This window comes from Epinephelus moara, chromosome 16 (assembly GCF_006386435.1).
Source record: "Epinephelus moara isolate mb chromosome 16, YSFRI_EMoa_1.0, whole genome shotgun sequence".
In the NCBI taxonomy this organism is placed as follows: Eukaryota; Metazoa; Chordata; class Actinopteri; order Perciformes; family Serranidae; genus Epinephelus; species Epinephelus moara.
This window is the reverse complement of record NC_065521.1, coordinates 18,635,103-18,779,281: the sequence shown is the minus strand read 5'-3', so window position 1 is coordinate 18,779,281 and position 144,179 is coordinate 18,635,103. Positions and strand designations below refer to the sequence as shown.

The window sequence follows — 144,179 nt, the reverse complement described above, 5'->3', positions numbered from 1 at the left end:
AAGAAAGATGAGAATGTTTTCAGAGATAGCAGCTATCATCCATCTGTCTGTCTGCCTCAACACACCCCTTCCTTCCTGACTCTAAAGAGACACTGAGGGAAATCAAAACACAATTAATACACAGAAAATAAGCTTTTCAACACTCCTGCTCTCTTTTCGTGGAAACTATTGTTTGGTTTTCTGAGAAGATCCATTAAAACGTTCAGCAAAATGGAGCCTGTATGCAAATATTTCTTTGGAACAGCAGATTCAGAGGTTCAGCTTCCATCCAAGAGAACATTAGAAGTTTACAGAGTGATTTATAATGCTTCACTCAATACGGCTGCATGGAAATAAACACTTCACATCAAATATCCTGAAGTTTTTCTGCTGGTTTGAGGCAAAACCATTTTCTTAATGAGGAAATTATGCTGTAAATAGCACCGGAATTTCATTTCACGCATTAATGATACGGTATAAGAGGCATTTTTTTTGGGAGTTGTGTTTTCTGATGTTATTGTGTTCCTGTTTGTCCCAGCTCTGCTCATGGAGGCATATATTTTTTTAAATTGCACGCTGGCAGATGTTTCAATTAAAATTCAATTAGCAGTCACTTAACTATCTCCTCTGGGGCAAACTGGTGTCAAAACAAAACTGTGTTTCAAAGAGGTTTTTGGTTTATGCAGTATCATGAAACAGAACTAGATAATTATAGGGCCTATTGATATTTCTATAACAATACTGTATCAAAAGACAAAGTGAAACAATGTGACGATGTGTCAGGGGTTGCTTGTAGTGGTTAAAGGATAATTTCAAACCAAAATCAAAAACTATCCTCTTACCTGTAGGACTATTTATCAATCTACATTGCTTTGGTGTGAGTTGCCGAGTTCAAGATATCGGCCATAGAGATGTATGCCCTCTCTTGAATATAATGAAACTAGATGGAGCTCAGCTTGTGGTGCTCAAACCACCAAAGAATTGCATTTGAAAACTCAGCAGCAATGTGTCTTTCCAGAAATCATGACCTGGTTACTCAAAATAATCCACAGACCTGTGTTGTTGTGAGCAGTTTCATGTAGGAACTACTTTCTTTCCACAGAACTACACCCACCAACTGTATCACTGCACAGAAGGAAGTGTGCATCTACTCATGGACAAGCGGATGTAAACAATAATGGCATCTTCCTCAGCTGAGCTGTAGCATTAGCTAGCTCAGTGGTGCTAGGCAAGCTAGCAGTAGATGAAAGCTGCACTCTGCACAGTGATACGGTTAGCAGGTGTAGTCTGGTAAAGATAATAGATTAGATAGATTGCCATCTAATTTCATATATTTAGGAGAAGGCAGACATCTCTATGGCCGAAATCCCCAACTCAGCAACTCACATCAAAACAGTCTAGACTGACTAGATATAGAATAGGACTACAGGTAAGAGGAAAAATATGTATTTCTGATTTTGGCATGAACTATCCCTGTAACCTACAGCGAAACAGCGTCAGAATCTGCAGTTTCCGTCAGCTTAACAGGGCTCTATAGTTTCAGCTCATTGTTTGGCTGTTCAGCCCACATATTTACTGCTTTGGTTCACTGTTACTGCTGTCATGACGTTGTTTTCAGCCACAGCAGGTAGCTTTTTTTGTTAAAAGGCTCTAAAACCCTACAACTTGCTCAACACCAAACAATGGACAGACACAGTTAGCGAGTTAGTTGGTAGAGACCAAAAACAGAGCTAAAAGAGAGTTAACATGGGGTTTACATTCATCAGGTGGACTAAAACTAGACTCTAAATGAGTAAATAAGCAACTGTCGCTTACACGTTTACCAAATCAACTTAAAAGTTGATGACATGTCAACTTTGTGTTCACAACTTGCTCTTCAAAAAAATCTGTTTTTGCAGGTTTACCATGACATCATATTTTGAATGTTATATATTGTGCCCATTGCAGGTTATTCAATATCAGATATGGTTACATGTCTACTTGTGTTATTTATGTTTTCATCCTGGAATTTTAGTTGATGGAGTAATTCCATAAGGATTGTAATTATGATCATGATTACTAAACAGGTAACATATAACTTGCATGTTATAGCACTGGGAAACAAATAAAGAACAAATAAATAATGAATACAACAAAGTAAGAAATTAAGTTAATGACATTTAAAAGTTATATGCATTACAATACTATAGGCCCGTGCATTATAAAGGTAAGTAAAGAGTCCAATAGTGTGTGTGTGTGTGTGTGTGTGTGTGTGTGTGTGTGTGTGTGTGTGTGTGCGTGTGTTTGACTGAGGTAGAATTGTGACTGTGTATGTCGTATTTAGTGTTAGTATTTACTGCCTTCTTTGTGCTACTAGCTTTTTAATATTGCCAATATGCAAATGTTTGATATATAATACTGGAAATTAAAATTTCAATTAATCACAACTGAGGCTTGTTGGACACTTAGGCCTGTCTACCTGTCCTTCAAGGCAACTCAACTGTCTCATTACACACAATGCAATTAGCAGCTTGTCAAACAAAGCTAAAGCTACCGCCAAAACTGACTGTTCAAAATATTGTTCTTTTAACAAAACTGACCCATTATGTAAAAGCTAACAGGATAATCTCTTCTTAAGTTCACCTATTAAATCCATTTCAGTCGGCGCAGAGAGATGATGACAGAGAAAAGGAAAGTTATGATGATATCATGTAAGGAATCTTCTTTTAAAAACTTCATGTTCACTCGTAAATACAGACCTTTTGGTAATTAATGCACTGCCTGTGAGACAAGGTTTTTTAAGGTTGTACTTCTTCTATCAACGCATATTAAGCAGCGGAGCAGCACTGAAACGCTGCAGTGTTCTCTCTCTAAGCAGCAGCAGTGCTGAGAAGCCTGTGAGAGCTTCAATCAGCGGCAGACAATTAGCCCAAATGTATTCAGCGACAGAGAAAAAGGGAATGGAGTGAAACAGGGAGAAAGTGAGCGAGAGTGTGAGGCGGGTAAAAGAGTGGAATAAGAGTAGCTGTTCATCAGGCTTCATTAGCAAAATCGCACTGATTTCACTCGCTGTTCCTTCCCTCCTTTTAGAAAAGCCATCGCCTCGGGGCTGAGACTTCCTCTGCACTTGCTGGCTCAGAACAAGTGTGTGTATACATGTATGTGTGTGTGTGCTTTGGTGAGCGTCTGTGTGAATGAGTGGCTTTGTATGGGCACAATGTTCAGTAACACACATGCCGAGGGGCAGCAGGGGATTAATGGGGCTAATCTGGGTTCATTGTAAAGACGACTGTACAGTGAACAACACGCTGCACACTCCACTGAAAACCACAGTTGTAATGTGACATTTTTAATTTGCTGTCTTTCTTTTCCCAAGATGCTCTCCATCCATCAATCTTTAAATACCTCTTTGGGCTGCTTAGTAATCCTTTTTTTCCTGTCTCACTTTTTCCTCAGTTTTCACTTCCTATTTGTCGCCTGAGTTGTCAAAAAGATACAATTTTAAAAATCAAATTAAGGCAATACGTCTGGTGACAGCTAACAGTGGGAGATGTAAGGTCTGATTTTTTTTTTTTTGGAAGGATTTAATTACCCAGAATCTTAACAGATGTCTGCATTCATTCAGATCCAGGCATCTGCAGACAAGTGACAATACTCAGGCATCATCAGTATGTTGGCTCAGCCGTGCAGAGAATAGCTCACTATTTCCACTTTGCTAAAAGTGGTCTGGCAAAGCTCAAGAGGCATTTGCTTGGCACAAGTGTTACTTCAATAGGCTGTGACATTCTGGCATTGTACTACTTTACTTAGACATCAACCTGAACTCTTTCTTCCCCTGGGTGGACAAATGCACCACACACTCTGGGCTCTCATAAGTCTTTGCTACAGAAAAGACCAATGGCAGCCAACAGGGCAGCATAAATTAGTTTCTGGAAACATTCTAGGCTAAAAATAGGCCGTACTGTTTCAGAATTATGCTTTATTTTGTATATTGGACACCTACAGCACTTTAAATCAATTCTCAGGCAAATTACCTGCAGCATTCAACTGACTATGAGCAGGTTTCAGTGATTTAGGAGTCATCTGACTGCCGTTAAATCGAAGTTCAAGATGTCCTCATACTTAAACAACAGAATACCTTTGACTCCCACAACAACATATTTGACCGTTGGAGAGTACCAGCGACAGGTGCATGCACTCACGGTCGCAGTTTTTGCTACCTTAACAAAACTAAGTGGTTAGGTTTACAAAGAAAATCATAGTTTGGGTTACAATCAGTAACTTTTAACTTTTGGTTTCATACAGGACACAAACACTGGTGAACTGGGTGAAAGTCCTGTTTGTTTGACCAATATGTTTACTCTAAGTTCTTCCTTACATGGACTGTGTTGCTCTTTATGCTACGTCACCTGACTTGCTCTTTTGCTCTCGCCATAATTACTACAGCTACTGGAGGTCTCTGCATATATGGAATATGGGTCGTACTAAGCTTGCAAAGATGACCTATATGGTCGTTTTTTTAGCTACTAAGCTAGGACTGACATTCCTGTTATTATTAGGAGTTTCTCCTAACTCGGCCAGTTAGGAGAAACTTTAAGACTCACGATGTTTCGTGAATAAGGCCCCTGGTATCATAAGGCTAATGCTAACTTTCATTCGAAGGCAGAGTAGCATTGACCAATCACGATGAAGTGGGGGCAGGACTTACCAAGGAAACTCCGCCCTCCTCAAATATTGACGTTTGGTCATGGACTTGTCACGTCCAAATATGACATGAAAGGTACCCTGGGCGCATTGGTTGTTGACGTTCTGGGAGGTAATAAACGCATTATGTCAGTACAACACCGCAAATTTAAGTTTTATTTTCCTCAAACAACTACAGCATGGGTTTAGGAAAAAAGACCAGGTTTGGCTTTAGAATCTTAAGGGACGCGAACGCCTGAAAGTCGGTGTTTGTGTTTCTTCGGAGTGAGACCGGGTTGTGTTTTTCCATGGGCCTACACAGAAGTTAGCGTCGCCCTGGTTACCTCACCAAAAAGCCTATGTGATTTTTCCATTGGATTTTGGATTACTGCAGAAAATAAGCTCTGTGGCACACAAACGTCCATTATACTTACACGTTTTGTTCAGCAAGAAAATCCTCACAAATGAACACCACTTTATGATTTTTGAAGCCTAAATGAATTCAGCAGATGTAAAAAGCTAATGTTAGGCTATAAACAAACTACACTACAGTCACATTAATTAACATCCCTGCCACAACAAGGCTGTAAGGCTGTTTTCGGCATTTACATTAAGCCACTTGTTCGCTACTAGCTTTTCAAAGACACATAAAAGCTTCAAAATTCATGAGTGGGGTATTTACTGTCATATTTTATGTCGTGGAACAAAGCATGAAAGTCTGTTAAGCTTGTGTTAACCACAGACATTATTTCAGGTATCTAACCAAAAACCTGACTTCGAGACTAGGGAACCAGGGGTGCTATCAGGTTTTAGGACTCATTCCTTTATCTGACGCACTTTAATCTTCCAGTAACAAGAAAAGAAACTTTTAATTATTCTTTGTCATTATCTCTGTTCTCCCTCTCTGTGTCTTTCTCTCTCATGTCTCATGGGAACCGGAGACCCACTTGTCTCCCACACCAGTTTCAGTTGCTGGAACAACATGGCTTATAACCAGCCTTATTAAAACACTCGGAGAGAGTGAGAGAGAGTTTAGTCCTCCCCCTGGCTCTACTCAGAGCTACTCCAAACAACCACAGGCCCAAAACAAAGCCAAGACCCTAATCCCCTTAATGCAATGCTGACTGGCTGCTCCGAGATTATTTAGGAACTCGCAAACCTTCCAACTGTGCTCAAATGCCACATTCTGCACCTTCGACTGTAAATTTTACACAAAAAAGCAAAAATCTTAGGCATTTTAGGCATGCGGCTGATGCTCACAGAGGCTCACACTTACAAGGAGGAAAGACTTTTCCATTATTTTCCACAACATAATTAATGTATTTCAAATATGTGAACATGTTGTTCCTACATGGTTTGTTAATTTATTTTCTGCACAAAGAAACTGTTTGTTTTACAACAGTTCACTGCTGAGAAATCATAACCAGCATCCAGAGCAATAACGAGTAAAGCTGTGACATTCATTCTGCTGCAAGGGGACACACTCCCATAATTAATCACCAGAATAACATAGAGAACCAGCAGTGAGGAGTTTAACTTAACAGAAAAACAGTATGGAAGCTAAATAGTGGGAAAATATGCCTGACAACATTTGAGCCCCCTAGCTGTATTCTATTGGGAAACCTTGGGCTCTGACTTTCATGTGGATGCCACCTGACACGCTCCTAAACACCAGTGGAGACCATGCACCCCGCCTCATGGCAACAGAACTCCTCAGTAGCATTGGCCCCCCAGCAGGACAATGCGCCACTCCCCGCCACAAAAACTGCTCAGGAATGACCTTAGGAACATGACAAAGAGCTCAAGGCGTCAACCTGTTCTCCATATTCCCTGGATCCCGATCTGATCAAACATCTATGGGACGTACTGTTACCCCACCTCACAACCCACAGGACTCAAAAGAGCTCATGGTAACACCCTGATACCAGGCACCAAAGGACACCCTCAAGAGGTCCTGTGTCCATGCCTTGACAGGTCAGAGCCATTTCTGGTGCAAGGAGGACCCACCGTGGATCGGGGGTACCTTAAGGACCCAAGGTTTCCCATCAGAATATTGCACTGTAACAAGATGATCAATGTTATCCACTTCACCCACCAGTAGTTTTAATGTTTTGGCTGATCGGTGTATGTCTACGTATAGCGATACAAGACTAGATACCGTCTTAAATTTTGGGTAGTTTCGTAAGTGTTGTCATTTCCTGGTTTTAAAGGCTGCATTACAGTAAGGTGATGTAATTTTCTGAACTTATCAGACCGTTCTAGCTGCTCTACTGTTTGCCTTTCCCACTCAGTCATTAAACCCACATTACTGATGATTACTTACCAAAAATATCCTTGTGCAAATATTTGTGAAAGCACAAATAGTCTTTCATTTACTTGGTAACATGGAGCACTGACGCAAGGGACTAGAATGAGGACGGAAAAAGTCTCTGCATTATAGAGACACTATGATAATTGTACATTTTAGTGCAAATATTCTCCATTTCACTTACATTTTTTTTTGCTGAAAAAAAAAATGAAACCTTTCAGTTCTGGTGGCACCTCTGACAGAGCTACAGTGCCTCTGCAAGTAAATCCAGCAATCTACTTCATAAAATGTGCAAGCAGAATGACAGGCCTGTTTCACTAGACATTTTGACATGTGACAGCAGAAAAAGCACAGGTGTAAATAATAAAATGAATGAAGGCTGAATTCAATTAGATGCGTCAGTTTTAGGGACCTGGTACTGCGCATGGTGGCTCATTGTCACACTGTCATGACTGACTGGGACACTTCAATAGAATGGAGCCAACATTTTCTACCATGACTAGACAAAACATCTGCTGTAAAAAAGGCTTATACCACCCTGACTCTCCTGTTTTGTTGCACCTGACTGGGCAGAACCAGGTTTAATCAGGCAGAAGAACTTAAAAGACATGTTTGACACTAAAAAATGTTGATTGTGACATATCACTGGGGCAACAGCTCAACACCATGTGAATGTGTTTATTTAGCTTTTGCTGGTTTGCTCTTAAATAAACATACTGTGGTGTTAAATTAACGCTGAAGGTTTTGGCGTCTTTGTGTCCCGACTGGACAAGAGCCAGAGGACGAGACGGAATGACCGAACACTGGCATGTTAATACGATTAATAGACTTAGACTGCTCAGAACTTCATGGTGTGTGTGTCCCTTCACTCTAATCTTGTGTGTGTGTCACAGTGCGAGTGTGGGAAAAATAACCACAAATTGCTGAGCTTTCTTTGAAGAGCTGCCCAAAGGAAGTGATGTACAGCGTGTGTGTGACCACATCAGTGCTGTAGACTCAGTGAACGTACAGTTATAGGGGTGTGTATAGAAATATAGAGGCAAAGATTAAAGGAAAAGAGAGAAAACGAGAGGATCAAAGACAGTACGAGGAGATGTATGTGAGACGGAGAGGAAACAGGTCATCAGCAGCTTTTGAAAAGCCAAACTTAGAAACCTTCTAAGACTATAAAACTAAAATAAAGAAACCGCGTGACCAGCTTGCCAAATTATAAACTGAATCCCAGGTGAAGCGCAGTGACTGTAATTGAGACGAATTATATTAAATTATAGGCCAGATCACACCATATTTATATTTAAAATAGGAACATTTTAGAAACAGACCACAGTGGTTCACCAAGGAGCCCTGCGAGCAGTAGTTACACTGTAACAGTATTCTACTCAATTCAATTCATTTTTAATACTGTAGTGTTTAATACACCTTCAAGCGTTGTAAGAACCGGTGGTTTCCCAGGTGACAGTGACATTTGATGCACTTGGAGCAAAAGCAAAATGGACATGACAGAAGAACAATGTGACAGGTGGAAAATGAGATGGAGTCTGAGAGAGGGATGAAGTGTGACAGAAAAGTGTGTGTGTGTGTGTGTGTGTGTGTGTGTGTGTGCGCGCCTAAGAAAAAACACAACAGTGAGAGAGACGGAGGAAATTACCGTGTGATGGAGAGAAACTGAGGCAGACAAACAGCAGGCAGCCACAGAAGGAAGGTTTACATCAGTGATATGAAAAGGTAAACCAAAGAGACGTATGATATTGAAAATGTTCCGCTGCATAGCCAAAGACATCAGACTCATTTCATCAGCTCAACTTTTCTTTTTTCTATTCGGAGTACAGTCTATTTTCAGCAATCATTACAAGCAATCATCTGCTTGTTGTGGAAGGTTATCAGGAAACTTAATGTCAGAGTAAGAGCATGCGCAAAGTCAGACTTGATAGCTCCTCCATAGGTTTAAAATGCTACCCTACTGCAAAGACACAAGAGGAGTCCTGTTTTACTTCAGTTTACACGTCATCACAAGCACACTGCACACTGTCTTCTGTGGATAGACAAATTACACCCAAACTATCTGCGTGCAGAGATAGAAAAAGAATTATACTTTAAACTAGAATTACCACCCCGGAATGTATGCCTCCATGCACCTGTCAAGTTTCTCTTACAGTTTACATCCGTGTTGGTGAAAACATGGATGCCTCATACACATCTTGCCCCCGGCAGCACAAAAGAGCTTTACAATCCCCACAATTTCAAGTTTAGTACTATTAATTCAGTATCTGACCAAATGTCTCCTCTTCTGTTCCTGAGATATGACACTGAGTAATGGCTAGAGAAGTGTTTTTGCAGAACATTATGATGTAACAGTGAAGTTGACCTTTGAGCTTTTGGATTTAAAATGCCATCACTTCATCATTACATCTTATTAGACATTTGTGTAAGGTGATCTTTGTGAGGTCACAGTGACATTGACCTTTGACTTTCAACCACCGAATTCAAATCAGTTTATTATTTAGTCCGAGGGAACGTTTGTGTCAAATTAGAAGAAATTTCCTGAGGTGTTCTGGAGATATCGTGTTCATGAGAATGAGAGGAATGCAAGGTCACATTGACTTTGACCTTTGACCACCAAAATGTAATCAGTTCATCGTTGAGTCCAAGTAAATGTTTCGGCAAAATTTGAAGTAATTCCCTCCAGGTGTTCAAGAGATGGCCCGTTTACTTGAATGAGACGGATGCAAGGTCACAGTGATCCTTACCTTTGACCACCAAAATCTAATAAGAACTTTGTTGAGTCGAAGTGGACGTTTGTGTCAGCTTTGAAGAAAATCCCTCAAGGCGTTCTTGAGCATTCATGAGAATGGGATGGATGGATGGATGGATGGATGGATGGATGGATGGACGGACAACCCGAAAATATAATGTCTCCAGCTACAGCTATCGCCAGTACGGCCATAAACATGTTCTTTTTTGTTTGTGTGTTTTTTTCCCTGAACAGACTTGTACGGAAGCCTTAAGAGGCAAGTGAGAAAAAAAATTCTGGTGATCCATTGGCTAAGTCTGATCTAAACTGTCTTCTCTGGTGTGTTTATGACTTAAGAACAGGTGGGAACTTTACTCAGTTACTTTATTTCCACTTTTTATGCAAAAGCAGGTAAGAAAAAAGTTTTGGCAGGTGATTTTTCTTTTTTTTTAGGGGGTTACTAGGAGTGCACGTCAGCCTCCTGTGGCCAAAATGAGAATTACAACAACAAAGACAACAATTCACCAGGCAAAACATTTTTCCACCTGTTTCACAAATGAAAAGAAAAAAAAAGAAAAGAAAAAAAAGGAAAGATTGTCCTTGCAAAATATTTGTTTCACGTGTTCGTAAGTCACAAACACAGGAGAGAAAACAATCCACATCAGACTTGGAAATTGCATCACCAGATTTTTTTTCTTTCACCTTTCAGGATTTCTGTCGCCTTGTCTTATAAATTCACATATTTATTATGCACCAACACAGCCCGCATAACAAAAAACTATCTCTGATGCAATTTTTCACTTCTTATTACTGCAGGAATCCTCCATCTGCACATTTTTTTCTTTGCAGCTTTGCGTAACCCGTTCGCTCTCTTCTTATGGAATTGCATTATTCTTTGATGTGTCATATCACTACTTGCCGTTGCAACATTCCACTTTCCCCATAATCAAACTGCATTTCATACATACCATTTAAAACATCAGTATAGCAGCAGAAACCAATCTAATTTGTAGAGATCATAACAATTATGTAGAATTCTTTGAAAATTAGCTGCACTCCCATTTACACAAACTATGTCTCAGCTTATGTTAATGTTAAGGTTGTTGCTTGTGATGTTACTGACTGAGTAATTCCTGTTACTGTCCCAATGAAATCATTAAGTCACTGTGAAAATGATCAACAGTGAAAAGAAAACTTGAAATTGACTTCTCCTCTGTTTCCTTTTCAAATTAATTTGCAGTACATGATCACAGCTGGCACTTGGTATCACCAACTCAGTGAATTTTATGGGAGTACTAGTGCCCCTAATATTTTATACGCTGTGTTACTCAGCCAAAATTTGCCCCCAAGCACAAACATGAAGGAAACCATTATAGGGCTTTTATCTTTGTAAAGTATCCTCCACTGACAAGCGTAACAGTAGCAGCGAGCAGCAGGGAAATGAAATGTTCTGACACCACAAACGCAGACAGGGAAGGAAACTCATCCAGACACCATCAGCAAAAACTCTGATAACAGCGTGACCTATTTACACAAACTATGTGTGTGTTTGTGTTTATGAGTCAGTTGTACACAAAGTTTGTTTGTTGTTTGTTATGTGAAGATGCAGGTGTGCAGTGGGTGTAAGGCTGGTATGGTGGTCTCCACTTTGGTTCGAAGCCCCTGTTGGACATCTGTTGTGTGATCTGTCAAACATTGTGGATGCCCCTCCCCTCCACCTTTCACCTACTTCCTCATTCTAGTGAAAGGGCTTTTCAGGGGCTCATGACCTTTGACCCCATCTTATTCTAATCCCAATGAGAAACATCTCAAGTAAGGATTTGCATATTTGGAGGTTTTATTGCTTTATCTTTCAAAATGTTCAATTGTCTCGTTGTCATGTAATTCATACAGCTGACTTAGAACATCTAAAAACATGAGAGAAGCTGTATAACATAAAGTTGAACTGTCAATGAAAATAATCAGCTGATACCCAAAAAAAACCCAAAAAAAACCCCACACCCGAAAAAGTCAAATTTCCTCCAAATAATTTCCCAATTTAAGTAGCAATCTCAACAAAACAACTTTAGACAAGTGGTGAAAGGACAAAATGTTAACAACAGCAAAAATCAATATCAGGAAGGTTATGCTGATGTGTTATACACTCAATGTATGTCAGTAGTTTAAGCTAAGTTCACATACTGTCTGTTGTTGATGTCATTACTGTCCTTGAAATACATTTACAACCTTTCACAACCAGTTGATATTCATCCTGAAAACATTATTTGGGAGTGCTACCATAGAACAGAACATTTGATGTGTATTTTTGATCCATCACCTGCATTCACCTGCTAGTATGTTTTCTCATTCAACCATCTACGAGCTACTGTATCTGTAATATGTTGGTCCACCAGTAACAGAGTCATTGATTCCCGAAATAATCAGACAGTTTTACCATTAAACCACAAAGATGTGTCCTGAAACAAAGCAGGATGACTGGCCGATGGTCAGATTTCTGTTAAAATCCTTAACGTAACAACAAGCTCCTATTGTAATCTGTCCACAACTAAAGTCACCAGACCTTTCCAAGGTGTCTCCACTACCCTGCACACGTTGCATGGGGTTTTCCAATCCACTTAGTGTGACATTTAATATCAAACAGTCTGCTTCATTTACGCTTTTTTGCTTAAACAAACACCCCGTGTGATACAGGTAAACTGCTGCGTCAGTTGGTTGAGTCAATAAATGTAGGCCTGGTGTTCCCAAACTGCCGCCTATCACCATAGTAACAGCACAACATCACAACTGTAATGGTGTTGCACCATATGGATTTTTTTCATTTCATTTCCTGCTTCTCGTGGCTGATACTGACACAATAACCAATAAGTTCACATTTCTGTTTTGTAAAAAGAAGTGTATAACCGGTAGTTCATGTACACCTGAGGGTATGAAAGGCTGATTTAATATTAATATAGCTGACGTAACCAGATCAAACTGACATCACTGTTGCTAACATGACAAAAACAAAGAACAGTTCTGACTCTTCCATACCTGCCAACATTAGGCTGTGAAAAAGAAGGAGATTTCCTGGGGTACTGACAGATGACCTCCCCTTAACGCCTGCCTCCATATAACTCTACTCTATGAATATAATGAATTCAAGGATGTAAAAGTAAAATGACTTTTAATTGGTCTTAAATTATATCTAATGGTAAAATAAAATTAAAAAACATACAAATAAATGAAAAAAGTGTGTAAAAAGTTTAAACTTAAGTAAAAATTAGGCTATAGTGTTTCCCCTTTGCTACTGGGTGTAGGCTACATGTGCAGTAGCCTACACAGAGTAACAGCCGACTCATATGAACGGGTCCAAGGCAGGTTAAATGCGCATCTGCAGGTCTGCCTTACATCTCCTGTAGGACATGTCTGTATCGTCACACATCCAGCACCATCCCACAATAGACTAGCCTACAACTACCAAGTAGAGTAGCGATGTGCTATAGATTCACCTCACACAAACAAGCGTCTCTGTCTTACAAACACATGCAGCGAGAGGGAGAGAGATTGTCAGTGTCAGAGCAGAAGGGTTCATTACAGTTGAGAGAATATCCTTTTGATCATCTACAAGTAACGTCACAACACAAGGGTTTACAGGTATGAGGAGACAGGTGTTGTATTTTCATAGCCACTATTTCCTCATGCTTGAAAACCACACCCTGTACAAATGCTCATCCATTTCTTTGTGTGTCCTTAAACCCAGTCAAACGTGTACTGAACTGTAAATAATTTGTGGATCTAAGTAAGCCATTCACACAAGGTGCAACAAAGGTATTTTTTTGAAAGTGGATCCCCCAAAAAGCTGATTAACCATTCACTATAGTGAAGAATAGACAGGATCTCTGACCACAGTAAATGTGCTGTTTGATTTAATAACAAAATGTGTTGACTTCATTTGGGTGGCTGGTCAGAGCAGAAGGCTCCAGACTGGGATGCCAGTTAACGATACAAATTAAGGGCTAACTGTAGCATCACACGGCTAGTGTTATCTAACGCTTATGAATGGGTTCAACAAGCCGTTTTGGTCTGAGATTGTTGGAACCATTTAAAGGCTCGGTGTTGGATGTGAGCTCTGGGGATGGTACTTTAGCGCTGCGTCTACCCCGTTTAATGGCAGCAAGACATTTGCCGATCTTGGAGGAGGAGTCAGACTCTTTGTTGTGTGAAAGACATCCACACCGGCAATGACATACCTGGCTCTCTACTCAGCTTGCTGCGCTTGTTATTCGTCTTCTACCCTGTGTTTATTGGAGGCTCACCAACATTAAAGGTGTTACCTATTGTGTCCAGGTGTGCAGATGCTGCCCTTGTTAAGTCAGTGAAAGCAGTCTGGCTCCATATTATCGTTGCTATTTATCGCCTTTAATTTCATTATCAGAATAATACAGAATAATAAAATCACCCGATATATACCCGATGGTCCAGCATCTCAGCTGTAAGGATGTGTTGCATACTTTGTCTTATGTGATAGGAAACTGAGACTCTGAGTTTTCGACAAACAAGCAATGCAAAGACGTCACTTTGGACTTTAGGAAATTGTTACTTTTTGCTTTTGTCAGAAACAACTGATTAGAAGCAAAAATAATCATCTGACAAATTGATGAAAACACAAATAACTGATTTGTTTTTGAGTCCTCACAGACCAGATGACTACATTATCACACTTTACCACAATCATGCATAAATTCAATTCAGAGTCATGCCTCACTATAAAGAGACTTTGAGTCTTTTGGCTGCTGTTTGAATAAAGTGTCAGACGGCAAAGCTCTTTTCGGGAGATTCCTTTGATCGTCGAAGCTTATCACTGCACCAGCTGCTACTGTGGCTGATATCAAACTATTCTTATCACAAACATGTGAAAGATAAATGCTCTTGCTGTTTTCAGAAATAATCTATAAACCTAAAATCTATCCAGCCTTCCATAAAGTGCAGCATGTTGAGATGTAGCTATGATGAAACTTGTATTTCCTAAGCATCCACGGTGTAAGCTAAGGACGTCTAATCTCCCATTCATGCCAGTGGCTATATAACCACTTATTAACTTAAATACGTATAAATGCTCTAGGCTTCTGGCTGAGCTGCATCTACAGAGATTTCATGAATTCGGTTCTGACACGCTGTGTCACGTTGTGTTAAATTACTAATCTGACTGCTGCAGCGAGTGGGTTGCTGTGAGTCTGGAGGCTGCATCCATCCAGACCACAGAGAGCTCCTTCACTGTGAAGCATCAGAGTGCAGGGGCAGCTCGTGTTAAAACAGGAGGTGTGCATCAGAGTATTTCTTTCATGGTTAAGTGTAGGCTGCACGACAGACAACAGGCTGGAGTGTTTTGTGACACTTGCTCAGCAGTTTTACTCTGACTATGACATCCTGTGCGTAACTGTGATTTTGCATTAAGAGATTTAGGTGGCAGCGTGTTCGGGAGATGCCGACGATTATGTTCAGATAAACACAGACAACAGCATATTAAGACCAGTAAATCAGTTCGTGGGTGTACTGAGGGTGGGCTACTTAATGGCTTCTGTTTTGTCAGCTTGTAAAATGTGCAGTCAAACTACCACACACAGCTTTTAGGAGCTGCTTGCTCAGCTAAAATAATTTAATTAGCCTGGGCTTCAGCACAGAATTAAAGTGTCCTGTGAAAGTCTAAAGACAGCTGCCAGAGCTTTTTCCCACTGGTATGGATACACTTATTGTGGAACTGCAGAATGCTCATTCTTTGTGGTGGCAAAATCGTCAATACACACAAATCATAGACAAAATATCTGCTCTTATTACAGGTATACAAATCACCACACACAACCTTTCACGGAGTCTTACATGTCTCTTTGTACCATGACTGCATGCATTTTTAGCATGGTCACTGGCTGGCCTCCAGTGAGAAAGCTCTTATATAAGCCACCCAAAGCCTCGGCTCTAAAACTGCTACAACACACAGGGCTCTGCAGCTATTTTAAGCCTGCAGTGATTCTGATTTTGACTTCCAAAAAGAAATGATGTGCAGGAGGAAAAATAAAGCTGTTATGGTGAGCCAATCAAATTTGTTATTTGGCTTATTGGTGCTTTTGGCAGGAATCGTTTTCAGAGTTGGTTATTCATGTCCAAGCCTATCTGTTGACGAGCTTGAGTAGGTAGAACACTTCTGTTCCTGTGGAAGTGTGGGCATGGCTCTGGGAAAGGGCTTCTGTGTGACCACAGTGAGGCCTCAGTCCACAGAGGCATTGTGGGCAACGATAAGGTCAAATGTTTTTCCCACTGCCTGAGCAGAATCGTGCACATTTACATTTTAACAAGAGCTTCCAGAGTGCATCAGGCAACAATCCAACCACAAATACGTCATCCAAAGGATTAATACTCACATACACAGATATCTGCACACAGGTATACAAGCGGTCACATATACAAATACAGAATAAATCATAGATGGCTTCACGATAAACACACATGTGAATTCTAAACTATGAGCCGCATTTTATGGACCAGTGAAGCAGAAGAGGCACAGACACAGTGTCAGTTAATGAGTCACTGCTCTACTAACATGTGCGAGCCTCGTGTGTGTGTGTGTGTGTGTGCGTGTGTGTGTGCGTGTGTGTGTCTGTGTCAAAGAGAGACAGAAAGAGAGATCAGTAATGTCTTGACTCCAGATGTTTTGTGGGCCTTTCTGTCAACTCAATTTCCTCCTGTGCTCTCACACTGCATGCAAATTTGCGGTTTGTAACCGAGCTGAAGTGTGACATCTGTGTCCTGTTTCATGCACCGCTGCGGCCGAGAGTGCACAGTAAGGGGGCCTCCTAGAGCAGACTATATATCACTACTGTGTGTTTTCTTAAACTGGACCCATTAATCATCTAGCTGCATTGTTTGAAGTCTTCTCGACGAAAACACAACATTGCCATTTGCACTCTTTCACACACCAGAATGCCCGATGAGTCAGGATCTCAGACCTTTTGCGGATGATGTCATCAGGGCTGAGAGAATATCATTCGTATCATCTACAAGTAACGTCACAACACAAGGGTTTGCAGGTATGAGGAGACAGGTGTTGTATTTTTATAGCCAGCATTTCATCATACTTGAAAACCACACTCTGTACAAACGCTCATCCATTTGTTTGTGTGTCCTTAAACGCAGTCACACGTGTACTGAACCGTCAATAATTTGTGAATCTAAGTAAGCCATCCACACATACTGCAACAAAGTTATTTCTTTTAACTGAACCCCCCAAAAAGCTGTTTAATTATTCACTATAGTGAAGAATCGACATGCTCTCCAACCACAGTACATGTGCTGTTTGATTTATTAACAAAAATGTGTTGACTTCATTTGGGTGGCTGAACTAGTAACCGTTGCTAAGTCTCTTTTTTTTAAACGGGGTCACGACCCAGTGTGAGTCACTGGTGCATCTGGTAGTCGCCTCCATGAGGAGATTAACATAATTATAATGTTTTTAACGAGCTTGGGCCAGAATGAGACCAAACAGATACACTACAGAGTGATTTGATTTGACTCGATTTTAAGATAAGATAAGATAAGATATTATAAATTTAATATTGGTTGGACCAGGACTTAAATATGACTTACCATGAAGGTATGAGGAGGGACATGGGCCAATTTTCTACATTTGCATTTATTACTGTTGAGTTACTGAGTTACAGCTCAACAAAGGAGGCGACTTATCAGCCAGTGCTACTCCTTGCAATGTTCAAGATAATGGTTATTGTCATGTGTAAAAAATTACAATGAACTGCTTGTGCTCAGTAACACTCTCTGCCTACACAAAGGGCACACATCCCCTGACAAGATTTAAAAAAATAAACATTACCCAGAGTATACGGACAATCGACAAGTAACAATGTGCAGTGTGGATGTGTCAACTGCTCAGAAACCTAACTGCCTGAGGAAACAAGTGCTGTGTGACTTGATGCTCCAGTAACGTTTTTTTAATGGGTGGAGTGAGAACAGAGCATGAGCAGGATGGCAGGTGTCCTAAATGGTGTTTTAGGCTTTCCTCTTGCAATCACAGGTGTATATGTCACGAAGTTATGGTAGTCCTGTGCTAATATATTTTCCTGATGTCATTACAGTCTTCTGCAAGTGTCTGCAGTCCTGAGCAGCCAAACCACACAGTATTGCAGCCCGTTATGTAACCCATATGAGGATGAAAATAACAAGTAAATGTTTGAAACAATGCACTGTGTGGTGATGATTTTACTGTGGCAGTTTATGGAAGATGGGGAGTGCTGATTGGAGAGCTGTGTGACACACATCTGCACTAACCAGGCAGGGTTACAGATTATAACCTTCTACATAACTGTGCACTTTTATCACAGCTGGGTCCTGGACTTCACACACACACACACACACACACACACACACACACACACACACACACTAGATTAACATGCAGGACCTCATTAGAAAGTTGAAGTCCTCATGTGACTCCAGGACTGAGAGCAGCCATGTGAATACAATTACTTTTACTTTAAACAGCACTTCAAATGAAAACAACTCTTGTGGTATACACTCCACCACTCACACAGACACACACACACACACAGCCTACTTCTCATACAGAGGGACCAAACAGTACAACAAATACACTCTTTCCGCTCATTTCCCCGCTCCGCTCCTCACTGACCTTGGCGGACCGGCGGGCTCCCAGTAGCGGCAGAACAGGTGCAGTCCGTCAGCGTTGACGATGTGCTGCAGGTCGCTGTAGGGGACTCCCTGCGGGCTCCGCTGCGGAGAAGCTCCCGGCTCGGGCATGGAGAGGTCTGCAAGAGACACACGGACAAACCATAACACATCGCTGCCGTAGAGGTAGCTGAAGCCGGCGACGAGGAGGCAAGTAGCGGCGGTCAGTGCGTTCATTGTTGGAGCCTGGGCTTTATTTATTTTTAGCGCGTGCTTCAGGCACGCAGCGGAGATGACACGGTTTGTTGGTCAGGCTATGCCGGATGTAATCCTGAGCTGCACACACACATAACACACACACACTAACACACACACACATATCACACACACACTAACACACACACTAACACACACACACAGTGAGGCGATGTTGTCAGAGCGTCCGCAACGACAGGCGTTACGTCACAAGACCATATGCTGTGCTTTGCACAAGGTCTCCCAACCTCTCTTATTTAACTGTCATTACCATGATGATAATAGTGACACCTATTAGTGCATTGTTGCCAAATGTTGTATGCCATGAGGTTTCTAATAAGAAAAGAACAATGCTTTGCACCTCACTATACTTCAACATAATATGATAGGCTACTACAACTGCATAACGGACTGTGAAAAACAAATCATAAAAACTAAATAGAATAGAATGACCAATGATAAGATGATTTTCAACAATTCAATAAATACTATATGGAAACAATAAAAGGGATTCTAAAAAAAAACCTACTAAGGGACTGTTCTTTACTTATAAGGGGGGAGGGGTGGTGCAAAAAAGGTGGGGGCATGTCACTTAAGTTTTTAAGCACTACGGAGGGACTTTTGTTTTTTTACTGTTAAATGGTTGTATTTTGCATTTATTGTACTGCAGATTTTGCCATCAAGTAGTCTCGCTCACCAGACCTTTCTCAAGAAAAGAAAGGTCTGGCTGGGCCGACTCTCACTTTGAGATTGGAGAAAAAAAACGCCCCGGCTGCTTGTATTTCTTTCAACCAATCACAGTCGTTCTGGGCGGTGCCACAGCAACGGTGCGCTTGCAAAAATATTGCCGGGGGGAAACAGGTTTTGGTGTAACACGCCCACAAAAATATCGCCTACAGGACGCGAACCATGGCAGAAAAATGGCTACATCCCCGCAAGATCAAACACCGCAAAAGTTAGTAAAGGACATGTTGAAAACTGCAACCAGAGGTGGTAGGGCGGGACTTCAGCAGGTGGCTCATTCCGCCCAATGAGAGGCTGATCTATGCAGCGAACTTCCACCCACTCAGACTAGCCATCAAGGCATTCATTTATTCATTTTCCATAATCATTTATCCTGTTGGGGATCGCGGCAGGGCTGGAGCCTATTCCAGCTGTTACTGTGCAAGAGGCGGGGTACACTTTGGACAGGTAACCAGTCTATCACAGGGCTGACACATAGAGACAGACAACCATTCACGCCTATAGCCAATTTAGAGTCACCAATTAACCTAGCTTGCATGTCTTTGGATTGTGGGAGGAGGCCGGAGTACCCGGAGAAAACCCATGCTGACATGAGGCGACAATGCTAACCATTGCATCACCATGCCGACTCCTTCAAGGCTTGCTTTCTTTAAACATTACACCAAATTGATACCATTTATCATAGCCAGAAACTGTAAAAACAGAAATGTTCGTTGTAGTTATCATTGAAATTATTGTTATCGTTACCATTTTCAAATTTGTAACGATCCTTGGACACATCATGGCTACAAAGGCATCCGTCAGAAAAAAAAACTAGCTAAATCTGCGCTTAAAAAAGTGACCATCCATCCATTCATCCATTTTCAACCACTTATCCAAAGCAGGGGCAGCAGGCTGAGCAAAACACCCCAGACATCCCTCTCCCCAGCAATGCTTTCCAGCTCCTCCTGGGGGACCCCAAGGCATCCCCAGGCCAGACGAGATATATAATCCCTCCAGTGTGTTCTGGCTCTGCCCTGGGGCCTCCTACCAGTTGGACGTGCCCGGAAGACCTCCAACTGGAGGCGCCCAGGAGGCATCCTAGTCAGATGCTTGAACCACCTCAACTGACCCCTTTCAACACAAGGGAGCAGCAGCTCTACTGCGAGCTCCCTCCGGATGTCTGAGCTCCTATCTCTAAGGCTGAGACCAGCCATCCTCCTGAGGAAACTAATTTCGTTCGCTTGTATCCACGACCTCATTCTTTTGGTCTTTTCCCAAAGCTCATGACCATAGGTGAGGGTTGGGACGTAGAAGGACCAGTAAATCAAATACTTTGTCTTCCGACTCAACTCTACCTTCACCACAAAGGTCCGGCACAGCACCTGCAACACTGCAGACGCCATGCCGAACCATTGATCCATCTCTCGCTCCATTCTACCCTCACTCATGAACAAGACCCATTAAGATAGTGACATTTCATAAATATCATGGCCAAAATTAAACTGTTTGCACAAACTAACCAGCATGCGCGACAAGAGTGGAAAAACCAAGGCTTTTTTCAACTTCAGGATTTTGTCTTCAACTTTTAACATTCAAACATCGAAGGGTACATTTTAAAAATCTAATTACTAGCTAATTTATGGTGGAGGGAGGGTCATGCATTTTCCGTTAGTCATGGGAGGCTCAAGGTAAAATATCTGTTGCCTCGGGAGGATAAAAAAAAAAAAAGATGAAGTCACATCCCAGCCAGTCCCCCTCCTCTGACAAGTAAAGAACAGTCCCTAAGAGAGGAGGATGTCATTTGAATGTTTGAATGTGTGTTATTTGTTTCATTTTCACGAGCTCTTTCTGTTTCAGTGTTTTTTAAAATATCATTTTTCCCACACATGCAAGCTGATCTACTATAGTAGGCTACTCTATCAATTAATTGGATGTGTAGCCTAAACAAAATTATTCCTCTGCCTCTGCCAGACATGGTAAAGCTGCACACATAATTAATCTTGATGCCCTCCCCTTCCCTCTCTCCTCTCCCCTCTCTGGCACTGCACATGAGGTTTCCCTGCCTGGCATCAGGTCCTGCTGGATACACAGTATAGCTGCATCATGTTAATGGCATGTGCAGCATTACAATGAGGAGAACAGTGTGTGTGTGTGTGTGTGTGTGTGTGTGTGTGTGTGTGTGTGTGTGTGTGTGTGTGTGTGTGCCGCCCGGAGATATAAATAGCCTTGGTGTGAAGCTATTTTCTGAGGTGATCGGGTGTCGTCTTTCAGGTTCAGTCACCTGACAACCTGCCCTTCATAATTGAATAGGTTATAGAAACTGACAATTAGTAAGTAAACCCAGGAGTAAATAAACTATGTGGTCATGCGTCTTGCTTGAAAATGCAAAGAGGCTACACTTTTTTTTTATCCTCAATATCTGACAACATTTCTGTTTTGCAGCCAATTCAGTGCGGGGAAATGTGTCTCATTTCAGCAGCAGGACCATAACAGTGAGAAGTGTGCATGTGGGAATAACCATTATCATTTAACTTATATACATGTGAGTGCATCATAATTGGAAACTGCTCTCATGACGTGTGCGCAAAACCTCCCTTTTGTTTTCATCCCTGCTGCAACCATCCGTTTGCACCTTCATGCACATGGGGAAGACTCCTCATAACTGGACAGCCGTCATGCTTCCAGAAAGCCTTTGCCATGTCAGGTGTCTCTCATAAAGCTGACATTGTAGCCTTGTCAAGAATCCATTAATGTGGTTGGACTGCTGATACTGATCGATGCCAGTGCGCTTGTAGTAGTGGAAGACGCGCTTCAGCATCAATATTATGGTCTGATCTGATATGAAAAAGATGAATGGAGGAAGAGGAGATGCAGCAGCCTGTGTGCGAACAGCCTATCACTGCAAAACTACAAGTTGCAAAGCGAAAGCTAGAAAACAGCCTGATGCTGGAGATGAATCCACTCGAGTCCATAATAAGGTCAAAACTGGTCCCGCGGACGCACCGTTTAAGTCCCTGTGCGTAAAATACAACATGGATATTATAAAGATGGGACCAACCTGTGCAGGAGCGTCTGCTGTGAAGTTTCAGCTTCTCCTCGGACTCTCTAATCTCCCCCTCTGTCTCTTGGCATGTATGTCTCTCTGCCTCTCTCCGATGCTCTGCTCTCGCCACCCGCCAAGAGAAGAATGCAGTCAGCGACGTTTGGGTTGAAACTAAATAAGTATTCACACTCTCTCTCTCTCTCTCTCTCTCTCTCTCTCTCTCTCACACACACACACACACACACACACACACTCTCACACACAGTTTCCCCAGAGGCGGAGATGCAGCTCTCCTCTCGCCCCTTCTGTAAAGCCTCATTTACTGTAAAGAAAGACATTTTGTTGCCTACATAGCAGACCCATTGACATCCATTTATTAATAGGATCTTATCTGAATCTCTCTCCTTATTAACTGTAAAGCTTCCACCTGATGAGAGAACTATTCCTAAATTAAAACTGCCACCTGTATTTATGTTTGATTAAATATAAGGAGGTAAAACTGTTTGGTTTTAAAGCAGCATTCATTGATTTTTTTGGTCACTTGGGGGCAGAGGAACAAGCTGTAAATGCTACACTGACATTATATGACCTTATAAAGTTGATATGGTGAGTGTTTGTGAATTATCTGTACACACAGCAGAGGCAGGGAATAAGACAAATATTGCATGTAACAACCTGTTCTTAGTCCCAACTTGTCAAATACAGATGCTTTGTCATGCCACTTGGTGTCTGACTAATGACTAGTTTCATCACGATATGATATTGTATCACTTCTTTCGATTTTTGCCGATATTACAAAGTCTGTCACGTTACAATTTCGATTCAACATGAGATGATATTATACACCCATTTCACCAAACCGATCTCACTCCTAAGTCTTTCAAATCCGGCAGTTGGGCAGTGACTTGCGGATCAGACACTGACGAAAAAAGCTGTCCTTTAAGGTCAGTATGGCCGGTTATAGTTTAATGGTGCCCAGTGGCGTCAGGGAGAAATGCAGTGGGACAGGAACCAAAATAAGGTGGCGAAAGTCCAAGTGAGGTGGGTGGGATGGGTGGTGGATGGGTTCTATAAACACCCACTTTCACCCAGGTCTCACGTCCAATGGGATTGTAAAGCCAAGCCCTGTTCTTTTTTCCTAAACCTAATCACGTGTGCTAGTTTTTGAAGGAAAAATCATCGATTTGTGGTGTTGTACCAATGTAGTGCATTTATTTTGAAAGAGACAGTGTATAAACTGTAAATTTCCTGTGAAAATGGAAGTCTATTTTGCCAGACCACAGTGCATGTAACAGGCAGAACTTGACACTGCATCCCACGTCAACAACCAACACACCCAGGGTACCTTACACATTGTATGTGGACGTTGAAAGTCCATGACCAAAACGTCAATATGTGACGAGGTCGGAGTGAGAATGTGTTGATTTAACAGTCTGTTACAGAAGAACTTATCGTCCCTTTCTTTTTTTCTTTTGGCCATAAAGGATAAACACACAAATAAAGCTAATTAATTGTGCTCGGTTAAGTGCAGAAACTAGTTTGACTCCACTAACACACATAAAATACCAGTTAGCTTCCTGTCAGAAAACCCTTTCTGGAAGAAATGTTTTCACTTTACATGATCTTTTTCCTAAAACTTGAAGGCAAACTTTTCCCAGCAGCCAAAATACATGGATTAACAACATCATTTAACATAAGTATAAAATTTGGCTCAATAATAACTGAAGGTTCATAGGCAAAACAGCTGTATTTTACTAGTCACACATTATTAGATTAAGCACATTTACACCGCATAAATTAGCCTAGCGGCTAGTGGAGATTTACTCTACTCATAGCTTAACAAGTAACAGGTATTATTTATACTTTTTCTTGCTCAGAACAGAACAGCACGGTTGAATTTCAGCCTGCATGCACGTTCTTTCAGCGTAACATTGTTCATACAGAGCAGCTAATACTGCTGTAGTGAGAAGTTAGCAGAGTGAGATGCCCGGCCAGGCAGATATCGTCGGTTTTTTTATCTCCTAGCGGCATTGCTTACAATTGTCTGTTGATCCCTTTTTTCTCCATAACAGAAAATGTTTCCACTCTGCTGATTTATTCCTGAATAAATAACAATATCCTCATCATCTTTCCCTTTTCCGCTTGGCGTAACCAAAGATGTTGATATGTATCAATGTTTTCACTTTCCATTGACGATGAATCAATATATTTATCCAGATCGATGAATCGTTACACCCCTAATACCAACCCACAAGACACCGGGCTTTGAACTTTGTTTTTTGCGCCCTCTAATCCACTATTTTTAATGTAGATGTGTGGCAGATGTGCCCAAATGGCAGAGCGACACATGTTCCCAAGCGCCTATTTTTTAGGGTACGATAGCTGTGCCCTGAGGTAACTGAGTTCAAGTTTTGGACTGCTGCAGCAGGAATCATGACGGGAATCAATCAGTCACAGCCGACAGATCGGTTTGTACGGCTCAAACAAACACCCAGGACATCGCTGTTCATGTCACGTGAAAAACCAGAAGTCGACATCATTTTAACTCAAATAAGGATCTCTTTCTAAACCTGACCAAGTAGTTCTTGTTACCTAAACCAACATTTCCTGTGAACACGTTAGTTTATTTTGAGAAGACACTGTATGCACATAACGAGACAAATCCAAAACTGACACTAGAGGAGTACCTAAAGCGTCATGGCATGGAGTGCTGGGCCACTGATCTAGCTGCCGTATTTGACGAGTTCGGAGTGAAAACATGTTGGATGCAAACAATGCATGTTTCAATTGAAAGAAATTTACAGAATGCTTTTTAGGTTTTCTTTGGTGGAAGGAATGCTTTCAAGATGTTTGTCAGAGATGAAAGATACACACATTTTGTTTGCGCGACTAACACTGAATGTAAATGTAACTTTTGTTTGCTCACAAGAAAAGTCTACGAGACACTTTTAAGTTAACGTGGCAAACTTGTTAGCAAACATTTGCCTATTTACACATCCAGCAACTACAGACATTAGCATTTAACTTTCTGACCACCAGACAAATGTCAGGCTAATATTTACTCTTGGCTCTGTTTAGCTCTGGTTTATCAGAGTGTCTGTGCTCGTTTACAGCTGTAAATTTCCCCTCGGGGATTAATAAAGTATATAAAAATTAAATGAGGTTGATGTGTGCGGTGAACCAAAACAGTGAAGAAATAAACCCAAAGAATATAAAATGCTCCATAGAGCTACTGAATTGATGAGAATTCTTTGTGGGTTGAGCACTTTGAAATTGCATACAGTGCACAGTTATGATTATAAAAAAATGATGAGTGCAGCTTTAAGTTTAGGGAACGATCTATCCTGGTTTCAGACCTCTGAGCCACCAGTCTTGCTACTCACTAAGGGCAGAATTATGACTCCTCCAAAACAGAAAAGCCGTTATATGTTGATGACAGACTAAATAATAATAATAATAATAATAAAAAGACAACGGAGCAACTAAACAGCAGCTGAAAATCTTGTTTTTGATGTCCTCTAGTGGTTTGATTCCCCACCTTGCTGCAGTGATGTAGAAGCGTACTCCAGCACGTGGTCAGTACACTGTGACATCACTTTTGCATGTAGTTACAGGTGCAATGCTCTTTAAGTTTTTGCCCCGAGGACTTTCAAATCCAGCTTTTACGCATTACTACCTTTCACAGGGCCACAAGCCTTCCTTGACAGGAACACGTAAACATAGATTGTTTAGAGTGTTCAGGCAAACAGCACGCTGTCATTTGTTTGGTCAGTAGAATTTCATTGCTGTTTTTGGACTCTGTGAGTAAATCCATGGAGAAAAAAATCAGTTTTTGTTTAAAGGGGGAAAAAAAAGTATTTCAAATGAGAACCATTACTGGAATTTAAGGTTGTTGGGTTTTTTTCAAATTACGTCTAAATATGATTCAGAGTGTTCCTGTTCCGATAAACAATGACTCATTATACCTGGTTTTAGTTAACAGAGGAACAATGTGGGTGCAAACCTTTGTGGTGGAAACAAATGTCTTCCCACCTCTCTAACTGCTTACAGACATTTTATTTTCTCTAAAATGCAAACAAAAAACAAGCATGACTAACTGAAATGAATCAGAATTATGTTCCCATGTCCATGTGATGTTACGCTGAGGACAAAAGGTCATGAACATAACATGGACTCCATCTGTAAATATGCAGTTACATAAGTGACACAGGATTAAGACAGGTGAATTGTATGCTACAGTACGGGAACATCTGCTGTGGTTATGGGCTTGATTTCCACTGTGGCTGCTACATTCTCTTGTTTGAGCTGCTGTAATGAACATCTGCAACATCTGGGAAAAGAACATGAAAATGTCTCAGAGAACAACCTCCTTTTAAAGTATAAACAAATTCACTGAACACGTCTGCAGATAAACAAAGTGCAGACTGGAGTCTGAGTGTGAATGAAGCAGCTGGTCCCAGTAAGACAGGAAAGGAGAACACCCTGCATCCATTTCTGAGGCATCAGTTTCATCAGTACGACTTTATACGGTAAGTATTTACAGATTTCCTGTTATTGCGTCACTAAAGCAAAAAACTGCTTGTGTTTGGAAAGGAAATGAACGTTTCCATTCAATGAGAAACTTCTGACTAAGTAATATCATATTTATTTTTCACATAAGCACATAAATATTGGCAGATTTTTATAAATAAACCATGCATGCAGGTATTTACTAATCAAAGAAACTCTAATTACTTAATGTTAAAAATCCATATTAATATACTGTAACTGCACATTCTGATTTATTTGCATTGTTTCTATCTTTATATATTGTGTTTGTTACAGTGTGTGTTTCTGCAGGTTTGAGAGTGTGTGACAGACGGGAGTCCCGGATATCCTCATAAAGACGGAGTGTCTGGCACCTCTTCACAACATTCTCCATCGTTCCTCTCAGGACTCACAAATGTGTCGCTATGATCTCCTGTGAAACAGAAGTACAGGAGAGATCAAAACAGAGAAGAGGAGCCAGAGAGAGAAGAACAAAGGTACCAAGTGAGACGGAGGATGGGAGATTTTCAAAATATGTTCCAGATTTTTTTTTTTCTCCTCTCCAGTGGCATGAAAGTCTCAGTCGAGGTTAATGAGGAGGAACACGACTGTATACAAGTTGCCTGAAACTTTTCCTCAGCATGCTGCAATCTCAGAAATAATGGTTCTGAGTCAAACTATTTTGAATCTGATGTCTTCGTTCGGCACCACGGGGATTCTTGCACTCACTGCATTATATTAAATTTTATATATTGTATTTCTGATGCGCCTCTGGGTTGAATGTAAGGCTCTGCTTGCCATCTGATACGCTGAAATGCTTCTGTGAAATTAAGTGGCCCGATGGATTTCCAAAGCGCCCTCTTGCTTCTCTCATGTCAAACCATTTCCATGTGAAATATATTCATACAGTCTATGCTGCATATATGATTGCATATGCATACATGTATTCATTAATTTGCACATGCCTGCATGCATGTTATCGTGTGTTCTTGTTCTCTGCACAGTTCCCTTGACCAACCTCACGCTCCTCTCACAATCCACTTGCTTACATCCTCTGTATTTTTGTATCCCTTTTGTGTGTGTGCCAGTGACTGGATTTGTGTACGTGTGAGCTCTTTCTCGCTCCCATGAAAAGCCCTTGCTCCTGTAAACTGTGTTGCATGGACCACTGCCACGTCTTTGTTCTCTGTTAGATTTCTCCTATGGGAGCAGAAACATAAAGTCACGCACCCAGCTAAATACTAAAACAGAACAGGCAGGAACAAAAGCACGCGCGCTGAACAATATGCAGACATCCATGCAAGCACAGGTGTTTAAATAAGATTAAGATACACACATGCAATGTCCGTGTGTTAAGGAGATTGATGGTGTGTGCTGGGATTAGCAGTATTTCTAATGTTTAGGTATCCGTGTTTAATGGTATATGAAAAAAACATAAGGCATTTGCATCAAAATACATTAAAGTGTTTCTCATTTTGTATTTTACTGTAATGCTGTAAATAACATTTCCACCCAACCCCCAACCATCTCATTGTGTGCAATCAATCTGCAGTCCAGGTCACGCTGTAGACTAAGGATCAATGCACCGGTCCAGAAACAATTCAATCAGTGTCCATTAAGATATTGAGAGCTTAATTCATCTTTATAACACTGCAGGCTGCTGAGAGAACAAAGTCATTTTCCCCGTCTCTTGTCAGTGATAAGGTAGGTTAATTAGAAATGTGATGTTTACTCTTTAATTATTAATTAGATTTTACCAATTCCTCATGTGTACCACAGTCAGACCTCTTCATCTAACAGTGAGGCAGTTCACAGTATAATGCATGTAGACACTGTTGCTACATTCACAGTTTTACATACATTTTCACTGCAGTACTTTGCAGTTAACTTTGGTAACATTTACATCTCAGTTCTCTGCATTCTGTATAGAGTCAGGGGGCGGGGTGTTTTATCAGGCAGCCAAGATTCAGAATGTAAAACTCTTTTGTTGCAGAGGAAATATTATGTAATTGAGGCCTGGCTGAATCATTAGTACAATGAACACCTCTGCTCGGAAAAAGAAACAGAGTAAAACTGACTACATAAATACTTAATGCTGCTCTGATGAGTATTTGTATATTAACAATAGGTCAAATGACAATGTGTAATGTGAGAGGGGTCGCTCATATTGACAAACCCACCAAGAATGAATACCTGACTTCAGTTCCCCTCAGCTCTATGATGTTTTAAAGCAGTGGTTCCCAACTGGTGTAGCCACGGGGTCCAGATGTTTCCTTAGTCATTAGTTCAAGGTCCACACAGTTTAATATATTCAGTGTCATACTTGTGTTTGGCCATGTCATTGAGCCAGTTTGTTATTGCTGTCAAGTAGCTGTCTGTTATTTTGCGTTCACATCGGGCGCAAATTAAAGTGAATAACATGTAAAGTCATTGTATAGTGGCAAAGACGCGATTAGATGCAAGTAAAGTTCACAATTTCGTGTAATACACTTGTTCACTTGTTAAAAACATCTGAACTTCAGCAACCAATCGTGCTGCACTAGCCAATCAGCATTGAGATCCTCTGACGATGTATGGTGCTGAGGACGTAATGACGGAAGTTCATTCATCGATTCAGCGATTTCACGTATGTATGATGTGAGTTATTCGCTAGTATGAAGCAAGTCAACACAAAATATTTTAGTGTTCAAACTCACCAAGTAAGGTGACATGAAAATTCTCATCACGTTTGATGTGAACACATTAGCTACTCAATCTACAGCAGGAAATGACACTTCAAAATAAAACCTCTGCGTTAGAAATTCACTGGATTTCAAAATAGAGGTTGTTTTTTTACAATCTTGACACTTTCATAAGTCACTTGAAGCCCATTCAGAATGGACCCTAATCTACTACGTCTTTACCATCCTCCTGGAATAGATGACATAACGATGGGGTTTAATCATAAAGACTCTTTACATTTCTCATACTTACGTACACATGTAAATCAATATTCTTTTCTCTCAGAACACGTCTCTCCTGATTCAACTGTTTACCAACATGTTCACTATATCACCTTTAGAAGATGATATAAGATGATGATGTTGTGTGTCCATCTTGTTGCTCTGCCCCCAAAGATCCTAAGAACTAAATTAATTTCAAGGAGCATCACAGTAAGAAACACCAAATTACTGATACTGACTTTAGTTGTTCTTTTATCTCAGACATGTTAGGATGTTACATACCTTGACACGTTTCGGCGGAAACATCCGCCTTCCTCAGAAGTGTCACTTGGTGGTGGTTGTGACGCATCTTTATCAGCTGATCTGTCAATCAGCCGATATTAGGGAGGCCACCTGCTGTCCATCTGCTGCCTCTCCAGGATGCAGCTCCAGGTGTGGGAGAGCATGTATGCCCCCTCGTCCCTGTTCATCGTCCCTGGGTCCCGCTTTCTCATTTCAACAGCCAGTTTTTGACAGGACGGTCACGCCTCCCTAATACCAGCTGATTGACAAATCAGCTGATAAAGACGCGTCACAACCACCACCAAGTGACACTTTTGAGGAAGGTGGAAGTTTCCGCCGAAACATGTCAAGGTATGTAACATCCTAACATGTCTGAGATAAAAGAACAACTAAAGTCATTATCAGAAACTAAAGACATAATGAACACCACTGAACCAAATTACTGAACTCAAAATTCTGTAGCCATTCATGGTGAGTTAGAGGTCGCCTTTAAACAACTCAAGAATAACGAAGAGATTCTAATATGTGTATGCTTCTAGACAACACGTTCTCCATGATGCTCATGGGTAGCCTTGTATTTAGTGCATGACAAACTCAGAATTAATTTATAGTAATGGCTGTAACCCATCAGCATATTTTTTAAATGACCTCCTCCTTAGACTAGTACATCAAGTAGTGTTGACGTCACTCAAAGTGAGCTTGAAACTTGTCTTTGCACACTTCAGTTCTCTATTCTGTGATGTATGACGATGTGTCTGTCTGAGTGCATGTGTGCGTGCTCACAAAGTACCTCACCTTTTCTTTGCTGTGTGTTCTGGCAGACTGACAGTGCAACACGGCGTCATGGACAGTGGAGAAGAGACAGGACTTTGTCACTTTGTCATTAAAAAAACCTCCAGTCTGCAGGTTGTCCACAACACCAGCTGGAAAGAGGGAGAGACAGAGAGGCAGTAATGAACCACAGGCAGAGTCATGTATAAAAAGTTTTGGGAAGACAGAAAGAGACAGTGAGTATGTCTATGAGATGAGAAAAGAGGGAAACAGAGAGAAATCGAGGAGGATAAAGTAAAATGTTTGGAGTAGGAGACATAAATAATAGACAGAGAAAGAGCTGTGAGTGGGAGGGGTAGTCCTTGCGTTAATTGAACCTCGTTAGAATTCCTGGCGAAACAAGCATTCTTCGCAGTCCCTTTGCGAGCTCAAACACCCGCAATAAACCATTTTTTCTCATTACAGGCTATCAACTCAGTGCAGGCCAATTAGAGCTGCTGATCCTCTGAAATAAATTGGACGGCTCCTAACATTGCGGTCTGTAAGATCTTTTTCCCACATTTTTTTCCCATCCAGCAAGTCAGACCTACATTTGTGGGCTAAAAATAAACACAGAGAGTAGATGTTTTATTACAGTAAAAACACGACCGTCCCCAACAGATTTCAGTATTTTTTCTTCCTTTCCCGAGGACTCATTAGAATTCTTCTCATGACCCACTGTCACAGATCATACCAGACTTGGCAAACTTGGAACAGTGTTTGCTGGCCATTGACTGAACTACTTCCATCACAGAGACGTTACAATAACAGTGGCAAACAGCTAAGATAACATCTGGTGTTGTTGAATGGATTTAAATTGTGTTTGGCAAAGCAGGTCAGGAACGTTAATGTAAAAATAAATCCTTATGTGGGACATAAAAACTCCAGTGGGATTTTGTGTTTTTTTCTGAGGAACTGCCGAGGGATCTCTAACATCTACAACAGAATATCCAGCATTATTTTATAACAGAAAGGAAAATGGAGTTGTAAGAGAATCAGCAGGGAGGTTCAGGGAATACATTTTTTTTGTAACACTGATACATACAGAAAGCAGATCTGCAGTGATTTGAACAGCTGTAAACAGGAGTAGAGATTTTTTAACTTTTATGATTAATTTTATATATAGAAAAAGTCAATTCTGCAAAAATCCTTACAGTTGTGTTCTGTTTCATTGTTTTATAGTGATGTAGAGGGACTTACTTTGGCAGCCAGCGAGAACCACATCTATACCAATTTCCCCGTAGTCTCTCTGGATCTGAAACAGACACAAAGCACAGAGCAAAGGTCAGCCTGGGGATCATTTCATTATTCTGACAATTCACTTTAAAGTAATTTAATGTCTGAGGAGCTAAATGATAAGGAAGGGGAGGGATGAATGGAGGAAAGTCCTAGTTGAAGAGACACTTTTGTAGCAAAGATAAGAAGATCAGAATTAGTAATCTCATGTTTGCCTTATTCTCCTAGGGCCAGTTCATAATATTTCTTTGTGAGAAATTTTGCCTCCAACCTAGTGAGGTAACCAGCTCCTTTCACGTGCAGTGTAAAATCAGATCATGGTTGCTCACAAAATTATGGAAAAGGGTCAATTATTGCCTGTTGTCTTTTGCAAAATGACAGTAGTTTGTTTTGCTGCCCCCAGATCTATGACACCTGTAGTATTAATCCACATCTATTACCATCAGTAACTATAGGTTTTGCCAAATCAGCCAGGACTGAAATCTTCGAGACTGCCACTTAAAAATATCAGGAATATAGAAATTCTTTATAGCGATCTTTTAATTTTGTCAAAATAATAGATTCACACATGAAGATCTGTTGAACAGTTCACTAATATAATGTATATACAAATACACACATACAACAAGTTGAATTCTTAATATGTATGAGTATCTCCCTCTCTCTCTTTGTATGTGTGTGTGTGTGCATGTGTTAATGTAATAGCCACATTCATACACTGCGTAGCGCCTTGACCCCCACAGTATCCAGGAAGTTGACAGGGCTGAGGTCGAGGACGATGGCTCTGGGGAGTGAGGGGTCGGGCTCAGCATCCATCTCAATGATGGCAATGTTCTTCTGCTCGTCCCCCTCTGGCTCCCCCTCCTGTACAGGAGGAGACATGATACAGTGTAAAGGGACTCATGAGAATAATAAAGTAAAATGTTGTGCTTTAGATTACTCGCCATGAAAGGTGATTGCATAACGAGGAATGAATGTCAACATTTAGGGTCAGGGATTTTTGAATAATGCTTATTTTTCTGTTTAACACACAAAAAATTATTTGTATGAGAAGGCAGTTGAACTTGGAATATGTCGGGAATTCAGTAGATGTTTGGATAAGACACAGAAAAGGGGGGAAAAAGTTATCATTTACAGTAAATATCATGTCTCTAGTCATCCTCACCATGTGCACTGCGTTCTTCTTGGCAGCTTTCTTGGCATTTTTCTTCTCGAGTCTTTGTCTTTTGGCCTCTAGTTTTTTCTTTGCTGCCAGGATCTTGGTAATGTCAATGCCAGACTAAAAGAAACAGCAGAAGACAATCACACATGGTAATAGTTAAGTTCACATCCATTTTCTACAGCCAGTCAGAAGCTTGATTCCTCCTGAGGTATTTGATATGATTGCAATGCACCACTGTTTTACTTTTTAAAATTTGTCCAAAGTTCTTTTTATCTTAAGAAAAAGAAAAAAAAACACTATTAACTTAAAATTGTACCAATGCCTTTTAACACCTGCACTCAATTCAGCTAGAATTATGGGATATCCTGTATGTACTTAGCAACAAACCATATTGGAGCTCTTTAAAACCAAATATGTGAACTATAGATCCTTATCCTATTGTGGGTATTGTTCAACCAACTTTCTGGTTATGTTGATATAAAATTACTTTGATTGTTTTTTAAGTTGAATTAAGTCATATACGAGAAGACTGTCTGTTGTATTTACTTTCCACATTTATATAAGTTAATAAGCATCATTTATTCTGAACATATTCTCAAAAAGAAACTTATTTTGGAGAAGATTTCCTGCAAGAGGAAAACATATAAGATGTTATTATGCTATTAATAATACCAGGACATTAAGTTCATTACCAGTCACAGAAACACAATTTATATCTCAGCCAGTTCAGCCAAACCAAGCTAATTAATTCCTCAGAACAAAACAAACATAAACCAGCAGAGCAGGTCTTACTTGTGCATTCAACGGTATGAAACACAAACACAGGGCACCGCTGAAAAACCATTTACAGTAAAGTCCTGCTTCCTGTTTCATTTTGGCAGCGACTGTCAATGTTTCAGATCCTACGTCCTGTCAAGTTTCCTTCCTTTGTGATTACCTGCCCCACCCTAATGTGTTTCACCTGTATCTCAGTGTCTTAGAGTTTTGAAGTCCTTGTCTTCCCCTCCTTTGTTGAAGGATCATCAAGTGACAGTTCCAGCATTTTCTTAGCGCTTCTTAATGAGTTTTTGACTGTTTTTGCCTTTTGACCACTCCATTTGCCTGTCAATTTGATACTTTTACCTGTGTTACTAATCACCCGTCTACCAACCTTAGCCTGGTTAAAGACACTGAACTTTTATCTGAATCTATAAGTCTGCCTTCTCAAGATTGTGCTTGACAAAGAATTGTAATTACAACACCAGATAGACTTTAAATGATATATATTATATTTAGATTATAACTATCTGATGTAACTTCAATTAGATCTGTCTTACTACCACAGCTAAAGTCATATTAAGTGTAGATACAATTTTGAATACATTTTTGCAAGTAGGGGTTGGGATTTTGTCACCCATCACTTAAATAAAAACACTTCAGAAAGAGATCTTTTGGTATGAACTGGAAGAATGAGTATAGCAATCAAAACCTGTTTCCTGTTGCACCTGCACATGTGGGCGGGGCACCTGACTATTGTACTATTGTACTACACTTGAAAAATGATGAACCTATCCTTTATGACAACTGAAAACCTGTTTTCAGATTGGGATGGGCAAATACGAAAGGCATCAGTCAGCCAATATTCGCAGCTTCCATATGCTGGCAGACATGCAGCTTAAATAAACTAGTCTTCACATGAAGTAGTTTTCATACCATGTATGTAGAAAACATCCTTTGCAATGAGTATTGTCTGCAGAGCAAATAGGAAATGGAAATGACAAGAAAAACTGTCACGGTCATCAGTCATCAACAGCGGATAGGATTTTTATTCCATGAATCAAATGTCTGTCTGGCAATTACAAAGTGGATCAGAATTCGATTACAGTCAATCAAGCCTTGCTGCTCTTCCAAAACAAAACTGATAGCACTTAGCATCTCAAAAAAGACATTTATGGGACATTTTAACTCATCGAGACAATGTTACACTGGAAAAATAAATCATGCAAAAACAATCTATGATCTACATCTGAAAACTTTCCTTGCCGCATGACATCACTGGTTCATGCAATTACAGCATTAGTATCCTCTTACACAAAGTACAACCCATCAGCTTAGCCGCTGACAGTGAGTACTAGCAGTAAGTGATCCCAAATTTCTCCAGCACCTTTAGTCTGCACATCACAGTGACTGGTGGAGTAGAAACACTTGTCAAGATCAAAAATGACCAGAATTCCTCTGGTGGTGATTTCTCACCTCGTAAACAAACGTGCAGCCTCTGCGAGTCCAGAGGAGCTCCATGAAAGCTTATTTGTGCATCAAAGATTTGAAAGAAAAGAGCAGCCCTGTGGCTTTGACATGCTGACATTTTAATGAATGAGATGTTCCATTATCTCCCTCCCTTATTCAGTCTCTGCATTTCACCCTCCTTCCATCTTTTGTCATCTTTTTTCTACCTTCCTTCAATCTGTCTTCCCATTTGCCCCAAAGAGACGTGACAGAAGAGGAGGAAGAGGAGGAGGAAGACAGAGGGGAGGAGGGGAGTATTTAAACAAAAGTTTAATGGAAGAAAAGAGAGAAGAAAATGGTGGGATAACATTTTGAACAATGTCTGTCACAGTCGTGATGAATGAATTGGTGAAATGTTGGGTCGGTTATTAGTGTGTCAGAAATAATGTTTGTAAGAGAGGAGTTAATTGCACGGAAATTGTGACAAGACGGATTGTTGCTAGAATGGTTTCTTTCTGTGCGTGTGTGTGTAGCTGTTGAGTGTATGTTCATATAAATCTGGGCTTACGTGTCCATCATGGTGTGCTTGTATGTCTGATACTGTTTTTTAGTGGGCGTCCACATTTAATATGTGAATACATATTAATATTTCTGTGTTTGTTTGTGTTCTGGTGCCTGCAATGCCTTGTGAGGACACATTTTATTTTTAGAGCTTCAGCAGAAGGAAATTTGTCAGTCCTTACTTCTTTAAAGAGCTGTTTGAGCTGTTCCCGGTTTTAGGATATGAAAACGTTTAAGGTTAAGTAGGTGTGTGTATGTGTCCTCACCTTCTCTCCAAGGGCTTCTTGGTACATCTCAGCATTGGCGAAGTAGAGGGTGGCAGAGGAACGGAAGATCAAAATCCCTGGCACTTGCTTCACCTGAAATCAATCAATCAGTTTATCAGTCAAACAGGTGTTGTGCTAAATGTTAACATCAGCATGCTAACATTCAGTTAGCAGCAGGAAGGTTAATGTGTTAGCATGCTCACATAAGCACTTAACTCAAAGTACAGCTGATATTAATGGTAAAGTCTTGCAGGTAGTTGGTTACAAACCAACAAGTTTTGACCTGATGATGGCGCTATATGGAAAGAAGGGGATCGCCAAAGTCTTTACAGTTCATCCTGAGTTGACCATGAATGTGTGTTCCAAATTTTATGGCAAACCATCCGGTAGTTGTTGAGACATTTCACATAAAACCACACGTCAACCTCAGGGTGGTGCATCATTTAGGGACCACCGACATCTGACCAAAGTGTTGACATAATCTAGTAGTCTAGTAGATGTTGAGATACTTTCGTCAGGGGACCATCAAAGTAAGGAGGCTTCATCCTCTGGGTAACTAAAATTCATGGCAACCTTTTTAATAGATGTCAACAGACCATCGCTGCCATTAGTAGAGCCACATGACTTTAGGTTTAAAACTAGCACCATAAATTTAACTGTGCATCTGACTCAATATATAAATATCCTGTCGACAGTTTTTTTCCCTGACTGGCTTTAAAAAACAAGTACTTTAGCTTTCACACATTGTCCTGGGTACACTGACTGTTAAATGCTGCTTGGTACAAACAAGACGTTACATAAGATTCACAGGGGCTACATCTATATTGTGTTTAATTGCAGACCAGTGTGAAATGAATTCTCTCTGATGTCCTGTCTTATTAATAGTTCAGGGATGTATTGTGTTCATTAGTTCCTCATATAAAAGCAGTAATGTATCCCAGGTTTTCCTGTCTCTGACTAGGTGTGATACTCAAAATACAGAAAATACTGATTTCTGCCTTCAAAGATAAATATTGGTAGTAACACATTTGGCAGGTAGCACTTACTGCCAAATTCTGCTTTTCTATTTGGAAACTGACATAAAAGACACACCTCTTTATCTGACTCTTGGCTATAATGTCAGGGACAAAAGAAACTAATGGTCAGGTGTGCTTTATAGACTGCTCACTCTCAAAAACCCTACTGCATTTGTCATAAAAATCTGCTCTGATTATTCCATTCATCTCTGGCCTCTCTTATGCCTGCTTTCATATTATTTAAATGTAATGTGCCATACCTGATTGTAGTCCTCCAGAGGCCTGTAAATATCAGTATCTGGGACCTGTCCTAATATGGAGTATTTAGGTCTGGAATACACACAAAACAAACAAGTGTAAAAACAATTTGTAGTACTTTGTGCCTAAGTATGGTCTGCAAGAGAAGGACTGAATGAACTGTTTGGTGGAGTGACTGATAGCTTAATGTTCAACTTGACACACTCTCTCACTGAACATGTGTATGTTTATTAGTGTATAATTGTGGGGGTGTGTGTCAGTGTATTCCTACAGCTGTGTCCTGAAGATGACAGTGAGCATGGAGAAACCGATGGCAGCGGCTAGTCCCAGGTCAGGGTTGAATAGCACGGTGAAGATGAAGGTGGCCACCCAGACCACCTGGAGATAGACAGAGAATGAGAGTGAGGATAAGTAACAACTGGTGGGAAAACAAAACAAGTCTAACAACCCATGCATGTAGCATTTATTACATGTGAGAAGCAAAAGTGTTATACATATTAAACAAAATAAAACTTTGCTGTTAATGCTTATTAGTAGTGAAGGAAAAGGTGATGTTTGACTTCTGTGGCACCACAGCAAAGGCCATATTGTTACCTAAATCCTAAATGCTGCCCTATCAGCTTAGACAACTTTACAAAGGTGTATTTCATCAGCTGTATGGATTTATGTTGCAGTAACACTGTGTCAGCAGAGTGGGAAAAATGGGAAAACCTCTCGCTTTTACAAGTTTGGAGTATTCACACATTAATCCCTTGGATTTTAAGATGTATAGCCATGTTGCTAGCTTTGTTGTCACACTAGCCTAAATTTTCTATTTTGTTACATATTTCTAACAATTTGTTAACAACTGAAACCTGACAATTTATTTACTTTTGATTTTATCTTAACTGTATCTACCAGTAGTAACTGCTTTGCACCCATCCCGCCACTGGTTTGGACACTTCTGTGGTTTCCTTTCAAGATATATCAAAGTAAATTTATAAATTTACAATATCTTCAGCATCACTCCACTGAGTGCTGAGGTGACTGCTTTTATGTGAAAAATGGCATGCTACCATGCTAATATGTACTACACATTCAGCATGTAAACATTAGCATGTTAACATGGCAATAGAAAGCTGACTTAGCATGCTCATTTTTGCAAGTCTGAGTGAAACATTATCATGACGTCAAAATACAGGGAAAGCTGATAGTATTTTGGTCATTTTGATTTATCATGCTCATATATTCATTTACCCCGTCCCGTTTGGGCCCCCTTAAGTGGGAATGTTACCTGTGTTGAGAAGTTTCCAGTCATAAAGTCAAATTTTCAGTTAGGGAAAATTTAACCAGCAACTGTAGTATAGTGTGTTGCCACGCCACGCACACTATGCAAACATGTTAAGCATGCAAAGTTGAGCTTGTTAGCACTTTCCACGCATACAGTTAGCACAGAGTTAGCATGTTATCATGTTAACTGTATCCTAATAACAGAATGTAACAGGCTTGTGCAAAACTGTGCTAATGATCTATCATGCTAAGATTAGTGAGTTAGAATGCTACAGAACGGGGCGCCCACTGGCTCACCTGGTGGAGTGGGTACCCCATATACGAAGGCTATGTCAGCCACGGGTTCAATTCCAACCCACAGCCCTTTGCTGCACATCATCCCCACTCTCTTTTCCTTTCACTCTTAAGCTTTCCTATCCAATAAAAAGAAAATGCCAAAAAAATCATCTTTTAAACTAAAATAATGACAGAGAATCTTAGCAATAACAATAGAATATGAGAATAGGTGAGGCTGACAGGAATTATTGTTGATAAATGATCATTTGTTTTCGGGGTTTTCCTGAAGAAAGTTTATCTGAACTAACAATGTCATAAATAGTTTGTGAGGCACTAGAACTGAGAAAATAATGTTTACTCCAACAAAAAAATAAAATATGCACACCATACGCAGTACATCCTGTTACCAACATATTAATGATGATATATCTTCCCAAAACATTAACCATTTTCTTGTCTACCTTTTTGCACACTCACCATGTCTACTCTGTTGCTCCTCCACAGTGCAGGGATGTCCATGAATTGCTTCATCATGCCATGGAGGTTGACAAAAATGATGGCGGCCAGCACTGCCTGCAAAGCCAGTCAAATGTCATACAGTTTATATAGTGCACTCCAGTTTCAAGGCCTGAAACAGGAAGGTGAGTTTGTATGTTTGAGATAAATTCCTAATGTGTTTTTTGAAAGTTTTGTGTGCTCTTGTTAATAAGGCTGCTAACAAATGGCAAAGACTAGTAAGACCTGAGTGTCAGCATTTATAGTCATAATCTTCATATCAAAACTCAGCTTCACACAAGCTATCTTTTCAGATGAATGGCTTTAGATATATCAGTGTGATTAATTCATCGCCCCTGATGTTTTAATAATCTGTATAATAAGTAGCCTGTGAATCTCTTGGTGGTCTTATAGCAACACAACCTCAGCTGTTGTTGTCTCTTTGGAGAAGGACGATTTATAATTTTGCAAACACATTCATTCTCAGACTTGGACACACATGTGTATGCTCATGCTTGTGCACAGATGTGAACACACGCAAGCGCCAACACACACAGTACCTTCGGCAATTCTTCAAAGAGAGTTCCAATCCAGAGCGTGATGAAAAGGATAACTACTGCTGAGAGAGCCCCAGCGACCTGCAGCGAGGAGAGAGGGAAGATAGAGGCATGATGAATGGAAATCAGGAGAGAGAGATCAGAGGAAGAGAGTGAGAGAAGAAAAAGAAAGGATGAATGATGTAGTGGTTATTAGAGTGAATTGGTACATGATTATGAGAGGAGTCAAGGCATCATCGGTTAAAGCCTCTCCTCTCCTCTCCACCGTAATGGGCCTTAGCTGATTAATGGTGTTGTCTGACTAAATCGGTTTAGCCTCTCAGCAAATCTGTGTTTGTGTAGGTGGACTTCAACTATGTGAGCAAAAATCAATTCCCTAAGTGTTTTTTAATGATGCCACTTATCAGAGTAACGTTAATTATGACCGCTTTTTTCACTCTGTTTAACCTTTAAGTTAGCTCAGTTTCGTGGCTACGGGCAGAGTGGAGTGTCTGGATGAAAATACTGATCTGAAAAATGACCTCATGAAACATTCTTGTCAAGTTTAAAAAATGCCAGGCATGGAAACCAATAAGCATTCATCTAAGTGTTGTTGAAATGCTTCTCAGCTGTGTGCAATAAACACAGCAGAAGCTTCAAATATCATGTGAACTAAATAAAGAAAACAGTTATCCTAGCTTTTGAAATTTAACTTTATAGTAGTGCATCAGGAGCAGGATGAGTACTAGGTTATGTGCTAATACAGGACTACAGTATGTTGACGACAAGAGCAGCATAACAGATGTGTTAATAATGATTTTGCAAGATGTGTTGATTTTGTTTTTTAGGGAAAGTACTGCCATCCTGTTACAGTGCTACATCTTAAGGTCTAATATGGGCATTCATTGGAATGAAACAGATTTTTTTAGCAAGTGATCCATGTAACATAAACAAGCTCTCTCCCTATAAGATCGTGATATTGAGCCATCGCCCTGCTTAAAGCTGGGGTAGGCAGTTTTATCATATTATTATCATAATGTGCTTCAATTGGACTGAGAGAAAACTAGACTTTGGCACCCTCTCTTGGCTCTGTTTTCAGGCTTTAAAAAAATCTAGACTGTGACGGGAGACTTTGGCCAATCACAGGTGATTTCAAAGAGAGAGGGCGTTTCTGTTGGCTGTTTAAATGCAGATGCACATGCAAGTCTGGTGAAAGGATGAGTCAATGAAATATTCAATGTGGCTAGTCCTGCAGAGACAGTTCCTATTCCAACATTGGCAACAACTGCCTACACTGCAAAGCAACCCCAAAAAAGGATGACAGATTTCTCAAAAATAGAGTCTTAAAGAGTCGAACAACAAACGACATAAAAAAACTTGTCAATATCAATGAAGTGTTTGGAGATAGACAGAAAATGTTGCTACTACTTTAGCCTTCTGCTAACCGCAACCAAAGGCTCATAGCTGTAGGTACATGTTCACATTTATGTAGCCTCAAATCAAAGTGTGTCCTCCTCCCTCCCCGCTGCTACAGACCACCTTGCCAGGAGGAGAGCAGCTCCAGAGACGGACCCCCAGTCAGCAGCTGCAGCAACATGAATACAGCCAGCAGAGACACCAGTTCTGGGGGACTGCACAGCCCCAGCTACCTGCCAGATTAGCTAACAAGTGAGACACAGAGCTGCCGCTGGACACCAGCCTGACATGACACCCAGCGCTGGAGTTTGTGCTGGCTGAACTTGAGCCTCTGCAGCTGCTGACCGAGGGTCCGTCTCCAGAGCTGCTGCCCATTCTCCTCCCAGCAAAGCAATGGGTAGCGAGGTGTAGAAACCATGGGGTGGCTAGCTATCTACTTCTTGTCTCATTTGTTGTCTGATAAACTGAGAGAAAGAACGGGGCAAGGAGGGGCTGAGCAAATGAGCCACGTGCAACTGGACAGTGGTATAAGATTTGAAAAAAAAAAAATCAATGTATGGGTAATCTCTCAAGACAGATTCTGCAATCTACATTGTAGAATCTGTCGGCAGCCCTGTGTGAAAGACGACTAGAGAGGGGGGGAGGGCGCGGCTTTGAGTTTGAACGATGCTGCGCTTTAGCCAATCACAATGGAGGGGGCGCGGCCGAGACGTGCAGGTGTCCCCAGGAAATGCGTACCTACAGAAACAGCAAGCTCCACGTCCATAGCGACCGCTCCAGTAATGCCGTCTTGTCAACGTGAAAAAAATCCACCAGCAGATGTCTGAGTTACAACATGATTGAGCTAACTGGAGTAGTTTCATGTCGTATCCGGCAACGGGAGGCTTTTAACAGATGTTTATAGACTTAACAAACATCAGATTAGTCTACACGGTGATATAGTGACGTGAAAAATGTGATACATCAGATTAGTCTACACGGTGATATAGTGACGTGAAAAATGTGATATACAGCTAAACTCTGCTGGTTTTCTACCCGAAGTATTTGTAAACAACACGGCGATTCCCTGGGGGCACCGCCGGAAGTGAAGGGCGTGAGGCCCCTGCACTTCCGGTTAGTCAAAAACTCCGGGCTGTGCCTCCAGAGGTAAAGGAAGAAAAAAATTTTTTTTTTTTTTTTACTGATGGATTTCCAGATTGATGTATGGGAAACACTGGGTTAAGCATGTGTATATGCTCATGGTCATCTGGTTATACTAAAAGCTCTGTGCAAAGAGAGGTAAGAGTATTCTCACAATGTATTACACAAGGGCAGAATAATGTCCTCTCATACCAACCTGAGTCCTCCCCCCTGTGCTCTCCTGAACCATGGTGCGAGACATGGAGCAGCTGATGGCGAAACACTGGAAAATTCCTCCGATGGAGTTACTCAGACCCAGGGCGATTAGCTCCTAAACAAGGAAAAACACACTACTTACATTCAAGATATCAACCATAAAAAAGCCATACATCCTTGATTCCATCCATCACCTCCTTACCTGGTTGCTGTCCACCTTGTATCCATATTTTAGGGCGAAGATTCGTCCCAGTGAGATGGCGATGCCGTAGCCAACCACAGAGAGAGCAAAGGCATCCCCGATCACCTGACCAAACAGAGAGGCAGTTGGGAGAACAGGCGGCTGGAGGCTGGTGGACACGGACAGAGTAGAATACATCGGCCATTACAAATACTTCACTTTGCTTTGTTTAAAAACATTCCTGTGTGTTGGGTGTGTGTGTTTCTCACCCTGAGGGAATCAGTCCCACCACATCCACCCCATATTTATCCTCCAAGTTAACTTGCCAGGAGACCACTGTAGCAATAACAATCTGGGGAAACAGATAGTAAGAGATGCATTAGTGTGCGCCAGTGTAATAGTGTCTGTGTTTCACTTTATAAGGAACTAAGTGTCCCTAAAGTATATCATACACATTTCTGTATACTCACACCAAGCAGCTCCACAGGTATAGGAACAGGTAGTTTTTTACTCAAGTATGCGTTAAGTTCTTTTGTGAGGATGAGGCCGATTATAGCGACGATGCTGACCACAAGAGTACCAATGTTTGTCTGTGGGATGAGATAGCATATCTCCAACACAGTCTGGAAAGAAAGACATAATATAATTATTCCTTAAATGCTTATATGAGGAGGCATGTAACAAATAAGTAGCAGAAATATACACCAAATACATACAAAGCTCATTTTAGATTCTACCTGTCAGCTCAGCAAATGTTTTATGTTGTGGGAATAAAAGTGTGCGTACAAGATGGATACACATATTATACTTTCCAGCACAAGATGCTTGACTAAGTTTTAGGAATAATAGTTAAAGTTCATGTTCTCTCACTTGCAGAAATCACTCAGATCAAAAAAAATTATTAGTTTGAGCCCTACTCATTAAGAAATATATAAATAAAACATGTAGAAACAAGCATGTGTTGTTGAGTATGTTCTTTCTTACATATATCAATGCGAAGGGTCCACTGTATCTCACAGGGCTGATGCCAAAGGTGTATTTGAGCTGGGACACAATGACGTGGATGGCAGCTCCTGTGGTGTAACCTCGGACCAGCGGCTCAGACAGGTAGGTCACAACAAAACCAAACTTGACTAGGCCAAGCAGAATCTACGTATGCATAACACAGAATGGAAAAACTCATGGAGCTTCACATGAATAAGAACAAACAGGAACATAGTAGTCATGAACTTATCGCTTCAAAAGACGACCAGGAAAGCAATTCATACTTGACGCTCACTCACTCCTGTGCATGAAATTGACATTTATGGAAATACAAACTTGTTTACTCAGACAGGCGAAGGTGATAGCCAGTGTGTAGCATCACAGCTGCACGAGAAGAACTTCTTCCCAAATACAATAGCGATGCAAGCTTTTAGTATTTCTACAGTATTTTATTTTATTCACTGATGTATTCCTTCTCAGCAGCAGGTGCCTCTTGATGGTTTTGACAGCACATCTACCCAAAAAACAGCAAAGCCCAATGGGAAGATTGCTCTCAAGTATGTGACTTCCAGACCAGAGAATCAAGTGACTCCAATTTACCTGAAACAATCCAGACATGAAGGTGACAGCTGCAGCCACTCTGACCCTCTCTGCATCCCGGTTGATGACATCAACTATACTGGAGTTGGTCGCATTGTCCCATATCATAAAGTTGGAGTCTGGGGCTAATCGCTCTATCACCCCTCCTATCATCACACTCATCACCGCATATGTTCCTGAGAAGGGAGACAGAGACATAAAGACATGTTTTGCTGGCCATACAGTACAATAACATAATGGATATTTAGAGAGATGTTTTTCTCGCTGCCACTTTGGTCCTGAAACCCAATTTCTCACCACGACTGACGGGGTCATATGTGAATAGATAATCTTCTGCCAAAGTACAAACATTTCTAACCATTTTGGTTGGTGTACATTTTTGCTTTGTCTGTGCCCTTCTCACTGATTCTGTTGGAAGGTGATGTACTTACACCTACCAAACAGAAATGAGCAATAAGTTAAAAAAAAAAATGAAGTTCCTAAGGGTGATGAGCTGTTTCAAGCAGCGCTGGTTCCAGAAGTAAATGTCCTGTTCATTTTTGCACAGACAATGTTACATGACTCACAGTTGCAGCACTTCTATGACTTAGATCAGCTCTGTGGTATTAATCATCAGTGAAAAAGATTAACAGCTGTGTTAGAAAATATCTGCTTCTTTGGTTTAACAAAATTGCTACAAGCCTGTGTACATTAAACACTTTGGGGAGGAAGTTAATAACCCTAAAAGTGTATTTCAACAAAGAAATATCCAACTAAATTAATATCCAGTGTGCTGTGTTGTTACGACACACAGCTTTAAATCGTGTAATGTGCTTTACTAACAGTGTGTGGAAGTTAAAGATTGCGGTGTTGAGGAAACTGAAGACACATCTGCAACTTAAATGTTTACTTCTGAATTCTAAACTTGAAGAAGACAAATATCAAGTATGGCACATCATTTAAACTGCTGACCAGAGCATAAACTTAAATTACTGCTATATGGGAATGTACAGTAGAATGGGGAAAACACTTTCAGACCCAGCAGCTCCTCTCACTTCACATCTCTATTAAACTCAGAGCCTGAGTTGCTCATGTTGACAGAGAGATGCTACTATCAATCACATCAAAGAGCAGAGTAGCTTAGCTGTTTGTGAATGTTTAAGCGCTTTTTTTCCTCTCTTATTTACTCGTGCATAATTAAAACTTTAGAGAAATAGGGCAGTAAATCAGTCTGTGGGGACTTGGCTGGGGAACAAAAGTGTCGCCGGTCCAAGTCCCTGTACGGACCAGTTCACCTCCTGAGCACTGCCAAGGTGCCCTGTACAATGGCTGACCCTGTTCTACCTCTCTCATTTAATGCGTGTGTGGTGTGTGCATGAAAGAGGGAAAGGTGTAGAGACACATTTCACTGCCCATTGCTGTACTGTATGGATGGACAAATAAAGAAAATTAAATTAAAATAAAATGAAAGTTTGACACCAGGTCTCAGCTTTAAAAACAAGCACATCAACAGCTTTGACTGAAGCTGTTGCCCCTGTAGTCATCAATAGCAGCGAGCTAACCTTACCTTCCCTATGTCTGCACTTGTGCCTTGTGGATTAGGGAAGTCTGTTGGTAATTCTGCAATATTGCTTGCTCGTCTTTGAAGTACTATCCACACAACCTTGTGGTGGATTAACCCCCTTTGTCAACATGACCTGGTGTGCAGATACAGCAAGTGTTAAAGTACAAACCGACTGAGATGTGCTTGGACGTGCCAAAGATGAAGTAGATGAGGACTGGGTAGAAGGAGGAGTAAAGGCCAAAGACTGGGGGAACAGATGCTAACAGGGCATAGGCCATACCTGCAGGGATAGCAGAGGATAAATGTGAGTTCTTATAATACAGTAATAATTAGAAAACAGCTATAACAAGCAAGATACTGAGTAGCAGGGTAATATACAACCAACAGACTGACATTTAAAATAAATTATAACATCTCTTTCCTCGTTTCTTCCACCTGTCTGCCCCTCACTGCGTCTCTACTGAACTGATCTCCTGAATCTCCATCCTCACCCTGCGGCAACTGCATGATCCCCACACTGATCCCAGAGATCAGGTCACCCAAGGCGTTTTCTCTGATGGAGTAACGAGGCAGCCACGATACAACAGGAACACTATCCAGCAGGCAGCTCTTCAACCTGGCACCGGAACATCTGAGATTGTCAGAGAGACAGACAGAGGAAAGAAGAGTAAGAAGGGAGGATAGTATCAGCGTACATGTCAAGTCTGAACTCCAGGCTACTTGACTGATGTTGTTTTGACCCTGTTTTTGCCACTTTCGATGTTAACTTACTACATCAAGCTACCAAAAAAGTTAATAGATAATCTTTTATCATCTCTGTCTTTCGACCTTACGCTTACATGTTTGCTCCTGTAATAATTAAAGAACTAAACAGCATTCCTACATTTGGAAAGACATGACTTGCTGCTTTTGGTCTCAGACATAGATTTGGTCTTGACCCTGTTTGTGGATATCTATTTATACATTTGAACATGTTTTGACATCATTAAAGTATATTTTACTGACTTGTCAAGTGACTGTAGGTATGTTTATGCAAGTATTTATTTTGGACACAGACGACTCAAAGATACAATTTTACTGTGTAAAGAACCACATAAAAAACGTCTTCTTTTTCTGTTATTTCCAGGGATTTAAACCTAAAATGTGGACAAAAGTGGAACAGCTTTTAATGTGTACCCATATAATTGCATGTTGTACCTACCTGACCAAAGACCTTTTGACATGCACACCCCTGTACTGCTTTTGCAAGAAGACAATAACCAGTAGATAAAGCTGGACTTGTAACATACGTTGCTGAGTGTAATATGATGAGTGAAAAAGTCCTTGTTCATTTCATTTTGTTTATGCAATCAAAGGTCGGGGGTTCTAGCTTAAACTAAAATGTACAGGCAGAACACTGTACATTATTTAGTGCTTTGTTTGTTAAGAAATGTGGTGTATGAAGACTGAGATTTTTTCTTTTTTTTTGGACTTCGAATGTAAACAAGGTGCCAGTTAACATAAAATGCATCAAAATACAGCTTGTTTATTAAAAAAAAGTGTCAGGGGAGGAACCACCTGACAGAGGTCCTACAACTACCCTGCGTACACCTGACTCATGCAGGGCTTCTGCAGCTGGATTTGCCTCTAGCAAAGATGAGTTAGAACAGCAGGTGTAGAAAGGCTGGAAATAGGCAACTTATTTACTATATATACTGATAAATAATATAATTTCAATCTGTCATTTTGCAAAAGTGGCCCACGGGCAAAGCAAGTCTAGATATAGAGAGTTGAGGTGCACAGTAGATTACATGTGGGGAACTTTACCTCATCGACTTTTTGACCTTCTCAGACAGAGGTGTTTTTGAGTCAGACTTTTCTGCTATCTCATCCACTGCTCCTTCATCCAGGATGTCCCTTTGCACACTGTAGCCCATGCGTCTCCTCTCTGCCATGGCTATGACTAGCTGCAACATAAACAAAAAAATAGCTTCTTTTCTTTCCAAATGCTGGCTCCGTTTTTAGCAGAAAATCTGTTTTTTCATCATAAATGCACGAAATACTGCAGATGTATTTTCAACAGTGTTTCCATTTTGTTAGAAAAGAATTAAAACTATAAAACAAAAAGCACTACATGTTAACAAATCCATAAGATAAGGCACAATAACAGCTGTAAAACATACAATGTGTTAGTTTCATGTTCAATAATGTCCCTGATCACGATCTCTCTGAAACTGAACTTTTTGAAACTTTTGATAATAATTACCTTGTGTGTTCCAGCTGTATCAGAAAAATGTTTAATTATGTTGAAAATAGTTCCTGTACAAAACGCCCACAACCTACTGAAGCTCCGCGATGAACCGTGCAAGTTTCATGTAGGTTTTCAGAGGAGGTGATATAATGTTTTGTCCTCTATACTGATGTATTTTATCCAATCTTCCACTTCAGAGAAAACCGGTCCAACTCCAAGTCTATTTCTGGTCAGTGCTGTAATAACAATCTTCCACCTAAATTTAAAAAAAGGTTTCTTCAATCATAAGACGGCACATCCCTCTTTATGAAGAATTAATCCTCCCTGTGTGCAGTGGTCCCCGGGCTTCAAATTGAATCTGCTGTAGAGTTTTCCATCAGATCCAAGTGGCTCCAAGTGGTACCAAATGACAAGTTGTGATTGCTTTTTGTTGCAGTCAACAGATGAAGGGAAGGTTTAATTTTAAAATCCACCACAGAGAGGCTTCTCTGACCAAATAGATAAGAAGATAAACCCTTGCAGATATACTTTCTGCTTTCTTCTCTGTCTCCTCTCTCCTTCACTTGTCTGAGGGAGACACAGCCTCTGTCTATGTTGTGGTGCTGCTGCTGTGCCTTGAGACCTTGAAGAGAAATCTAATCTAAACTGGACATTGTTTTGGAGGGACGGGGCAAAGTTCTCAACCGTACGCTCAGTTGTTATAAAGAATGGTAACAAGCGCGGAAGAAATCAGAGATGACCACGCATTGGTGATCATTTACAGAGTAAGTTCACTGTTTTTGTACTTACTGTCATTGCTTTTTAATTTATTCTGTCATCTTTTGCCGAAAGAAATTAGCTTGAGACGGTATTTACAGCATAAATAACCACAGGAAACGCAACTAATGGGAGTTCGGGTGAATCCGGTCAAAACTGCAAAACATACAATAATATATTCACTTCACACTAGATGGTCTTAGATATATCTTATCTGTGGTCATACGTGTGTTTTTGTCTTATCTTGTATCCTTGTGTGATTAGATTAGTCAGCCATTTCAGCTCAGTCAGTGTTGTTCTTGTTAATTTATGATTACCCCACAGGAGACTGAATGGGAGGGCCTGCTTGATCACTGGAAGAAAAGATACTGATTAACCAGGCAGGACAAACAATGTGCTGTCTTGCTGTGTGTTTTATAGGTAACAGGCATTGATCTGTTCCATGCTGAGTCACACTTTTGTCTCTCATTTCTTTGCTCCTAGTGAATCAGACAGCTGAAATTGTCAAATCCCTAAAACAAAATCCCCTATGTACATCTCCTTGGAGTTCCTTTTGTGTGCTGGGACTGTAACCCAGACGTTGATGAAACGGGTGAGTACACAAGGAAGTTTTTTACTCTTCGTTATCCATTATTATCTTAATTCAAAGCCCACATTGTGATTCCCACAGAGGTCTAACAGATAAGGCATTGGCCTCCTAAGCCAGAGACTGTGCCTTTGAGTCCGAATTACTACAAGCAGCAACAGCAGAGTGGCGCAGCGGAAGCGTGCTGGGCCCATAACCCAGAGGTCGATGGATCGAAACCATCCTCTGCTAACAGTGTTTTACAGAGGGTTCTTCCATTGCTTTCTGACTGACACACTAACGTGGATTAAACCTTCATTTGTAGCCACTGAATGTGTCAACAGTGTAAAGCCGGGTTCACACTGGACCGCTTGCTTTCGGCACCAATGTTAAACATGGCCACTTGCGATCTGCAGTGAAAGTCTCAGTGTCTGGTCTATTTCTCCTGTGAGCCATGAGCTAATCTGGCTGGAAAACACACTGAAAATGTATTGTAAACAATACAGTATATATGAATGATCTGACTATGATAAATAACACACACACACACACACACACACTCACACTCAAGCAGAGACAGAGCTCTACATGTGATTTACACAGAGCAGAGAGCAGAATCGCTAGCTGACCGGTGCAGAGAAATGTGGCTCTGGTGTGACCGACTAGGCAACTGCTAACGGGCGTCTACATGACAATTAACAAATCGGGGTGCTTCCGTGTCCAGTGTGAACCCGCCGTAATGCAACGAGAGTTAATAATCTGAAATCACAAAGACAGTGCAGTTAAGTCTGGCTCTAGCCTGGTTCCAGACCATAGACCCCGTGCACTCAACTGAGTAGGCTTGCATCTCTGGTCTGGCATACTGCAATGAATTTGCGATTTATCTCGTCCAAACGATGGACGGACCAATGAACGCCAGGGGTGGGAGCGGGTCTAGCGATTAGCCAATCAGCGCCACGCTGATGTCAAGCTGTACGCCGGTGGGTAACTGGTGAGGATAGCAACAATGGCGACCGCTACAGATCCTACAGACCACATTAACGATGCTATCGAGGTATTTCGCCACTACTCGCGTTAATGGCGGACCAAATTAAGGAAGCTGCTAAACTGGATTTAACGGCGATGTAGCTGGGCGTGCACGACAACAGACACATTTTAAACGGGCAATGCTCGCTTGTTTTCGGCACCCCCGAGGCATGGATACTAATGACGTCAGATTCTGGGTGAGTCGTTGATCTCTACTGATTGGTTAGGGAAAAATCAAATTCCCTCCCCCTTGTAAATCGCCTTCAATGGAGGCGATGTCAGACTGAAGGTTCTGGGAGCTTCAGTCTGACACTCAGGCTAGTCTGGCTCTCTTTGGGTTATCTGGCTTCACTGAGCCCGGCACTGGTGATCTTGGATATCCGGCACTCAGAGCTGGTTGTTAACTGATGCCGTTTTCCTGGGTTTCCCCATGCAGCAACAAACACTTTTTTTTTTTTTTTTTTTTACAAAACTACAACTGCGATGGCATTAATGATGTACAAAACCGATCACTTTTGTTATTTCACTGGCAAGATTTAATAAAACATAAAAGCTGGCCTTCAGCAGCACTGTGCACACACACCACAACAGCAACTGATAGCTGAGCAACCCACTAATCCCATTTTGTGGTAGAACGCACTTACCAATTTAATGCTGGAAATGCATAATACAATTTATGCCTGTTCAAAAATTCAATAGTATTGTGGTACTGGAGCTCGGTCTTGGGCTTCAGACTGGTCTCAAGATCTTGAGGGTCTCGTCTCAAAATAGTTTGCATTTTCACTTGTATCGGTCTCAGACAAAGAGGACACAGGATTGTAATTCAAGACCAGCCAAGACCACAACTGCACTAAAATGCTGGCGCAAAAGAGTGTTGAAAATGATGGCTAACTTGATTTCAGCTCCCTACTGTTGTATTTGTTTGCTTAGAGAAAATTACGGAAAATTACCACACATAAAATTCACTCTTGCAATTATTTTATCGTGACATTTCTCATGGTACATTTTTACATACACACGAATTTACAGTGTGGCAATAAAAAAGGTGAATGAAGAAGAAGAGAGGCCATGGTTTGCATGGTACACAATTTATCTTGAGTGTGTCATGCAGTGTGGGATTTGCACTGGTCTGATCATGGTCTTGAGTCAAGTCTCGCCCTGCCTTGGTCTTGGTTTTAAGGTGGTTTTTCCTCTTCTCTTGGTCGTGTCTTGGTCTCAATACACTCTGGCCTTGGTTATGACTTGCTCTCTGTTTAGGTGGTCTTGACTACAACACTGAAAACTGATACAGTCACTCTCGACTCCTATGAATTTGGGATATAAACCACCTACCTACTGTGGGCGTCAGAAAAACAGACTTAGTTCAGGCCAAGGTTACCAGTGTGTTAGTCATTAGTGAGCTCACCCCAGGGATGTGCTGAAGAATCATCTTTAATCGAAAATGAGCCGACTGTTTTATAGTTGTAGTTTTTCCCTATTTTTCTGGACACATTTTGGTACAATGTCACAGATTTTGTCTCTGGAGCTTTACTGTGTCTCCATGTGTCTCCCTCTCCTCTTTCTAATTCTCTTGATGTCTTTGTTTTCTCTCTGTTACTGCCACAGTAGCATCAGGGGCCATTGTTATCTTAATTTAGACCCCACACTGTGCCTCCCATATTGCTGTTTAATAATGGTACTCACTGTTCGGCAATATATCTGGTCAAATGTGTGGTGTGTAAAGCCCCAGTAGCCTAATGGATATGCCACTGGCCTCCCGAGCAGGGAATTGTGGGTTTGAGGTCCATCTGGTGTGTCTGATAGCAGAGTGGTGCAGAGGAGGCACACTGGGCCCATAACCCAGAGGTCAATGGATTGAAACCATCCTCTGATAGTAGGACTTAATTATAAAGTCAGGGTCCTGTAGTGATCATTACTTCTCAGAGGTGGCTGATTATAAATTTTGATCTAATCCTCTGAAATGAACCTGCTCCAAGCCTTGCAGCATTGGTCACCATGGTGATCTACACCAAAAAGTGAGCCAGCTTTGTGAGACAGGAAAACCCAACCTTTACCTAAAAATAGCTGGCTAACATGCTAATTTTGTTTTGTGGTTGAATTAAATTTACCTATGTAGTGCTGAAAATGCATCACACAAAACTCAATACAGGGTTGCCCATTGTAACCGAGTGGGGCAAAAGCCGGGCAGAGGAAAGTGTCCGGTTTGGTGACCTCAGAATTGCATCCTTAGTCTTTGCAGACAATGTGGTCCTGTTGGCTTCAGTGCACCATGACCTCCAGCATGCACTGGGGCAGTTTGTAGCCGGTTTTGAAACAGTTGGGATCAGAGTCAGCACCTCCGAATCTGAGGCTAGTTCTCTGCCTGAAAACAGTTGATTGCCCCCTCTGGGTTGGGAGAGAGTTACTGCCCAAGGCAAAGGAGTTCAAGCGTTCTGGAGTCTTGTTCATGAGTGAGGGTAGAAGGGAGCGTGAGATGGACAGGTTTGGCAAGGCGTCAGCAGTGATGCGGGGCGCTACGCCAGTCTGTCATGGTGATGAGGGAACTGAGCCAGAAGGCAAAACTTTCAATTTACTGGTCCATCCATGTCCCAGCCCTCACCTATGGTCATAAGTTCTGGGTAGTGACTGAAAGAATAAGATCGCAGAAGGGTGGCCGGGCTCAGCCTTAGAGATAGGTTAAAGAGCTCAGACATTCGGAGGAAGTAGAGTAGTGTAGAGCCACTGCACCTTCACGTCAAAAGGTGGCAGTTGAGGTGGTTCGGGTATCTGATCAGGATGCCTCCTGGGCGCCTACCGTTAGAGGTTTTCTGGGCACATCCAAGTGATAGGGGGCCCTGGGGCAGAGCTAGAACACGCTGGAGGGATTATATATATCTCATCTGGCCTGGGAACACTTTGGGGTCCCCCAGGAGAAGCTGGAAAGTGTTGATGGAGAGAGGGACATGTGGAGTACTTTGCTCAGCCTGCTGCCCCCGCGACCCAGCCCAAGATAAGTGGATGAAAATGGATGGAAGGATGAAACTCAATACAGTTACTCTCCACTCACTCTAACAATATGGGATATAAGCCATCTACTCTAGATGTCAGTAAACAGCATTAGTTCAGGCCAAGGTTAAAAGACTTGTACCAGTGTGTTAGTCATTAGTGAGCTCACTTCAGGGATGAACTGAAGTACCATCTTTGAGCTAAAATGAAGGAACTCCAGATTTCTTTAGAGACTGTTTTATTGTTCTAGTTTTCCCCTGTTTTTCTGGACTCTTTTTGGTACTATGTCACAGATTTTGTCTTTAGTTCTCTATTCTGTCAGAGCTTTACTGTGTCTCCATGTGTCTCCCCCTCTCCTCTTTCTAATTCTCTTAATGTCTTTGTTTTCTCTCTGTTACTGCCACAGTAGCATCAGGGGCCATCATTATCTTAATTCAAACCCATTTTGTTGCTTAATAGTTGAACTCACTGTTTGTCAATAGAACTGGTCAATTTGTTATGTGTGAAGCCCAAGTGGCAATCTCTTCTATTGCTTTCTGACTGGCACAGTAACATAGATTAAGCCTTCATTTGTAGACACTGAATGGGTCAACGAAGGAATCAAACCAGAGCTGATTATCTTAAATCATGAAGCAACTTCACTGTCGTCTGGCTCTCTTTGAGTTATCTGGCTTCACTGGGCCTAACGTAGGTGATCTTAGATAACTGTTATCAAAAAAGCCAATTATTATCTGGCTCTGTTAACACTGGGTTTCCCAATCCAGCTACGATCACGTTCATGTGAAAGAAGCTGAGCTGTTTATTATAACGCCAGGGCCACACCGCGCTGCGAATAGCCTCGAAGTGCCGAGAAGCGAAGCTAGTTTCTTTTCGGCGGCCATGTTAACTGATTGTGTCATCCACACCGGCCGCGCAGCTCCGCAGCCGGCCCTGCAGCGATTGTTTCGGCGTCTGGTCTATTTTCTGTGCGAGCCGCGAGCGAATGTGTCAAGCCTGGCAGGAAGTCAAACAATGGAACAACAACCGGTCACATCCGGTCAATTTTCAGAATAAAACAAATTTCAAAATAAAACACCCCATTTGACAAATGCGATGTATATATGTGTGTGTGTTTATATACATATACTCATTACTAAGAAGTGGACATACATGTACAGTTGTTAGGAAAACATGGCGTATAATTTTATGAGGTTATTTACTTACCCATGATGGAAAAACAGCCCCAAATGTGACGGAGACAACAGCTGGGAGCAGAAGCGCTTGTCGACTGGCGTGGAGAAATGCGCGTCTGATGTGAATGGGCTTGCGCGAGAATTTCGGTGCGCTGCGCTGCGCAGCACTTCGTTGGCAGTGTGGCCCTAGGGTAAGTGTAACATGTCTGATATGTAATCTTTTCCCAGGTGGAGAGTGTATACTGCAAACCCTGGACTTAGGCCACACCCAAACTAATACGTTTTCATTTTAAAGTGGCGTTTCAAAACAAAAGTAATCTCCGTAGACATGAGCATTTTAGATCCACATCACAAATATGGCAACATATAAAAGTGGTACCAGAGGCAGTATCCACCAACAGAAGAAACCATGGCAATGAGATAGGGGTACCCACAAAATGTATGTAGACCTAGTTCTAATGTTTTGGCTTGACTGATAAAACCCAATCGAGTAGCGAATGTGGGTGTCTGCGGCATCAATTTGAAAAGTTTCCGCCTGTCCAGACTAAAACACAACCCGGAGTTTTCAAATTAAAACAGGGTCAACAGCGTTTTCAAAGGTCTTTGGTTCAGTTATTTAAAAAGGCAGAGTAGTGTGGACACTTGGCATAAACATAATAATAGTTTTATAACAAATACTGTGTGGATGTGGATGTAGCCTTAGTATATCAGGTATCAATATCTGAGGTTCTCCAAAATATCTTAGACCCAAGTTCTTACAGTTTAGTTTTGCCACATGTTCACTTGGTTCTCTATGTTCACTTAATTCATTTAGATCGTTCAGCACAGATACTTGCAATAGCTGACTCAACATAACAGCAATAAGACCCCCACCTCACAAACACACATACGACCACTGACTTAGAAACACGATAGATAAAGTATATATTCGTAGAGGTCTTCCGTTCAGCTTCATTTCTGTGGTACACTTCCTTTTTTAAACTCAGGTATTAGTAGTATCCTGCTTGTGATTCAATAAAATGCCTTCCTCTGTTTAACCAAATTGATTCAGTAAGCAGTTTTTACTACCCTTTGCTTTTCCCTGTGAACATTCCTTATTTCCTTTAAGGTTATTACTTTTAGGTATTCGTTTTAAATAATCAATCCTGACACAAAAGGGGACAAGGTCCAAGGCCTGATCATATTTTATGGTTGTAACTTGTTTATTTATGATTAAAAATGTGTGTAGTTTGATATGTCAATAAATTTGACCAATTTTAGAAACAGTAACAAGCTAAGACGCTGTTTATTAGGAAGTACCTGTTTGAGGACATTAAGACTTAATTGTTGTCTCGTTTGAGGACATTAAATGTCATTGACAATGTTTAATTTTTCATATTTATTGGGTCCTATAGGAATTAAAAATGCATACCAAAGTTTGGATCTCAGGAGGATATGTATATAGATATCTGAGATCTTAGGAAAAAAAGCAAATAAATGTGATTCTTCTTTTGTTTCCTTGGATTTAGTTCCTACCAGTCATCTTGGAACGGTATAATATCCAGATGTCAGTGTCCAGAAAAAATGTTGGCATCCACAAGCAGCCATGACAGTCCAGAAACCCAATGAAGCAGCTCCACATTGTCAACAGAAACTACTCTTCCTAGAAGAAACAACAGATTTGTGTTTATATAGTAATTTACATAAACAGCCATGTCAAGTGTCACAATAATTTCTGAACTAAATTATCTCTTTTTTTCTTTTTTATCTCGTTTTCAAAATAATACAATTCTTTACGTTTTTACACCACATGAGACTTTAATTTAACTCAAACACAAAAATTCCCTTATGTGTTTTACTAAAGCTAGCACAACAGCTTTAAGCAATTAGCTAATGTAACATGCTGCACTTAGCTTAGCTTCTAGAGAGTGAGCGGGTAGACAGCTAACTGCAAAAAACCTTATTTACTTCACATCACACGAAATATTACATATACTGGCGGGATTTAGTTTACCATATTTCTCAAGAAAATTACACACAAACAATTCAATTCTATTACAACAAAATAGTAATGCTAACCAGCTAACTTTAACTCACCACAATAATCCTCTTAATTGGAAAGAAAGGTAAGATGTAGTTCGCCCTTCTCCCTCTCTGACAGCCATTTAACGTTCCAGCGTTGTAATGTTCCTTTACAATACCGCCAGCTCCACTCAGTGGTCCCTCTTGGACATCTTACATTGCAAATTTTTTGTTTTACTTTTCAGAAACTTGAATGAGTTTCACACATAGACTGTCAAAGGTTTTATACATACAGTTTACCCGCCTGGGCTGAGCGAGGGACACCGACGCCTGAAGTGCGTAGGAGGCTTTTAAGGGGCATCTGTAATTCGGGGCTTCAGAACATAACCTTGGTGACACCAGCAACATTATCAGAACCATGAACATATAAATCTCGACATAATAACGTCCTGAGCCAGATTTGTATAGTTTCAAGTTTTACTGACGTTTGTCGTAAGCAGAGTGGCGCAGCGGAAGCGTGCTGGGCCCATAACCCAGAGGTCGATGGATCGAAACCATCCTCTGCTAAATTTATTTTCTCGGAGGTTCCCTTCTATTATTTTCGGATGGACCCTGAAGGGGCTTTAAACTGAAGTGAAACAAACCGGAAGTACAAATGTCCGCCGCTGGTCGATTTTTTCTAAATTTCTTTCCCTCTCCCTTTTTATTTTAAATTGAGTTACTTATTTATCATGTACAAATTTGTTTTTTTTGCATTGTAATGATGATCAATAAAGGGGAGTGTTATAAACCATTATAAAATGTATTCATAAGAAGATAACAAAATAAGACAAAATAAATTAAAAAACATTAAAAGATAAATGCAAAAATAAGCTTACAATGTTGATGATAATAGGAGCCACCATCCTTTTAAAATGGATTCCTATTTAAAACAAGCAATTTGCTTATCTGTTACTACTGCTAATAATAACAATATTTTTTTATAACCCTAAGAAGTGCTTTAAATGTAGTTTGACTAATCGTTTGTTTTGATGCAGAGGAGGCAGACTTCACTGTCAAAATAACGACTATCATCTGGTATTCAATAAAAAAGATAAATAAATAAGGTGTGATGTGTGCATTTTAGCATCTTGAAATCATGCTGCAGATGCAGAGAAGCATTATCCACCTGTGTCCTTTATAAAAGAAGCAATGATTATCCACATGGTGACTTTATTTGCTGACATTAAACCTGTAGCTGCCTTGGGTGTGTGTGTTTTTGGGGGACTCGTCAACAAAGGGCACTGGTTGTGGAAAAAGAAAGAAAATAAACTGCACTGATACAGGCAATATGACTGACACAATAACATGGATTGATGTCTTCTTTCTGCTGGAAATTACCTTTCACTCCAGTTCTCTATGAAGTGGGTTAGTTGTCTTAATTTGTCTGGTTATGAACAAATGAAGAACATTTTTCACTGGATGTGAGAATAACTTTTGATGGTCTTAATGTAGGTGTGTAAAACCAGCCTTATATGTGTAGTATTTGACATAAGGGACTGTATGAAAATTATAGAGTGGGTAGGATAAGAGGCAGAAAAGGGGAGCACTGTGTGTTTTTCTTGTTGCTCAGGGGACGCTCTTAACTGTCTGTGGAGTGACACATGGGAATGTTTTGGGTGTGTTTACAGGTGCAACAGAACTCACTTCTGACCACACCCAAAGGTGAAACAGGCTTGAAACATTTAACCAGGTAGGGCAGTGAAACCAAGCAGCAACCTCCAGGCTGAAAAATTAAGCCAACACTAAAGTGCCAAAAGCTGCAGTTCTTTGAAACGGCCATTTGAGATTGGTTCCAGAAGCGACTCAATCCCCAAAGACTCCCATGTTAAAATGCTGAACTTTACAGCAGAAATAAACATGTTTACAGCCTGGTACAAATAACAGTTTTGGTCCCTAGAGCTAGTTTTCCCCCTTCATGACAACTGTACAGTGTGGATTTTTATATAACTCACTTGCTTACATTTTATTAAGGCTTAAAATGATGCATGCATAATGCAGTGGGCCACTTTGAGAATCATGCTGTTTGTAGATAGTATCTTAGGCTTCTCAGTTAACCTTCTCTCCTGCACAGCGCCTGCCTCTCCCCCAAATATGGTAACGTCTGGCTCCAAAAAACAAGATGGCTACAGCTGAAATGCCTAACTCGAGGCTTCAAAGCGGGAGTCCACAAACCAATAGATTCAAGCCCCATCTTGGGTGACTGTGTTGGTTTTGCTCAAGTCTCTAATGCTTCATGTTTAGATCTGACACTACTATTTAATGGAAGTGTACATTTTCTTATTTCACAGAAAGTTTTTGACGTCCAACACAGTGTTTTTTTCTTGCTTGCTTTTGATACCGCAGGTTTTCATGTTTGTAGATATATTTTTTTTAAGTTAAGATGGCCACCTGTTTAAAGTTTTCTCTCACTTCATTTCACAGGGGACTGGTGTCTGGTGAGGTCTGATTGGATTTTAATTTCTGGAAAGTGTTTGTGGCAGCAGCGGGGCCAGACTGATAAAGCGAACAAAACAGAATGTTGAATTCACGTCATCAGGATGGTCTTACAAGCCTACAAATGTGTGTTTCCAGTGAGGAGAAAAATTCCTCTAAGATCTCTAAATGTGGGCTCTGGGTTTGTTGAGAAAAGTCAAAAACAGCCTCTCAGCTTCTGAAGTTCTTTACAGCGCTTTTTCTATGTGTTTCAACCAGTGGCAGGCCAGTTCTGTTTCCTCAGCCAGTGAAAGAAGACCTCCATTAAAAACAGCAGGACGGAAGGAGTGGACTTTTACCCCCATGTTCATAGAATGACTCACACAGCTGGCACCAGCTTTTATTTATGATCGAGTTTTATCAGTACGAGAGGGCTAAATATGACTCTTAATATCTCAATATTAATTTAATCAGTTGGCAAACCACTCTTATCAGTAATGACTCTGTTGTAATAATGAATCTCTTGGACATACAGTAGCCAATAAATTTTGAAAAGCTTAATTGTGCATTACCTCATTATCGTTTCCTTTTTCCAAGATGGTTTCTTGACATCTAAATATTTTCAAGATTTCTGGCATAAATGGCAGCATAATTATGTCAGAGCCAGCATTCACTGATGGAAGAAAACATGCAAACATGCACGCATGCATGTGATCATTAATAGATAAGCATCACCCAAAGAGTCTAGTAGGGGGCGGAGCCTGTGTGAGATCGTGAGGGCATTAACTGTAAAACTGATATTGAAATAATATTTTCCAACAAAACTAAAGCAATGCATTAAAACTATTTCCCTTCCCTGTTTAAGCCTTATTATTGTAAGAAACAACTCAATACAAACCACACTGACTGATTAGTCTTTACAATGTGCAGGAAACTACTCTGTCCATCTTAACATATGACACAAATGGAGGATTGTTTAATTTTTTGAAGTTTAGTTTAGTTTAGTTTTTGAAGTTTAGTTTAATTGTTGTTAAAATAATCGAACCGCCGACTTCATATTGTTTATCATTTCAGCATGTGGAAAGATCCTACATGTCTGCCAAATCATCAGCATCAAACATATTTCCCCAAATTGATGAACTGGAACAGACAGAATTGTGAATGACCTTTGGAAACTTTGAGATTTGCTCTTGAATTTAAAATAAATTTCTGTGAGTTTGAACAAAATGCTGAGCATCAGCATGTTTTATTACAAATAAAGTTGGAAATAAAGATAATCTAATCAAAAAAAAAAAAAAAAAACAGAAGGAAGGACAGCCACATATTTTCTGTCACTGTCACTGCCTGCTTCAGCCACTTACAGTAAACTAACACTGTCATTGTCACTTATCCAAAACACACATACATGACAGGACAGACAGAGACTGATGCAATTATGAAAACAACGTCAACTCCCATCTTCGGTATGTAGCTAAAGGAGTGTAGATCTATTTTGTTGTGTGTGTATGTTATTGTGTAACTGTAAGAAGCCGTCATTCCAGAGACTGAGCAACTCATTAAGTGTTTCAGATTCAAAGTTATCATATCTCTCCAAAGTTATTGCCCAACACAGATTTAGTTATTGCGAAAGTGGACGATGAATTAATTTGGAAATAGTCTTGTACTGGCCTGTTTACTGTTTACAGAGCCATGGCTGCTCATGTTTTCTTCTCTATTGACTCTCCACAATTTATGTTATTGTAGCCCCAGTGGCCTAATGGATAAGGCACTGGCCTCCTAAGCCAGGGATTGTGGGTTCGAGTCCCATCTGGGGTGGTGGACAGTAGCATGACACTATAGCTGTGTTGGGCTTGTAACCCAGCAGACAATGGCCCATGACTGTCCTGTGCTAACAGTGTTTTACAGAGACTTCTCTTCAACTGCTTTCTGACTGACATGGATTACACCAACACAGTCAGTTGTAATGTATCAATGATTTAATGATCTGAAATAATGTCTCATGTGTTATCTGGCTTCACTGAGCCTAACATTGGTGAGCTTTGATAACTGGTATCATGAAGCTGGTAATTAACAGCCTTTGTCAACTCCAGGTTTTCAGATCTGGTTATGCACGCATTCATGTGAAAAAAGCAGACTTGTTGATTACAAACAATATCCTTAATACCATGAATGACATACTTAAAGGGCCAGTTTACCACAAAATCAAAAACAGATGCTTACCCATGGTGCTAGTTATCAATCTATATTATTTTGGTGTGAGTTGGACATGTCGCCTGTAGAGGTGTTTGCCTTCTCTTGAATTCAAAGGAACTAGATGGTGCTTGTCTTGTGGTTTTTTATTTTTGGGTGAACTGCCCCTTTAATATGACATTGGCCTCCTCAGCTGGGGATTGTAGGTTCGAGTCCCATCGCAGCAAAAGCGAGCTGGGCCCAGAGCTCTGCTAACAGCATTCTATTGGCAGCTCGGCAGTCTTATACTTCATGATAAAGAGGTCAGTAATGATGGAAACTGGGAAACAATTACATTTATTGTTAAGAAATGTTTGAGAAGTGTACACATATACATATTGTAAAAAGTGTTGATGGCTTTCTTTCAAAATAAGAGTAAGTTTGTTTATTGATGGTTCTGTCTGTCATCTTAAAACCTTTATACTATCACCCCGGGATGCTTCTTTCTGCCCTCTCGTTACAGTGAGATGACGTAACTGTCCTGTAATTTACATTCAAAAGCAGAAATGGTGTAGGTTCAGCATTCACTTGTGTATGGACTGATTTCCTGTGAAGAGACAGAAAAAAAACATGAATATTTCTTGGAATTTTATGGCACACTTCATATTTAACAAGATATCAGGTAAAAGCATTAAAGGAGCACTCCATTGATTTTGCATGGCACTTGTCGGACTCATGACAGACACTTTAAAAGAAGGATAAAACTCTATGCAGCACAACCAGAGATATCATCTTTTTATCCCTTTAATCAAACCTGGTGCCTACATCACCCACAATGCCACTTGACCTACACCATTTCATTCAGAGATTCATGTCTGTTATACTAGTGGCTGCTAATGCATCCTCGAGCTGGTAGTCTTTAGCAGAGATGAGGAGCATGCTGCACTCATCTGGTAAGATCACTTCTCTCTAACTCTACACCTCCAGATATTTTTCATATTCTAACTTGTGGTCTTCAGCCCCAGCCGACGCTGAGTCAAGTGACATCACTTGAATACATTTTTTTTCGCAGCTCCCCAAAACTTTGATGTGTAAAATCGGTGGATTTCCCCATTAATGTGCCTTCAGAAAAATAATAGAAAACTCCTGGACCAGTTCAACAAAACAGATGCATTAAAAAAATCTAAAAAGATTTGTGGCCTTAGGGCTCACACTCCATCCTGTAGGAAATACATCTCAGCTGCTAATAGTATATGATTTTTTTTCTAAGTGTGTCTCATGAAATCATGACCTTGGAAGTGAGACAATGTGTACCTCTAGAGGCTTGGGCTGGATACTGAGGCAGCGCTGGACAGCATGATGGACCGATGGGAAGAGACAGGAGCTGGGCAGACTGTCTGGTATACAGCCCTGGGTTTGGAGCTGGGATAAAACTCTCTCTGTTGACATACAGAGAGCATCAGGATTGCACGCTATGTTTTAATATTAAAGTTTTAGATATTTATTTCATTCAGACGGTCAGCCTGTCAGTTTTAACGACAAAAACATGTTACTGTAGCTACATGAAGTTCAGAAAGAAAAATGTTTCAAGCAGAGCTACAGTATGGGTGGGTGGTGGGAAACTGACCTGTGGAAACAGTAACAGCCGGATGCTAGACAAATAATGTGTGTGTATGTGTGAGTGAGTGAGTGAGTGAGTGAGTGAGTGAGTGAGTGAGTGAGTGAATGAATGTGTGAGAAAGACATAGAGGAGTCACTGGTGAGTATGAAACATGAAGCTGACCTGGGCACGCTGCCAGAAACACACTGACACCCTGGACTTCCAAGTCTTCTACAACCTGGTGAATACACACACACACACACAATACATCATGTAAAGCTTTTCTTTATGCATGTAGTCATGTTCAAGCACATGCTGACTTTGTGAGGCTGATGGATGAATTTTTTTTATCATTAAGGTCAAAGAGGAGGACGAGATAACAAAGTCATATCAGCATGACTGGTAACTCATCTAGACAAGTGTAAGAGGGTGTGTCTCATATTTTCATTATGTAACACATGATTAGCGGACATGTAGTCTAGCCGTAATTAATAATTTCTTGTGAATGTCTATGATCAGCAGCAGTAGGGAGTCAGTGTGAGGACAGCCAAACACTATAGCAGTTTACTGATAAGAAGAAAGTGCAGACTTGGCAGGTTTAGAGCTGGCAGCGCAGGACTGATATCCATTCAAACCAACCTACGCTGATGTTCCCATCTTAACAGATCAAATTAAACTGCAACATTTAGTCAAGGCTAAAAATAACCTACAAGTAGTGTGCTTCACTGTTTGTTTGTTTTTCAGGAATTTTACTGGATACACATAAAGGCAGATTATATTTAACATTATCAACGAATATGTATAACTTTCATTCAGAACTTTTTTGTTGCATGAGAGATTATGTGTGTTAAATTCCTGGTATGGACGCAGTGGTGCCCCCATAGGAGTGGGCAGATGGGGCCACTGAAAATCTTGTGGTGGCATGCCAAAAGCAAAAGCCATAACTGGTATAAGACTTGTAGGTACTCATCGAATCCATTTTCATTTAGATGTCTTGAGGTGAGAGCTGGGGGACCCCTTTGAAAATGACCATGCCAGTTGTTCCCTCGCCAAAATCTTTGTCGCCAAAAGTTTGTAGCGTTATTTACCCAGCTTTCCAACAAGCTATGCTGACATGAAGGGTACCAATGGATATCTTAGGTTGTCTAGTTTCACAAGATACCAACGTACTAACTTTGTGATAATTGTATCAGATACATCAATTGTATGTACCCTCCTTTGGGGGCACCACTGTATGGATGACAGAAGAAACAGTCAGTGTGAGAAGTGAATGACAGACATCTCAGACAAAGAATAGAGCACCACCTGCAGAAACTCAAAGTTAACTCCAGCTCAAGATGCCAGAGCAGCACCTACACTATTAGACTGACAGACCATCTCTTGGCAGCATGGTGCAGAATCCCCACACTGACGACATGCCACGCAACAAAATAAAGAATGAAAATCAATAATTTATACGATGGTGTCTGTGTTCAGCTTAAGTGAAACTGAAGATGAACTCCAGTTAGTTCTGTTTCCTCACCTTGCAAAGTGCTGGCATGGCCACAGAGTCCATGAAGGTGACCGAGCTGAGATCCAGAACCAAGCAATGAGTGTGTGTCGATGTTTGGGCTGAGGAGGAGGAGAAGGAGGTGTGGACTCCAGCTGGGTTTTCCTTCTGATCACAACTCACTGTCTGGATGTGGTGGGGAAAGGTTACAGCATAGAAAATTAGTTTTATAATGTTTCCGTTGCCATGTAACCCATTGTGTATTGGAAAATTCCTTGCACAATTTTCCTATCCCAACTAGAGGGATCAAAGCACAAAGACAGACACACACGTCAGCTGCATACACATGGGTGTTAGCATAAATCTCATGAAATAATGTTCACATATTGATGGACTTCATGTGGAAGGACTGCGCCCTACATGTGAGGATGAACTGTGGGACTGATGCTCATCTGCATTCATTCATTCACCTAATTACAATTATACTGTAACCCCATCTCACAGTCTTAGAATCTTTCACCCAAAATCAGCTCTTATTTCAGTGATGCTAATATTCCTCTCTTCTTTTTCCTTTTTCTCCATCTCCACTGTGTGTGTGTGTGTGTGTGTGTGTGTGTGTGTGTGTGTGTGTGTGTGTGTGTGTTGGCACCTGTCTGATCTGTGTGAAGACCACTTCAGAGCTGGCAAAGTAAATAGGACTGGAAAAGGAGAGTATAGTCACTCCAGGAACTCGCTTTGCCTGTTAAAAAAACAAAACACACACACACACACACACACACACACACACACACACACACACCAGAGAAACACACACGTAACATTGTGAAGTTCCTCTACTTTACAACTTGGCACAACAGTGACACCCTGGACAGAGCGTCAAAACTTACAACAGCTTATTGTAACTGGTGGATCAAGAAACACAGTTCTGCTGTTATATTTATTTACTTATTAATTGATTCAAAATATCTTTTCATTATCTAAAGAAATAGAGAACACAGTTGACTCAGGCTCCAAAATTTTTCACCAATGTACCATTCAGTATTAGATCTGAATGAATAATTATAAATTAAACATTTACGTAGGACTTTTTTCACATAATTTTTTACTATGGGGCGCCCAGTGGCTCAGTGGGCAGAGCAGGATCCCCATGCACAAGGGGTGTGTCCCTGCTGCAGCGGCCATGGACTCAACTCTGGCTTGTGGCCCCTCGCTGCATGCCATTCTCCCACTTTCACACTTAATATCTATCCTATCAATTAAAGGCAACCCCCCCCCAAAATAATCTTTAAAAACACTATGAAATTTAATCACACAGAGATGAAAACATTATCAGAAGTCCAACAACGGGATGCTCCCCTGTAGGGAAACTCTCCCCCTGCTTGTCATCGTACTTCAATTTTCTTGGCTTGAAGCAAAAGGTCACAGATGTTTTCATATTTTTTTGGACATACTGATCACAATTTCAGATAAAGAGACGAGATTTAGGAGGAAATGTCTAAGTTAAAGTATTGTCGCTGGTCCTGGACAGCGTTGTTGCAGTAAATATTTTATGTGTTTTTGTTCAAGATGCCTTGAGACCTTTGGGGACAATCAATTAGGCAAACCATCCCAGCAAAAACTTATATTTTAATCTCGAAGATGTTGCCCACTGCCTGATTCTGAAACTACACTGCAGCATTTTAAAGGTACGTATGTAAAGTGTTACTCACCAAAATGCATTACCTGTGTTCTTGACGCCCAACAAACAATTTAAGTGCATTTTCTTTCTCAAATAGTAACTTAATTTTCAGCTGTTTAAACCTTGTTTTTTCATAAAGTTAACGATGTTTACGCTATTTCAGTGGCACAAACCCAAAGATAATTTGCTGCATTTGGAGAAAAAAAGTTAAAAATTTTGGAACACACCATAAACCAGTTTGCTAAACATCTACTTCAGAGACACTAAAGATCTTCAGTTTTAGATAACTAATCTGGCTCTTCAGTTGGGGATTCAAAAAGAAATAGTATATCCAGAGTGAATTCACAAAGTGGAACTTGTACAAAGACATCCACGGCATACACCATCACTAACGCATGACAGATACTTGACAAAATACACAGAGGGGAGTGATGCAGCAGCCAGCAGTGTAACAGATTGAGGAGAGAATCAAGTGGAGGGAAAAGAGAACGAGAAGTTGACAGAAATTCACTGATGCTCGGAGCCCAGACAGATTGCCTTTGGTGACAGTTTGGTGTTTTGATGTGTGACAGATGGTGCTTTTCAGCCAGGGATGTATTTTTAGTGTGTTTTGGCTGCGTGACAGTTGTATCGTTCAGAGTGGTTCATTAAGTTTATAAGAGACTGACCTTCACTGAAGGATTTGATGTCTTTCTCAGTGTCAGTTTACTCATGGGGGACACTGTTAATTAATGGCCTGCTACATAAACACCTACATAAATCATCTCCAAACCTGTATTACAATCAACTTTAAGATAAACATATCATTTCAAATGCCAAACTGGCATTTATTCAGATTGACACTGATTGAGATCCTGTACATTTTTATCAAATGCTTGGTGTGTTGGCCTGTTTTTGCACTGCAGATGCTGCGAACCAGTTAAAACAGGGGTGTGTTTCATGCCAGATATGAGACAGGCTGTGGAGAATTCATTATTTACCGTGTTTCACATTTGATGACATTTTAGATATGCCAGTCCACAGCCTGCAATTAGCTAAGATCACTGTGAGTCATGTAAGGTCAGTGTAATTCTTCTTTGCATCAGTAAAGCATCATCAGGAGTCGGGCAGATGATGCCTTGGCATACTGAAAGCGTATAATGGCCTGCTGCTTAATTATGAACAATTACATTGTTAAATTCATGCAGTGATACACCATTTTGTAGTTAAATTAGACAGACACTCTTTGGTCTTTTGAACTTTTCGCTGCATTAACTTTCTTTGGTGTCAAAGGTGTGTGCCCCTAATTATCCTATTATTACTTTACATACTAATATATTATTATGGAAGTCATTTATAGTTGTATGATTTTGGCATATCAGTGCCAGTGGGTGCTAGCTGCATGCAGACGGTCACCAGTGTGCAGAAAGTTTTTTAACACAGAGCAGTCAGTATGGCACTGCATCGTGTTTTCTCTATTGGAAGGGCACCCTTGAAGGCATTTTATCACATATTCTCCACTAGAACAGCACCCTAGAGGGCACTTTATCATATTTTTCACACTGGAGGGCATTTTATTACAATTTCTTACATATTAGGCCATCCTAGAGGGCACAATATTACATTTTCTCCACTAAAAAGGCATCCTGAAAGGGACTTTATCACATTTTCCTGCATACTAGGCCATCCTAGAGGGCACTTTATCACATCTTCTCAACTAGAAGGGTAATTTAGACAGCATTTTATAGCAGTTTTTCCACTGGATGGGCACCCTAAATGGTACTTTATCACATTTTCTCAACTGGATAGGCAGCCTAGAGCACACTTGATCACATTTTCTTCCCTAGAAGAGCAGTCAAGAAGACACATTTTCTTGCACACTGGGCCGACATAGAGGGCACTTTATGCCATTTTCTCCACTAAAAAGGTATCCTGAAATTGACTTTATCACATTTGTTTGCATATTGGGCCACTGTAGGGAACACTTTATCAATCTTCTCAATTTAAAGGGTGCTCTAGAGAGCATTTTATAACATTTTCTCCACTGAATGCACCCCAGGGCGCACTCTATCACATTTTGTTCCCTAGAAGAGCAGCCTAGAGGGCACTTAATCAGATTTTCTTGAGGGCACTTTATCACATTTCACCACTGGAGGGGCAACCCAGATGGCACTTTATCACAATTTCTCCACTGGAAAGGGATTCTGGAGGGGACTTTATCACATTTTCTTGCATACTGGGCCACCGTACAGGGCACTATATCACATCTTCTCAACTGGAAGGGCACATTTTATGACATTTACTCCACTGGATGGCACCATAGATGGTATTTTGTCACATTTTGTCAACTGGACTGGCAGCCTAGGGCGCACTTGATCACATTTTCTTCCATAGAAAAGCAGCCTAAAAGACACTTCATTACATTTTCTTGCACATTGGGCCACCGTAGAGGGCAGTTTATCACATTTTCTCCACTAAAAAGACATCCTAAAAGGGAATTTATCACATTTATTTGCATATTGAGCCACCGTAAAGGGCACTTGATCACATCTTCTCAGTGGAAGGGTACTCTAGAGAGCATTTCATAACATTTTCTCTACTGAATTGGCACCCTAGAGCACACATTATCACATTTTCTTCCTCAGAAGAGCAGCCTAGAAGGCACTTTGCCACATTTTCTTGCATATCGGGCCACCGTAGAGGGCACTTTATCACATTTCACCACTGGAGGGGCAACCCAGATGGCACTTTATCATGTTTGCTCAACTGGCAGGGTGTCCTGGAGCACTTTGTCATGTTCATATTGGACCACCGTAGAGGGCACTTTATCAGATTTGATCTATCACAGAGGCATTCTGAGTCCACCAGTGATGATCAGTACAGCTGTATGGTTATATTTCCAACTGTTACCAAGAACTAGCCCTTTTATGGCACTGAGCTCCAGTAAGCAACATTGTTTTGGTATAACTGACTAAAAATTTTATAATATCCTCTAAGCATGATGTAAATCAAGTGGTCTGAGACAAACAATAGGTTTCTGCACCTCACCATGGCTCTGTGTTCAGCCTCTAAAGAATCAGTATCGTGCCAATGTGCATCAACCAATCAAAGGTCAGCTCAGACCACTGCGTTCCTATTGGCTGTTCTACTGCATATGCGCGTTCCCGTGCCACCGGCAGAAGGGGAGAGCAAGCGGCAATGGCGAACAGTGCACCAGGTAAAATAGCTATTCCATCATTGGCTACAACTGCCTACATGGCTAAACAACCCAAAAAAAGGAAGACAGAACTCGGTTCCCCGGAGCCCCGGAGGGAGGGGAAGGGTGAGGTGGGGCCAGGCCCGGCTGGAGGGCGCGAGGGTCGGCTGTGGGAGCGGAGCCGAGGGCTCTCCGCGGAGAGGGAGAGCCGAGCCTCGGGAGTATGTGCGGGTCCGCGAGGGAGGGATGGGGCGGGCTGCTGCGTGGTGAGGGAGAGCCGAGGCTCCCAGAGAGGGCGAAATAGAACCAAGTAGGATAAAATACTCGCGTGCTCGTCTGGTAAGAGGGGCTCAGGGCGGAGACGAACAAAACCTAACTCAGATGAGACTCAAAAATCAACCGTTTTCAGACTTTCTATCTACTGCAGCTTTAATGTAATAAAATGTTAAATATCCTGAGCAACTTCTGTGAAACTTAATTTATAGCTGCACATGTCTGACTTTAACTGGTATCATCTGCGGAGATCCAAGGGGAGAGGAGGTAGCAACACAAATCCAGCTAATGGAGGCTTAAGGTGCCCCAGATTCAAACGTCCAAAAACACATAACTGAAACCACAAAATATCTCCATACTGCTCGTCCGTAGTGATCCAAGTGTCCTGAAGCCCCAACATAAGAAGTTGTTTGGAAAAACGTCATTTGAACTTTTTTAGCCTCATCGTAGCCTGTAGCTCTAACTGCCTCTCTGGGCACTGCGTTCACGTGTGAGCGCTTGCACGAGACCGTGAGACATGGGCACTGCCTTCATGTGTGTGTGCTTGCTTTCGGTGGTCTTGCACTGGCTGGTTGGTGCAGCCTGGACCCAAATGTTTGTGTTGCCATTTGAGGAGCCTGGGCTGCCTACAGAGACCAGACTTTTTCACAGCATATTCAGAGGACATGTAGCTAGCGGATCGTGAGATGTTTGCTGTATGTGACATACGACTTGACTTGTGACTTGCTTGACCTGAGCAATGACTCAATTTGACTTGCTTGACTTATAGCAGGGACTTGACTTCACTTGCTTGATTCTCACCACAACTAACTTGGGACTTGCTTGAGACTTGAAGGTAAAGACTTGAGACTTGCTTGTGACTTGCACATGTGTGACTTTCCCCCATGTCTGCATACGGTACGAGGGTGGTGGCCTTTCAAATCCAAATTTTCCTTGACCTTTAATAAAGCACCTCCATCTGGCCTACTGGCAATTTTATATCTTGAGCACCATTTGCACACAGCTTTGTTTGTTTGTTTATTTTACAAATCATTTAAAATACAATTTCAATTCATAATTTACAGCAAAATATGATTTTATAAAAAGGGTCTCCCCAGAAGCTATTCGTAGCTTATAAACAGGGGCCCAGAACTTCAAACAACAATACAATAAATTATGAAAACAATTCCTATTTCTACCTAAAATTCTAACCTAACCCTAAAACAACCTAAGGTAATTCCATAGATACAGAGAGTATATAACAATAACAATAACAACACATCAGGCACAGGTACATGAGAGCAAAATACAACGAACCAAGCTTGAATTAAACATATTTCAACAGCAATTTTTGTTTTAATTTCTTTTTAAAAATAGACGATAGAGAGATGCAGACTCTTTTACCATGCTCTCAACCTCATTCCAAGTCTGTGGTCCTTTAACGGTCACACTAAGACTTGTACATTTCAGTTTCTGTTTCTTTCCCTTTAAAAGTTGTTTTCCCCTCGTGTTGTATTCATGAGTGGGTAAATAATTTGGGATGAGATGACAGAGTCTGTCATTGAGTCTAAATGCTAAATTATACATTACACAGGCATTGTGGAAAGTGTTGCACTCAGTGAGTTTCAGAAGTTTGTAACAATAGAAAAGAGGATCAGAGGGAGCATTTAACTTGGCCCATGATATAACTCGAATTACTTTCTTTTGTAAGATTTGTAATTTCTCAAGATAACTAGGATACGTTACAATAATTCAAATGAGGCTCAAATAGAGACCGATACAAGTTTAGAAGAGCATCAAGAGGAAGGAAGTGTCGCAATTTAAAAAATAATCCGACATATTTAGATAATTTCTTTGTCAATTCATCAATATGCTTCCTATAGTTTAAGAATTCATCAATGTAAATTCCCAGAAATTTAATAAATTCTACCCTCTCAATAGCTCTCCCGTTTATCTCAATACGCATATGTTCAACATTATTTTGGTTTCTATTTGAGCGAAATACAATTTAATTGGTTTTATTGATAGTTAAAGATAATTTATTACATCTGAACCGGATGTCCACCTTTATCAATTCTTCATTCATAAGGTTTTGGAGATGTTCCAAGTTTTTATGTGACAAAAATAAATTTGTGTCATCAGCAAAAATGACTTTATGTAAAATATTACATAATGATCCAGATCCAGAGCTCCCAATCATTAGTGAAAATTTCATTTCTGTACGGAATACAATCTCACGGGCCTTTGTGAAAACATTTCTGAATAATAATAGTAATAATAATAATAATTATTATTATTATTATAAAACAGCACATAAACAAAAGGGATTTCAACCCTTCAGGCCTGAACCTGAACCCCTAATAGACAGAATGTTCTGAGGGTGATGACATCATACCATTCCATTTGTCCTGTGATGTCACAAATAGAACACTAAATTTCTCTTTGTGACACTTCGGAACAAATTTTTCAAAGGGTTTGAAATCTTGTGAGTAGGAACTGTTCAGATCAGGTCAGACACATTTCACACAGACCCAGATTTGGTTCAGAGCATCTCACCGTGATAGTAGCCTATCAAGATAGAGCTTGCTCTCACATAGACAAGACACACAAGAAACAGCACAGAGGGACAAAAGAACACAATGCCGAAAGTCATGGAATACACTTCGTTATATCTCAGTTCACTAGAGGAACAGTGGCAGCGTGAACTGAATGACAGTGGGGCCAGGCTCAACCCAAGTACAAGACAGGGGAGAGTCCTCCTGGAAGTGCGAGAGGACCTGCTGGGCGATTTCCTGGTTAAGCTCTTACAACAGCGGGAGAACGTGAAGGTCAAGATGGCTGAGGATCAGAAAGAAATTACATTTCTGAAACTGCAGCTGGAGAATACCTGCACAATGCTCAAGACCACACAAAAACATCTTGAGGTGCAGACCTCCATCAGTAAGGACCTGGATGCTGATTTGGAGCAGGTGAAGGATGCCCTTCATAAAGAACAGGAACGACAGCAGTCCGAGCTGAAACTGCAGCTGGAGGAGACCTGCACAACCCTTGAGCGCACAAAAGAATTGGGAGCCCAGCAGTCGGAGCTCAGACAGCTGGAGACCAAGATGGCTCAAGAACATGAGGAGCTAACCTCCACCAACAACAATCTGCTCGCCAAACTTGAGCAGACGAAGGGTGAGAAAAAGACCCTTCAGAAAGAGCTGCATTTGATTAGGTGGGAGCACGATGCCGTAAAGCAGTACTGTGCAACAGTTGAAAACACTGCAAGGCCCACCACACATTACCAGATGGTGCGACGGCAGGACATGGATTCAACAGAATCTGAGGTTCGCTCAAGAACAGAATTGCTGGAGAATGATCTGGCATATGAGCGAGCTAGAGGTCGGGCCATTGATCTGGCATTGAGTCAGATGAGAAAAACTCTCCGAAAGCAGAAGGAGGAGGCCAAGAGGACTCTGGAGACATGTCAGACCTCCCATCAATTACAGCTGGAGGACCAGAGAGGAGAGACCAGAGAGACAGCAGCAGCCTTGAAAAAGGCAGAGGAACAACTGGAAACGGAGCGCCTCTACTTCAAGCAGGAGAGGAGGAAATCCAGAGCTTCTCATCTGGCTAAAATGAGGCAACAGAGAGAGGAGAACAACAAGCTCATGGCCTCTCTCAGTACAGCTGAACAGAAAATCGCAGAGCTGGAAATGACCAAAGACAGCAACAAGAACCCTGTGGATGGTCCAAAAGACGAGAGCACCATGACCTTGCGTGTTGGTGAACTTGAGAGCCAATTCAAGAAAATGAAGATCAGAGAGTGATGTGATACCATCTCTACTGACGCCCGGCTCCAGGATTTAACCCCATCTAGGAAAAGAACAAGATGCGAGACTTGATTTTACATCACGATGTGTAAACATACACAGTGCCAGTCAAAAGATTGGACACACTTGGGATGGGAATGGGATTGGGAAAGTGTGTCCAAACGTTTGACTGGTACTGTATGTTCATTTTCGTTTCTATTCATTTTTTCAGTGTTGACACTTTTTGTGATTCTTAAAAAGAATTCAACACAAAAAAAATGAGGCCTCATTTTAGCCAGACAACAAGCTCATGACCTCTCTCAATACAGCTGAGCAGGAAGTCGCAGAGCTGGGAATGACCAAAGACAGCAACAAGAACCCTGTGGATGGTCCAAAAGACGAGAGCACTGTGACCTTGCGTGTTGGTGATCTTGAGAGGCAACTCAAGAAAATGAAGATCAGAGAGTGGTGTGATACCATCTCTACTGACGCCCGGCTCCAGGATTTGACCCCACCCAGCAAAAGAACAAAGTGTGAGACTTGATTTTGCATTACAACGTGTAAACATACACAGTGCCAGTCAAACGATTGGACACACTTGTGGTGGGAATGGGACTGGGAAAGTGTGTCCAAACGTTTGACTGGTACTGTATGTTCATTTTCGTTTCTATTCATTTTTTCAGTGTTGACAATTTAAAAAATAATTGTGATTCTTAAAAAAAAAAAAAAATAAACACTAAAGAATAATGTCATATTTGTTGGTCTGTTGTTGAATATCTTCAAAAAGCAAGGAGATATTAATAACAGTTAAAGCGTTGGTGATAAAATTCTAAAAATAAGTGCACATCATTCTGCTAATTTCGGGTACACTGTCAAATATTTTGGTGACATTTGGTTAAAAATTTGATGTAATAGGATATGTTGTGCCTACAGCACAAATTTCAACAAGACAATGAATATGACTGTGAGCTAACGGTTACATTGATCTGAACATCATTTGATACATGTGACATCTAGTATCCAAAGAATGTTTGTGCCAAAGGTGGTGGCATTTAGATGAAGACTTTTGGAGATATGTTAATCAAATTCCCAGAGGAGACAGCCCACACTAGCCTCAGACCAGATATGGTCCTCTGGTCTAGGGATACCAAACAGGTGGTGCTCATAGAGCTAACAGTACCCTGGGAAGAGAGGATTGAGGAGGCGTACGAGCGCAAGCTCAAAAAATATCAAGCCCTTATCCTCGAGAGCCAGAAAAACGGATGGAAGGCCTGGAATCTACCAGCAGAGGTCGGCTGCAGGGGCTTCGCTGGGCAGTCACTCTGGAGAACACTTGGATGGTTGGGGATCGAAGGTGTGGCCAGGAAGCGGCTGGTAGGCAACATCACCAGGCAGGCGGAGGCAGCGTCCCATTGGATTTGGATTCAGCGGGAGGTGAGGTGGCAGAGCCAACCTGTCAAAGGACCAACGGCATGGAGTTGGGTGGTGGTCAGCGGGGGTAGATCCAGGACGCTGGATCTGCTGTCAAGCCCTCCCGATGTGTCATGGGCTTAATTTGACGAAACATCAAAAAAGGGAGGGTGCCCATCTGATGACCTCCTGTAGCCACTCAACTCTTGCCTAGTGCTGGTGCCTGAAAGATGGAAGGAGAGGAGAGAGCGATGCCACTGGCTCACAGATGGTGCAGGGCAGAGTACCTGTAAAGGTGGGCCAGCTGCGATAACCCTATCGTATTTTGCATATATATTAATTTTTTGAAATGTCTTGAAATTTAGATTTGATGTAATAAGCCGCGCCCCCTTTAAGCAATTATTTTCAAATTTTGTGCATCGACTGAGACGTGACCCTAAATGATGCAACCAAGTTTCGTACAAATATCTCTGGCTGATTATGAGATATTAACTTTTTGCCTATTGGTTGATTTGAATCAAACTTTCAGGCTATTATTCCGATACTTTTGTCGACTTTTTCTACAAGTTTTGTGACAGTTGGCTCAACGGTAAAGGAGTAAAATTCATTTATGCGCTGAGCCACGCCCCCTCTAAAGTTCACTGGTCAGTATCACCAAAATGCAATGATGTATCAATAAGTCTTTGACAACGTTTACATAGCTTCATCCCATGATGATTCACAGAACGTTTGGTACAAATCGGACCTACGCCTTAGGAGGAGATGTCAAAAAGGTGTTTTTCAAGAAATTCAATATGGCGGACATTCTAGCGGGCAGATCTTTAGGATTATGTAAGCTTTGGTAGAACCCCTTCACCTGACCATGTGTGTCGAGTTTCCTGTCAATCTGACATACGGTCAGAGATGGGGGACTCGAGTCACATGACTTGACTCGAGTCAGACTCGAGTCGCAAATATGATGACTTGAGACTTGCTTGACAAACGTTGATAAAAGACTCGACTTGACTTTGACTTTGTATTCATGACTTGAGACTTGACTTTGACTTTGTATTCATGACTTGAGACTTGACTTTGACCTGACACAGATGACTTGAAAGGACTTGGCTTTAATTCAATATGAAAGGCATGCTAAGCACCGTTGGGCGTCACTTCTGTTTACATTCAACAATGTTATCAAACACAATGGAGCTAGCTTGCCCCTCCCCCGCTCCCCCCTCGTCCTCTGTGACTCTGTCATGAACGAGCGATAGCTGCTAGTTACCCTGGATTTACACAGCTGTTCGAGGGATAGTGCACCCAACATGAAAATTCAGTGTTCTGTCACTGATTGATGATGTAAGCAGCCTACCTGCAAGACACAGGTGTGCCCCATGTTCTAATCACTAATTGATGTCACATTGTCAGTAGGTATTATATACTTGTGTTCAGACTGTTTGGACCTCAACCCTGATGAAGGCTCATTTGAGGAGCTGAAACGCGTTGGTCCCCGTTTTTAACTTTGTACCAGCCATGCCACAATAAAGGCTTTTTAACTTTTTTCTAAAACAGAGCTGCCTTGGTTTTTCAAGTTTTTGTCCTGCATTTAACTCTGACTGCTTCCTTTTTTGGTATGTGCAAAGATTCAACTTGATAAATTTTTTGAAGCTGCTTTGCACCCTCACCAAAGAGCACCTGTTTTACTGAGTTTACTTGAAGATCCACGCAGCGCTTCCACCCCTTTTCTCATGAAAATTCACCCATTATCTACTCACCCTCATGCTGATGGAGGATCAGGTGAAGTTTTACAGTCCTCATGGAATCAGTCTGGTTAAAAAAGATTTTCTGAGTTGGTTGCAAAGAAACAGTAGAAGTTCATAGGTGGTATGCAAAAATAGAACCAACAGACTGGTTTTATCCAAGGATTTATTTTTGTTTTTGTGTTGACTGTGGTTTATTAAGGACCATATAGAACAGATGGATAGGGAGTTGGTTGTTTTGGATTTGTGACAAAGCTGCAGTCTTTTCAACTCAATATGACTTTAAAGGTTTAAAAAAAGTAAGCAACAACTTTATGGGAATAGTCCAAGATTTTGGTAAATACGCTTCTACTTTGTCTTGCCAAGAGTTAGATGACAGGATCAACACTACTAACTCTCATATCTGTGCGGTAAAAAGGAACTAAATGAAGTGCCTTATGCTGCAGTTTGTCTTGAGGCCACTAAATTCTGGCTCCAACAAAACACCAACTCTGTTTAGGTCAGTACAAACACCGCCAGAGCTACAGAGTCAGAGTGGTTTCACTTCTTAGGGTTGTTTCGTTCACAACTTTAGAAGTGTATCTTTCTCTGAAGAAGATGTTTAGGCTAAAATAGAAGTAAGTTTGGGAAGTGTATTCCTCCATTAACAGGTGTGTCAGTAAGCTCAGCCCCATCTACATTCTTTCCCCTTGCCCAAATTTAGTTTTCCAATCTTAAATAACTCACAAAGATCACAGCACGCAATAACCTCCAATGTCTGTAGGTGATGTCATCCATTTTCTCTACAGATATGACATAAAGTACCCTGCTGTGACAAAATGGAGGTCCATAACTTTAGAAAATTGAATGTGATGATAGACTCGAGATGTGTTGAGGCAGTAGAAAGGAGGGAGTAGAAAGTTTTGAGGTAAAACAAGGACAGTCAGAGATGAGTTTAGGTAACACTTATTGAGCTCTAGTGAGTTACTGATTGTAATTGATTGACTGGATACAAATAGCTGCTTCCAGGTAATTAACGTCATGCATCTTCTGAATGTTAACAACCGTTCTGAAAGCATTTCAAAAGCTATAACACCATGTTCCTCACCAAGAGTATAACACAGAACAGGGAAATAACAGCACAATGACAATACAGAGACGGCAGTCAAAGCATTGTGTTTTTATGTTTCAAGTCTTCTCCTAATTACCCTGGGGCTTAACTTTACACAACTTTGCTTGAACAACACGGAAACTTTAGTCAAACAAATTTTTTGAAACAGATTTTTTTCGAAGACTTATTGTCAGGAGACCTGTGAGACAGATTGAGCTTACCTCAGTGTAGAGTCCCACGTCTCTGTAACAGTCTGTACCAGGAATACGACCCAAAACAACAGTGGAGGAGCTGGAGGACGAGGACAAGATGAAAGACAGGGGAATATTAATGAGAGTACACGTCTGCCTGGGAGACGAATGAGAGGGGGGAGGGAATACAAAACTTATAATATGTATGAAAAATATGATGAAATGAGTCAGAAATCTGCACAATATCCATTTGACACATACAGATTCATATCAAAATGATTAAACAACAAGAAACACCCTTCCTCCTATGTTACACTGATACTATCTTTAAAGGTCCACCGTGTAGGATTTCGGAGTAGCAGTAGAGGAATATAATATAATATGTGGGATTTCTTAATGTATAATCAGCTGAAAATAAGAATCGCTGTGTTTTCGGTACCTTAGAATGAGCTGTTTGTATCTACATAGTGAGCGGGACCTTGTCCACGAGATCACCATGTTGCATCGCCATGTTTCTACAGTAGCCCAGACCAGACAAACCAAACACTGGTTCTAGATAGGACCATTTGCTTTTTCACATTGGCCTCCTTACTTTGCAGCCCCTCCACGACAAGAGAGTTAGAAAAAAAGTTAGTTCAAAGTTTTAACTGTTCGTTTTGGAGAGGAGGCGGACACCAGCGCCCAGGTCAGGGGCCCCTGCCCTCGACTCTGCTGTTATAAAGTCTGATGGCCGTTGGGACAAATGACCTCCTGTGGCACTCCGTCCGTGAACGCAGCGCAATGAGCCGCCCACTGCGGCTGCTGCCGCCAACTGACGTTTTTTTCCTTCAACAACAAATACACATGGTCAGGTTTAGGCAAAGAAAAATGCATGTGGTTATGGTGGTTAGGTTTAGGAAAAAAGTACAGGGTTTGGCTTTAGAATTTTACAGGATGCGGGTACTGCTCTCCTGGGTGAAAGTCGGTGTTTGTTGGACCGATCCAACACTCCTCCCTCCCGCCTGGCCCACTTGGATTTTTGTCACCTTAACTTTCGTCCTTGTCCCGCCGCGTTTCCCCCTGACGCCACAGGGCGCCGTTAAACTACAATGGCAACCGGTGGCATAACATGCTGACGTTAGTACGCCTTTTTGCGTTGGTTTCTGACACCGCAAGTCACTGCCCAAGTGCTGGATTTCGACGACTTCGGAGTGAGACTGGGCTCTGGAGAAACACTGATTTGTTACATCAAACTGCTTTATTCAGTGTTTTTACCAGTTTGAATCACCTGCTCCAGTAGTTTTGGAGAGGAGGAGACCTCTGCGGATTATTCAGCTCCTGTTAAAAAACCCCTGAACGAACAAAAAATCTGAAGGAATTCTAACCAGGAGAAGTTTCAGCTGGTTGCAATCTGCAATCCTCACTGCTAGATGCCACTAAATCTCCTTAGTTCTTACACACTGGACCTCTAATTGAGATAAAATGCCCCATGTAGTGCCTAGAAAAATGACATTTACTGACTGTTGTGTCCTATAGATGAGTGTGAGCAGAGAGAAGACGATAGCCACAGCCAGACCCAGGTCCAGGTTAAAGACAAGCGTGGAAATCAGTGAGGCTACCCACACCAACTGAAGAGAGGAGGGAGGAGAGACGACCAGAATCAGAGGGAAATCAGTACTGTTTGTAATCATACATCTATGCTATGAGCATGAACATGGATTTGTGTGTGTATGTTTGCGTGTATGGGTGTATGTGTGTAGCCTACCAGGTCTAATCTGTCAGATTTCCAGAGCACACACACATCTTTAAACTGAGCCAGGATCCCTTGCAGGTTCACCACAATGATGACTGCCAACACTGCCTGGAACACACAGCAAGGCATTAGTGAACTCTGGCTGAGACAAGTGAATCATCCTGACAGTGAGTCTCATCCAGATGGAGCATGACTTGACATTTCTTAAAACATCTTCACTGATAAGCTCTATTATTCTATCATCATTCTGTGGTGGTTTACGGGAAGCCATGCTAGCTGGAGAACGTTCGAGAAAAACTTTTAGTGCACTTGCTTTACAACGTATATGATGGTCATAAATAATATGTGTTATCTCACATGCACTTTACCTTTGGCAGCTGCTCAAAGAGATGGCCGATCTTCAACAGGATGGTTAAAATCACGAGAGCTGATATCAAACTGGCCATCTAAGACACAAGATTAAAACACAGCGGGACAATAGGTAAAGGAAAACTCACAACAAAGAGGAGAAAGACCATTTGAAAAAGATGTATAAGGAGCTCTATTAAAAGATCAGTCGATGTAGTTTACCTATACAGTCTTTAACACAGTGCAAATACAAAGATGGGTTCAGGGATTTCTGTCTTTTGGAACAGAATATGATACCTGTGATTTGACACCAATGCTATCCTGGACCATACTGCGAGAGAAGGAGCAGCTCACAGCGAAGCACTGGAACATTCCTCCTATGGTGTTACACAGACCCAGAGCCAGCAGGTCCTGAGGCAGAGACAGACAGCTGCAATTTGAAAAGTACACACTGAGACTGCAGACCATCTCAGGGATACTGCCAGAGTGAGCTCCCTGTTGGTTATGTCCAAGCCCTGACATAATATTTGGGGGTAATCTCTCCAGAAGTATTGTCTCAGAGTTTGAAAGGGTTGTCCTTAAGGTGTAATGAGAAGTTTAAGGTGATGGTATACTGTTGAGTTTGTTGCTCATTAAACCAGAGACCAGGGAGTATGGAACTGGATCAAAAAACCGTAAGTGAGGAAAGTCAGGCCCACTTTAAACCATGTCAGAATCACTGCTGGGAACAGAGTCATGATCCTGTCTCATCAATATTTCCGAACTTAACATATTCAGGCTTAATAGGCACGTCTTCCCTTGCAGAAATCTGTTGACTTTCCTCTAATCTGTGTTGGCAATCAATAAGAACTGTAATAACCTCAGCACAACTCACCTCTTAACTCCCTTGAGCTTCAGTAGCCTTTTGTTCATAAGACATGAGTACGATACTGTAGCTACCTAGAGCATGGATTTAACTAAAGTGTTTAGTAAAAGGACATATCTGTAAAACATGGATGTTGCAGCTTCACCACTGTGGCTGTGGATCAAGGCCTCAACAGCATTCAGATCACGGCGGCAGCTTTGTTGAAATGTTGTGTATCAGTGGTAGGTCTAGCTGCAGTGTTACAAGTGTAGAGCTGGTTTAAAGTTAAGATAAGATAAGATGAGCCTTTATTGATCCCCAGAGGTGAAATTCAGGTGTTGCGGCAGCACAGAGATGGGAACAAGTACAGATAAATAGGGATATAAAAAAATAAGGATAAATACAAAACAACAAATAACAACAGAAGTAAAAATATGAACCATACAAGAGCAATTAAAGATACGCGTAAGTTACAAGGCACAGAGACACGGTCTGGTTAATAGCAGCAAGTCAGCAAGTCTAGAATATGATGAATCGTATGTACTGTATATTACAGCGGTAACACTGTATGCTAAAAGTATATTAGAAAAGCGTTTTGAGAGCATGTTATAACGTAAGCTGGGGCTTTTGATCAGAAGCACTTAGAAACAAGTTTCCAAGCCAGAAACATGTGGTTTGGAGTCTTCTTGAGGGGCAAGCTAGTTTTGTATAATTTCTCTAGTGCTTCAGGTGTGTCTTACAACATAAGAACAAAATATTACTATATTATTTTAAAACTTGTGCTGAGATTGGAGGACTAATTTCCTCCTGTGCAAAAAACTGTTCATCTTTAAACTGTTTCTTCTCACTTTTCTGCACATTATCTCAATCTGTAATCAAAAGATTCCGTCATGATTATGCCTCTGTATATAATATGCACTTTTATACCTTTTTTTTTTTGCAGATTTCTAAAATGCAGACCCTACAACAGAATCTCAATCTCAATGTAGTTGTGTGGCTGAAGTTAGTGAGAGTTATAACTGCCATGTGCATACCTGACTGGAGTCCACCTGGTAGCTGTGTTTGTTGGCGAACACTGAGCCCATGGCTGAGAGGAAGCTGAAGCCGACCAGAGCCACAGATAGAGCTGGGATGAACAGCTCTTTGGCCTGAGAGAGGGAGGGAAGGACTGGGGAGGACAGGCTAGAGAAGAGGAGGAGGAAGAAAAAAGAGAAAGAGAAGTCAGCTTGATTTACTGCATCATTAATGGATTGGTTAAAAAAAAGTTATATACAGTAATAAAAAGAATCATGACCACCAATTTAAACTGAGTCATCCCATGAATTACAATCATTCTCTTAAAGCTTTCCAGGATAACACAATAAAGCTAACTGGCTTATTTTGTATGATGAGAACAAGAGTGTGAAGAATGGGAGGTTAGAACGTCACAGTGTCAGAAACACGAAGAGAAAAGATTCATAGAGCTTTAAATTATATTATGATGGAGGCATATTAACTAGCAAACAAATATATTGGCTTCCCAATATATTGGTGTAGACAGTATGTGCAAGAACTAATAAAATAAATCATGCATTAAAGGGATAGTGCACCCAAAAATGAAAATTCACCCATTATCTACTCACCCATATGCTGATGGAGGCTCAGGTGAAGTTTTAGAGTCCTCACAACACTTCCGGAGATCCAAGGGGAGAGGGGGTAGCAACACAACTCCAGCTAATGGAGGCTTATGGCGCCCCAGATTCAAACATCCAAAAACACATAACTGAAACCACAAAATATCTCCATACTGCTCGTCTGTAGTGATCCAAGTGTCCTGAAGCCCCGACATAAGAAGTTGTTTGGAAAAACGTCATTTGAACTCTGTTTTTAGCCTTGGGCGAGACCGTGAGACATGGGCACCGCATTCATGTGTGTTCACATGCTTTCGCTGGTCTCGCGCACAAGCGCACACATGAGCGCGGTGCCCAGAGAGGCAGTGTTGTTGGGACATTTGAATCTGATGCGCCATAAGCCTTGATTAGGTGAAGTTGTGTTGCTACCTCCTCTCCCCTTGGATCTCCACAAGAGATGTGAGAACTCTAAAATTTCACCTGAGCCTCCATCGGCATATGGGTGAGTAGATAATGGCTGAATTTTCATGTTGGGTGCACTATCCCTTTAAATATTTTTCATTTCAATGGGCAATCATCAAAGGCTTTGAACTGAACTTTTTCCTCAGAAGCAGCACTATGTCACAGTCTGCTGTGAATAAAATAATACTTTGTAGGCTTCACTCTAAACTCGTATTGCTTTAAGTCTTCAACAAAGTAAAATCAACACAATAGTCTTCAAAAACAAAGAAAAGCAGAGGGAATGATGAGAAAATGACACAGTTCTACTGACCCACTGGGTATGTGTCCCACCACCTGGACTGTGTGCTGTCCAACCAGATCCATCTGCACTGACAGGATGGTGCCCAGGACAATCTGTGGGGGAAAAACAATGGACTTGACATTTTCTGCACAAAGTGTTCTGTTTGGAAAACAGCAATATACAGTATTCTACATCTAAATGTCAGATCGATCAATCTGTTCGTACACATGCACACAAAACCACAAACATACACATTATCATGATCAGATACTGTCGGTCCACTGACAGAGCTAAAGCTTTTCAGATGCCGGTGGTGAGCTGAAGCCAGTTTCTCATAACACGCTGTAATTTATCATAACTGAGGAGATTATGACGTGAACTCACAGGGAACGGGTTCTATGGGAATCTGGTATCTTTGTAGACCAAAGCTCAGCATACCATTACTGTAAAATTCTTGCTATGGTGCTACAGGTTCAAGATTTTATCCATCCATGTTAATGCACTCTCTGACAATGTAAAAGTTATGAAATTTCATGATGATAAAAGTTCATTTAACCTTTATTTTTTAAATAACAAGCTAAATATTTCCACTTGTCATAGTGACTTTTGCATAATTATCTTCACACTTTAATGTTTTAGTTACAATAATTACTTTTAAATAAGCTCAAATCACTAAGAGGCTTGAAAATATATTTTTAAAAACTGAATAAAACAAAGCCTCATTAGAAGACAGAATGGTGAGTAATTAGTGGCCAGGTGCAGATATGTATTGTATGTGGGGATCTGTGGTTTTGGTGATAAAAAAACTGATTTTTATATAACCGTGAGTCATTCATCAGTTCATCACTGTGGCATCTGTCCATCTGGGCATGACTCTACTGAGCGTGTGTGTGTGTGTGTGTGTGTGTGTGTGTGTGTGTGTGTCCCTCACCAATATAAGTTCCCATGGTATGGCGACAGGCAGCTTGTTCTTAAAGTGCTCATTGAGCACCTTGCCTACGATGAGTATCACCATGGAAACCGCGGAGACTGACAGCACTCCTGGAACAGCTTTGGTCACTCCTTGCAGAACATCCTTTAAAGTCTTGAAGAGGATGCGCACACACACACACACACACACACACACACACACACACACACACACACACACACACACACACACACACACATATACACAGACAGAGTTTCAGACATTTTGTAAGTCCTTAAAAGGAGCAGTGTGGAAGATTTAGTGACATCTAGTGGTGAGAACTGCAGATTGCAACCAGATGAAACGTCACCAGGTTAGAATTCCCTCAGTGTTTAGTTGTACTGGGAGCTGAAGTATCAGTAGAGGTTTCCTCTTCTCCAAAACAAACCGACCAGGTGATTAAAACAGGTAAAAACATTGAAAAAAGCAGTTTCACTTTACAAATAAGCTTCTCCTTTGGCATGTCGCAGATGGGTCTCTAGCCCCACGCCTGCTCATGTGTACTCATCTATTTTCTCTGATAACTTAATGTGTGCTTAGCTTATTTCTGATCCACACATTTAGGAGGTTTTTACCGTGAGCAAAATTATCTACAGAGGTCTCTTTCTCTCCAAAACAAATGTATACGGTAATTTAAATCAGTAAAAACACTGAAAAAGTGGTTTGATGTTAAGGACCAGTGTTTCTCCTACACTGTGCCGCTAGCCCAGCACCTGCTAATGTGTGCTCACCTTTTTTTCTCTGTTAACTTAAGATCCAGAGTTCAGGATGTTTTCACCAGGAACAAAACAAAACGAATGGATCCAATTATTTTAAGGTGTAAAGATGATAAATAAAGCAGTTGCTTTTACGACACTGCTCATTGCAGAGGGGCTGCTAATTATGGTGGCTGAAGCAAAAACACAAATTGGCCCTATCGAGATCCAGTGATTGGTTTGTCCATTGTGGGCTACTGTAGAAACATGATGGTGCAGCGGACTCCATGAACCAGGTCCTGTTCCCATTATGTAGATATAAACGGCTCATTGTAAGGTAATGAAAGCACAACAGTTCTTATTTTCAGGTGACTATACACTAAAGAAAACATACTTATTACATTATATTCCATTTCTGCCAATATTTCCTGCTAAACTGGATCTCTAAAAATCAAAAATATAACAGATAACTACCATATGTTTTTAAAAAAGAAAAAGAAAAAAAAGGATTAATACTATGTGTATGCTCATTGCTATGTGGATATCCACATTTTTATTACTTTTTTTTTTTTAGGAGAAGACCTGTCACCATAGACATTGTGATTTTCTTGGGTGTAAACCGCACCAGTGCATACTGGAAGTTATGGTCCAGTAAAGCTGGAGGAAAACCACCACCTGCACACAGCTGATAAGCAGCCAAGCCCAGCCTACACCTTGAAATCCTGCCCATGTAGAGGTGACAAGGTGCATCCTTGGAGGAGTTTGATGCCAACCTTGAATTTGGCCCTCTGTAGTGCCAAAAATAAAAACAACACTATCTCTCAGTCACAGCAGCAGCCCCCGCAGCAGTCAGAAAGGCACTTTTATTGCCAAGACAGCACTGTGCCAAGATTATTAAATTCCTCAGGTTCTAGGAGGTTAAGGTGAAACACAGTTAGGGTATGAGATATGACCTCCGGTCTGATGAAACATCTACAAGTCATCATTATCATCAACCTCTGGCATGCAGTGTACACCACCCCCCAGGTGGCAGCCAATGAGAGCACATAGGCCAAAACTCCTTCTCCAAAAAGACGTTACGTACTACCTTTCAACTTCTACTGCTAAAGTCCACAGTGCATAAATGTGCTTTTTATTTCCTTTAATCAGACAAAAATTTAATGCACTACTATACATTCACTGTCAGATATCCTCAGGAGCACATTTCAGCTTTACAGGCAAACTCATGAATTAAACCCATATGAGAAGACCCAGAGAGACGAGCGAAGAGAGGACTTTAGAGGTCAGGGATCAGCCATATAACAACATTACAGGAACTCGTATGACTTCAAAGTCTTGCCCGAGGATACTTCAGCAGAGTCAAAGCATGCTAACATGAATGGGTGTGTGTGTGTGTGTGTTTCAACTGACCCAAGCTGAAGCTAGCAGTCCAGTGTGTCTTTGTGCAGGTATTCCAGTCAACAGCGGCAGCTGCAGGATGATAACATGCAGACCTGCTGCTGTGGTGTAGCCTCTGATTACAGGATGAGACAGCCAGCGACACACACCGCCTCCACGCAGCAGGTACACTAGGAGCTAAGGGAACACACACATGTACATACGCAGATTTAGTTTCATTTTTTTCTTTATATCTTCTCGTCCCCCCCCCCCCATATGATTGTTGAAGATGTGTGCAAAATGCTCCCTCTTTGATTCTGAGAGACACACAACATTTTTATAGTTTTAAAGCTTCAGGGCAGATATTTCCTTTGATACCTGATTTGACTTGTAGTAAAGCAGACTGAGCATTTCAGTGAACAGAGCAGGTTGTGTGGTTGTATGAAATTCTTTTTAACTCCTGCTTGTCTTCAGAGGTTAAAGGTGGGGGTAAAACCATTTACACTTAGTGTTAGTGTCTTGGGTGATCCGATCACAGATGGACACCTTTTAGTCTGTCTGTTTCTATGTGCATCTCGAGTGGCCACTTGTGACTGGATCTCACTTGGTGAGAGTCCGCCTGCACACATAGTGACAGGGCTAACTGTTAGTAGCTATTAGTATCAGTGAGTTTCTTGGGACCATTTAATAGCTGCTGCTGTGTTAGCTTGTGTCAGCAAGGTAGACATTGAACTGACTGATCACCAGGAGGACAGCAGCTTTGGAAACAGTCCTTCAGCACTGCGTCTAACTTGTAATGGCAGTGAGCAACAGAAAGTTTTCTTATCTGGAGAGACATCAGATAAGCAAGTACGTCGGCCGAGTAGATGGTCATTGGGTGTGGCCCAGGACACCTTAGCATCCACACTTTTTAAATAATGACGCAATGAGTTGCATTCACAACTGTACTTAGAACTGTCCACTTGTGATCCAGTCGCCGATGACACATGTTAATACCAGGGTCTGAACAGGGCCTGTGAGCCTGTGCATTCTGTTTGTCCATGTATTGTCTAACGTGTGTGTGTGTGTGTGTGTGTGTGTTTACCTGTATGAGGCCACAGAGGACGGTGACTTGTACAGCCACGTTTACTTTGGCCGCTTCCACATTAATCTGACTCTCTTCAACACCGTCGCTAAGCAACTCCACGTTGGCTGTCACAGACCCAATCATGATGGCCAGGACGGCAAAAGTACCTGTCACACATAAACAGACACACAAACTGTATACTAAACCCCTTTACTCCCTCCCTGGTTCATGACTATTTGGTGTTCACCTTCACACAGACTTCTACTGTAAGAACCACGTTCTCACAGTGGAGAATTCTCTCACAGCAGAATATTGTACCTTTGATTACACTGCTACAGTAAAAATCACACAACTACGTCAAGATTTTTATGTGTCTAGAAGATACTAGAAGGTATTTTGTGCCAATAAGAAGACTGCATCAGACTGTTTCTATATGTGGATGCCCTTCCAGAATAAAGGTAGACAGTCACCAATGGAGAGGTGTCGGGAGGTGCCAAAGATGAAGTAGATGATCAGAGGATAGAGAGAAGTGTAGAGACCAAAGACTGGAGGAACTCCTACCAACATGGCGTTGGCCATACCTGGGGAAGAAGACAAGACAAGTTTTGAGCTGCTAGTGTTTATTATTAAAAGCAACAACCGTGAAATATTCTCTCCTTACCAAGGTTCACTGACTCCGCCAGATAAAGGAAGTAGAAAAAGAAGGGGGAGAGGACTACAAGGTAGGCTACAACATACTTAGGGTAATAACACATGACAGTTGGTCATTGTTTAGATAAAACAATAAACTCAAAGATTTGCAAACTGTTAAAGTATCCCTCATCTTTGCAGCTGTAGTTGTCACCCTCTGTGAACGTATTTATTATCCAGAGATACATGTATATGAGTGCACTCTTAACTTGCATCCTTCTAACCTGCAGCAAGTTGTGTGAGGTTGTTGTGGCAGCTTGTAGTTGTTTAAAGGCTATTAAGAGGAAAAAGTAAAGCCTGCACGCTTACTCCATGCCACAAAATATTAATTAAAACAACTTTTCAATCCTACTTGGATCTTCGTCGGGACAAAATGATTTTGGTGATGTCCATTTTGTCCAGACCAAGATCCAAGTAGGATTGAAAAGTTGTCTTTATTAAACTTTTCTGGCACAGAGGAAGTGCGCAGGTGCTACTTTTTCTTCATGTTTGCAGTCTTTTGATAACCTTGCATCTGCATGTTGATATATAATAACTCTCCTTCAACTTATTAAACCTGTAAAGACTAATTTGTAACAGGCAAGGGTCTGCTCAAGACACTGCTGTCAAAAGGCAGCGTTGGGGTTTCTTGAAGCCTGAAGCTTTGCCAGTCTTGTCTGTGAGGTTGGCTCAAAGAGGTCAGTTAAGTTGTTGATGGACTGAGGATGTAAGAGACCTGAGGCACAGCTGACCCTTGGACTTGGATTGTCCCCCTACCTTCCCTGCTAAATAGGACGCTGACACTGACTTTCATATAGGAGAGATTAGAGTATCTCATGAGCGTAGGCATTTTTGCTCTTTTGATTGAAAGTATTTGTTTGATAAACTGAGCATTTTAACTCATCGTGTGTTGTGGTCTTTTGCCCCTTGCTGAGTAATCCAGAACCTGTAGGCCCACTGCAAAGTACTGCAGTGGGTATGTTATACATTGTGTGATTATCATTTGTTGCAGCATCCTCACCCTGTGGCAGGTGCATGATCCCAACACTGACTCCAGACACCAGGTCTCCAATGGCGTTTTCTCTGATGGAGTAGCGAGGCAGCCATGACAAGACAGGGAAAAAGCCCAGCAGGAAGCTCTTCAACCTGGTACCAGAACACCTGGGGAAAACACACACACATAGACACACACTGTTTAAGGCCATAGAGCTTCTGACAAAGGGTCTAAATCATCTGTTAGACCTACAAACTGTCTGAAGGCCTTAACAGAAAGGCCCAAAACTAAATCTATCCTTCGACTTACCAACATAGTGCCTTCAACCTCTCCAAAATTGACAGGGACTTCTTTTCTACCCGCTGACCGAGGACATCCAGCTGAGCTTCGTCCAGGGCAACAGCGAGATAAGGCTGCCTGAAGTGAGGAAGGCCATTTTGCTCAATGCTGTCCATCTGAAATTAGTGTCAAAGATTACTGGCAGTTAAGTTTCACTTTGTTCCTGCCACAGTACTGGGTGTTTAATGTTCCTCTTGCACTTTTCTTTATGTGTATAAAATGTGTGTATGAAGTTACATGACAAAGAAGAGTAGTAGTAACTGTGTAGGTAACCAAAACAAACCAGAGCAGTGAGAGGGGCCAACCTAACCTGTATCGGCCCGAAGCTGTATGAGTACACAGAGTTCATACACACACACACACAGCTCTACGAACTCTCACACGTGAGTCGGGGAAAGTTGAGAACAGCCTTGAACTCTGCACATTACAGCCAGTTTACAGCCCCTTTTCTCCTCCCCTTCACTCCCATTCAGTACGTCTGAATGCCTCTATTATCACAGCTCAGCTTTCAGAGACTCATGGTCTGAATGTGTGTGTCTTTGTCTGTGTATGTGTGTGTGCGTGTGTGTGTGTGTGTGAAAGAGAGAGAAAGGGAGTAAATGAGAAAGAAAAATATTTGCTCTGTTTTAATCTGCTTTAATGTGTCCCACTTCAACTTTTTAAAGTCATTCCAATTGAGAAAATGTAAAAATAATTGCAAGGCTGGCATGAGGGAAATGAAGCATGAGTGTCTCATGTAGACAGAGAGAAGCTAGAGAGAATGAAAAGAGAGAAAAAAATCTTGTCCTTAAAATCTCACAACAATAAGAAATTGGAACAGCAAATTGTAAGAAAAAAAAAGTCAAGAAGTCAGCAGCGTCATGTTATATAGAGAGAATATTTATCTATTTTATGCAAATAAAGTTCAAAAAGTTCAAACCCAAAATGCAGTTTTAAAACATGATGAATACGGAATCTAACAACATATCCAAACAGCTTTGTTTGCTCACAGTAAATATAGAAGCTAGCTTTCTATATCACTCTAGATTTGACAATGGTATGCTGATGTTTAAAAAGTAATGTCCACTGAACAGAAAAATTCAGCTGTGTAGTCAGCAGTGTTCTTCAGTAGTGTATCTGTCTCAAAAGCAGCATGAGGTTTTTGATGCGCTCAGCACGGCAGCGAGGTGACTGGTGCAGCGGCAGCTCGAAGAAAGAAAAGGTGAAGCTCCGAGAGAAGCTGAGGTTGGTGATGGGGCGCAGTGGCGGGAGACGGGGGGGACGAGGCACCCGACGCTGGGGCAAGCACCTCCGTCTTGCCCGCATTCCTCTACCCCCTCCAACTATAGAGAAAGAGAGGGACAGACATGGAAATTGGTGACAAACTAGGAAAAAGGAAGGAGCTTGTACTAATCAAAATCTCAGACGTGAAATTTTAAACTTAAGTGAAAGATAAAGCTGTTTTTGTTGGACAAAGAACTTAAAAGGTCATGGCGGACTCACAAAGGTGTTATCACTTGCCTAATTAGACCTCTTCTCAGGTCCTGCAGATAGTGCTTGATAAACAACTCCCACACTCATGAAAAAGTCCTATAGGTCCACATCTGTTATGTTAGTATATGGATTTCGGTGAATTCACACAAAAGACCTCTTTTACTGGAGTCATTTTAATGTTTCATGGCAAGAAAAGCACAGGTGTGAACAATCTAAGTGAGTTATGTGTTATGGGCAAGTTGCTTAGGAAGGCACTTCACTGAGTGAAATTGTCCGTTACATTGTTCCTTGACCTCATGACATTTTCCGACGCATTCGAGGCAAAGTGTTAGGGAAAGGAAAATATTTTAAAATATTGGACCACAACCCAAATGCCTGCTGGGAAACAGCTAAATGGAATTCAGCCATCATTCATTTCATTATTTACACCTGTGCCTTTCCTACTGTTAGCCTACATGTCAAATGTCTTCAGTGAAACAAATCCAGCAAGATAAGCTTGTGCTGTTACTGTAGCAAAGGTTAGTCAGGGAAAACTTCAAAGTTATCATGTTGCACAAGTTAATGCTGAGTTTGTTAGTTGACATTAATGATAAAAACGGAATATTTTAACATTATCTAGCCATTGTGATGTAGCTAAACTTCGTTCACTATAGCTAACAGTTAGCTAGGTTATGATCGTTAGCTAGGTAATGGTTACCCTAACATTAGCTAGAGTGCAGCTCATATTATCCTGTTGGACAAGGTTTCACAGCCAGTAAAATACATGCCATGGAATATATCGTACATTTCCTTCTGAATAAAACCGAAAACAGTGTGTTTTGTTTGTTATGGATTATCTTTATATGTGCCTGAACATACCTCCTTCAATACTATGTCAAAGAAAGATTAAAAAAATAATGGTAAAGAACATTTGGTCTCAATTGGAGTTTTTTGTTGTTTTTTTCTGTGAGGCAGCATTTTTTTTTACTCCACATAACAAAGTAATAAACATTCAGTAGGTTAACATTATTATTAAAAAAACACTGTCTTTTAGCTTTGGTCGCATGGTTAGATATGACCACGACTGGCCCTTGTTCCAGACATACCCAGACTGTCCTGAGGGACTGCACCAGGTGGAGACGGAGCCTCAGAGTTAAAACTTGTACTTGAAACTTCCTCGTCTTCGTTACGTCTCCCTCGATAAGGAGTGGACGGCGTCGGCTGAGGAGCAGGAGGTGGTGGAGGTGGAAGTGGAGGGGGCCGTGGAGGGGGGGGCAGGGGGATTGAGGTAAAGGACGATTCGGAGAGAGCCAGGCCTCCCCAAGGCGTCATGGTGCTGTCTGAGAGGATGGTGGAAGACGGCCCTGGGTGTGGGTGAGAGGAAGAGGATGATGTCTGCTGCTGGCTGTATTTTCGGTGATTAGCTTGACGGGGGCGCTGGAGAGCCGGGGAGGAGACAGGGGCCTTGGCTGTTGTAAGAAAGGGGGGATTAAAGGAAATAAATAAAAAGATACAAGGTAGTGTAGTTGATAGAATAACTTTTAAAATTCAGAGCATATGAGTTGTCTGCACACGGTTCTCAACATGGAGGTGGCTTAGCTTAGAGCCCTGCGCGGGACTGTTTTCTTCATCCCGCTCCTGCCGGCTCCCGCTGAGTTTCTGACCATTACCGCCTGCAACCGCAACGTGTGTATTACACTCCTGCCCGCACCCGCAATGTGTATGTCCACTCCCGCCCGCACCCGCAATGTGTATGTCCACTCCCGCCCGCACCCGCAAAACTCTGAGAATTTATGCCCGCACAATAATAGAGATCGATGATTTTGTGTCTTCTCCTGTCCCGCAGGAGAAAACACGTAATTTTATAGGCTATTAATAAAGAGAATCACGGGGTTGTTTGTTTCGTTTCCCTGGCCTGCATGTCTTTTGACGCACTGGTCAGGAATAGTGCTCCTATTTCGTTGTTTACATTTAGTTTTTAATGAAATAAAGGCTGTTTCATATTCTATTCTCCTCCTCTCCTCGAACTATCCCCGCAGCTAATCCCACTCCCTGGCTGAACGACGACATCCGCTGCCTTCGTCGTAAATGTCGGAGAGCTGAGCGCTTGTGGAAATCAAGCAAGCTTCATGTACATCGTCTTTATTTTAAAGAACTGTTAGCTGAATTAAATTCTGTTGTTAGGGTAGCCAGAGCCTCTTATTTTAAAAATCTCATCATCTCCAACAAGAGAAATCCCAGGGTCATTTTTGACACTATAAGTAGCATTACTGGTGCGCAACCGCCTGCTCTACCTGTGTCCTCTGATGAGGACTGTAGCAATTTTTTAATGTATTTTGTGAATAAGGTTGCCAGTGTCAAGGCCAGTATAACACCCTCCTCCTCCTCCCTTCCTGATCCTCCCAAACAACAGTCAATTATTGACAATTTCTCACCTGTCTCCTTACAAGACTTAGCAGATCTTGTGTGCACTATGAAGATCTCTTCTAGTCCGCTGGATATCCTGCCCACAACTTTGCTGAAAAATGTTTTCAGCACTATTGGTCCATCTCTGCTCTCCATAATCAATAGCTCACTGGTTTCTGGTCGTGTCCCGTCCCATTTCAAGCAAGCGGTTGTTCAGCCGCTTCTCAAAAAGCCCAATCTGGACCCCGATGTTCTTAGTAACTACCGGCCCATTTCCAAGCTGCCCTTTGTATCTAAGATTCTAGAAAAAGCAGTTGCAAACCAGTTAGTGACAGCGTTGAACAGTTACAATATCTTAGATAAATTTCAGTCCGGTTATCGTCAGTTACATTCCACAGAAACTGCTCTTCTCAGGGTCTCCAATGACATCATGATGGCCTCCGATGCCGGTAAATCCACTATCCTGGTTCTGCTTGATCTCAGTGCAGCCTTTGACACTGTTGATCACCACATCCTTTTAGACAGGCTGGGGGACAGGGTAGGAATCTCAGGGACCGCTCTTCATTGGTTTAAATCCTATCTGTCTGATCGATCCTTTTCTGTGGCTGTTGGCCCTCATAAATCAGAGTTTGCCCCCCTTTCTTGCGGGGTGCCCCAAGGTTCAGTGCTTGGGCCTATCCTCTTTACGCTATACATGCTCCCTCTCAGAGATGTCATCAGCAATTTTGAAGGTATCTCATACCATATGTATGCAGATGACCTCCAGTTATATTTTTCTTTTAACCCTGATAGGACCGATGGAATTGACTCACTGTACGATTGTATGAATGTAATTAAGGACTGGATGTCTTCTAACTCCCTTCAGTTGAACGCAGCTAAAACTGAGATTTTAATTATTGCACCTGATGCCTCAGCATCTAAAGTGGCCAGCTGCTTAGGGTCCCTCAGTGCAAATGTGCGCCCCAAGTTGAGAAACCTTGGGGTCACATTTGATCAGGCCATGCTCTTCGATGACCACATCAAAACTGTCACTCGCTCCTGCTTTTTCCACCTCAAAAACATTTCCAAACTCAGATCCATGTTAACTTATTCCGAGCTAGAAATGATCATCCATGCTTTTATTTCCTCACGTCTGGATTACTGTAATTCTCTTTTCACCTGTCTCAATAAAACTTCATTAGACCGCCTCCAACTAGTCCAGAACGCTGCCGCCAGGCTTCTGTCCAGATCTCATAAGTTCACTCACATCACTCCAGTCCTGGCATCCCTGCACTGGCTCCCTGTTAATTTCAGGATCCAGCACAAGATTCTAACCATCACTTACAGAGCCCTCCATGGTCAAGCACCTGCATACTTGACGGATCTGGTGTCCTTTCACTGTCCTGTCAGGTCACTGCGGTCCGCTGAAGGCCACCTACTTACTGTCCCTCACACAAGATTAAAGACGAAAGGTGATAGAGCCTTTAAGGCTGTTGCACCGAAATGGTGGAATGCACTACCTCATGAGCTGAGAGCGGCCTCTTCCGTGGACATTTTTAAAAAGCAGTTAAAAACACATCTGTTTAGGCTTGCGTTCCATTAATTGTCCATTGTATCATCTCTGTATTTCGCTGCACTTTACTTTTTATTTGTTTTTGTGTATTTTGCATTGTTTCTGTTATTGTATTTTTTGTATTTTATCTTGTGAAGCACTTTGTGAGCCCTCTCTGTGAGAAGTGCTATATAAATAAATTTACTTACTTACTTACTCTGTATTTTATTTATTTTTCTACCTTTATATAATCACGCAGTGATTGAGGTTAAAGCAGGTCTGGCGCCAGGATGAAGTTACTGAAGGGGCGGTTAAAAATTACGAGGGGGCAAATCTTTATTATGCAACATAGGTTCACACAGTGAGTTATAAAGAGCGCGCAGCCGTGTGTAATTGTCGCGCGTAATGACAACTCGACACCGGTGAAACACAATAAACTGCACGTCTTCTTTCATGTTTGTCTCATCACAGATGGAGCTTACAGACAGACAGACAGGTAGAGCAAGCGGCAAATTGGTATGAAAGCTGGTTCAGGGCATATTCATCCATTTATGAATAAATATAGAGTGGAAACACTTATGCATGTGCACCAAGATCCTGCAGTGTTTTTTTTTAGCCGCCCGTTCCCGCCTGCAGCAAAGTCCAAACCGCCCGCTCCCACAATATTTGCGTTGGGTCCCACGGGCCCCGGCGGGACCCAGTCCCAATGCAGCCCTCTAGCTTAACTGACTAGCAGCTAATGCTGCTGACTCCATTGACAGCACTTAATAATGGCTACAGTGCTGACAGAGCTAATGGTGTTAACATGGGGGAACTGGTCGGTGGTTATGTTTCATGACAGTCCCTATATTAGCGGTGGCCGCCATATGAGCACAGTGCAAATCAGTTGGATACACACATGCACAGACACACACACGCACGGTTGAACCAGCTTACCACGACAAACCACAGAGAAGCTCAGATTACAACACACAACAGAGGAGCGTAATTTTATGCTTTGCACAGGATGCCATTTCTCTACTATATTTTTACATTGCAAATAGCAGTTTGCTACTACATTAATGCTCTGAATGTTGCATAGAGAACCTTTAACTGAAGCGGTCTACTTTAAAACTCTATTTATTGGGCCAATATATTTCAGCTAGAAGTGCTTCTCTGTTGCAAACTCACTTTATGGTGAGCTGATGAGGCAAGTTTATGTTTACGTAATATTTTACAAAACAGCAGCATCAGCTTAGAAAATATGATGAAATAATGTTTATTTCTATCAAATAAACTGCAATCACCTTCTGTAAAAAGACACTATATGTAGATATTAAAGGCCAGCAACAACTATTCAGAGAAAATTAAAAACTACTTTTCTTGCAGGGCCATTGTGTTAAAGTGTTGGTGTTGATTCACAGTTTTCCATTAAAAGATCACTATAATTCTTTTTCTTTTAACTGGTGTGTATTTAGCATTATTGTCTCAAGGACCACAGTGTTTGTAGTTATATGGTTTATTTCCAGCATCACACAAGCAATATTAACAAGTGAATGATTATTAACAATAAGTAAATAATCTGGATATCATCATGTCACAAATAGAAATACTTCTTTTTTTGATTTGTACCTCTTAGTGGTCCTATAAAAGAAACCTAAATTCACCTTTAACGGATATCCAAGGTATACCCAAAGTAAACTGAAAGCTGTTCTTGCTCCAATTTTTGTACATGTTCATGTACTGTAGCTACATTTACGTGCATGGTCTCATTTGAAAGGTATAACTAGCTTTTTCACCAACAGTCAGATTCACTGTAAGTGCTTCTGCCATTGAGTTATAAGTTACAACACAAACAGCAGTTGCTGGATATCTATGGATGTAATAATGTGTTCAGACTAAATATTTCACCATAAATAAATTGACTGAACCACTGTCAGTGTATGAGAACTGTAGAGGGAGCGTTTCTGTCTGGATAACATCGATCTGTGGATTAAAATTATGCTTCACAAGTGAGTAATAACTGTTTATTTGATTGATTTTTGTCTGACAGAAGCATTTATTGAGCCTGCTGAGGTATCATGAAATGATTAGCTTTAATGGCACCATGAGGATCTGTAGCTCTCAAACAATAGGTCATATGAGTAAACCACTTAAACAACAAATACAGCAGTTGTCATCAAATAAAACCTTACGAGGGCCCACGGGTAGGCCGTTTGATTTTTGAAGAATCTGATTGATGGAATATTAAAGCCCCAATTGTAGTACCTAAATTTTGAAAATCAAAAAATACACTATACACTTACTTATCATTAAAAAGTAATACTGTAATCTCCAAAGCATGCTTGTGCATATGCTCCAGCAGCATAATAGCCTCTGTAACTGGAGAGGTGAATGGGTCATGAGTGGATCACCTTTTGTTTTACTCCCAGATGAACCAATGTGAGGGAGCCGTTCACGAGACATCACCAATCTGGGGCCTGGGCAGAAATAAATGTGGTTATTTCACAGCTGACATGCTCGCACTTGCAGGAAACAAGTTAACAGTTTACAGTGTGCCTTTTCATCATACACACAGTGGACTGCAGGAACACATTGCAATACAAAGATGCATTTATTTTGGTTGACAATATCAGCATGGCTTTAGGGAAAGTGATGTAGGTTGGTTGGTCTGTCCATCGCTGTGTTCCAGGCTGAAACATCATGACTACTTTAAATTGGATTGCCATTGCCACATGAGGACATGTTCATGGTCCTCAGAGGATGAATACTACTGACTTTGGTGAACCCCCTGACTCAAGCAACACCAGCAGGTCCAAGTTTCACTTATCCTGTTAAATATGTCAACATCTACTAGATACAGTAGACTGACACAAGCATGGTAAACATAGCCAGATCACATTGTCGCTAAGCATATTAGCATACTGGCATTACCATTTAGATAACTGCCTAGAAGTACAGCTCAAACAAAGAAACTGATACTCAACTTTGATGTCTTTAGAGTACAATGGGTGCCAACCCCGAAAGTACAAAATAGCAAATGAAGTTGTCCACACTTACAATAAGTAATACTTTTAATGATGCTCAGCAGAAGATAATGAACATATCTCAGCCCTAGGCTTTCCTCAACATTACTGTCACATCATTCTGAGGGAAGCCTCGGGCCGAAACCTGTCCAATTTCTTCTGCTGCCATGCATCAAGAATTGCATACTTAATGTGGGTGCTAACAACTTTATCTGGTGTTCTGCCATTAAGTAGAGCCTCACAGAGCCGCTAGCATGGCTGTAGACTCTAAGTCTTATTTCTCTATTCTCCACTCTAGTATTAAAAGAAATTATTTTTCAGTAATCATCGTGTCAGTCACTTCATCCTTGACCCATGACCTAACCATACCCCATGAATTGTTGAAGTCTAATAAGAAAAGAATACCCCAGTCACAAAGGTATGGGACTGACACCATAACAACTTGGCTGAGGTAACAATTAATGTTGCTTGTGTGCAAGGGTGTAGGTTTCATTTAAACATTGGGGGGGATGCATATGAAATGGGGATGAAAATTTTAAGCATCAAACACTTAATTTCCTGTATTCTGGTGAATTTATATATGCACCAGTGTATGGTGTAAATGTCTTTACTTTTGTGAAAAATTAAAGTCTGCTATTTTCATGGGTTTTATAGCAGGCACAAATGCACATGTTCTACATACTGAGTTGGACGTGTCCCCTGCATCTCTCTGAAATCTACTCCTATGGATGTTTGTGAAACTGTAAGGAAACAGTCATTTTTGCTGTGGTTAAAGCACCAAAAAACTCAAATATTTCAGCATGTGTACACTTATGATGCACTATTGAGTCTCAACTGTCTTGTTCAAAACTATTTTCTTTTCTTTTCAACATTTAGCTCTTCGGAGAGTGAGTGACAGTTTGAAAAGGGAAATAGAGAAAAGGTCAGCGCTCTGTCCTTGCACCAAACATGCTTATAAAAAGAGAAGGATAAGAAATATTTTCCACAATACAGAACATCCTCTTGATGCTGAGTTCATAGAAAGCTGGCATTTCAGCGTTGCAGATGATGGTTAAGTTAAGAGATGGGAAATAAATGCGGGAAATGTCACATTGTCAGAAGTAGTGATGGAAAGCTGTGAGAGTGTGCGTAGGCTATACCTCGTCGATGTCACTCCTTCTGTACTTAGGCAGCAGAGCACTTATCCCTCGTCCTCCTGCATCAAGCAAAGCATGCCTCACAGATACACACTACCACACCAGGGTTGTCATAAGCATGCAGGGACAATTTCCCTACCAGCCCTTCATCACTACAGACGTTAATGACTTCTCAAGCTGGCTTCCAAAGTCACTTCCTCTCTCTCCACATGTTGTTTGAAGACTCAAGATGACTAATTCTCATCTTTTCTCAGTCTTGCCTTAAACATAAAATTTATCCCAGATAAACATCCTGTTCTTGGGGAGCATCTTCCTCTCTCATTTTACACTTCCTCACTCATCAGTCAGTCCTCTCCTTCATTTCTCTGCCTCTGCTCACCCCTCTTTCTCTTCTGTGACCCAACAAACATTAGCAGTGACGCTCAGTGCAGCAGGTGCCTTCTCCATTTCTGGCTCCCCCTTTTTTCACCCTCCTCACCCGCCTGCACCTTTACCATGTCAGCACTGTCACTCTCCCTCCTCTTTTCTCTCACCCATTCATCCCCTTGTAAGTGATAGTGGTGTAACACAGGCACTTTGGCTCTTGCTTTCTCTCCTTCCTTCTCCTTTTCTTTCTGTCCCTTGAACAAAGACGAAGGGTGGCAGGGTTACCCTTGAACGTGGGAACTTTCATCTTCCATCCCCTCTTTTCTCCTCCCCTCTTCCTCCCCCTTCACTGTTCATTTTCAGGGTGACATTAACTCTCCATCTTCCTCTCTTCCTCCGTCTTTCTCTCCGTTGTGAGTGGCAGGTGGTGAGATGGGAGCTTGACAAAAGGCAACGTGAGACGGGGCTAAAATATTAAAATATTCATGGATACCTGCAGTCGGCCCCTTCATGGGCTCTGACCCCCACCTGGCTCTCTGCACCTACACAAATAGACACACAGATATTGACAAAAGCATGCGCAGGTAGGCATACACACATCTCATTTAGCCAATGTCTTCTGTAACACCAGCATTACAGACACACACACTAATCCACACACACAGGAATTGTGGTACACACATCATCTGATATCTACATTTAAATTCCAGGCAGGTGATTGTGAAGCAACACACACTCCCACACACACACACTTTGATCTACAGTGTATGACATTTAACGTGGAGCAGGTGAACATGCTGCTCGCCGTCTCACACTTCATCTGACACAGCTACATTTGCATACCAGGCCGACACACACACACTAAATATGCAAATAATTGTGCACACACTTCCATATCAACCTGCCACTTAAGCGGTATTAGCATTTCATATCACAACACATTCTTCTTTAATGGTGCTACATTAGCATTTCAGCACACATGCACATGCAGACACACAACACGATCACAGTGTGAGTGGGCACTGTTATACAAACCCTCACCTTCGACCAATCACACACTCCATGTTCACACTTGCATATAAAAATGGGGTATTTAATGATCCCAAAAACAAACACTTTCTTTCTTTAGCTACATGTTGCTGGATACACACAGGTTGGTGGGGACTGGACAAAACTTTAGGGCAAACATTCAAAATTGGTCTTCACAAATTCAAGTAGACTTCCAGAATTGAAACCACAGCTCCACAGGACAAGTCAAGTCTACTCAGGGATTCACCCCACTTTACGGGGTGTCATTTATTTTAAAAACAACTCGTGCAGATTGTGACATTGCACTCACTCGTTACAGTTTGTATATGTTGCCCTTTTCTTATGTATCATGTGTGATCTACTGGTTTTAAAAGGGACAGCTCACTACCAAATCCAAAATACATAGTTTTCCTCTTACCTGTAGTGCTATTGATCAATGCAGATTGTTTTAGTGTGAGTTGCTGAGTGTTGGTGATATCGGCCATTGATGCACGCTTCCTTCTGTGAGGTGATTCAGTTGTTGGGTATAGTGTGGTTGAAAGAAAATACTTCCTACATGTAACTGCTCACAACAAGGTCTGTGGTTTATCTTGAGTAGTTGGGTCATGATTTCTGGAAAGAGACATTACTGTTGAGTTTTTCAAGTGTATGTTTTTGACGCTTTGAGAACCACAAGCTGAGTGCCATCTAGTTCCATTATATTCCAGAGAAGGCAGACATCTCTACAGCCGATATCGCCAAAAGTCGGCAACTCACACCAAAACAATCCTGACAGATGAACACCACTACAGGGAAGAGGAAAAATATGTTATCTTAATTTTGGGGTGAACTGGCCCTTTAAGTCTGTCACAATGCACCGATGATGTGTTTTTGTGGGCATCTCAGGGGTTGGTGTTGCCTGGGTGACATTTTAACCATAAACTACATATAAGCTGTAAATCTCCCAAATATTTTGTGGAATTTGGAGACATTTGGTGAAGGCAGTCTTTGGTTTGGCCTTGTTCTTACTGAAAATTGAGTCCCGAGACTCTCCTAAAGTACACGGCTTTATTTCCTGGCTGGTCGAGATGTAATATGCTGTACTGAAAATAACACCAGTCATTTCAGCCATCTTTGTGCAGTGTTGCGCTGCTCCCTAAAGGAGGCCACAGATGGCTCAAACACATCAGAGACGGTTTAAATGTTCTCTTGAAATGACAATGAAGATTTAAATCTTTTTAACTTAATGAGCACCAAATGGTTTCGGTGCTGTTACAAGCAGAAATGTCGCCAGATTCCAGACCCACACTTTGGATTTTTTCAGGCTAGCAGAAATTAACAACAGGCTTTTGACAAACTCTTATAAGTCTAAAACTCTGGGAGAGAAAACTGTTTTTATTTTTTGGTGATATTCCTGCTTGAAGTATCGCCTCTTCCCAAAATAGAATTTAGATTTTTTTAAATTCCTATTTATTATATGTTCATTGAGCCGAATAATAAATAAATGCCTAAAATAATTATGTACTCTGTAAATAATGAGAAAACTGGACAATAAATAAACTTTATTAAAAATGTAATTTAAAAAATTACCAAAGTAACATTCATTTGATATCAATTCATGCAGCTGTTACAAATGAATTTTACAGCTCATTCATAAATATATATTTTTAATTGTGTCCATAGAGAAAGTGATTGTTTGGACCACTGCTATCTTTTTATTCCACTTATGTTGACTTTACCGGCAAAGTCACTTTAACTCTGTGATCCACCTTCTCCTTTTCTCCTCCTGCAGCCCACACCTCTGCATCCATCTCTGTATTTTGGACCCGTAGTAGCTGGAAGCCCTGACCGCAGACCAGCACCCATCCCATCTTTGTTTTCTTGCTCTCACAGGAAGCCTTGAAACCCGTCTCAGTGTTTACCTCACTCTCTGTCTCACCCACGCTGTCAGTCTCTGTTTGATTTCTACATTCACCAGCTGTCTCTCCTCCCTTCTCATCACTGGTTTGACAAACTGGGTCACCTGTCTCGCTCATGGCTTCAACAGGTCCTCCATCCTCGGCCTCGCCCAGTGTTTGCTTATCTGTATTGAACTGTGCTGCTGTCTTACACAGCGTCTTTAATCCTGTCTGATTTCTCTTCCCTCTCCAAATTACAATCTCCTGCTCAGGCTCAAATCTTGTTTCCCTCTTTTCATTTCCCTCCTCCTCAATCATCTGCCCTTCCCACACTGCCAGTCCTGCAGCATCTGCAACATGTGAACACAGCGCCCCAGCGTGGCTGATACTGGTAGTGCTGACCCTCCACAGGCAAACCCTCTGATCTGACGAAGTGGAGACCACCAGGCCTGGGCTCAGGAGTTTCAGAGCAGTCAGCGGGGCGGCGTGAGCCAGCGGGATGTGGGACTGGGAGTGGAGATGGAGATGAAGCTGGTTTGGGATTTGGAACTGGGTTTGTTGAGAAATCACTTGATCAGAAATCTGAGAAATCCCTCTGCTGCCCCCAGTCTCTCCATCCTCTGGGTACTGCACCCTGATCGTGGACACTGTCAGCTGCCCATCATCCCCACCGCTAGCAACAGTTACCAGGCAACCGCCCTCTTGTTGTCCCAGTTTCTCTGCCCAAACAGCCAATGAGTTGACGCCGCTCTGGTGGGCGTGAATATCGAGGCAGGGGATTGGTGGAGTTGGAGCACTGCTCGAAGTAGTGGTTGATAAAGAAGAAGCATCAGTCATATCCCACACTGCAATTCTGCCATCTGTTGCGGCACTAAACAGCAGCTTATACCTGAGAGAGGGAAGTTAATACAAACATGTACATGAGAGATGGCTTTCTTCATATTTTCCCAAAACAAAAAGAGTTAACATGTCGGAAACTGAACCTAAATTTACTGAGCTCTTAAAGGAGCAGTGTGTAGGATTAAGTGGCATGTAGCGGTGAGGATGGCAGATTAAAACTAACTGAAACTTCTCTTATACGCCAAGTGTGAACTACCAATTAGGATTGCATTAAGGAGGTTTCTACTGGGAGCCAAATTATCTGCAGAGGTCTTCTCCTCCCCAAAACAAACGAACCAGGTGATTAAAATTAGTAAAAACACTGAACAAAACAGTTTCATGTCACAAATCAGTGTTTTGCGAAGCTTTTCAGCTGTTCATAGAGAGGCTGCTAACTATGGTGGCCGACGCAAAAAACCACAAATGGCCCTATCTAGAGCCGGTGTTTGGTTTGTCTATTGTGGGCTACTGTAGAAACATGGTGGTGCAACATGTCTGACTCCATGGAAGAGGACGTGCTCCCTATGTAGATACAAACAGCCCATTCTAAGGTAATAAAAATGCAACAATTCTTATTTATAGGTGATTATACACTACAGAAAACATCTAATTATATTACATTTAATTTCTGCCAATATATCCCTCTAAATCCTACACACTGGACCATCTTTTTTGAAATGATGTGCTTTAAAATAATATAAAACAAGTATCGAAAAACAATCAGTGGTCTGGTTCTGATGGGTTCCTACAAAGCAAGACTACCAATGACTTATAATGATGGTGACAACAGTCACCTAATTCAGGTCCAGGATGTAAGAACAAACAAACAAACATTGTCTCACCTGTTTCCTTTTCCATCCTCCAGGCTGCAGGCGGAAACGCTGAGCACACAGCGCTGGTGGTAAAACGTCTCCCACAACAAATCAATTTGATGTTTAACTTCACTGACTGAGAACAATCTGGAGGAGACAGTAATGTAGGTGAAAAGACAGAAAAGGAGCGATAAAACAAGATCAAACAGCATCACAATGAAGACGAAGAAACACATGGAGAATAAATATCTTCAGCCACATTTGAGCTGTACTTCGCCAAGTAACAACATATACTCTCTCACATTCAGCTACAATCATCATTGCTACCCCTAATACTAATTTGGAGAGCATTAAAACAGTTGGAAAACATTCTGTCTTTATACTGTAACACTTCAGCTCATGAGAAAGAACTTTTTTTAATTATGCCTATGATGGGCACCAACCTGAGAGCTCCGTCACTGCAGGCCAGAGCCAGCAGAGCACAGTCTGTCTTCTCATCCACCACCCCTACAGACATGTACCTGAAACACAAAGACACAACTGGTAAGACTGGAACAGATATAGATTTCAAAAAATGGGGTGAATTATGCTTCAAATGAAATATAGTAGCTGATATTCTTCAGCACTCAGCACATTTTTCCTGTAAAAATCTCTTATATACAGATTTCAAAAAAATGTCTGAGAAAATAAACTTTTCTTGATGAAGAAGGGAATAAAGGTAAAAAAAAATAAAAAAAATAGGACAGACAGAAAAAGCACTTTAAAGTACCTTGACATGGAAAATTCTGTCTCTACGAGGATAAGGAAGGAACCATTAACTAACCTTGTTTCTGGGTCCACTTTCACCGTCTTGTGTCGGTTCCGCCTCCTCTCCCACTGTTCGTCCAATCGGTGACTGGCCACCTGGATCACCTGGCAGGAGGGAACCAGTCTCTGCCTGTCCCAGCCGATTAACAACCGGTAGCACTGCATCTGAGCTCGCCCGCCAGCTGACACGAGCAGGGCAGAGAGAGACTGTGTCTGATTTTCACTTCCTCCCTCTGAACGTGTCACTGCTGTCACTGTCCGAACGCTTGAGATGTGGTCAGTAATAACTGAGAGAACTCTGATGCTGCCAGAGTTGGGATGTACCGCCAAGACAGTTAAGCTGGTGTCCTCTCCTCCTGTCACCACTATCTCCCAATGCCCCTCCTCTCTGTCCTTTACTTCATCTTCGAGCCCATCCCTTCCCTCAGTTTCAGTCAAATCTCCACTACTGTTTGTTTGAATCTCATTCCCAGTTCCCCTTATCGTCCCCAGCCTGCAAACACACCCGATCCCCCTCCCATGGACGCCCTCTCTCAGGCTCCATCCTCCAGTCCTTCCTGCCTTCCCAGCCCAGCTCGGTGCCTCTCCAGGGGGCTGCGAAGCCAAGACAGCCCCCTGCTTAATGAAGACCAGAGCTCCATATCCAGGCCAAACCCCTTTGTGGGACGGCCAGAGACACCAGGAGCGATGCCCCCCACCACAAGGCACCGCTAACAGCCTCTCCTGCCTCACCGGGTCCCACACCACAAAGTGAACAGCATGAAAGCCAACAATGGCAAACTTGGCTTCTCTTCCCTTGTTCTCTGTCTTTTCTCCTCTGAAGCTCCCCTCCTCCTTTCTCTCCTCTGTAACCTCCAGCTTTTCTGTCAAATTAAGTTTCTCGCATTCCTCTCCAGGCTCTTCCTCCTCCTCCTCCTCTTCCACAGGAATGTCAGGTTCAAGAATCAAAACCCTCTCCAGCCACTCCATACCCTTACAGGCCCGCTGGACTCTGAGAACCTCCAGCTGAAGCCCTCCTTTGTTCTCAACACTCGCTCCATTACTCTTCTCTCTAAGATTTCCTGGTGTTGTTAGATTCACTCTGAAGACCCTCACACAGCCGTCCCTGCCAGTGCTGTAGAGCAGTCCCTGGTATTCATACACAGAAGTTACACCCTGTTTTCCATGCACCCCAAACAGGCAGCTCAGTGGGTGCAGCTTTAGGCCACCTCTCTCCTCCATCATTTCACCTTTTCTGTTTCCACCGCTTCCATTTTCCTCAGTCCACTCATCATCAGTTTGTTTCCTGCCTGTCAGCGAGCCTTCATCCACCCTTTTTTCATCTCCCATCTTTTGCTCCAGCTTTGCTTCTTCCTGAAACAAAAGCAGGGACCCTCTCCTGTCCCCGCACACCCACAGCAACCCCTGTGACGTGGAGTGGAGGCGCACTGCAGCTGTCAGCCAGCGTTTGGCACAAGGAGGAAGGAGGAAAGGAGACAAGGGATTTACACTGAGAGCCAAGGAAGAGTTTTCATCTAATTCTGCCTCTACGCACCAGCGACAGACAAGTCCTTCAGCACCTGATGCTAGCAGATACAAGCCTTCCTTTGCCTCTTGCCAAATGAGACTATGGATCTTCCCTGACCCACCTGGGAGAAGAATCCCACACTGAGGATGAGAGATGGGGAAGACCTGTATGGAACCGCTAAGGTTTCCCACAGCACACAAATTAACTTTTGCTGCTGAGTCTTTTATGTTGACGGTTGTTAATTCCATCACACAATAAGACTGAAACTCAGGAGTGCCTTGCCATACCAGCTCCCACTGCCCATCACTGTACTGATAAACTGTTCCCTGGTCAGTGCAAACCACAAACTTAATCTGACTCCAACTTGCGTTTTTATCCCCTGCTATACAAACTGCTTTAGGCAAGCCTTGACCAGGAAATTTTAAGTCGGTTAGCTTCTCTGTGACAGCTTCCTCTGTTCTCTCCTCTCTCTCCTCACTCCCTTCCACCCTCCACAACCTCACCCCTCCATCTGCCCCCCCTGTAGCCACCCACCTCCCTTCATCTCCTGTTCCCTCACTGACTGCAAGTGCACGAACCCCACCTGCTCGGTGTCCCTTCAACGTCCGAACCACCTTGCCACCTCCAGCCCAGTCCCAAACCAAACAGGCCCCGTCTTCACCCGCACTGAACACATTACCCGAAGAAACACGCACCGAGAATACCCTAGCCTGGTGTCCATATAGGACCCTCAAACAAGCCGGGTTCAAGTCCCCACATTTCCCTCCAGGACCCCCTAAAGTGCCAACACCCCAAACCCTTACGCTGCGGTCATCAGAGGCTGAAGCCAGCCATCCTTTCTCCTGGAGGTAAGAGATGCTGAAGATGACCCCGCTGTGGCCCAGCAGACGCTTCTCAACTGGAGCTTTGTGCTCAGATTCATTGCTGTTGTCTCCTCCTCCAGGCTTCCAGAGAACCAGCTGATTGAAAACAGTCCCTCCAACTAGGATGGTATCCGCCCAGGATTCATGCACCAGAAGTAGGGCAGAGTACAGCAGACACCCCTCCAGACAGGAGCGCTGCACCAGGGCTTTTCCTGTAGTGACATCCAGGAGGAGAGCACTATTGTGGGCTACAGCCACGCAGAGCAGTGAGTGTTTGTCTCCAGAGAGCCAGCGGACATCCAGGGCCCAGTCCCGTAGCTCCATGAGGGGACCCAGAGTCTCCAAGCACAGATGCTCGTCATCCTGGAGATCCACATGGAGCCTCATTAGCCTCACAGCCTTGCCTCCAAACACTGCGAGGTCATAGAAGGTGGAGCTCGAGTTGGAGCTTGGTTCTGAGGATTGACACACAAGAGGGGATTATGTAAACTTATGACAGTCAATAAATACAAAAACAACATCTGAATAATAATCACTAGAGGGCTGATAGTGTGTGGAAATTCTTTGCCAACACCAGACACTTCTTCAACTAGCATCAAAGCCAAAGATAATATCCCCGTTATTATTTAGAATCATAATTACAGCTGAATTCTTGCAGATCACCACAAAAAGAAGACGCATCTGTCTATCAAGTGAAGAAATGAAACAACTCCCCAGAACACAACAGCAGAAATTAAAAAAGAGAGCAGTGAACACAAACATCTGCTTGTACTAACCATCATTCTTATTCCCATGTGTTCCTACAGCAGAGCTCTGTGCTGGGACAGCCGTCAGACTTCTAGGTCTTATCCCGTGAATTCTGTAGTGCTGGAGCACACTCAGGGAGGCACAGGCTTTAGGACGAGGGTGGAGACTGTACACCGTCAAGACTGGACCCTCACCTGTCAGGAAAGGGTAGAAGGAGATTTTGTTATGTGTGTTGTGTGTTTCTTCACAGTAGGGCTGCCACTAACGATTATTTTCATTGTCGACTAATCTGTCGATTATTTCTTCGATTAGTCGACTAATCATTTCATTGAAAAATGTGGTAAAATGCTGAAAAATGTCGGTCTGTCTCGCCCAAACCCCAAAATTACATCATCTAATGTCTTGTTTCATACTCACGCCGAAGGGTTTTAGTTCACTGTCACGGGAGAGTGTGTAAAGCTGCCAATATCTGAACGTAAGAAGCTGCAGTAAGAGTATTTTGGGGTACTTTTATACTACTTTTCTATTAAAAATTACTCAAACTGATTAGTCGACTACTAAAATAGTCACTGATTATTTTAATAGTCGATTAGTCATCGATTAGTCAACTAATCGTGGCAGCCCTACTTCACAGTGTTCAGTCTTCTGTCAGAATAAGCAAGAAGAGAAATGACCCAAACCCCAACATAAAACATGATACATTTGAAACATGTACAACTCTGTACAGCATTTGTATCTGGACAAAAACGCATAATAAAAATAATAATATAGCATATAGTCAACACTGCTCCCTACCTGTCAGCAGAAATGCATCCTGAAGGAACTCCACAGCTGTGACTGGAGCCACCAGAGCTGCTGTCTCCATCTCTTAATGATTAATAACCTTCATAGACGAGAGTATATCATGGTGCCTGAAATATATAAAGCGACAACACGCGTGTTACAGATGAAAGAGTGACAAAACATGGCAGACAGGCAGCGTTTATGACTGGTATCTTGATAACTTCAGTGCTGATAAAGTAGTTGTTGTCATTAGCATTTCAGTTAGCAAAACAAGCTAACAGCAACAACACTTCTCGTGTATTCTAGTGTGTTGAAAAGTTACTTTCCAAGGTCAGTACCAGCGCTGCTACATGGTGTACTTACAAACAGACACTAACGCTACATAAGTGCGCTTCACATCTGCATTAAAACATCTTTATTTGCGTCCTCAGTCCGCTTGAATCCAGCACCCATGTGTTTCTGCTCTGGCTTCCGTGCCGCGTTTAACCAATCAGACTACACTGCTGGCTTCCTGAACGCTGATTGGTTAGAAGAAAGGTTAGCCGTATTTCTATTGGAGAAGGTGACACACGTGACCGAATGCCGTCGAGTTTTGCTGCCTTTATGTGTTTTCTGGAAAACTAAGCAGTTGAGCACCAGCCATGATAATTAAAACTGACTGATTTGCTATTTTATCATAAACAGATGCTTATGGCTCGGTCTGTCATGATAAAACATGACTTCTTACTGCATAGATACTAAATTTGGAAGGATAAGGACATTATTTTTATTTTATTTTTTTTTAAGCCTTTATTTTAACAGGGAGGTCCATTGAGAGCAAGCTCTCTTTTTCAAGGACGCCCTGCATTGAGCACAATTCAAAATACAGGTCAGAACACATCAATGTAATACAAGAGTACATAAGTGTAAAGTGCCAAGTATAATAGTAAACCAGACTAAGAATTAGTCTACGATTAAGAAGTTAAAAAGTTCAGAATACATATCTCAACACATAATGCAGTAAACGAGTACAGTAATATAAAATGCCGAATAAAATAGACAGCCAGACTAGGAATAACAAGAACATGACTGAGTGCTCGGGACCGCGACATTAAGTAGAGCTTTGAAAGCCTCTATTGAAATGAGTTTGTTAAGTTTCAGTGACTCCTGTAGATTATTCCAGCGGTATGGAGCATAGAAGGTGAAGGCTGTCTTTCCAAGATTGGTGTTTACATGGGGAATGTTTAGACTGATATGGGATTGTGAGCGTGTATGGAGTCCAGTGGCGCGGAGTTTTAAAAGTGAGGTTAAATATGTTGGTAGCTTCCCAAGTAGGGCCTTATAGATAAATAAAAAACAGTGCTGTTCTCTGCGGGTAGCAAGAGAGAAAACAAGTCTTTATTTTTTAACAACTGGTTAAAAAATATGATTCTTGCAGGGGTGTAAATATAGACAGGTAGTGCTTGCACTTGGGCCCCTGGGGTGGGGAGGCCCGTAGAGAGAGTGGTCCCTTGCAAGTGATTCTTTTTCTTTATTTTTTCTAATAGTCAGTGACTATCTAAAACAAAATTATATGCTTTTTCTATACAAGCTATAAAATCTATAAATATACTACAATAACTATTAAATTAAATGATTAATTTCTTACTTTCTTTTATTTTTGTGTCAGATATGCAGTGATGATTGCTTGTTGATATATATGTTGACGTTGTCCAATGTCAAGTCACTATTTGCGTTAAGACAGTACACACACTTGGGCCCGCCATAACTTCCTTGCACCACTGCATACGTGTTGGTCGACTACTTAACTCGAAAGGTAGACTATACAGCTGTTCAGATTTTTTGAGGAAATAACAAATTCTCCTGGAATCACAATGCTGTTGGGTTTTTTTTTTTCATCCCATGGCCTCTTAGTCACACTGATAATTTATCCGATACTGTGGTTTTGTGCTTTGTGTTCTTTCACGTAGCATCTGAATAATAATAGAACAATTAGATCCGTACTCCAAAAATACATTGTCACAACTCCTCACATTATCCCAGTTTAGTATGGTATGATAGAGAATGTCCCTTAGAGAAAAGTGTAGTCCTTGCCTCTCAAGTATTTTCTTACTAGCTAAGTGAGAGAAGTTGCTTTTAAATTAATTCACAGGTTCTACCCAACAAAATAATTTCGTCTGTCTGCTCATTTTGTAAAAACTGAAACTTCACATTTGTCTTGGCATTGTCCTCATACAGAGGAATTTTGGTCAGACTCACTAATGTTCATCCAAACATATTTCACTGCAGATTTTTATTTTTGTTTTAAGAATGTTTGGTGTGATGGAAAATTTAGGAAAATGTAATATAATGAATCTTTATTTTTACTTGCTAAATGCCACACCCACAAAACAAATTCAACACTTCTTAACCATTCTTCCCTGTTTTAAAAATGAACTTAGTGAATATATATATATATATACTTTATTAATCACCAAGGGGGAAATTCAATGTTCTCACTCTATTGTCATATACATATACAAACAGGCCCGAAACACACACATATGCACAAACAGGACCTTTACATGCATTAAATTGAGAGATGTCAGAGTGACTTGAACCGGCAACCCTCCGGTTCCCAAGTCAAGTCCCTATGGACTGAGCTACTGCCGCCCATAAGAAATAATAATAAAATAAATATATGTGTTAATTATGATGTTTAAATATTCAAAGAACTCTAAAGCTGTGCTACTATATGCAAACTTTGTGACCTCCAAGGACTGATGTTGGAGCATCTTTGACTCAAATTGGTGCTATGATTTAGTCTATTTAGGCCATGTTAATCTTGATTATTTTTATTATTTGTCTCCTCCTCTGACTGTACCCCTTGGCTTTTCGTGTGTTGTATTTAAATTGTCTTCACTGAAATAAAATAAATAAATAAAATGCTATTTTATTCTATATTTCTTGGTTCCCTTCTTTAACCTTTGTTGACACTGATTTTGATGAATACATTTTTTTTCTTCCTTTGTTTCCGATACTGTCAATTACTGCCATAGCCATAGGCATACCAAAAGAAGTGGCTTAATGTAATAATGTTGTTGCTTTACAGTTTTAGTTTATATCCAAGCCAACAGTAGGCCTACAGTATATAATTTCAATTAATATGCGCAGGGATAGAGCCTGTAACATGTGGTTATTCCGAGTAGGCCATGAACGCATCAGAAGGCAGTGAAGGCAGCGCCTGGTCGTTAGCGGTCCTGCTAACTTCACCGCTAACTATGCCTGGAAAATGTAAATTCCAGGACTCCTGGCTCTCCAAGGGAATTTACAAGGACTGGCTGGTGAAGGATGTCCAGGACATTCACTTCGCCCGATGTAGAGCCTGTTGTAAATCAATCAAACTTCAGACCATGGGCGAGTCTGCTCTCACGAGCCACGCAGGGGGAGCTGGCCACAAAGCAGCGGTGCGCAAGCTAAGAGAAGGTAGCTTAGCTTCAGTGATACCACGGGACACTGTGTGAGGAGCATGCCTACAGATCAAGCCTCCATATCACTGTGTGTCATACTAATCCATTAACAGCCACTGTTTGTCCTGCTGTTTGATTGTGGGTTGTGATGCTGCAGTTTGGTGGTGGTGGTGTGTGTGTGTGTGTGTGTGTGTTTGGCTGCAACATCTGAAACATCTGTCTCAGGTCATCAGCTGCAGTTTTCTCTCTGGCCGTGTTTTGTTTTGGTTGTAACCCGTCATAATATCGCATGCCTTTAATAAACTTACTCATAAATCCATTAACTTACTGTTAGAGAACACTTCTGTGCAGTGAGATGAGGAGCAGGTGTGGTTCAACATCTGCAGCCTGCTGAAGTGTCATTGAGCAAGAAAACACCTAAATAAGGGGAGTTCTGATGAAACCTAAGCCTAGCAGTGTTTCACCATGATGTTATAATATTAGAAATAGTAACTGTGATGAAATTAAAGGGGAACACCACCTAAATGAAGAATTTTAATATGTTATTTCCATGGCCTGGGAAAGTTCAGTCAATAATTGTGAACATGAGCTACTCTCTCTCTCAAAGCCAGAAACCAGAGAAGTAAGTCTCAAACCTGTGATGTCACTGGGTATAAAGACTGGAGCTGCTCCATAGACGATGAGTGGGAGCCTGATAGGGATGCACAATATTGGTTTTTTTTTGCAGGTACCTGATATGCGGTTATGAAACGAATCATATGTCCAATAACCAACACTGATATAATCGTACCTTTTCCCCTACTTGATCAGTCTCATCCATTGTGAAATTAACATCATATTATACATGCATACTCTTATCGTGATGGCCCAGCAGCAGATGGAGACATGAAAACAATACTTTAAGATGTATGTGATATTCAATTGTTGTGCAAAATTCTTTGTGGTCTGATAGTTCATTTTAAAGCCAATATTGCCTGACACTGATGACGTGGCAATATTACCGTGCATCAATAGAGCTTTATTATTTGGACCCACAGAATGTTTGTTTTCTTTTATATACCCAAATGAGCTTGATTCTATTGTAGTGTTCTCAGCTCTGAAACAGAAAGTGTACCCATATACTCCGAACGTTCTCCTGGGTGCTCTCAATGTCATGTGACACATCTTTCACCATTCATCGTCTGTGGAGCAGCTCTAGACTTTAAACCCTATGACATCACAAATTTGAGTTTTAGCACTCTAGTTTTTGGATTTGGGAGAGAGTTGCTCATATTTTCTAATATTTTTTGGACTGTTTTAGACCAAAGGAATAACATGTATGAATTTTGAAAAGGGCCAGAGCTCCTCTTTAAGGTATTGTTTAGTTCAATTTGGGGTAAACCTGTTGAAAACCCCATTATTGTGGAAAAAAAATCAAATCTTGTGTGACATTTACTCTAATTTGCATCCTATTGAACAATTAAGGTCCTTTTTAGGCAAGCTTTTCATGCTATTTAGTAAATGTTCCCTCTGAAAATCCCCTTAATTATGCACAAACCCCAATTAAAACCCTTTAATGTATGTGATAGGTTCACCTCCAGTTTGGGACATACCTACAGAAATTCTTTATTATTAGCATTTTTACAGCAGACTACAAAGGCTATCTATGTTTCACATGTCCTGATGCTGAGAAAATTAGCTCAGTATCAAGCTCACCATTCTTTCTTTAAAGGGCCAGTTCATCCAAATTACAAAAACACATTTTCTCAGTTAGTTTTATAAAATTAAAAATAAAAATCTGCCTCATCATTATCCTGAATTAACAACTTTGTTGCTCATTTTGTTTCTTCTCCAAAAAGTGTTTTGGTGTGTTTCATGTCTCCCAGCTTTACAAACAGCCCTAGTTTTGGTGTTCTCTGTGTACTGTCTTGACCTCTGAGAAAATCTTGAGCTCCTCTTTTCTCTTGCTTTCTAGTGAGTTCAGAATTGACACTTTGGTGAGGTGGATAAATCTCTGTTAGGAGAGTTGGAGTGCAAATCCTGCATTTAAAGACAGTCTATCTTCTCATTTTAACATCCAGTTGCCTCAAAGCACGTTCAGTTTGTCAAACACCTACATTTTATAAGGAATCCAGCTTGGAAACTGACTGAATGATACCTGAATTTTCATGTTCTTTTATTGTTTAAACGTTAAACTGATGGATTTTTAACTACTCCAAATAGTCAATTCAGAACTCAACCTGAAACTATTACACTGGCAGTAAATTTGAGTCTGACTTTGCTGACTGTTACATCCCAGAATAGATTTATATCTGTTGATTTGCCGTCATGCTTCATTCTTTACCGTCCACTTGGTACTATCCAAGCTAAAAAAATAGGTGCCGTCATGATGTTATAAGGTGCTGTGGATACATGTGTGTTTATATGTAAAGGAGATGTTGTACCTGCGTTCACCAGAGGAAGGCGATCTCTGCTTATTTTCCTGAGACACATGTACCTGCAGTTCCTCCCTGACTGTCTCTCTGTCCTTTCTGGTTATGGGCAGGCAATTTGATGCTGATAAATGCTGCTGGGCAGATGAACGGCAGCGTGAGTCAGGTAACTATGTTAAAGTGATGGTGTTGGTTTACATTTACTGTAGAGGCAAAGTTTTATATCAGCTGAATTTAAGCCAAACAACATTAACATAAACCTAGAACAGCTCATATCAGTGCACATAAACTAACATTCACACTTAAAGTGACAGATGTTTCACCAGCGTGAAGTAAGCACTTAAAACACACTTTGTTCTCTGCGTCTCAGGCTGAGGACAACAAGGAGCAAGTGGCCATCTGCCTCCAGCGTGACGCCTTGGACAGAGTATCGGGCAGCGACTGGTCCGATCTGCACCACAGCCCCACTTCAAACTCCACCTCCCACAATGCAGAGCTGCAGGATGTGAAATTTCATTCTGCCTACTTCTCACCACCAGGTACCCACAGATTAAGCTCTGCAAGCTGCTACAGTGTTGGCAGATATTGGTGACCTTTAAATGAACATGTCTGCATGTGATATTCCAGTATTCACCTCAATTGAGACACTGAACAGCACTGAGTGATTACCGTAACTTCATGGGACCATTTTGAACTCTGACCTCGCAGGCACCTCCCAGCTCATCAGCCAGCGCCTCCACTTGACTGGCGAGGCGGAGGAAACCCACGACTCGGTGGACCTGTCGAGACTGGAGAACCAGCAGAAAACAGAAGCTCTGGAGCAGCAGCAGCAGATGAAGATCCTGGAGTGGGAGAACAGGATGAAGGTGCTGGCGTGGGAGCAGGAGCTGGTGAAGGAGAAGAGGAGAGCGGCCCGGCAGAAGGAGAAGGCCTTCAGGATGAAGAAGGCGTACTACAAAGCCAAGCTAAAGAGGATGGGCGAGGACGTGCCGCCATCTTCCTCCAGCAGCAGTGATGAAGAGGAGAGAACATCTGATCCGACAGGATGAACTGCTTTAACCGTTGTATTTTTACTAGTGCTTGTCTTGTTGTATTCTTTTGTCTATATGCCATGAAACTGTTACTATTTTTATACATTGTTTTGTATTTTAATGCAAAGGGAGGATTCTCAGTTGCTTTCAATCAGCTGTTTTCTGCTATAAGTGTGAGACGCCTTGGGTTCTTTTGAAGTAGACTGCAGTTTGAAAAGTAGAAGTACTGCTACTTAAAAGCACAAGCGAGATGACTTGGGTTGCAGACTACTCAAAAGTAGCTGTTTTGAAGACTAGTTAGATTATTCCATATGCTCAAACTACCAAACAAACCTTCTGTAACGTGTCTTAAGTACGCCTTTTCAAAGATATTCAAAGTAAACCAAACTAGTTGAGTGTAACACCTCATTTAAGATCACCCTAAGTGAAAGATGTGGTACTAATAGAACTATAAACATACATAGAAATGCTATGAAACATTAATACTTTTCACACCTTGTAGAAAAGCTTCCCAACTGTGTTTAAGGGTTGAGATCAAAATCACAATGATCCTGTTTTTATCTTTTAATCATCACAACGTGTCTTCAGTATTCAAAGTTACGAGATGTTCACTGATGTTAGAGGTTGAGGGTCGTGGTCTCTCAAGGGAGAGCAGAATTTTAAAGAATGTATTGCGTTTACATCTAATCACTGCAGCTGTAGAAATGAAACGACATTCCTAAATGGACAATCTGTTATCACATCTGCATCGCTTCTTTCGCATGTTAACACGAGTATTTTTGTCTCTGCTTTGTAAATAAATTTGCATTTGGTACAAAGTAAGTGTCGACTACAGGCAAGTGACAAATCAAAGAACACACTGAATAAATGAGTAGAGAAACATACACTACATGGCTGTGAGTACAGTATGTGGATCGTCATGCAACAGCCTCTGCTGATTTTGGGATCAGTTCCCATCCAGCCACAAGAGCATAAACAGCTGTGTTGGTATAGTAATGTGCGGTGTAAGCTTCTGAGCTTCAGAGGTGCTGGTAGGAGTATTTTTGAATGTTGGACAGTTTCCTCTTGCTTCTAGTTGTTACGCTAAGCTAAGCTAAGTTAAGCTAATCACCTCCTAGCTAAAACGTGGTGACACTAAAGTGGTTTTGATCTTCTCATCACTTTGCTGAAATGAAGCACAATATCCTAGTTTGATAGCCATCTGTCTTAAAGCAGGGGTCTTCAATGTTAGTCAGGTCCAGCACCTCTTAGGTGAAAGACAGACGGAGCAGGGACCCCCCTTCGACATGTACTCTATAAAACTGAGTTGTATATTAAACTGGGCAGATGGAGGTTGTCAGGCAGAGAGCCATATCAGCCTCAGGCTGCAGACTTTACCTGTGTTTGCTTTTCAGACAGACGAGGGAGGACACAATGATACAACGATAAGTTGCAAAAGGCAAAATCTGTAGGATCTGTGTTAATGTGTATTTTCTGACATTTTAAAATTTTAAAAGACATAAATATATTACCAGACAACAGTTTGGCTGCCCCCCTGTGCTAACTCCCCCCCGAGCGGTCTTGGACCCCCATTTGACCTGTGCCAAAGTCATACTATTACAAATCTAACAGGAGCGTTGATCAGTTTTTGTTTCAGTCCCTGCAGGTCTAACTCTAAGGTTTAAGGATGGGACCATATACAATTTTATTGTGGATTTCAATTTTAAAAAAAACACTCTCAATAAGGTGATTGTGGTGAAATTCCATTATTGGTTTAACGGTGAATATTGTGTCCAGCAGCACTTGATGAGACTGTTGGCAACCAACAATAAAGAGACTGCAAAAACAGGCTGCACACTCACTGACCTCAAAAAACTCAAAAAGATCTTAATCAAGCATTGGCATACTGTAAAACTTCAATTAAAAGCCTGGTCCCAATTAATTGCCCAGTCCCTCTAACTTACCAGTGTGGCTATGCATTTTGATAAATAAAGGCCTGTCTCAATTAGAAGCCTGATCTGGTTGCCAAGCTGTTCATTATTTAGTTCTAAATAAGTATAAAAGTGGTTTGTTAGCTACCTCAAATTATGTGTATATTCTTCAATTACCCTGTAAGTCATTCATATTCCTTCAGTCCATCAGGGTCCTCAGTTTTTTCATTCTTTTTCGGTTTTTCATTCAAATGAAACCAAGTTGTGAGAATTGTTTTATAAAGAGAAAGTGGTGTTGTGTCAGTATGCTGGGTGCCGTGACCCTAGAGTGCTGTAACTCTCTCTCATTCGTTCATTTATTCATTTTCTGTAACCACTCATCCTCTTGGGGGTCGCTGGAGCCTATCCCAGCTGACATCGGGCGAGAGGCGACCTACAGACAATTTACAGTCACCAAATAACCTGCATGTATTTGGACTGTGGGAGGAAGCTGGAGTACCCGGAGAAAACCCACGATGACATGGGGAGAACATACAAACTCCGCACAGAAGGGATCCCACCACCCTGGAACCAGGAACCCTCTTGTTGTGAGGCGACAATGCTAACCACTGTTCCACCATGCCGCCTGATGCACCATTGGTCGGAGCCAAATCAAATGAATGATTCATATTTATACAAGTAATATTTATACTGGTTCAAATAAACAATTTGATTGTATTTATCAATCTTTTGTGTGAAAGGAATTACAGGCCTGTCCCATCTTTAGGCCTGTTGATTTTAGTGATTTAAGTATATAATAGCTCGGGCTACAAATTGAAGTTTTATGGTATGTCATATCAAAAGATGTGATGCCATTTAAATAGTTGAAAAGATTGTCTTTTAAAGATTGTCTTTCACTAAAAGTGTCCCTTCTGTGATGAAATAAAAATAATTATTTTTTGACAAAAGGTAGGGCAAAGTGATCTGCTATGTTTCAGTGCAAGTTTAAGAGTTTTAAGCACATTCTGATGAATGATTATCAGGATAATATCGCGCATTCCACTATTTTTGGCTACGATAACTGTAACATTAAATTTTCATAGGGCCTACTAAGGTTTATTCAAGGACTGGTGATGTTCTGTCTCAGCTGGGTGCTTCTGTTTTTTTTTTCTAAGAATCAAGGTGGCAGCTGAACATCTCTGACGCCTCTGAATGTGACAGGATACTTTGAGTCAAAACAAGTCAGGGAGAGAGCCTTCCAGAAAAACGTGTCCCTCTGTCAGGATGTTTCCTCTGCTCAGCTTTTCGCACCTGAAAATGTCTGTTCTCATGAATATGAAACGGCACACACACACACACCCAAACACACACACACACACACACACATACACACAGAATAAATATAAACAGCCGTGTAGGAATAAGTCATTTTTTTAATGTCCAACATTTCTCTTGTTTCCGCGGTAACAGGGGAACAGCTGTTTCCATGCCGCCATCCCCTTGCCGACGGCGGGATAGAAGGCATCCCATAATGAACACACAAGCTAACAAAGACAATCTCCCATCCCTCCTCCTCCTCCTCACCACGACTACCTCTCACTCTGTCTCTTTCCTTCCGTCACTTCCCCACTTTTTTCCTTTTTTCAGAGCACATCACAACGTTTCAGTCTCCTCTCAGTGTGTCTGTCTCCCCTCACCTGTGCGGCTCCTATTGGTCCCAACCAGATTAACCTGAAGCTGGAGTTCTGTCATTTCACTTCACAGACGTCACCAGTTAATGATCTGATGTTGTGCATGTGAAGCTTCAGTCTTGGATCTGTGATGGTGAAGAGGGAGGACAAAGGTTTGATTTGGGACTTTATCTGCAGCACTATTTACACCCAGTATTCAACTTGTAGTTTAGATATGTTTAGATATGTCGACACTGCCTGGGGAGGATAAATGCACCTATATAGTTTGTTTTTTGTCAGATTATTCCACATTTTACCCCCATGATCGGATAAAGAAACCAAATTAAATGCTGGAAAGCAAAGTGTCCTGCATCACATTGCTAACAGAGACATTTCTATCTTCACATTCCCCTCTCCTCTTGTCCTTCATGTGCGAATTTGTTACAGTGAGAGACTCAGATCATAAGAAACAGAAACATTTGGACAAATAATAACCACATCTTTGAACTCGTACAAAATGGCAACATAAATAATCAATACAATGTCAATAAATTATCGATAAATAAAATAAATCTCATGTCTGTACAAGTTAAAGGTACTGTCAGCTGAAGGTAACAAACGGATCTGTGGAGAAAAATAAATAAACGGAGCAGGTGAATGAAAAGAGTGAAGAGGACAGTCACATATCTTTTTAGGTGTACTACCCCTTTAACAGAATCCTGGGTAGTGTTCCCCTGCAGGAGCGTATTTGGCAATACTACTGTAACAAATAGGTTCACTCATCACACCCCAGTGACATGAGGGTGACAGAGCAGCGGTCAGTGCAGGGAGATATGCACTTGCGAGGTGTGTGTGTGTTTACTTCCACTATCTGCATTCAATGTATTTTTCTTCGTCCTCTCTGCGATGACTAACGTCCACGCCCTCCTCCCTGCAGCTACATTCTGCACACAGTCATGGTTTCTGACCCAATTTGTTCCAACCTTGTCTGGTTTTGTACCTCATGATTTGTTCTCATGCTCATTGTGTTCTATTTTAGCCTCCTTGTTTTTTTAAATCCTCCTGCTGCTCTATTGTTATTACAAGTATTATTTGACTGTCACAGTGCTCTCTGCTCGAGGACACGCAGACAACACATTTTGGCAATACGAAAAACCTCATTTTGCCTTTAGTTTTTATGAGCCGCTGCATTTTTTTCATTAGGAAAACACAGTTACAGTATGTTAGCCACAATCCCTTAATCCCTCAGAAGGCTGCTGCGGACTTCCTGCCTGTCTCCGTTGCTTACAAATGCCTGTGTGTTGTTACCTAAAGGTCTGAGCTCGCCGCTCGCTCAAACAGCTGTGAGAAAGTAGCAGCTGCAGATGGAAAGACCTGCATCTCAAAACCACTTAGAGGCTTTTAGCGCTGACACAACTGACATCTCTCCTCAGCAGAAGCTGCGCCGGATCTTGCGAGAGGTGACATCTTTGTACAGCGGTCTAAACAATGAGAGCAAATGTGTTCTGGTGTGAGCCTCTTCATCAATGACAGATCATGTTGGATGTTTTCGAGCCTGTGAGTTGGGGCATTTCTCACATATAAAGGATGTTCTGAAGTGATTTCCCAGCAACTGTGTTCAGCCAAGCAAGAAAAAAAAATCTGGCATGGGCATCATAGGCTGCAGACATGAGCTAATATATTCTGGTAGATACCATGCTGGATATGTACTGCAGGTCTATAAACAAATATCTGAGCGCACAGAGATGTGACTCATAACGTCTTTCCTCTGATCTCCTCTCCTCCTACATGCCAAACCAAAATCCACTTGCTTAATCAGTATGCAGCCAAATAAAAAAACAACCACAGTGGGTTATGTTGTAGCGCAGACCTAGGGCCTCGTTAATAAAGACCATTTTTCAATTTAGCTTTCTTTCCATGGTACAATCATTAAAAAAAAACAACAAAAAAAAACAGAACTGTGAATCACATCTAGAGTCATCTTCATCACATAAAACTGGAGAACAACAATGCACGGTACTGATTTTAAGCAATGTCCCTTTGGCTTGGATTTGCACAGAACTTCTGCATGAGAAGCTTTTATAAACGAGTCTCCTGGATGCTGCCGGAGAAATTCGGCCGCTCCTGTGGCGTCTCTTGAGGCAGGCTGAGTTGTGATGCATCAAAGAGCAAAATACCTTGAGGGGCTTTAAATGGTTGTTACATGATACAGCCTCATACAGAGAAGCAGACAGTTATCCACCTTCACGTGCCAGGCCTCCAGAATATCAATGATGACTGATATGGTCTGGTTCAGACAGCACCAGGCACAAGGATACACAGACAGATGACAAGGTCACATTCATATACAGTGGATCACAACACAGCACAATCTCCTCAAAGAGCTGATACTTTGACACTCGCGACTGAGCTTTAACAGTTGAACCACCAACTCTGAACCTTCACGTGGTGTTTTAGCTTAACGTTGGCTACCTTTCTCTTCACAATCATCTTCCATCAAATCTCTTCTTATAATAATCCCTCCCTTTATTTACAATCACTTCTCGCTACTTTGATATTTTCCCTTCAACCGCATGTTGCGGTTTCGATAATCTCATCAGATACTATTGCCGGACCCCTGTCGCTATACAGAGTTGATGAGTGTGAGGAAAAGTTTCTGAGGAAATTGTTTTCAGGGAGAAATTTAGGGATTTTTTTTTTTCTTTATCGGGGAAACGTCTCCCTCAGCAACGAACAAGACTGCACTCGCACCAACCTCAGTCACAACCTCACACGGACACAATCGTTTAAAAAAAAAACAAAAAACAAAAAAACATCACAAGAGATTTCTTCTTCATCTCCAATGAAAAAGATACAAAATGTATAAAAATGTTATTTACAGTATTTTTTTTTCTTCTTTAAGACGGATGTTGTCTGGGTCGAGCTGACTTGCGTTTGAAATCTGAGTTTGTGGTTTTGTCTTTAACAGTTTTTAGGTAGTAGAGGTGGTTGACTCAGCGTCCGAAGAAATGTCAAAGATCACTGTAGGCGCAGGGACTTTGAAAAACCTAATTTATACAGTACACACCGCCCACGAGCGTCCTCTTTTATCCTCATAGACGCTCTCTCTGTCTTACTTTGTTTCCAACTCTGTTTCCTCTGTCCCAAGTTTGTTTCTAGTCCTCCGATGTCCCAGTGTGCCCCTGTGGTTCAGGACCATCCAGGACCTTTGAATTTGTCCCTGGTGTTCAAAGCACTGTCGCTATGCATAAAGGGATATGGAGGCTGTCATCAAGACTGTCCTTCACTTCTGTTGGCTCTGAGGTGAAGAAGAGAAAATGAGTCATCAATACATTCACGCAACAACTTCTCTACTTCTCTACTAATCATGACAACATACAGTAAATACAGGAGCAAAACAGAGATGAGCTGTCGGTGGCAAAAGGACAGAAAGAGGGGAGAGACAGAACCAAACTGACACAAGGGACAGGAAGAAAAAGAAGCTGAAAAGTAGGAAGTGGAACAGAGGGAGCTAAGTAAGTTTGAGATAAAAAGATGGCAAAGACAGGAAGGGAACAACAAGAGAGGTGAAGAGAAGAGTTGAAGAGTGGACATGATCCCAGTGGAGCTGCTGAGGAAGATGAACTCAGGCAGGGGAGAGAAAACAGAGAGGCAAGAAAGTAAAGTGAAAAGGTGTGTTTGCAGAGAATCAAAGACAGTGAGAAGTAACAGGGATAGTTTGGAATTTTTGAAGTGGGGTTGTATGAGGTACTTATCCATAGTCAGTGTATTACAAACAGTAGATGTCAGTCGGCATGCCTCCAGTTTGGAGAAGCAGGCCTGGAGTACTGCCACGGAAAATAAGTAATGTACTGCTATGGATGAGGGTACTACTGCTGGTAACACACTGATGATGGATAAGTACCTCATGCAACCCCAGTTCAAAATCCAAACTATCCCTTTAAAGACCAAACAGAAGATGTAAAATAGAAAAGGGACAGGAGGAGAGGGTTCATCGAGGCAGATCCATTAACACAGAAGGACTTACTCGGAGTCGGGGGAGACTTCAGATATGCTGTGGGAGGTGGCTGACTGGGGCGGGGAGGGGGAGGGTCCATGGGCGGAGCCATTAGGCCCAGGGTTAGAGGCAGCGGGAGGAGGAGTGAGGACTGAGGAATTGAAGGATGCCAGGATGGATGACAGAATATCCAGGTGTTCACTGGACGGCTGTCGACCCAGAGGGTTTGGATTTGAACCTGCGCCCTGGGGGACAGTCTGACTGGGGTACCTACATGGAGGTGCGGAGTCCAGTCGTCCTCTGACGTGAGCTGGGTGCTGCTCTTGCTGGGGCTCCTCAGAGATCGGGGGAGGAGGGGAGGAGGAAGGAGGCTGGTCGGGGTGTGAGGGCTGGCGGGGAGGCAAAGTGCGGAGCCACTCCCGACATGGCTGAGCCTGAGCTCCGCCCCCATTGGTCTCCAGCTGCTCCCTAGACCTACTGCTCATCATCGCACCCCCTAGGTGCTCCCGGGATGAGGCCTGCCGCCGAGTTAGCGAGTTCAGCTGCGACCTCGATCCACTGAGGTATCCCTCCACTCCTGCTCCGACCGCTCCTCCATTTCCGCTCAAGTCCTCCCTCGAGGCATGGACGCTACCTGTGTGGTGGTTGTCCAGTCTGTCTCTGGATCCTGTCAAGTTTTCCCTGGATGATGAGACTCGCTGGTGATCCAGCCCCAGGCCCCCTAGCCCTGCTCCCTGCCCCAGCCCCAGCTCCCTCCTCCTGGGCAAGAGATCCAGGTTGTCCCTGGAACCCCGTGAGTCCAACCGGTCCCTCGACCCCCCTACCGTCTGTCTCCCTAGCGGATCCCTGGACAGCTGCCTCCGGGACAGCGAATCCAGGTGTTCCCTTGAGGAGTAGCGGGAGGCTGGTTGAGACAGAGAGCCAGACCCTCCACCAGCGCCGGCTGTGGCAGAGTACATGCGACCGTACGAGGCTGCAGGAACCCCCCTGTGACCCAGAGTAGAAGTTCGGTACCAGTTGAGCTCACTCGGGACCCGGCCCATGGTGGAAAGTCCCTGAAGTGCTGGGGGACAGCCGAGACGATTCTTCAGGATACCTGCGAGAAGAAAATAAGAACATGAGAGTCCATTAAAGGGGGAGACGGGTGTAAAAGTGCAGCGGGCTGAAGATGAGTGCAGAAAAGCAGGAGGTTGAAGAAGTGTGATGACGCAAAGCGGGGGATAAAAAAAGGAAGTCACAGGAAGAAGTGTGTGTTCATGTGCTTCGTCTATTAATAGGCTGACTAAAATGTCACCCATGCTTCCAGGCAACATGAGTGATTTCCAACTTTGCCTGCATGTCTTACTCACTCACTCTGAGTCTTCGCATGTGTGGTGCACCTACGGGTGTATGTGTGCATATACTTATCTTATATGTATGTATTCTTAGTGTACAAACTGTTCGGTACATGTAAAAGTGTTACGCATGCTTTTAGGGACAGATTTACACCTTAACGGAAGTTGCAGGCTTCACACTGTTGTGTAACTCATTCTATATGCATGAGGGCCATTCAGCTGATTCTAGCCCTTCTGCATGAAACAAACATGAGGTGACTAAAGTGTAAATCATGGTATGTGGACCATTACTGTATATTCTGACTCTGACTTACGACAGACCTGCTCCTCTTTGTGCATCCCAACAACACTAAAAGTCAGATTACGAATATACGCATGAGTTGTCGAGGTAAAACAAATAAGATCTGATTAAATGCTATGACATGTGTGTCCACTTCACATCACTGCTAGGTCACATGGAGAGTGTATCGAAATAATAAAGTGTACAGCAGACAAACTGCACATACAGCAGATAAGGTCTCAGTGATTGAGCTGTGTTTTAATTGATGCTTTTCTGATTCAGCTCACACAGCTGACATCTCCTCCATCTTCGTGTTGGCAAAATGCCCCATTTTTTATCCTGATGACCAGGGCTGCATCAGTGAGACAGAGATTTGTGTTGAACAATATGATAAAGACTACAATATGTTTACTACCCTGGCCAGACACTGATATCCAAACAGGGGCGGCCAAAAACCAATTGCACTTGATTTTTTTCAAGCAAAGATGCAGATGTAACAATCATATGTCTTGTTGCACAAGTACATTTGTTAATCAATGTCAAATACAGTGTTTGATGCGTATGTTTATTATCTAACTTTATAAAGGTATGTTTCATATTCAGTACCTATGTGCCATGTTAATTAACATTTAAGTTATAAGCAATGTTTTTGTGCTTTATACATACATGAAGGACAAAGATTAGAACATAAAACTTGAATCTACAGCATCAGTGTGCCCTTAGATTGCATGTATTTGTGTTCCTCTCACCTTTGCGGTGCCTGTGCGGCTGGGTGAGGCCGTTCTCATCCCCACTGGTTAGCGCAGCGTCAGGCTGGTTGTTGTTGGCAGCATCCTTGCTGTAATCTGCCCCCAGGGGGCGCTCTGAGCCCCACTTCTGAAGGCTGTGTGTCTCACACTCCAAAGCTGGCCAGTACGACAGAAGGTCATTGCCATCCAGGTCTGTAACACACAGAGAACAAACACTTCCTCATGAAATCTGCTCTCCCAAAAAATTACACCTTTTTACACGTATGTGCTCTCATGTCAGGTCATGAATTTATTGACTAATGTCTTGTGATAAAACAAAAAAAGTTTATTAAGTAGTTTTTAAGAAATGAAAAAGGAGACATTTAGACGGAATCACTTTCATTGCTGTCATCACTGAAAATAATTTCTATTAAAGCCTGTTAATAACATTTGTGAAATCTGTCAATATGTTCTTTTGCCTCATATTCATCTTTTTCAATTTCAAGCATTGTGCTTCATTTTGTTGGTGCAGTGCATACCAATGAACTAAAAACAGATGTCTGTATCAAATAGCAGGTGTCTGCAGACAAATAGCATATGTTCATACTGAAATAACAGCCAGGACTAATTAAAAGTGACATACTGATCTATATCATACTCCTGCAAATGACCTATGAGCAGGCAGAATTCATTCTATAATGTGTAAAACACAGTTGTCTTCCCACACATTGGTGGAGTTCCCTTTGCAGCCATTCAACATGTTTGTTGTGTGATGACATCTACCCTTTAGGTCACTCACAAATCCCACTACAAAGTGTTACGTCCCCCACATTTTGTCAAACTGTGGTGTCATAAGGGCTGTAACTGAAGATTCCTTCCATTAACAGTGAATCTTTTAATATTTCATTCAATCAAAATCAAAATTGTTCTTAGTGCTGGAGACAGTGAGCCTTTTTTATTCTCTGTACCATGCTTTTGAATAATACAGTAACAAAAGATTAGAACAATCCATTTATTGTTTTTTGTCTTTTCCAGCTGTCCATTTAACACTGACTCAGTTATGCACTCAGCCCTCTCACACTGGCCAGTCTGCGGCTCTACTGAATCGATGAGGGGTTTAATGCTTTGTCACAACGAATAGGCCGCCATCTTCACACAGTGACCTTTCAGTAAAAAGCCCAGATCCCTCAGCGCTGCTCTGGCTCTTCAGTTTGACTGCACTGATGAATTGATTGGACTGTACTGGCCATCTGGATCCTGTCCTCCTCCATTCAACTGACAGCTTTGCTCCATGTTTTACCCTGAATAGAGTTCATGGGATCCATACGGCTTATTAAGCTAAGGATTGATTACTTATGTGGATTTATAGATTTGCAAATGTCTGGCCTTTTCCTCACAGTGAAACATTTCACAGAGCACTCTATATGCATGACATTTATATCACATTCTTTGAAGTGCATAAACTCATATATTATGCATGATATCTTTTCATGTGTGTCAGAAGAAAGAGGGTATTGATTTGTGACGACTGGTGCTGACATTTTCTCTTGTTGTATGTGTGTGTTTTTGTGCCTACACGTGTGGTATGTTTCGACATATCTGACATTAAAGATTGGACTTATTTCTACAGCAGGGACGGAAATTGTTTGACCACACTGGCTGGCAGGGGGCTGTCTGTTCTCACTCCATACTAGGGATGGGCATGAGTACTCAAGTACTCAATTTGGACATCAGTATTGGTTTGTATTGAGATTCCTGATTCGTATTCCTAACCACATTTTTTTGCTTTGTAAAAATATCCCTAAAAATATAATAGATACAAACTTATGTTTACCCTGCTCTATATTAAAAGTTTACATTTTTGGATGGACGCGGTGATGTAACTTCTATCTATAAATATCTGCACAGATTCATATTGCAAAAGTTACAGATCTGCAGACATGACTTACTCTAATGTTACAGACAGACGGGGGGCCAGGCATTAAAGTGATGTTTGGAAGTATTTTGGCAAAATGCACTACATAAATGTGCTGTATATACAGTTAAACTTGCGTATCATAGCTAATCTCCACAAACTGTGCAGTGAAGAAAGCTAGGTTAATGCTAACACTTTCCCACATTTTCACGTGAGTGTTTATTTTGGACCCTATTCTTATGTGAGATTTTTTTTTCGAGTACATGGTCGAGTATGGTCCGGACTTCTTCTATACAAAAAATTTCCGAGACTTTGTAATGATTTGGCGCATAAACTGCTTATAAAGATGGACAACGTATATCCACTTCCTCTCACTGCACAAAACTGAAGCCAAAATATCCTGGATACGACCACCATCTTGTGCTGGTGACGTCACTTGGAGCCAGAGTCTGCGCAGTACAGTATTGAATTCCCGCCCATACACCCATCCAACCAATGGCAAGCAGCGCCATTGATCAAGAGCACACAAATTGGCACACACGGCTGTCGATCATGACATCAAATCCTGTCTTTACAGCATTTTATAACTAATTAAAAAACTTTTCAGGAAAATGAACACTTCAACATACATCAAGTGTCCATTTTCATTTTAATTTTTTGTTAAGTAATACATAAAATGACAGAAACAATCTTTGGGAAAATGTATTTGACATGTTCCATATCTGTCAATATGTAGCCAGCCACCATGGGGCGACCAAGATGATTTTGCTTCACTGTTGGGAAGCTGTCTCGTCATCCATCTTTATATACAGTCTTTGATTTGGCGCTATATAAATAAAACTCACTTGACCACTCGATGTGGAATGTGGAAATTACTTAAAATGCCCATCTTAACTATGTACTTGTGTGGGTTTCATCCCACTGACCATAGACGTTCAGGTCTGGTCAACTGGAGACTCTTAATTGCCTGAAGATGTTATCCCAGTGATAGACTGAGTTGAGATACACTCCAGCTTCTATGACTCTGCACAGGTTAAGTGGGTACAGATGATGAATGGATGCGGGCCTGAATTAAATGAGAGGAACACTCCACCAAAAACCAAGCGGCAACCTCCAGCACTGAAAAATAAAGCCAACACAGAAGTGCCAAAAGCTGCAGCTGCCCTAATGGGCACTTAAGGCTGCCTCCAGAAGCCAGTCAATCCCCATGGACCCCTATGGCAAAGTGCCCCACTTTACAGCAGAAATAAACATGTTTACAGCCTGGTACAAAAAATGGTCTTGGTCTTTATAGCTCATTTCCTTCTTCATGAAAACTGTTCAGTGGGTGAAATCTTTTACAACTCACTTGTTTACATTTTACTAAGGCTTAAACATACACATATTTAAGGGTGGTGCGGCTTGAGTGACAGGCTTTCTTTAAGGTGTTGCCGCAGTCTGTAAATCAGATCCACCCCTCGCTCTTCCACAGTGTCACCCTCTCGCCAAAAATATGGTCACTTCTGGCTCCAAAAATCCAAGATGGTGACGGCCAAAAGGCCGAACTTGAGGCTTCAAAACGGGAGCCCACAAACCAATGGGTGATGTCACAATAGCTACGTCCATTATTGTTACAGTCTACACCAAAAACCTATCTTCCAAACAATCGTCAGTTCGCTAATTAACTCAATCAATAAATGAAGTACCCCTGAGCAAGACACCTAAAGGTTACTGGGTTTTTAACTGTGACAAGTAATGCTTAAAAAAGCAATAAAAAGTTTATATAAATCATTCGAAAATCACTGAAGTGCATGTCTACCTTTGGTGCCGTTGTGGGTGGGCTCTGTGAGCAGACGCTCGCTGTGATTGGAGCGTTTGAACCGCCGCTGGATGCGTCCACGAAGTCGGACGTTGTCCTCGCTCTCAGAGGAAGGGATGGAGAGACTGCGCTCCTCCTCCATGGAGAGGTCGGAATCTGAGTCCGAATCTTCACCTGGGAGAGAGGAGGGAGAAGATGGAGAGAAGGAGGCAGAGAGGAAACAAGTGAGAAGAGGGAAGGAGGAAAAGAATAAAGAGGACGGAAAGACAGTTTGACAGGTTGTTATTCTCCACTGTGATGAGAGCTAAATCCTTGACGAAATTGACATGGACAGAGAGAGAGAGTGATCAGAAAGGAAAGAAAAGGAGAGCAACAGGGTGAAGAAATGAAGAATGTGTCACTACTGCTCGTCAAAAATGTGTGTTTGTTTCAGTGGTCATGTTTGTGTGTTTACCTCCATCTCTGTGGAACATGGCTACATCCAGGTCTGTCGCTCCGGTGTGGACGATGTTTTGTTCCAGAGTCTGACGGGCCAACAGATTTTCTCTGACAGGGGAAAAGCAGAGAAGTGAGGACACACACACATACACAAACACAAACATAAAAACAGTATACTGTATATGCAGTTACACAGGCTGATAAAGATTAGAAATAGAAAGCATCCACACACACACACACACACACACACACACACACACACACACACACACAGTATGTACTGTACATACACACATGACAATCACTGAGTCATAAAGACACAACAGCAACATTCAGAGTACATTAGTGTTGCTCTATATACACTACACTACACTGTTCCATCCCATCTTCTTCATCTTTACCCCACTGACCCACAAAATGCACAGCAGGGGTTTTGTCAGTGAGGGAATTCCTCCCTGAGGCAAATTTATCCCAAGTCAAAGATTCACTGAGAATCAATCAAACCTGAATAAGTCTTAGTATCTGACCGATAATTCATCATTTCTACATCATATTGCGTGTGTACGGTATTACCACTTGCTATCCAACTATAGAGGCAAGTCTTAATCTTCTCTACCAGCCACGGTGTGGAAGTTTTCCCTCCAAATTTACTTCTAGTTTGTTGTGATGTGTGTGTGTGTGTGTGTATGCACATGATGTGTCTGTGAAGTTTTGTGTGTTTATATACCTGGCGGAGCTGACAGAGGAGATGGTGGAGGTTCCCAGAGTGATGCGGTGCAGCCCGCTCTGCTCCAACAGAGATGCATTGTGATAGGGGTTCTGAGCCTGAACACACACACACACACACAATAAGGTTAAGACAGTTACATCAACCAACATTTATTTATTTATTTGTTTACCAGGGACAATGCACATTAATCAGCATTTAAGTTGCCAGAGTTAGCTAAGGAGCTAATTTTCATCAGAAACCACTACAAAACGACACGATATGATATGATTACCCTGAGCGGTGCAATTGATAGCCCTTTATCTTTTTTAATGAGAAATAAAAAACAAATTTCCTCCCTCATGATGCCTTTTTGAACATGAATCGGCTGTACTCACACCACATACTGCACTGTATCAAGTGTTGAAATCCCACCCTCATTACGGGCTGCTTCGCGCTCCTCTCACCTCTGTTTCATAATTTATTTTTGCATAAAGGACTTCTTTCTGATACTGAGATTTTCTATCCACATCATGAGATAATGAGAACTAAGTACTATAATATGTGCTTAAAATTTAAGAGCCTTGTCAAGACATCTTTTTTTTTGGCTGGTATTCAAAAACAACCCCCATGATACTTTACTATACAGTAGCTGCCTGAGACTCGTGGAAGCTATTATAGTGACAATAAAAAGGAGGCTAAGCCAGTGGAGCAGAAGCTAGCCAGGAAATGGGGAACAATTTCAGCTCTCTATACTGTATTAGGGCACTGTAGCCATAAATAACGTATCACACAGTATGAGTCAGATAGGCGAATGGATGCTAACGGTGGTCATTTGTGTCTAAAAATAGTTTGGAAAGGTGCAGTAGTTTTGCCCCAGATGGTTCAGTGATGGATAGGAAGAGCTTCTGAGGAAATGGGGGTTAAAAGGGTGGAATGAGCAACATACAAACTTTACACACCTTCTCTCTCTCTCTTTTACACACAGACACACACACACACACATGCATGCATGTAACACACATGTCTCATGCACACACACACACGCCCAGGCTAATTATGAAGTTCACTGGACAGAGGATGGGATTAGAAGGAGATGTTGGACTGTGAACATGCATACACACCTTCAGTCTCACACATACCCCCCCCACACACCCACACACACACACACACACACACACACACACACACACACACAGACACTGGCAGCAGCACAGAGAGATAATGAGAGATTTTAAAGTCAGGCTAAAGACAACAGGGGTTAGAGTGCAGAAAGCTGTGAACTAAAAAACAAACACACACAAGATGGAAGAGAAAGTGAAGAAAAGATGTGAAGGCAGGATATCATTACACACACACACACACACACACACACACACACACACACACACACACTCTGTCTTTCTCTCTCTCTCTAAATAGGCGCTGCACAGTGCTTTTGTAGAAGTGGGTTAAAGAGCGGGCACAGCTCCACTGGTCGTTAAATTGTTTTATCTGGGTCAGCGACAAACCCTGAAGGCAGAAGGAGCGGAGAGAGGGAGGACAGCAAAGATGGATGGATGGGCAGAGGGAAGGAGGAATGGAGGGCAGGAGAGCCCTTGTGCTGGTCTAGTAATGGACACAGTGAGAATGTGTATCTAAAAATGAGAATACTGTAGAGGAGGATAAATGCTGTAAGTGGCTTTGGGATCATGCAGCGATCCCTCACATCATTATATTATATCTCATGTGAATTATTAAGATATTGTTTCATCTTTATTTTCCAAATGTGCTTTATTGATGATCGCAAAGTAAAGTCAGTTCAGATGAAGATACCAGATGACATAAAAACTTTTCAGGTTCAGCAGAGACAAGCTGCAGCAGCTGGAGGCTGTGTGCACAAGTAACTCACAGTGTTCTGTGGTGGTCTTGGTGGGTCTTCTCCGGGACTCTTCTTACCCAAACAGGCTACGCTCCAGGCCTCCTTTACCTCTGAGTTGAATACAGTGAAGACCAGCATCACCGACAGACCCTGGGAGAGACATCGGCAGGAAGACAGTTTAAGTTTAAGGTACCAATCTGTATGATCCTTGCAGATGGAGGTTGAAACAGTGCTGGAGTAAACTAATACACATATTTGTTCATACTGTCGCAATGTTCTGAGCTGACTGTGATCATTTTGCATAATCGTTGGGTTTCAAGTTCAAGAGAATTTAAAGCTAATGTTACAAATGTGGCAACAGATAGCAAGTCAAGAAGGTGCGTTTCCATCAGTTGAGAAAAAAAAAAAAAAGAGCACAAGGTTCCAATGTCAGGGAAAAACTTGAAAAAAGAGAGTTCAGCTGTCTACATCTTACTGCTGTTGGAAAGGTTCTTCTGCTTCAGCTCATATGAGACCGTATCTGTTGGTTAGTGAAGAGAGCTAGATGATGACAGAAAGGTGCTGATAACGGACCTCTTGTTTTATAGCTGAGAGTCTCCCTACGGGTGCAGCAGTGTGTTTGACAGCTCTGGGGAAAGTTATGCCTGAGTTGTCGCTTCCATACAGCTTTTCTAATGAGATAATTCACATTAAAATGTTAAGAAGAAAGAAAACATGATGGGCTCTAGTTTCCCGGCGCAGCGCAGGGTGGCGAACGCCACGCAGAGCTAGTTTCGAGCAACACAACCCGAGGCGCGCTCAGTTTGGTAGTTTGGCAGACCGAGGTGCGCTGAGATGGGTGTGGCGGCGCAGCATGGGGAGGTGTCGACAGATGCAGCTTGGCGCAGTGACAGTTTTGTGCCAAAAGGCTTCACCGAAAGTGCGCTAAAAGCTCGCCAGCTGAAACCAGGTCTACTGTCAGCGCAGGTGGAGCGCAGCCGGTGTAAGCCGAAGTTTGGCTGACCGGCGGACAGTGTGCACACGTCACCAAAACCTCACAGGCAGGTTTCCAGAATGTCAGGCACATTAACGATGCAATAAATACCCAAAAAAACACTATTCAATGCAACTATCTGCAATCAGCACATAAATGTATCTCTATATCGACTGTCCCGTCACATCTGATGTCAGATCAAAGGGGATTGGCACCGTTTGGCACGTTTGGCACGCGTAATGGAAACCCAACCTGATTTGATTAACACAGCTGCAAACTAATGAGTTCACATCCCTCTCAGCCAACCACAAACAGCCACAGCATCAGATAGGGAGTATATATTCAGCATCTGTCATCTTAGAAAAGTCAAAAGAAAAGAAACAGAGTGAGACTGCGAGAGAGAAAGAGAGAGCGCGCGCGCACGAGAGAAACGCAACATTGATTTACAATTGTGGTGACCTCCTCCCAGGCTACCTTTGCATCATCAGCCCGTGGAGGTCTGCTCGCAGTTCCGTATATTCGGACACTGCGAGCTTGGACCTCCCGGACCAAAACATCAGTTTCCTCCTGGGAGAAGTTTGGCCGTCTGACGCTGCTGCTCTCTTCTGCCATGGCGAATTGAGTAAACTCTCATTACACCTTCGCGCGGCGCATTTAAGGGCGAGGAGAGGGGCTCATTTGATTGGTGTGATGTGTGTAAAACCCACTCCACGCCTTCTCTCCTCCCTCTTTCTGACTTGCGCAGGTAGGAGGGACGGAGGTGGGACAGACGAGTAGCTGCGCCAGCGCGCACGGTAGGGATGTAACGATTACCGATACTACGGTAAATTTCAGTTAATTTTTACACGGTATGAATTACCGTTTATGTTTAAATTAATTGCATTATCGCAGTGGATTATCAGGATATGTAATAACAGCCTCATTCAAGTCTCGCGATGCAGGCGCTGCGTGAATGCGTAGCATGTGTAAACACAAAGAATGAAAACATGGCGGAAGGTGGTGATAGCGGCACTCAGGACATTTCCCCCCAACTAAACGCATAGAGTCTGAGGTCTGGGCGTACTTTGGGTTTGTGGAGGACAACTATCCTGTGTGCAGAACATGCAGAAAGAACGTTGCTGTGAAGGGTAGCGACACTACAAATCTGCTGGCTCATCTCCGTGACCATCATCCACAGCTTTACAGCCAATGCAAGTTATGCTATGCAATCGTCAGTTATTGTGTGAGGGACTTCGGTTTTACTGAGATTGTCATAATGTGTAACTCTCGATGTATACGGGACATTTGAGCCGTATCTGTCCTCCGAAACGGCGACTAGGTTTTCCGTTTTCGTTTAAGACACTTAGGAGCTAATACTAGCTGAATAGCTAATAGCCGTATTAGCTGCTATGTTGCTAAGTGTTTCAAAACGAAACGGAGCTGAAAACACTGAGCGGAGCCGACAGAATATAAACCGACGTAACGTAACGCTAATTGAGATCAACTATGATTGAATCACTGTGATTATGGTTATTGTATGGCGAGCTAGAATCGATATAGACGGCCAGTTATGCTTTCTCGACATAAGCTCAAGGAAACAACATAAACACTGTGTTAACCTTTGACCAAGAGCCTTAATGGGGGCTCTTGGTTTTATAAGGTTAATTAAATTCACTGCTCATAGTCTTGACCTAACACACACACACACGAGAGCATGCACTCCTTTTCTCATACAGGCACTGACTCCTCTGACTCACATGCACACTTCTAATGTGTGAATTATTCTGTGTAATGATGACCATTGCCCTTAGGGTTTTTTTTGGTTTCTCCTGCACATTTGTGATAGCTATTCTATATATTGTATGTTTTTTGTTCTACTCTTGCATTGTTTTGTTTAATATATATTTTTCCTCTCGTGCTATATAAATTGTTTACATATTTTGCTGACTGTTAAGATGCACCAGAAAAATAAGCTTTGTTCCTGTAATTTGTTTACTTATTTCGTTCATTTAAAATAAAATTTTCTGTTGCTGTGCCAATCCCTTGCCCCTTTAATGTGAAAGTTTCATTTTAATATAAGATTTTGGCTGTTAACATTTTGGTATGATAAGGAAGTTACAAGATTTCGTGAAGTTATTTCAATATATCTATTTTTTGGACATTTTTCAGCGCTTGAAAAAATATCGCGATATTTGGTCACTATAATCGAGATATCAAATTTTCCATATCGTAACATCCCTAGCACATGGTGTGCCAAAATTGCAAAATCCGCCTGGCCACACCCAGTTGGCGAAGCGCAGGTGCGCTGCGCCCCCGCCTCACCCGGTCTGCGAAACTAGAGCCCAAAGTTATAAGAGTAGTGTGGGTCATTTAGATGCAAGTGTAGTGAGTGTGTGGCAAAGCAAGAGAGACAGTGACGGTGGATATGCTCAGAGGAGACACGTGCTGGCAATCTGAGCCGAAGAGAAATGTTGCAGTTAAGTTGTTAAGTGGTAGTAAATGTACAGTGTGGTGCCAAATGAGCATCAACTGCAGCCCTGGAGGCAAAACAAAGTCTCCCCTGTGCTTCCCGACTACTGTCTGGAATATTTAACACAGGCTTTGTGTTTTCATGTTACAGTACTAATCTTGAAAATAAATTAAGTCACTCTCTACAATAATTAACAGTCTTGAGCCATGTTCACGTTACATTAGGCAGGCCTGCACAACAGTTAGATCAAGCTGTTTAAAATAAATCTATGGGCAGCAAAGCGAGAGGTGAAACATTGTTTCAGTAAACTATTTGAAGATTAATTGACACTCCTTTGCCAATAATGGCATCATTGTGATGAGCAGCCATTGAAATGAACAACATGGATTCAGGTCTAGTTGCTAAGCAAAGCACAAACAGCACTACTGTGTGGCATACAATGAACAGAAATAGACAATTCAATTGTTAATTGTGACTACTTGTACATCAGTTATTGACAGTTTCCCACACATTAATTTATTTGTGGTGGCCTGCCGTGATAACAACATCTGCCACACATAGATTCTAAATCTGTGGGAAACACTGAATGATCAACAAGAAGTCATGAGTGTGACAGCCCTATTCATACCTGCACTAGGCAGAGGACGTTGAATATGTAGTAGAAAGCCAGGATGCTGTTGTTCACAGCCATCAGACCACACAGCCAGGTGGAGGTAGCGACCAGTAACAGCAGAAAGGCATTGCGAATGGTAGCACTGGAGAGAGGAACACAGAGACAAACAGAGGTTAGTGGGAAGGGAAAGGTGTGTGTGTGTGTGTGTGTGTGTGTGTTATACAAAACATTAAGGTACAGTAATAAAAGACTGTAAGTTCACATAACATACTGAAAACTAGTAGTTCTTTGGACGGACAACATCAACATGTTGGATATCTGCATGTACAACTTGGCTGTACAATATAATGACATGGTTAAGGTTTGACTGGGGCCAGCACATTAATAAGAACACTGATTTCCCTTTTGGGTGATTAACCAGCTCTTTAGTGAATGTAAAATTTGGAAACAAATGTACTTGTACCTCATAACACTACATACTTTTACTTCTGATACCCTAACAATGTGGTCACTGCACATTTATGTATTATTTGCACAAAGCCACCTCTTAATTGATTTGAGTAATGAAGAAATTTGGAGACAAGTAACACAAGAGGGGCAAGAGTGACAGGAAGTTAGAACCAGTGAGAAAAGCCGATAGTAGAGAAACCACAGGATGAATACTAGCACAAAGATATGGGAGCGAGGCAAAGAGAGACACCACATAGCTTAAGTGATTTCCTTGTGTCGTTTATACACTTACCATTTGATCAATAACAAGGCCTGACATAATCATTGTCTATCAAATCAACATTGACTGAATGAGACTGATAGAAATACGAGATACTATACAACCCTCTGTTCCCTGTCAGTTCACCAGTCACAACCCATCTTTCAAAACTACAATCTCCATGTTTTTTTGATGCTTATAAAACAGTGAGGTTATCACTATGATCCTCTAAAAACTAACGACTACTTAATTGAAGTTTATAGTTTAATAACTATTAACATTTACCCTGTATGCAAGGTCTTCTAGAAGTCATATAAATAAACCACAAATTACATGTCTGCACAGCAGACAAATTATGATAGCACATGAGACCACAGACTTAAATTAGCAAATGCTCTGGTGTCTCTCAACCAGTTAGTCACCAGATGATCTTTATACGATATCCTCTGAAGCCTGAAATAGAGCAAAACTTGATTCTTCCCCAAAAGTACAGATAAGTACAGTAATAAAAGACTGTAAGCTTGTATTTCGTGATGAAAAATAGTCAACAAAGTCACTTCCTGAAAGTAAGAGACATCATTAAATCATGGTGTGTGGGTACTCACATGACAGGAAGCTTCTTGGTCTCCTTCTGAGAGGGATTGCAGGACATCTTGGCTACAATCATGAAAATCCCTCCGTTCATCTGGACAGAGAGAAATCAATACAAATGGTCAGGCAGCATTTTAAATGCATTTCAGCTAATCCAATATTGCCGTTAGCAACGTCAGGGGTGAGGATGAACAGATGAAACAAAATCAATGTGGATAAAATAGTCATCTAAGAGGGAAAAAGGTACAATTATTAAAGTAAAAGCTATTCAAGCTTATGAATTGCTTCTTAATTCTGTTATGGTTCTTCTGCTCAAACAGTTTGGAAAGGAGACAAACTAATGAATGAAAGAAAAAAAATAGCTGAATAAATAAAGTAGTACAGAATAAGCAAAAGGCACAACAGATACATGGAAAGAAAAAATAAATAAATAAAGGCCTGAATAAAGGTTAGGAATGTGTATAAATGAATAATACTGATTACTGACTACACTGCACTGTAATTATTCATAAGCATTATAAAACCTGGCACAGTTTCTTGTCTAAGATGTCGCAGGCAAGTTGTAAAGTGGATGTGTGATAGCTTCATGTGGGTAGCAATTAAAATTATGGTCTAGCAGAGTTCAAGAGGGTCGTCTTTGTAAATGAATTTGGAGTGCGGCCACTTATGTTTAGTCTCATTTTGGGAGCGCAGCCAGCCAACAATTTAACAGCAAAGAAGAAGGGAGCACAGACTAAGTTTACCTCAGTATGACATCAATCCTTTTAGTTTGAGTTTAGGCTATCTGCATTAACTAAAGTCTATCAGACAAACAGGGAGGCATTTACCAGTATGACGATGGCTATGGGACCAGCAAAGCTCCAGATGAGTTTGTCATAGATGGAGATCCAACAAAAGTCTGGGTTCCCGTAACCCTCTGGGTCCAAGCCCACCGCCAGGCCTGCAGTGAAGAGACGGACAGTCAGATCACACAGGAAGAGAGAGGCAGTACAGGATGTGACAGCATGTAATTATCTGAGTGACAACAGCAGGAAAGGTCAGAGACATATAAGAACCATAGAATGTACAAAAACAATGCACGTAGCCACCACTCGCTTTTGGAGCCAGCCTCAAGTGGCGATTAGAGGAACTACAGTTGGCTTCATTTTTTAGCTTCGGAGGGTGCTGCTTCATCAGAACACCTGTCAATTAAGTATTAATCTTTTTCATGATTAATTATCTTTTGAATAGTTATTTCAGGTGACAAATCTAATGCTGAAGGTAACTGGTTCACTGGAAACAGTGGCTGTAAAAGCATGATTACATTATTTTGCACATTATTCATACTGAGATCTTACTGATGCTTCTGATAAATTACCATCTGATAAAAATATTAGTCAATGTTGTTACTATTTTCTAATAATTTTACACCAACATCCACCTGATTCTTTTAAATTGTGACTGAATTAATTCAACTTGTGTCTTTTAAAGGAGACTAGTCATTAAGACAAAACAGAAAATATTAAATCCATATCATTTTTGGATTTGTTTGCGAATATGTTTAAACCAGAACATCATTGAACTCATATATATCTGCGCCATTAAAATTTCCAGTTATCTGTTTAATCATGACAAGTTCTTTCTTATTCTTGCATTATTTGTGCGTAGCCACTTCTCCATGACCATGATGGCGCCAGACGAGGTCTCTGGGAGATTTGTGAAGTCTTTTTTTCCTGTGTGTCCTTGTTTGGACAACTGTCAGAGTTTTGACAGTTGTGGTTTTAGAGAATCTTGAAATTGAACTGCAAAAGTAAGAGTGACAGGAAGAGCCAAAATAAAGACGGACAGACAGATTAAACACACCTCGGAGCCGGAGGAAGGAAACATGCAGCCAGTGAGAGAGAGAGAGAGAGAGAGAGAGAGAGAGAGAGAGAGAGAGAGAGAGAGANGGAGGCAGCAACGGATAGAAGGGAGTTGACAGCATGTATGACTTCAGATGGAAACTGCAAATGTGTGTGTGTGAAAGAAGGAGGGGGACAGAATAAAGCAGACAGATATTACTTGCTTACTGAATGTGTCAAGGAAGAAATTGCTTGCGCCGCTGTGTATGTGTGTGTGTGTGCTTTACTATCTCTATATTAAAATGTCACAGAAACCTGTTTAATACAAGTGTCAATAGGACACCTTATCTAAACAGCCAGACTCACTGCTAATGTGTGTGTGATGCACGTGTCTGTGCACATAATATGCGTGTGTTGTGAAGAACGTATAAATGTGGCAAAGACAGATGCATGGACACGTGTCCGACCAAAATCGCAGAGATCTTACGTGTCTGCATGTGTGTGAATGTGTGTGTTACCTGTGATAATGGCGGGCACGCCCCAGCCGATGGCGTAGTAGAACCTCATGGCACCAAAGTTGATGTTGCGCTGCTCGGTCTGCATGCGGTAGATATGAAGGCCCTCCACGAACATCCAGGCAAACGTGGACATGAAGAAGTAATGCAGGAGGATGGCGACGACTGTACACAGAAACTGGAGGGGAAAGAGAAAGAGAATGATTACAGAGAGGAGAAAAAAAGCGAGGGAAGCAAGGGGAAGATGGAGAGAGCAGACGGAGAGAGAAAAGAAGAGAAGCAGAAATGAAACAAGGAAGACAGGCAGAAAGAAAATGTGAGAAAAAGATGGTGAGAAATAGAAAATACAATCCTTTGTATTGATTTTGTGACAGTTGCAGAGCAGACGTCTTGGCACGCCACCAACAAGTCTTTGTTACAACACAGCAGGTGTCAGCGATGAAGTAACAAGCATTCATGATTTAATTAACAGCACGACTAATGAAGAGTTTATGGCAGCATGTTACAGTATGTCTCCAGGAAATGCACAAAATAACTGATATGAATGTAAATGAATCTCGGTAATGTGCTGAATTATAGTAATAACACCCAAGAGTGTGTTTTTAAATACGATTATGGATACAACAGTAAGCTACATTGGTAGAGGTGGAGTAGACATAGTAAGGAATGCCCTTGCAGGTAATGTGGTTTTAATAGCCACAACAGTGTGTCAGAAAGCATTCAATAGTAAAAACAGCAACACACAGAGGTAATTCTAGCTAGTTTTACTGGTTTTAAGGGGAATTATGAGCTCAAAATATATTAACTCTAAATGTTTGAATCACTCATCTTATATTTTAAGGTAATGAACTGCTATACACAGCATTTCTGTATTCTTAATGACTCATACCTACATCTGGACAGATATTTATAAGCCTGGTCCATGGTTGATCTTTATTGATAGTATTAATGGACATGGCGGGCCCTATTTAACCAATCCATAGCACATGGTCTAAAGTGCATGGCACAAGTGCATTTAGGACGTGTCCATCCTCACTTTTGCTGGTTAAACAGCACATAATCTGGGCGCAAAGTAAAGCGCAAGGGAAAGAGGGTTGATTTAGTCCCTTAATGAATAATAGGTGTGTAACAACAACTGGACCAATGAAAGTGTGATCTCCTGTTCCCTTTATAAACCAGATGTGCCTGCACCATCTGCACTGCTATTTGCATGACGGTTAGCAAATTGGAGAAGCGAGCTGAGAGTAATGCTGTGACAGCAGTAATGTCAATGCAGCAAATATTGTGGGACATTTAAGCAGCAAAACTAAAAACTGTAGTTATAAACTTGAAAAAGGAAATAAAACTAAACTGTTAGTTTCTGAAATAATCAATGAAGCCACGGTGCTCCTTGTGTGTGAATGCGCACAGCATCTCTTTTAATGGGGAGTCGGACAGTAGCTCTACAGCTCTGTCTGCTTTCTGCTGTGCTCACATTTTAGAGAATAATATGAGCATTTTCCATATTAATGAAGTATTATTTCAGCCACCTGCAACCCATCTGCGCGTCTGTGTGTGTAACAAGCAGAGTGTATGACCACTGTAACCTCGCTGATGTGTATGCAGCTTGCTATCTGAATAATGTACCCTCTAAATAGCAGGAAAATACTCTGCCATGCTGATTTTAGACCAGGTTTTGTTGGTCAATGGCGCAATCACTTTCTGCTGCCTCAAAATAGCAATACACTGACAATGTGCCTGACCACACCTAAGTTTAAGACCGACATGCCCATGGGCACACAGATGAGCACAAGTATATTTGCTACTTACACATCGTGGGCAATGGCCATGAAAATAATTGAAAATGAAAATATTTGAGACTAGCTATAACACTGTGTAGTGGATGTACTATATGGCCAGGAAATGTGATGTTATATCAGCGCTGAGAGATGGTGTAATCTCTTAAAACATAAATATCTGAGGTCCGTCCAATACCATTAAAATTGCATATTAACAGGAATGAATCCCAGTACTTTTTGTCAGGGTAGGAGATAAACTTCCAAATCCCTTTTGTCAGTTAAGCGCTGGTGTTTGGTTTGGCAGTAATGCTGAATTCCTCCATGAATAATGCAGAATATTAGCATTTAAGCTTTCTGAGAAATTACCCTCAGGCTGCATTCGAGCACGTCTGAAGTGGTTTATCTGAACTCTGGAGCCTTCGGTCTGTTTTGTTTGTTTAACCAGATGAGAAAGATGCCATTCAAACTCGAGTGGCTTTGAACTGCAGCACCTACACATCTGAAAGTGCAAGTCACTATCTTCTGAGAGAACTGTGGTGCCGTTTGTCAGAAGTGAAAACAGAATCTAAAGTGAGTTAAAATAGATGGCTGCTGGCCAGCTTTCAAAACCATGCTTTGAATACCAAGAATAACTAAATGAAGTGAGAACAAACAGTCTGGTGTGATTTTTTTCCATGTGTTGTTAACTAATATAGACACCAGACAAGGAGGATTAAAGCTTAAAAAACTCAAGCTGTCCATCCTGTTTTGGCTTGAGCTGCAAGGACTGAAATCAGATTTGCTTTGACTCTCCCTCTCTTGTCAAACTCTTTGAGGTCTACAGTTGAAACAATACTCTATCTAATGAACAAGCTTCCTGTGAGTTCATCTGAGTTTTTATTAAGTTTGGTTCCCTGAGGTTTGTGACTGCAGCTTACCAACAGAACAGACACCTAAATATTCATAACTTTCATCAAAACAGTCATCTCAGTGTTGCTTGATATGATACAGAATTGTCAACTCATTACACTCCATTTCCATCTTCATTCTGACATTGCGTCCACTCCAACCAATTTTCGTAGCGGACAAAGGTTCAGTTTTCCCTAACCAATCACAAGAGGCCCACATATCCACTGGAATCTAATGTAATTTTAAATCCACCCTGATGTGTAGCCATGACAACATACTGTTCCTAATTTGCTGGGATTTTAAGAGTGGAGCGTAGCAAAGAAACTATTACGTTGTTGGGCTATATTGAGAAGACATGCCCCCCTTCTCCCCCTCAAACAAGTGTGTGTAACAACACTTAACTCCTGTCTGTGCAGGAGATCAGAGAAAAGGTGTTTCTAATGTCTCTCTGTGTTCAGCTCTCAGTACCTTTGTAGCTTGTAAGTGAATCTCTGTGGTTTGGAGTTTAGTTTCTCTCCTGCACCTTGCTCGTTTCTTTTCAGATATCTGATTTATTTTACTGTTTCATGTTCGTTTTCAGCTTTTTGAGAATTGTGTTAAGTTACTGCTGGTGAAAATGCAACATGTCTTTGTTTTGCTGCTTCAAAATTAAAGCTTTGACATAACAAAATAACGGGACTTTTATTGTGAAAATTTAGTGATTTAGCACAACTTTGTTAGCAGCTTTTCTTTAATAAAGACAAGTTCGCAGGGAGGAAGCATAAAAGCAGAAACAGCCACAGGGAGACGTTAGATGAAAAGTTACAGACATCAGGCTGTTACTGCACCTCTGCAGACAGGTCTCCCCAAACAGGTAAACTTCTTTTATCTGCCCTGCAGAGTGATGGAAAAACACTGCAAAATAATGAGGGACCTTTAGCCATATGTGGATCAGCCCACTGGTTGCACGGCACCGCTTGACAACGCTTGAAAAAAGCTTAACAACGGTGTAAGTCCTGCCCATGTCGCTAATTGGTTAATCATTAGTCTCCCTGCAGCGCTCATTGGTTTGATTTTCATTTCAACCAAGAAACCTCTGTTTCATGTCACGATGCCGGACCAGGATCAGTGAACTCAGACTGAGTAAAGTGGGCGGACTCAAAGTCTGGGTCCAGGCAATTGTTGGTGTATCTTCATATTACAATTGGATATGATGACCAAAACAAATTAAACAAATTATATATGGAGATGCTTCCAAAACTTTTCCTCCTCAGTTAGTACCAAAGAAAACAAAGTATGTCGTCACTAAGCTGTTGCAGTCGTAAATTACTGTTGATGAGAGCAGTTAAACACCAAAAATATAAATATAAACATGGAGTCTTAGGAAATAGGAGACATACTATACTCAGGAAATACTACAGCTGAGTGCTTTACATCTTTAACTTAAGGAAAGATGACTTGCACGTCTCAGATTTTAAGGTTAAAAGAAGCTCAGAGCAAATTCCTAACGACACAGCGGCAGAGACGACACAGAAATAGCAGCAGCTTTGGCAGGAATACAGCCAGACGATGAATTTCACACTACCCCCCCCCCCCCACACAAATTCAAACACTAAAAGTTACACACTAAAAAATAGAAAGAGTAAAATATGCACATGCATGTATAAACAGGTGTGCACACAAAGATACACAACCGCTGAGAGCAGTAACATGCTCTCCCAAGCATGATGTACATGAATTAGAGA

At 41.6% G+C, this 144,179-nt stretch overlaps 6 protein-coding genes, 2 long non-coding RNA genes and 3 other non-coding genes across 16 annotated transcripts in view; 6 read left to right on the top strand and 5 right to left on the bottom strand.

Annotated features, from left to right (window-relative positions):
* Positions 1–25,998: 25,998 nt before the first annotated feature.
* On the top strand, positions 25,999–27,333 carry LOC126403461 (uncharacterized). Its single transcript, XR_007571316.1, has 3 exons — positions 25,999–26,141; positions 26,783–26,903; positions 27,199–27,333. It is a non-coding gene; the product is annotated as an uncharacterized LOC126403461 (long non-coding RNA).
* Positions 27,004–49,540, bottom strand: slc26a6 (solute carrier family 26 member 6). Of its 2 annotated transcripts, none has more exons than XM_050066135.1 (20): positions 49,294–49,540; positions 48,081–48,220; positions 46,766–46,905; positions 46,444–46,554; positions 44,732–44,907; positions 44,132–44,296; positions 43,618–43,770; positions 43,417–43,499; positions 43,169–43,316; positions 42,968–43,081; positions 40,240–40,317; positions 39,662–39,757; positions 37,911–38,017; positions 37,642–37,711; positions 36,366–36,458; positions 33,337–33,450; positions 32,889–33,035; positions 32,136–32,190; positions 30,921–31,048; positions 27,004–27,334 (listed from the first exon to the last, which is right to left on the bottom strand). In XM_050066135.1, the coding sequence occupies exons 1-20, from the start codon at positions 49,297–49,299 to the stop codon at positions 27,311–27,313; spliced, it is 2,148 nt and encodes a 715-aa protein (XP_049922092.1). In that variant the 5' UTR covers positions 49,300–49,540; the 3' UTR covers positions 27,004–27,310. The 2 variants fall into 2 exon arrangements, with proteins under 2 accessions (XP_049922092.1, XP_049922093.1); XM_050066136.1 differs by lacking the exon at positions 49,294–49,540 and adding an exon at positions 48,520–48,660.
* Positions 49,140–60,020, top strand: LOC126403460 (uncharacterized). Of its 2 annotated transcripts, XR_007571315.1 has the most exons (4): positions 49,140–49,268; positions 49,744–49,852; positions 59,473–59,610; positions 59,743–60,020. It is a non-coding gene; the product is annotated as an uncharacterized LOC126403460 (long non-coding RNA). The 2 variants fall into 2 exon arrangements; XR_007571314.1 differs by having other exon boundaries at positions 59,473–60,020.
* On the top strand, positions 50,006–50,077 carry trnam-cau (transfer RNA methionine (anticodon CAU)). Its single transcript has one exon. It is a non-coding gene; the product is annotated as a tRNA-Met (tRNA).
* On the top strand, positions 57,505–57,576 carry trnam-cau (transfer RNA methionine (anticodon CAU)). The gene has a single exon. It is a non-coding gene; the product is annotated as a tRNA-Met (tRNA).
* Positions 60,021–61,205: 1,185 nt separating the features above from the next.
* trnar-ccu (transfer RNA arginine (anticodon CCU)) lies at positions 61,206–61,278 on the top strand. Its single transcript has one exon. It is a non-coding gene; the product is annotated as a tRNA-Arg (tRNA).
* Positions 61,279–61,833: 555 nt separating this feature from the next.
* Positions 61,834–89,800, bottom strand: LOC126403458 (prestin). Of its 2 annotated transcripts, none has more exons than XM_050066138.1 (19): positions 89,744–89,800; positions 89,404–89,549; positions 89,122–89,261; positions 87,902–88,012; positions 87,450–87,598; positions 86,399–86,563; positions 84,255–84,407; positions 83,354–83,436; positions 82,006–82,153; positions 80,425–80,538; positions 80,148–80,225; positions 79,792–79,887; positions 79,548–79,654; positions 78,078–78,147; positions 65,371–65,460; positions 64,755–64,907; positions 63,416–63,470; positions 62,947–63,071; positions 61,834–62,239 (listed from the first exon to the last, which is right to left on the bottom strand). In XM_050066138.1, the coding sequence occupies exons 1-19, from the start codon at positions 89,780–89,782 to the stop codon at positions 62,210–62,212; spliced, it is 2,052 nt and encodes a 683-aa protein (XP_049922095.1). In that variant the 5' UTR covers positions 89,783–89,800; the 3' UTR covers positions 61,834–62,209. The 2 variants fall into 2 exon arrangements, with proteins under 2 accessions (XP_049922095.1, XP_049922096.1); XM_050066139.1 differs by having other exon boundaries at positions 61,835–62,239; positions 89,717–89,776.
* A 737-nt stretch (positions 89,801–90,537) lies between these two features.
* On the bottom strand, positions 90,538–99,085 carry LOC126402150 (WAS/WASL-interacting protein family member 3). The gene is made up of 4 exons (XM_050063870.1): positions 98,967–99,085; positions 97,216–97,281; positions 91,992–92,354; positions 90,538–90,755 (listed from the first exon to the last, which is right to left on the bottom strand). Exons 2-4 carry the CDS (start codon positions 97,265–97,267, stop codon positions 90,538–90,540), a joined length of 633 nt encoding a protein of 210 aa, XP_049919827.1. The 5' UTR covers positions 97,268–97,281; positions 98,967–99,085.
* A 2,799-nt stretch (positions 99,086–101,884) lies between these two features.
* On the bottom strand, positions 101,885–109,120 carry wdr6 (WD repeat domain 6). The gene is made up of 7 exons (XM_050066134.1): positions 108,997–109,120; positions 108,646–108,761; positions 107,880–108,044; positions 104,750–107,558; positions 104,370–104,447; positions 103,957–104,073; positions 101,885–103,124 (listed from the first exon to the last, which is right to left on the bottom strand). The coding sequence occupies exons 2-7, from the start codon at positions 108,713–108,715 to the stop codon at positions 102,062–102,064; spliced, it is 4,302 nt and encodes a 1,433-aa protein (XP_049922091.1). The 5' UTR covers positions 108,716–108,761; positions 108,997–109,120; the 3' UTR covers positions 101,885–102,061.
* Positions 109,121–111,811: 2,691 nt separating this feature from the next.
* Positions 111,812–116,394, top strand: LOC126403459 (uncharacterized). Of its 2 annotated transcripts, none has more exons than XM_050066140.1 (4): positions 111,812–112,077; positions 114,586–114,638; positions 114,843–115,011; positions 115,181–116,394. In XM_050066140.1, exons 1-4 carry the CDS (start codon positions 111,873–111,875, stop codon positions 115,519–115,521), a joined length of 768 nt encoding a protein of 255 aa, XP_049922097.1. In that variant the 5' UTR covers positions 111,812–111,872; the 3' UTR covers positions 115,522–116,394. The 2 variants fall into 2 exon arrangements, with proteins under 2 accessions (XP_049922097.1, XP_049922098.1); XM_050066141.1 differs by having other exon boundaries at positions 111,996–112,078; positions 114,583–114,638.
* A 2,415-nt stretch (positions 116,395–118,809) lies between these two features.
* The window catches only part of celsr3 (cadherin, EGF LAG seven-pass G-type receptor 3), a 143,288-nt gene continuing 117,918 nt past the window's right edge, over positions 118,810–144,179 (bottom strand). For both annotated transcript variants that reach the window (XM_050066132.1, XM_050066133.1), the window contains 11 exons: positions 139,793–139,967; positions 138,282–138,394; positions 137,469–137,548; positions 136,170–136,296; positions 132,150–132,269; positions 130,280–130,377; positions 129,569–129,660; positions 129,115–129,288; positions 125,423–125,614; positions 123,090–124,155; positions 118,810–122,360 (listed from right to left, as the gene is read on the bottom strand). In XM_050066132.1, the coding sequence (XP_049922089.1) occupies positions 122,333–122,360; positions 123,090–124,155; positions 125,423–125,614; positions 129,115–129,288; positions 129,569–129,660; positions 130,280–130,377; positions 132,150–132,269; positions 136,170–136,296; positions 137,469–137,548; positions 138,282–138,394; positions 139,793–139,967 (2,265 nt within the window). In that variant the 3' untranslated portion in view covers positions 118,810–122,332. The remainder of the gene's footprint in view (positions 122,361–123,089; positions 124,156–125,422; positions 125,615–129,114; positions 129,289–129,568; positions 129,661–130,279; positions 130,378–132,149; positions 132,270–136,169; positions 136,297–137,468; positions 137,549–138,281; positions 138,395–139,792; positions 139,968–144,179) is intronic.

Coding starts and splice junctions, on each gene's coding strand:
- LOC126402150 (XM_050063870.1), bottom strand. CDS start 97,267: ATGTCTCGTGAACGGCTCCCTCACATTGGTTCATCTGGGAGTAAAACA. Junction 92,355..97,215: donor ATCTGGGAGTAAAACAAAAG/GTGATCCACTCA, acceptor TTCTTACAACAG/CCAAGGCCCCTGTCTCCTCC. Junction 90,756..91,991: donor AGTCCCTCAGGACAGTCTGG/GTATGTCTGGAA, acceptor CTTTCTCTATAG/TTGGAGGGGGTAGAGGAATG.
- wdr6 (XM_050066134.1), bottom strand. CDS start 108,715: ATGGAGACAGCAGCTCTGGTGGCTCCAGTCACAGCTGTGGAGTTCCTT. Junction 104,074..104,369: donor TGCAGTGACGGAGCTCTCAG/GTTGGTGCCCAT, acceptor TGTCTCCTCCAG/ATTGTTCTCAGTCAGTGAAG. Junction 103,125..103,956: donor GAGGATGGAAAAGGAAACAG/GTGAGACAATGT, acceptor TCCCTCTCTCAG/GTATAAGCTGCTGTTTAGTG.
- LOC126403458 (XM_050066138.1), bottom strand. CDS start 89,782: ATGAACTCTGTGTACTCATACAGCTTCGGGCCGATACAG. Junction 89,550..89,743: donor ACAGCTTCGGGCCGATACAG/GTTAGGTTGGCC, acceptor CACTAATTTCAG/ATGGACAGCATTGAGCAAAA. Junction 63,072..63,415: donor GTTTCTGGCAGCGTGCCCAG/GTCAGCTTCATG, acceptor GTATGTCAACAG/AGAGAGTTTTATCCCAGCTC.
- LOC126403459 (XM_050066140.1), top strand. CDS start 111,873: ATGCCTGGAAAATGTAAATTCCAGGACTCCTGGCTCTCCAAGGGAATT. Junction 112,078..114,585: donor GGTGCGCAAGCTAAGAGAAG/GTAGCTTAGCTT, acceptor GGTTATGGGCAG/GCAATTTGATGCTGATAAAT. Junction 115,012..115,180: donor TGCCTACTTCTCACCACCAG/GTACCCACAGAT, acceptor CTGACCTCGCAG/GCACCTCCCAGCTCATCAGC.
- slc26a6 (XM_050066135.1), bottom strand. Junction 43,082..43,168: donor ACAAGGTGGACAGCAACCAG/GTAAGGAGGTGA, acceptor TTCCTTGTTTAG/GAGCTAATCGCCCTGGGTCT. Junction 33,451..36,365: donor AAGAAGCCCTTGGAGAGAAG/GTGAGGACACAT, acceptor TGTTTCTTTTAG/TCTGGCATTGACATTACCAA.